The 144179-nt window shown below is 38.0% G+C and overlaps 3 protein-coding genes across 7 annotated transcripts in view; all 3 read right to left on the reverse strand.

The window, feature by feature from the left end:
• Window positions 1–22883: 22883 nt before the first annotated feature.
• Window positions 22884–77847, reverse strand: AQR (aquarius intron-binding spliceosomal factor). 3 transcript variants are annotated; one of them, XM_086748320.1, is made up of 35 exons: window positions 77718–77847; window positions 76797–76853; window positions 75560–75600; window positions 74505–74540; window positions 72361–72481; window positions 70935–71075; window positions 69236–69304; window positions 68647–68747; window positions 67658–67734; window positions 66352–66416; window positions 64270–64386; window positions 63194–63307; window positions 62278–62381; window positions 61424–61526; window positions 60218–60338; window positions 58220–58361; window positions 57308–57486; window positions 55285–55452; window positions 54694–54863; window positions 49199–49440; window positions 47617–47763; window positions 46993–47062; window positions 44646–44756; window positions 43048–43157; window positions 40477–40612; window positions 38564–38773; window positions 37597–37734; window positions 36638–36709; window positions 35134–35321; window positions 33857–34028; window positions 30199–30369; window positions 28820–28905; window positions 27831–28005; window positions 26572–26685; window positions 22884–23409 (listed from the first exon to the last, which is right to left on the reverse strand). In XM_086748320.1, the coding sequence occupies exons 1-35, from the start codon at window positions 77793–77795 to the stop codon at window positions 23161–23163; spliced, it is 4395 nt and encodes a 1464-aa protein (XP_086604446.1). In that variant the 5' UTR covers window positions 77796–77847; the 3' UTR covers window positions 22884–23160. The 3 variants fall into 3 exon arrangements, 2 of the variants coding, with proteins under 2 accessions (XP_086604446.1, XP_086604447.1); XM_086748321.1 differs by lacking the exon at window positions 74505–74540; XR_015258628.1 differs by lacking the exons at window positions 22884–23409; window positions 28820–28905.
• Window positions 77848–88757: 10910 nt separating this feature from the next.
• Window positions 88758–99082, reverse strand: ZNF770 (zinc finger protein 770). Of its 3 annotated transcripts, XM_086749482.1 has the most exons (3): window positions 95758–99082; window positions 91047–91169; window positions 88758–90658 (listed from the first exon to the last, which is right to left on the reverse strand). In XM_086749482.1, exon 3 carries the CDS (start codon window positions 90614–90616, stop codon window positions 88850–88852), a length of 1767 nt encoding a protein of 588 aa, XP_086605608.1. In that variant the 5' UTR covers window positions 90617–90658; window positions 91047–91169; window positions 95758–99082; the 3' UTR covers window positions 88758–88849. The 3 variants fall into 3 exon arrangements, with proteins under 3 accessions (XP_086605608.1, XP_086605606.1, XP_086605607.1); XM_086749480.1 differs by having other exon boundaries at window positions 88758–91169; XM_086749481.1 differs by lacking the exon at window positions 95758–99082 and adding an exon at window positions 95538–95570 and having other exon boundaries at window positions 88758–91169.
• A 36357-nt stretch (window positions 99083–135439) lies between these two features.
• DPH6 (diphthamine biosynthesis 6) overlaps window positions 135440–144179 on the reverse strand; it is a 214963-nt gene continuing 206223 nt past the window's right edge. Inside the window, exon 15 of the mRNA XM_086749012.1 lies at window positions 135440–135758. Within this exon, the coding sequence (XP_086605138.1) occupies window positions 135643–135758 (116 nt within the window). The 3' untranslated portion in view covers window positions 135440–135642. The remainder of the gene's footprint in view (window positions 135759–144179) is intronic.

A 144179-nucleotide genomic window follows, 5' to 3' on the forward strand; every position in this document is an offset into this window, starting at 1 on the left:
AGGTTTTCTTTTGTCCCATGACAGCTGTTTGGAGCTGTACACGCTTTAGAAATATAAGAAGTATGGCAGCAAAGTCTTAGTGATGGGCAGGAGTCCTGATGAGATGAGAATGCCAAACATACAATATATGATGAACATCCCTGTCATGAATGAATCACTGTCACGACGGAGTCATACATGGTTATTTACATCTGTGTAGCTACAAATCTGTCTCTGTGTGTGCAGAAATACAAAGAGAAGCCAGAAAAGACATTTTGCAGTCATCGCCAACCTGAAGTTGTTCCCTATGCTCTATTACACTTTTCCAACCAGATTTTGAACCTCCCAAGTGAGAAATCTTTCTTCTGTTCTGCTAGAAGAGAGTGTCCCAATTTAATAACCACACTGTCAGGCAGCCTTCTCCAGGGAATTCATCGGGTGTTTCCCTTTCTTAGTTATGTCTTATTCACTCTGGTAATAGCCCATGTTTCATACTTAATACATTCCCTGTCTTCTCAGTATTTAAACCCTTCACATAGTTGCAGGCTGTTATCATCTCTCTGCGTCTCTTTCTCTCACTCAGTCATGTACTGCTGCACATCTATAATTAACCTAAAACATCTTAAGTGTGCGCTGAAATGGTAGAGTAATGAGGTGGGCACTGGGAGTTAGAGATGCAGCCAAAACGTCTTGTTAGGAAGCTGAGAGAATTAGGCACAGGCAATGTAGTGAAAGGAATTTGTGCTTCTGAGTCTCTGACTCTCTGGAATAATTGTTTGCCACATGACACTTTACAAAGAAAGACTGGGACTCTCACTCCCTTTACACCCCCTGTAAAGCAAAAAGAGGGCTCAGAGAGTGCCACGAGATCCTAAAAGTGCTGCGCCTGCACAGGAGGAACATCTTGCTTCCAGAAGCACGGTGCATCTCTAGCAAGTCAGGGCATGGCAGGCACCACGGGGTAGGACTCAGCATTCCATACTGTGAAGACTGCAGACTACTCTGAAATAAAACACAGCCCAGGGAAACTGCTGCAATTTAGGCTCCTCAGGCTGTCTTATGCACTGAGGGACATGGAGTAGTTCAAGAGGACAGAAATATGTTCTGAACACTGCGGCTGTTGCCAGTATGTAACTTGGTTGCCAGTCCTGTGGAGGGTGTCTGGGAGTTACCTGCTGATGGGCAGTATTTCTCACAGCATTTCTAAGTCTCATTTCAACTGTTGGATTTTTTTTTCCAGTTAGAAAACACCTAAACACTGGAACAGATGGAGCATGAAAAAACCTTTGTGCATGTTTGTTCAGTACCACACAATCATCAGCTTATACTTGATGAGTCTCTGGCTGCTAGTACCATATCAATAAACAGCAATTCCAAAGACAATGGGTAATTGCTAGATGTACCGAATATGGTTTGACAATATCTTATATTAGGAATATTTCCAAAAACCACCAATGCTTGAGGCTAAATCCTGCCCAGTTAAATGAAATTTGTGATTATTTTTATTTACATTACATTTCCTTCCTATAAGTGACTGTAAAAAGCTCAGATTTGCAGATTGATCACCCAGGAAGCGTAATGAAATTACATGTGACCTTAGCAGATGTTTAATTAGTATCTAAATTATGTAGATTAATAACTACATACTTAAAAATGACAGAGAACAGAGAGAAAGAGACAGAAAGCAAGAGACATTTTGGAGGTTATAGACTCCAAAATTTGCAGCCAAAGGCACTTCCTCACCCTAATTTATGCCTCACTCCACTTTCATTCTCTTCCAAGCTCACTGTGCTCTTGTTTCTTTGCCATAGACTCTGCACCTGTCATGTTCTATAGAAAGTGATAGGGACTTCATAGCCTATCTACGTATTGTTTTCAAATTTAGCATCACAACTGCTACCAGACCAATGCCATGAGCAGATGCAAATCTACTGTCAATGGTGATGTGATGTTTCTACTACACAGCTGTAACCTTTCAATGTAGTCTAGTTCTCTACCGTAAGTCCTTCTGCAAGCCCTCTGAGTCACAGCCACCTATGGTAACTCCTGTCAAAGCCAGTTTCTAAGAACCCTTTAGAACATTTCACACTAGGAATTGATCTTTTCCCTTCACTGCTTCTAATGTCCCCCTCTTCATCCTTTACTTTTATTTATGTTTTTATCACTTACCCACTCTCCTCACCTTCCTTCTCTTGTTATTTCCATCTTTATTTTCCTCACTACATATCTGTAAGTTCTCCAGCTCTATATTCTTCAGTACGCATAGCTTGATGTGTGCAGCCACCTATATGCACAATGAGCAGGCACCGACTCTGTGAAGATAAAAGAGGATTCCATTTGCAAGGAAAAGTTTTCCAGAGAAACAAGAAACATACCCGTTTTCTTCCTCAGCTAGTATACAGTTGTAGGAAGATGAAATCTAAAATGTATATCTTGTCTTTCCTGGCATATCACATAGGTCGGTCTACTTTTTTATAACCCACCATATTTTTTTGGTCTGCATGAGCATGTCTGAAGTCCATTGCAATGAGTCGGGTTCAATAATCTGAAACAAAAGGAACCTGAATCTACCAGCTGCTGCGGAGCGCTATGTGAGTTTCCAGATTGCTTCTCAGCTGCCTTTTACTTTTCAGAATTAGAGACAGATGTCTCCTAATTACAAGAAAAGCAACAATGAAGAGGTTTATTCTAATTGCACTCTAGCTAAGGAATCAACTTTTAATAAGGGAAACCATCAAATGTTGGCTTTTCTCTTAACTTCCCTAGATGCATTCTCTTGTGCTGCCTGTTGAAGTGGGAGGACCTACGTTTTTTAACCTGTATGGACTAAGGAGAGAAAGAAGTATTGCTTTACAGATGAGAAGCTAAGGTTTAGCAGGATGAAGAAACTTGACTGAAGTCACACTGGAAATTAGTAGTTTATGTACAAATCACATCCTACTTGTGAAAATCAATTGGAGCTCTTAAATAAGTGCACAACTATTTCCAAATATGAGAATATAAGGCACTCTGAACGTGTGGTGTCCACAGAAACAGTTTACTTTGCCACAACTGATAGATAGAGTGTTCCCAAGAAATATTTTACAAGATCAATGGACTCTACTGCTGCTGTTAGTAACACAAAAATATTTGATGAGTCTGACAAAAATGTGATGACACCAACCTGCAATTTTGCAAAGTTGTAAGATGATTTAGATAAAAGCATCTCGATTATTAACAAAGGATGTAGCTGGACTGTGATGTAGGGACAAAACATTGCAGTAAGTGAATTCCAGAGCAAAACTGGAGAATGCTGGGACTGCCTTAGAACTTTCTGTCAAAATTATTTATATTACTAAAAAACAGAGATTCTTCAAAATACATTTTACCCCAGAAGTCTTGTACTCCAGTTTTCAATGAATGCTTTCAAGTCCACTCATTTCATTTTCTTATAGGTTAAAAAAACACCACAAACCTACAGGTTTATTTTGCAGAAAAGCACTATCTGAATCATGAACAAAATATTTCAATTTACAAAAATTAATGTTTTTCCAAAATTTGTTTCAGAGTATTTTCAGGATTTTTACCTCTTAGCCAAACTCAGTAGAAAAATATTTTTATCTCACCTTTTCTCAAAAGATCTCAAAAAAAAAATTACCTCAAACATAACAGTTCATTAAACAAAGCTAAAACTTTGATAATGAAAATAAAGTTTCTCTGGAATGTTGCTGACCATTAGATCCCTTGAAAATTCAGCAATTAGCTAGAAGAATGCAGGAACTCCTACAAAGCCAGGTTATAAAGAGACTGTATGTAATATAAAAAACATACTACAAGTGTAAGTTGATATATTCTGACTGCATATCATGTTGCAAATAAAAATTTTATCCACTTTTTAAAAATTTCTTCTTGTGTCCACTTGGAATTGAGCAGAGAGATAAAGCATCATTCAAAAATCTAGACTTTCCAGTGGAAACAATAGGTATGCAACAGGGGTTCAATTTTTCTGTATTTTTAGTCAGCCACTGGACTAGAGATTTTATTTTCACAGCGAATTCATAAAAAGTGTACAATTTTTTGTGCAAGTATGACCTAAGTGTATTTTTCACAAGCCTTTATGAATAGTTAACTGCATAGTATTTTATAAAGAATACACATTTCCACCATCAATATCCTACAAGTTAAATATTCAGTAATGTCTTAATTTCAATCCGGCATTCCCAGAATATGTTCAAAGTATCCATACCAGATTGACACTTTTCATTTTAACAATAAAATATATGTGTAAGGTGATAAAAGTATAGACAGATTTTTCAGATCTCAGAGACCATTTACTAAGCTACTCCTATTACGCACATACGTAGTATGTAAATAAATAGTATCCTAGAATGACACTAGGGAATATTTTCTACCTGTACTTCTTTGTCACTTATTTATCCAAACTTCTAACTACAGAATAAATAAATTGGGATCTACCTCCTTTTTCTTGTAAAAAGGGTCTGTTTTAGACAAGACTTCAGGAAGAAGTTTGTACTGTCTCTTTTGTGTATATTCTGTAAATAATCACTGCATTTCAGACTTCACTTAACATGTTTCATTAGTGTTATTGAAAAATGTCATAGGGGCATTTCTGTGTTATTTGTAGAACAGAATGCTTGATTTCCAATGTATTGGAACATTTTATTCTAGTTATTCTCATTCTTAACATAGGAAGACCTGTTCTTGGCTCAGCCAATTTCGTCATTATTTATGCTTGATACAAAGATATTTAAAAGTCAAATTTAAATTAGCGTTTTGTATAAAGCTCTTTGACATGTCCTGCAGATAAACAAAGAGTTGTGTACAGCAGCAATATATTCTTCAATTTAAAATATCTCTAAGGCATAGCTAAAATATCTGTTTATTGTCATTCTTCCTATAAAGAATGGCCAGATGGAAACTGTCGTGAACTTGGGAACAATGATCCATCGCAGGTGGGGGTTTGAACCATTAGAAAATCCTGGAAAACTTCTGAAAAAGAGGGTTGAAACTGAAAGGTTAAATGTGCATTTAAGGTCCAGGTAATCTACCTAAAATCTCAGTGATGCAAGATCAGAGGAAGTACCAGATGGCATTAGTAAAATCTCATTGGCAAAAGTTCATCATTTAAGTCAACTGGGGAAAATGTTGCTGAAAATACAGTTTTAATCTGTTGCCTTAAGCAATTATTTTCCCATAAAATAACTCCTAAAATAATACATAAAACACAACCAAAGGCAGTCACTACAAAGAAAATCTAGATGTTTTCCTACTTTACAAGGCAGTATCAAAATTATCAGGCCAGGTGGCTGCCCCCAGAGGAATGACTCTTATGGTAAGCAATTGTTTGCCAGTGCAAAATGTCTTAGATAGATCAAGATACTGGACAGACATTTGACAAGGCGTGACATGTGGAAAAATTCAAATATAGCATACTGCCCTTGAAAATGAGAAAAAAAAATGTCCCTAAGACAAGGAATTCCATAAAAATCAGTAAAAAAGAAAAGTTACTTGCTGAGTGAGATTGCCAAGTCTCAAATCAGCCATACTCTACAGAGAACAGGGGCACACAGATGGGCTGGCATTGACATTATCCTCCAGTAGAGATAGTGAGGACCAAGGTTTCTAAGGATTCAAACTATATTCAGGCTGACTGACAGACTAAAAGGAAAAAAAGCATGTTTATTTAACTTTGTTTAACCATACGCTGTTTGGAGATTGTATCTACCATGGCCCTGAGGGCACTCAAAGCCCTGACCGACCCTGCCCAGCTCCCCCCTAGGACTCCCCCTATTCTGCCCATGGCCCAGAACCCAATGTCAGACCATAGGGCCATCAGCCCCTTCCCCAGCGATACTCCAGCAGGGTCTGCAGCTCTCCACAGGCTGAGGTTGGCCCATCCCCATCCCCATGGCCCTGCCCAGCCATCCTGGGGCCATGTCTGAGCCTGTTTCCCCTCACCAGCCCTGTTCCTGATTCCCCATCTGAACCTTGATGTCTCAGCCCGGCCTTATTGCGATGGACATGCTGGCTACCTGTACATCTGAATTCCTGTAGATTGAATCCTGCAGATTGAATCCTGTAGATTGATTCCTGGTTTGGCCTCTGACCTGCCTCGTCACCATGATACTGCCTTATGATCTGGACTCTTGCTTGGATCTGACTGCTCTCCAGGCCTGCCCTGCTTGCCTCACGTGGGCACTGTGGGACTGGGACTTGGCTGGTGGGACCCCTGCCCCGCCATGCCGTGTCTGCCATGTTATCCCCCATGGGATGCCCCATCTGAGTTCAGTACTGCAGATCTTCCAGCCTTCCTTACATTTAGCATATTACATATATTTTTGAAAGCAGCAATTAAAATCCATGGTGCTTTCAAAATATATGCCGTTTTAAAGACAAAAGCCTTCAATACAGAATCTATTGTGAAATGTAAGTTGTGTCCAAGCTTTTGGAAACTGAAAAGAAATACTTTATCTTCTGTAAGACTCATCTGCACTGTTTCTTTTTTCTGTCATTGATGATCAAGCAGGTTCCCAATGAAGACTCTATAACAACTGAAGTAAAAATTATCTAAATGGCTGCTGTAAGAATTAAACTGTTACACCTAGAATATTGCAGCAAGTTCTAAGTATCCAAGTGCAAGGAAAATGGGAATTAACTACAGAAGTTCAGGAAGATTCTTATATGTTTGAGAGAAAGTCCAGAGAAGAAAGCTTAAGGAGTTGATACAAGCTGCACTGGAATTCTTAATAAACTCTAATTGACTTTACAGGCTTTAGGGTAAGCCCAGAAAGTGTTGTCTATATATATTTCTTTCCTATCAAGTTTAGGAGGGCATAACAACCATTTATAGCTGGCCTTAATAGCCAAGGATAAAGAAATATTTATTTGGTAGAACTATAGCTAGCAAATTTACTCTGGCCATAAATTCTGCATCATTGTATACCCCACAAACCTGTTAATTTATATTGTCATCTTCGAAGGATACTCCAGGAGTTCAAATCCCAGCAGAAACTGGACAGTGATCTCCACAAGGCTATTAATATTTAAGTGACTGAAATATGGTTTTGTTGATTTATTTCTGTATCACCAGGAAGCAGGTGAAATTCTATACAAACATAAAATAAATTCAAGGTTAAATAAATAATAGAATGAATGCCAAAAATATAACGTCTAAGCATATTCTGAAAATTACATCAGTTGAGCTGGAAGCATATAAACTAAGTAAGCCTTTAAAGTTCGGGATATTAAGAGTAAAAGCTATAATATGCAGTGTAATTGCAGTCTTGTGGTAGCTTCTGTCCTAAACTCAGTGGATTTCTAGCTCTAAACGCAGGCCTTCCAGTTATGTATAACTAAGTTGTTCATATTTATTAGTGCGTTTTTTATACATAAGGCAATGAGGTGCAGATTAATTGACTCAATGATAAACAGGATATTGTTGATCAATTTGAAAAAGAAAAATTAATCTTAGAAGTACCACTCCAGTGTTTGAAGCATCATTCCAGTAGTCCTCAAATTTTCCACTTAACACCGCATTCCTGTTGGTGTTTTGTGGCATGTAACTTTACAGATGACTATAGCACGATCAAATAGCTGTCATGATGGAGAAATTGCTTTGCTCAGCCAGATTCTCCTAGCTGATGTGCTTGACAGCTGTAGAAAGTTCTGCTGGTTTCAGCAAAGTCAGAGCCAGCTAAAGCCACAGAGGAGTGAGATTCTGAGTTCAATTATTAACAACAAGGAAATGAAATACTGAAGGGCTTACCTTTAGGAAAAATATCTCTGTAGTATTCAAAAGAAAAGAAAAAAGACAATCTTGGCATTCAAATAAGCACAGAAACACAAGTGGGTTGGAAATCGCATCAACTTTACATAAATTCTTGGTTTGCCGCCTGCATCTAGAACTGCTATGAAAATGTTATTGGATATCAAAATGTCACCACTGCTAAAGCAATTAATACGACGTCATGTGCAGATTAATTATTTAACCTGGGGAAAAGTCATGTGGGATAGGTCAACTCTAAAAGGAAAACTAAAAGAAGAAAAGATCCTGGTTCTACACAATACCATAGAAATTTGAGTCGAGGAAAAAAATGTTACAAAAGGTAAATGTTGAGTAGATATTTCTGCAAGTAAAATTTCAATAAAGCTAAACACGAGGTTATTGCTTTTGAATATTCATAATGTTGAATGGCCTTTTATTTGTAATGCATATTCATTTAATTTATTGTATATAGCATATTTGTGCATCAGGCTCCATCAATTCTTATCTAATTATCATACATTTTTTCTCTTACATGAAGTGAAAGAAAATAAATATTAAAGTATTACAAAAACACAGCTTGTTTAGTAATGATCTCAAGATTCATTGTGGGAGAATCTAGTTATTTTTTCTGTTCCTGTCATTAAAGGACATAACAAAATTGGTAAAGCAATAAAAGCAGCAGTGCTACTCATCCTTAAGATATACTCATCCAATTCTGTTTGATGATTGTAGAGGTATAAAAGAGGGAGAAAAGAGAAAATATCCAAGTCATTCTGTTTGTGCTGAATAAGTCAAACAAAACCCATTATTTTGTTCCAGCACTTAGGAGGCTCCGTACAGGGAGTCCATCACATGGACCACATACTAGTTTCAGGGTTTGCGTTTGTGTGCATATATTTCTCTCACTTTCCACACCCAGAACACATATTGTGGTCAATCTAAGTCTCATATTTCCACCTTTTATATTAATATGTAAGTTAGATGAATGTTTAATGCCTGAGTTTTAGCTGTCTGCTCTGCCCTAGCAGAATCCACAGCTCCTGAGTTCAGTGTTAATACACAGGGGGAGTTAAATGTTTCAGAGAACAGAATCAGCAAAAAAAACCCCTAGTGAATCACCTCAGTCAGCATTGTATTTTCTCTGATCCTATCTTCTAAAATATTAAACATCTCCAACCTATCATTACCTAATTCAGCTTAAGATGGTGCTTGATGGTTGAGGCTAAATGAGGACAAGGGTCTTTCCAAAATACCATTCCATCTTAGCTTAGACACTTTTGCTTACCAGTCTAGATTCACATCATTGCAGTGAACCCACATAAGCAAAGTCGTTCCACAGAAAAACTGCTCTACACAGGAAACTAACACAAAATGAGATGGTAACACACAGGATTTCTAATATCTATTGCAAAGGAACTAAACTAAACAGGCACTGAAATGTATATATGAAAATATATGCACTGTAAAGACATCAGATCAGAATTTCACTTATCACTGAGCAATGTACACTTTAAATTAAAGTATTCACAAAATAAATTTCCAATTCAATGTCCACTTTTCTCAAGTGTCTTAATCGAACCTAGTAGGTGCATTCCACCTCTTAGGCAGCATTACAACCTTCAACTTTAATTAGATTTCAACACTGAGCTCCAAAGCTGAGAGGTACATACATAGCTACCTTCTCCAAGAACCTGCTATCGTTTTCAAAACAATAGCCGCAACTTTTGTCATATATTTTAGAAGAAAAACCTCTGGATTGTTAAGGTTTCTTAAACATTCTCTAGAGAAACATACATGGGTTAAAAAGAAGAAATGTTTGCTTAGAACCGGAAAATTAAGACTAAGGAAGTAAACTATGAAATCCAGCAGCATACGGTTGAATGCCCATCAGACACAAGGCTGTCTTCACTGCTTAACACAGGGGCTTGCCATTGCACACATTCTGAGTATCCAGCCTCCCTAAACATGTGCCCTTCAGCAACACTTCGCTTAATTCATCCAGTCCTATTAAAGCAGTGAGAGGAGGGAGGAATCCACAGAGGGCACACAAGGCTATGCCTATGGGCCAGCCAAGAAACACCAGCACAATGAGCCAAAATAATCCCCGCACTAAGCAGTTGCAGTCTGCCATCTGAAACCTAGTGACATGGAAAAAAAGGGTTAAGTTTGACTGCAAGCGTGTATAGAAATATAAGGACAGAACTGTCTTTCATTTGAAAATCTTATTTTAGAGGCAAAAAAAGGTATTTTCAGACAAGAAAAATCTGGTTCCTATATTTAACAAAAGTCTAATGTAACAAACACCAAGTCACATACGCCTCACAAGAAACTTCATAAGGAGGAAAGGGAAAAAACAGATTTACTTTAATGAGTAGTTTTCTAGGCTAGAATGACTTGGATGCAAATTTTTAACACAGTTCTACAGAGGTAAGTTGCAATGTTCCTTCAACACATGAGAAAATGTGGCTATAGATGAAGAACACAATTAATGTTTGGAATATAATACATTAAGAAAGTCCTGAAGTCCAGACTATGGCTAGCCCATAAAGGTGCAGAGCTCAGAACTTCTCACAGAAGGACACCTCCCATTGCTTCTTCTCTGGCTTAATGAGAAACAGGTTGCACACAACTAGTGCCAGGTTAATTGAGTTTACGTATCTGCTACTCCTTTTCATTATCGCCTACTCCCTGTGCCGAGCTTTGAGACTCTGAGCTTTATTTAATGGATCCATCAAGCCTATTATCCACCAAGACTATTAACAGTTATCTCCCCAATGACTGAGATGTGTTGTGAGCTGTCAGAGCCTTTTATTTCTGCCTTGTTCATTCTTTCAGCAGTCTGGAAAATTTGAGATATATGTATGAAAATGCTCCCCAATCCAAAACACAAGCTGGCATTTTCTGCTAGTCTTGTGAGATGTCCAGCAGCTAAATAAACCAAGAAAAATCTAACAATGGAAAAATAAACTGATCATACCTAAAACATTGGAACATTTCTCAGTGTTTCACTTTTAATAATTCATAATTGAGATTTCATGGTAAAAATACAAACTGCTCAGGAAATTCTTGTAAAATTACAAACCAAGCATTTACAATGTGCACCCTGGTTATCACAGAACTGTTGTTAACCAGCCATACATATAAGGTGATAACGTGGTCAAGCATAAAGGAAAGACAGGCAGAAGCAAAAGTTAGAGTAGTAAAATGCAGTATTACTCAGCCTAATGAGCAATCACTGTGGGTGGCACAGTGTTATTTAGTTAAACACGTTGCTCTAATTTAGATGTTAATAAAACACATGCATGGGACCAAGCACTACTTTGAAATCATGACAGAGTAAAAAAAAAAAGTCTTGAAAAATAACAGTAACTCTGGATCTATGGACAGCCTAAACGATTCCATTTCTTTATCCAAATTCTGTTTACAAAACAGGACCAGAAAGAATGTTTTCTTGAACAATATAACTCTACCTAGATAGTGTTGCTCGTGGACTAATTTCACACCAATCACAATAATATTTGAAACTAACATGCTAAAGGTTCTTTCACTGTTCCTATTTAGAAAAAGAGACTATAGCAGGGCTCAGGGAAGATGGTGTGGATTTATTAGCTGAATTTATGTTACTTTATGATATTGTACTGAAAAGTACACAAATTGCTCAATTACCAGTAAAAGCAGAAAAGTATATGGGAAACAGCTTTACCTTTGCAGCATAATTCTATGGCTTTTTACACGATCAGATTTTCTCTGCCAGGCCTTCACCAAAGCAGGAAAGCAAGCATTGTTTGCCAAAAGCCCTGTCTCCTCTTTTGCCACCAGGACGTGACCAGCTGCGCTGTACCAAAATGCAGACATGCCCACAATGACAGAAGTGGCCTCAGCCACTGGCTCAGCTCTTGGGTGAGCTACAAGGAACAGAGGGATCATGGCAAACAACAAACCTGTTGCAGGAACTGAGGCACCTCTGAGCCTGGCACTCCCTGAATTTCACACCCATAAACCTGCAACCTTGAGAGAAAATCTCCTTGCCCTGGCTCATGTAATCCCAATGCGGGGCTGGGCTGGCTGGAGCTGCTGGGCAAGGGCAGAAGCATGCTGAAGTCTCCAACGTCAGGCAGAGACCGCATGTCCCAAGGGAACTGCTGGCTGCCCTGTTAAAGCCGTAGTATGTCACCTCTGCCACAGAGCCAAAGACGCAGCTTCCAGTCTTGGCTCTAATTTTGGCCGCTGCATTTTAGTTGGTATGGTACATGTCTTGTGATCTCAACCACAAAATCAGGAGGTAGGTAAAATAAAGACACTAATACATGTGTATGTCATGTTTTGATTAGTGAAAACTTTTGGAGGAGAGGCCTAGCATATCCTAGGGATATTAAAAATCTGTCTCCCCGTTCCTTCCATTACAGGAACAGAGGAATAAGGATGGCTAAAAAAGTTTTGCAGTGATCCTATAGAAAACTCCACTGCGCCCAGTGGAAAAGAGTCCATTTCAGAACACAAATACAATAGAAACAGCAAAGAACAGGGAAGAAAATGTGTGTCCTCAAATCACTATGGAAAGATTTCTGTTTGTATCAGTTACACAAGCACTTCAGATATTCCTCACATCCTTCGATTTCCTTCATTTTGTCTTTTCCATATTTTTTGTTAGATATCAAGAACATTCTATAATTTCCAAGGAATTTTCAGTGTGTATTTCTATTACCACGTTTGGTAAATATTTAAAAGACAGCTTACAAATCCTGTTGTATAGGCAGCTTTTTATAATTCAACTATGTTTAGGCTTCAGAAAATTCTGGTAAAATTCACTTAGGCTATATTATATCACATCAGAGTGAAACACTGTAAGATATTCTCAGTAACTTTCTTGTTACTTAGACATCTGAAGTAAAATCTTAGCCACAACATGATTTGAGTATTTATTTTAACGAAACATCTTATAGTCAAGGTAAATACATGGTGATGTGAACTATGTCAAAATTATGCCTTACTTGTGTCAAAATATTTTTTCGCAGTGTATATGAAGAGGCAGGGTTTTTTTCAAGATTTTTTTCAACACTGAGGCTGCTAAACAAATATTATGGTTGAAAACCTAAGTATATGGATGTCATGATATTCACAGTTACAATGCTGCTGGCAAGCCTGACAGCTTGCCAGCTGAAATTTTAAACATTCAGTCAACTTAAGCAGAAGAATGAATTCAAATAAAGAAACTGCACAGGACATAGAAAGCCAGTGGTACTGTATCTTCAGTCTTGTCTTCGCTGTGCCCTTAAAATTCAGTTGCAGATGGTGATTTCTTTTCTCTTCCATTAGAAAGCAAACAGGCTAATCTTCACTCTGAACATGTACTCACTTAAATAATATTGCAAATTAGTGCTCAATTTCTGATTGCTTTTCATAAACAAACTAGTTAAGTAGCTAATTAAAACTGTCTTCAAACATGTCAGTTGTGAATGCATTCAAGATGTCCTAAATCTGTCTTCAAGCTAGAACAGGAAAAGAAAGTATGGTCTTTGTGCTTCTATTGAATGGCTTCCCTATTTTAAGTAAATTTTTCTAGGGTATCTGAAATGTTGATAGTCCACAAAATTTAATGGAAACACTATGAATACATTCAAGCCTTTTGTCAGAATTACAAAAAAAAAAGATTGTTATGAGTAATTGTTCCTTCTGTCCCAGAGTACTGATTTGAAAAGGGTGCTGCAAGACTCGCTGATTTTTCTCTGTCTGTTAATATCTATACAGCCTAGGTCGAGACATGGAGGGAAAAAAAAAGACAACCTTTGTGACTAGAATGCCATGTAAACATCAAAATCTAAAGCTGTAACCTGAAAATTGGCACATAGCTCCTGCCTAATCCCAAAGGGTGGTATGGCTCATGAGAGACCTTGATGTACATGGCCTACATTCAGAGTCAGGCAGTGGTAAATTAGGTTACTGGGCGTTTGGCAATTTAGGCTGCTTATCCTAACGCACATTTCTACTTATAAGCACAGTGACTCTTTTTCACTTTACATCTTTCACAGGCATACCATAACCTCTTCAAAATGCAAGCAAGGCTTATGTCTTTCCCCTCAACTGTGTGTTTAACGTGGCCATATCCAGATTGCAAACAGCTGCAGCAAAAAGCAGCAAAAGCAAAAAACTCATCCAGCAAAGAGTTACCAAGTAGGGAAAAAAGGTCACCAGCAAACTGAGATAGTTGAACCCATGTCAGAAGGTGGCGGGTAGGGGAAGGTTCCCACTAAGGCTTTTCTGGTTGACTTGAGGAAGTGAGGCTTTCTCTGCAGGCATTAAGTGTGAGAAGAGTCATGAACACAGTCGCTTCTCTCCCTTCTCAGAGGAGAAAGGGGGAGATGAGAGCCAACTGGGAAAATATTTGATCAAAGCAGATATATTTATAGTTCACTTAAAAGTTCTTGCTAGAAAAAAGATGGAACTGTTGCTACATTTGTAAACTAAAGCTAAAGCACTGAGGTATATATTTAGCTTACTGCTACACATTACTGTGCATCTCCTCATACTATGCTTACGGCATATTATGCTTACTGCACCTCTGATGCAATGCCCCCACCAGTTTCTGCCTGTCGCATTCCAGGTCCCAGTTGCCCACAGTCGTGCAGTTCCTTATACAAAAGTTTGGACAGCAATTTTCAGGACAGTTTTGTATTTGTGCATAGGTAAAGTTAGCATCTTTATCTACGGTCTATCATGATTAAGATAAAAATCCTTGACCCGAACCCTCATTAGCTTGGGTGGAACATGCTCTCCTCTAGTAGTCTCCTTTGCTGGCAGAATTTACAAACCTAGGAGAGAGATTGCCTTCTCCACAACTTTTCCTCCCTGGTACAGGAGCAGCAACAATAACTTACATTGCCTTTTTTTTCCCACTGTATTCATCTTGGAACACTGTAAGCCATCATTTGTAAGTATAATAAAATAAATACAAATAGAATAACTTTGAATTTGCAGGATAAATTTTTTTTTTTGAAAAGCAAGATGCCAAAACACCACTTAAAAGGACATTACATTGTTTAAACTGAAACACTTTCCATATATGCCCATAAAGAGAGAGTATGGGCATATATTCATTCATAGTTCCATATATTTTAATAATACCAAAAACATTTTAAGTTCTGTAGTATGCAACATAGGCTTTGTATATTAGTAAGTAGAATATCATGTTTCATATTGACACAACTAAGCATATCGCAGTTGTGATTATAGTAAGACATTATCTTAAGAATCAACTTTCTCCACATAAATTTACCGCTACACAAGATGTACGAGCGTATGTCCACTGACATTTGTGTTTCAATATATAAAATTTAAAATATTAAACCCGCTGTGTTTGCTAGGTTTTTCTTTTCAGTTTTTCTTTTCAATTTATAATGGTAATTATTTCAGCTTAGAGTTCCAGGAAGGTACTGTGCATAGGACTGTGTGCTGAGATGAGTCAGGAGCAGCAGCTGTCCTCAATGCCTCATCCCATTACGCAGCTCAGACTGCCAAAACACCAGAGGGTGAACACTGCAGGAGCAGGGAGCAACTTAGGACAACTGCCCCATCACTGAAGGATCTGGGTATGCAGGAGCAAGATTAGTTCATAGTATATTAGAGATCAAATGAGATAAAGAACGGAGCCTGTGACAATAATGAGCTCGCAAGCATTTCTTAGCTCAGAGTAAAACTAGTGGGTGTCCGAAACATGGTCAGTCCAAATAAGCAAAGAAAAGGTACGGTACTACCTCCTGTACCAGGATAGGAAAGCAGGGCATTTAAGACAATTTTAATAGCTTGAACGTCATGAAGATTATAGTGAATCACTCACTTCCGTGTCTAGGTCGGTCAGTTCTCAAAACTGGAACTCAAGTGGTACGGCAGGAAGGGTTCAGCAGCCAAACTTGGTCAGAGTTTCAAGTTTTCATTTTGTGTGAAATTCAAAATTTTAAAATTCCTTTCAGTGCTAATTAGAACAAAAAAAAAAATCAGAAGTTTTAAACACTCTAAAATGTTTTGGGTTTTTTGATACAGTCATTTTGTAATTTTTTTTTTTTAAATTGGGAATATAGTATCTTTTTATTTTACCACTTGACTTTCTAATAATGTATGAATCTTGGAAGGGAAAAGTGCATTACTAAAGCCAAGTGCTTGAACAGTTTTTGTCTGTTTGTTTGTTTTTAAATATGATACCAACAAAACGCAACATTTAACTAGCATTTTGGAAAAAACACAGGAAAATTGTCATCAACTCTACAATCACATTATTTCCTAAAACAATACCCCGCAAAAGTTTCCAAATTCCCTGACAAGTTTTCTACTCTGAAAGTCTCTAGTTTACCACTTGAGGTTTATGTAAGTCACATTCATTACAGCAGTTAAGATAAAATGTTATAATAAACACAGAATTGACCAGGACTCCACATGACTCCACATGATTTTCCAGCGTTACACACTGGCAGAGACGAGAAAATCCAGCTCAATACAAGGCAGGGTATCAGTAAAAGCCAGTCCACAAAATTAGAACTCAACATTTTCCAGAAGGTTAATACGTAATGTTCTCCTCTGGGATCTGTATGAAACCACAAAAGTGGTAATAGAGACTTTAGTTTCAGTAAAGATTCCTATTAATCAAAGAGTAGTAATTTTCAGTGTATCTTTCTGATAAGCAAAACCATTCTCTCATTTTAACTGTAGTCATTATTAGATTTTAATTTAGAGCCATATAGAGGCAAATCTGGCTGTGCATGAGTTCTCTTCTAACTTAGGTTCTATTTACAAACATTGCAATGCAGCAGTTAGTTATTTAACTCTGCTCATGTTTCCAGAGGCGGTGAGCAACAGACAGCAAGACAGCTCTTCTACAGTTGGGCTTTTCTTTTTCCCTTTTAGACTTGTTTGTGTTCTTGCGTGTGTCCTCAGCCCACCAGGATTAGCGGTGAGGCGCCTTCTCCCCTCTGTGACTCAGCACGCTAAACCTGTGGGATGTCTCATTTCAGAAAACATGGTATTGCCCAATAGGACATGACTGCTGCTGTCAAAAATCACTCCCAAAAAACAGAGCAAGTCTGTACTGCTGCAGATTAAGGTCAGAAACAGAATCTTAGTGCCTCTGTACTGAGCTTCTCCCTATTCACTTCTGCTACCCCTGAACTACTTCCTTTACAGTAGTTAAGACACATTATGTCCCTAATGACCATCCCATCTAAAAATAAGTGCTCTTGACACAGAAGAGATGTCAGGCTAGCACAGCGGGATGCTGAAGCGTCTCTAGATGCGTAGCAGGGCTTCTCTTACACTGAGTTGCAGCAATTTAGGAATTCACACTTGATAAATGCAGTAAGGGCGGCTTCTTTTTATCTCTTGCATACGGTGCCAGGACTGATATATTCCTGACCCTTATTTGGGTCTTCACCTTACTCTTTTATGCTGTTCTCTGGAATAATGAAATTCTAGTGTTTCATGAGGTAAGCATGTCCTGTGGTTGTATAAGATTTTTCACTGACATCTACAGATGAACTACACAATTGACAGCAGCTGCGTCAACTTCTTGCTTGGGTCCACATTTTCTTAAAATATACTCATACAGAAACACAGTTTGCTCTGATAGTGTTTCTCAAGCAGAGAGATATTGCCTGAACCCTGGAAACTTCCTTACCTATAGCTGAAACAACTTCTTAGGCTTTTGTTTTTGATTTCCAGATATAACAGTACAGCCACAGGCTTCTCTGCATTACACTTAAGTAACGTTATTCCTTGATTCAAAGATCCTTGTCCTTGTTCTTTTTTCAAGGCAAGTGAAAAATCACAATGGAAGCTAAATTAAACATAACTATTTTTCTTAATAGCAACATATTATGTTGTCCTTGATATGGGCTAGATTAAGGTGATTAAAGCCCTTGCAGAGCAACGTCCAGAGAAATAATGTCCTTGTTACCTACCATGGGAGTGGGAAAAGATCATTTTCTCATTACATTAGCAGTATTCAGTCTCCTGAAATATTACTATTTACAAACTAAGAGGGAGTAGTATTGCAGGTATCGTTTCTCCCTCTTTTCTTGCATTCTCTTCACTGTAGTAATTTTGTAGATGGCTTTGTTGTCAACAAGGAATTTTATTTTGGAAGTTTGAGTACTGTACTTTTTCAGAAACTTCTCAAAAATTAGTGTCTTGGTTTTGGCTGGGATGGAGATAATTTTCTTCCCAGTAGCTGCTGTGTTTCGGATTTAGTATGGGATTTGGTATGTGAAGAACGTTGTAATACACTGATGTTGTTAGTTGTTGCTAAGAGATCAAGGACTTTTTTCAGCTTCCCAGGTTTTGCTAAAGTTCAGGTACAAAAAGCTGAGAGGGGTATAGCCAGTACAGTTGACCCAAACTGGCCAAATAAAGTATTCCATACCATAGACATCACGCTCAGTATATAAGTGGGGGTTGGCCATTAGGCAGTTCTCTATCGGGAAAGTGAGGTTTCGAGATCACTGCTTGGGATATCGTTGTTCTGAGATAGCTGCTTGAGATCCTTCCAAGACCACCCTTGGTTCCGCTTAGTGATCGCTGCTTGGGACAGGCTGTATCAGTCATCGGGTCACCAGGCAGTGAGGACTTGTGCATAGTTCATTTTGTATATTCTATTATTATCATAATTATTAAAATATATATTATTATTTTCTTCATTTGCTGTCCTAGTAAACTGTCTTCATCTCAACCCACGAGTTTTCTTTTCTTTCTGATTCTCTCCCCCATCCCACTGGGGAGGGTGAGTGAGCCGCTGTGTTTCACCCCAATTACCCATGACAGTTAGGAAAATGCATGGACTTACAGAGGATGCTTAGCTGGAAGTCTTTTAAGAAAGTTCTTTTTCAAATTGCAACTGTAACAGCATTCTTTTAAAATTTGTTTATCAGTAGTAAAGCACATAAACATTAAAGTTACTGGTTGTCTTTTTTTTTTTTTTTTTTTTTTTTTTTAACGTATACATAAGCAACCAATTCTCTGAGAAAAAGCACATAGCAAAGGAAGCACTAAGGGCCATAAAAACAGCCTCCAGAACTCTCCCCAAAACATTCATTTTTTATTGATTGATTCTACTATGAGGACTACCATGTTTGGCAAAGGAAAGTACACTGCCATATGTCTTAATGGCTTCTTGACTGCTGTGGGTTGTAATTAATTTGTTGGCTAGGACACTCGCTTTTGTCTGCTCGCTCCACAAGATTTCACGTGTTACCTAATTCTTGTTTCAATAGAATTGTATGTCATTGTGTTTATCCAGTATGGGCTCAACATTGCCTCTAGATCATCTTTTTAAATGAATTTTGTCGTTTCAGAGAATAAAACTGGTCTCTCTCATCTCGTCAGCAAAGCCATTCTGTTAGGAAAACTTAACTTCTGCTCCTTATGAGAACACTTTCTTCAGGATTTGTTGGATACCTGGAGTACCAGGGGCACTTAGTGAACAATCCAGACCGAATGGAATTGTTATGTTTGTGAGCAGCAGGCCTCAAGGACATCACTGAAGCCGCTTGTGAGAAAGTACTGAAGCTGCCTGTAAGAAAGTACTGAAGCCACCTGTGAGAAAATAATGAGGCTGCCTGTGAGAAAGTAAACGAAGCAACCTTGAGAAGAAGGAAAACAGCTGGCATACGTGACTGGGGGCTGAATGTGAAGCAGGATGCAGGTGGAGAGAGCCGTGCACGTGAACATAGAGACTTAACGAATCATATTTTAGCTAGGAGCGCGTGCATGATATAGTTAACCAATTAGTAGAGAGCTTGCGCATGATACGGAATTGGAAGGGCTATATTAACCGGGATGTATCAACAATAAATCGGCATTTGCTTGATCATATTGGTCGTCAGCAGTGTCCGTTACTTCCGCGTCAACAAGGATTCATATCCTTTTACGTCCCAGGAAACTGCAGAGATCCATTCCAACGAGGAGGAGAAGGGCTTCCCTTTTTGCAGGAAGTTAGAACCTACCTTATCCAACACAGAGCAGTACTGGGTATCCACCAATAAAGCAAATGCAAGGTAGGCTAGGAAGAAGTAATGGCCTTATCTCTAGGAGTGTATGGGCATTTTCATTACTCTAAACTGCTTATTGAGGCCTCCAGATTGCCTCTTGTTTTCCCCTTGGCAAACTTTGTCCTGAACTTTCCAGAACTAAATTATCGACTGTCTTTGCCACATTGCCGAGCCATTTCAAAGTCCCATACAGACTACAGCAAAAGCAAGTCATGCTCTGAGAGTGTTACTAAGGCATTTTCTTTGATCATACCTAAACCTGCACTTACTGCATTATTTCAGAGTCACAGATGGAAAGGGGCCTGTATTTATACAGTACTATCTCAGCTATGTATGGATGACAGAACCCAGAGTAAATTGCTCTTTGCGCTTGTTTTTCTGGCTCTTACAGAAATGAACAGTACATTGAATTACAGCACTATTTCAGCACATTAGAGTCCAAGGGTTGAGCTGTTTCTAAACTAGTCTCTATGTAAATAAATGTGTAAAGCAGTACCTAAGTTGTTTTACAGGCTCAGTGTAAAAGAGGAAAATTAAGAAATTCGTGGAAGCTTTGTCTAAATAAATATGAAGAAAAATGACTAACAGTTCTTTAGTTTCACTCAAAAAGTCCTTAGTGGGTTTTTTTAATTACATGGCTTTGGAACAATACAAGAAAGTAATTTTCTATCTTTTCATCTGATTTATACCCTTAAAGGATCTTATCTTCACAAAGATTTTGTTTGCTAGGTTTTCATGCAATGCTACAATAATTCTTTGCAATAATGCTTGAATAGAATTTTTTACAAGCATTTTAACAATGGTTTTGTTTACTTACAGATTCTGTCTTTTAAAAATAATTAAATCTGTCTTTTTTTTTTTTTAATTTCAATACATTTAGTTTAACAACTGAATCTTGTAGTTCACTAGAATAAAGATACAGATATCAGAAGGGGATGCTAAATCCTAAGTAAATGTTGCCGTTGGAAAACAAATCACATAGCTCAAAGTTACAGGTTTAGATTGCTTCACTTCTCTCACCTACTCTTTCTTGTCAGAAAATGTAAACAGAAAGTAAAAAGTATTTTGGTGGAAAAGACAAAGTTCATCCTTTACCAAAAAAGAAAAATAGTGAGAAAAAATCCCCAAGTCCCTACCCTTGTACTCCAAATCAAAGCCTCAAAAACTTTCCAACCACTGCTACAAGAAAAATATGATTTTCCAAACTTTTGAAAAATGCCTTCTCCTAATACTATCGTGTCCCTGAAAAAAAGTGAAGTTCAACGTACAGAAGATGGCAGCAAGGATAATGAACCACTTGCTCAGCTCAAGTCAACTCAACAAAACCTCCCTCTTTTACACACGGTGCTTGGTCCCTCAGAAAACTGCATATTAAGGCTGTCCAAGCTTTTGCAATTGATGGCAGTTCAATTGCCTCTTCAGGCACTCCAGCCAGAAACAATCTTTGTTACAACTCCACTCACCATTTTAGGGCCACACTGAAGCTACAACAACCCTGCACTTGGATGCTGTTCTGTAAGGACAGAGTCAGATGTGACCACACACACCTGGGGCCTGCACACGCAACCCAGCATCACACAGGCAGGTGTTGTCACAGTTCATTGCAAACTGCGCACAACTCTTCGCAGCTCCTTTCAACTTTGGGTGCTTGCTAATAGTAATTCTGTCCTAATTATTGACAGAACCTCTGTCAGTTATCCATTTTAGAAAAATCACCCATTTTAGAAAACCTCCAGAATCCTTTTCCAAAGTCCTAAAATACTAAAGCACAATAAATGAGTGTCAGATTCAAATATTTATAGGAAGTAGGCTGGAAAACAAAGACAGCAACCCATAGCTGAGCTAGTCACTTGTGGCCTGGGGGACCTGTATTATTTGTCCCTGCATGAACAAGTGCATGTTACTGCATGAAACTTATCACCTAAATGTTCAACACTGCAATATTTGTTCTCCCAAGGCAGACAATTTGATAATAAACAGTACACCCACTTCCAGCCAAAACAAGCAATGAAAGAACATACATTCTGCTTTCTTGTTTGAGAAAACTTCATTTCAGTGCATGAAAACCAAAGAGAACACTGTGTACCAATAGCAAGTATTAGGATTCCTTACTCCTGGTTCCCCTCTAACTGATGAGGGGAGAATGGTTTCGAAGGGAGGGGGAGATGAGATCTCAGCGTGCGCACACAAATATGCAATACATGTGCTTAATGGAGCCTGCCTTATTTTATACTATTTCTTTTTTCCTTATTATTCTACAAAAATATTAAGAAAAATAAAGAATTTCAATGCTATTAAAAGATCATAAGTTAATTATTCTCTAGTCAATTTTAGTGAGGAAGTCCTTCTGGCAACTTCACAACTGCAACACTTGAAAATCAAGAATTTTCCCTTTGCCAGCAAAAAAGGCGTTCCTGTGGCTATTGCTTTGCTCGAAAATCTACTTGGAAATTTGTAAGTATCACTGAACCACTGAATTATTTGCCAAGTTGGCAGGCATACTTAATGAACCACGGCAAAGTCTTTCTCTGATCACTTTATGAAAGAGGTACGCTTGGAAGTGACCCTAGAAAACCCACTCAAACATTATGTCCTTAATATCAATATAATACATTTTGGAAAGGAACTACTTTGATTTTTCTTCCTCATGTGGCTTTATAATTACCATGTCCTCTTAAAACAAAAGAAATTTATTTCAAAACATGAATTTAAAAAACAGTGCGATTTGAAAAGCTGTATCCTTACTTCTTCTGTAAATAGTGATCAATTAAAAATAGCAGCAGAAGTCAACAATGAGAAATGGCTACAAGTACCTGAGCCTTATGAAATTCTGAGAACCTGCTAAGGTTCTGATTCAATAAAGATTTTAAATATTTCAATGCCTCATGGTAATTTGTATTTCTCAGATATACAATTAAATACCTTACCGAAGCTGAGCGTACGCCTAAAATGCCATCTCAGTGTACATGAGCACAGCTCTGCATAAGGAATTCTCCATTGTAAAATGTTAAGGAAACTATAAAGATTGTCTGACCAATATTGAACACGCTTAATCAGTGACGTTTCATGGATAACTCAGTGACTGAATTAAAGGTCAAATATTCAAAACCGGTATAAAAAACATCTTTACTAAGAACTTCTGGAAAGGAAATTGCGTATCATTTGAGGCCATTAAACAAATCGCATTACTGATACTGACAAGAACTCAGTAAAATGTTTGCCAAACAGTTTGTTTGTCCACGAAGTATTCAGTGAAAAATATACCAAACAGGCCACATTACAGAAGCAACCATTTAAAAAAGTCAATGTAAAAATAGCAATTATATTCTCAACTGCTTGTTAACCCGTCCGTTTTCCAAAACACACAGAGCACAAGCATCACATGGATCACTTTTCAGTCTCATTCTCAGGTTCACTGTCTCCACTATCACTGTCTCTTCCGGGGTGTTCTGGCATTGTTCGATGTTCTTCTACTTCGGCCTCTTTGAGTTCTCCTTCCTTTATCATTTCTTCCCCTACCTTGTTTTCTTCTTCTTCTGCATCTTCCTGCATGCCTTGCACTTCACCTTCTACTTCAGTCTCTTGAGTTTCAGTAGTTTCTGGTTCTTCAGTCATGGCAGGTGGGGGCAGTAAACGCTAGATGATTAAAAAAGAAAGGATTTTCAGTTTCCACAACAAACCAACCTATATGGCCATCTATTCCTATTTTAGCTTGAACTGTTCACCTTACATTTAGGATTTTACATTAGATAACAAGTTAACAATAAAGACACGAAAAATTTAGAAGCCCTAATCATTTGTCGGCACTTAACTCCTATATAAAAAAAATCTTGACTCACACGATGGTCTTGTTAGACACACTTTTTCCTGAAAAGAGGATGTTAAAAACTCAGTACTTCCAATTCAAGGATATCAAACACACTTAATTATCCCAAACAGCCAGACAAGTAATAGGGCTACGGTAAATCCCTACTTGGAGTAACACACACATTCCTACTGTAATCACATCTGTTACCATTTCAGACTCCTAGATATGTTTAACTTGCCTTTTGAGGCCTTTAACAGGTCTGTTTTTAACAACGCATTCCAGTAACTTCCCCTTGAAACGTCTTACAAAATGCTACGCAAACATTATCTGTACTTACGCAAGTGTCACCCACAGCTGTACAGACAGAACAACGCAAGTTCCAGCAACAGTTAAAGAAATGCTTAGATATTATTTGCATAATACTTCTGGAAAAGTACTGTAGTATATTCAAAGTGTTTTGCTCGAAACCAAAAAAAGTAGTTTGCAAACAGTATAAGCAGCAATGGTGGCCATATTACAGACTTCAGAAAAAAATACCAACAGTACAGTAAGCTGAGGCGGATGTACGCTATGCAACTCCAGGCTGTACAGAAACACACACACTTCTTGCAGCCTGACATTATTTAATGACTTGATGGATATTTTCTTGGAATACTGTGAAGCATTTTAATGAAGAGAAGGCTTGAAAAACCTCCCATGATTGATTTTTTGTTTTGCTTAAAGGCAACATGGCTTCACATACCAAATTAAGTGTTTAATTACAGTGAAGTCTTACCTTCAATTAGATTACACTAATATTACAAATTTCTGATAAGCTTAGGCAAATCTATGAAGCAATTATGAGTACTAAGCAGAGATATGCAAAACATTTTTTATAGACTTTGAAGTTATCATACTGGTCCCTATAATCCACCTGTTCACAGAAAAAGTGTATTTCAAAACCAGAGATCCTTTAATTACAAAAATATATTCTTGAAGCATGAGACAAACTCAGACTTCTTCTGTGATTTAGTTAGACGCATGTTGTGCTTCGTGACTACCACTGTTAAGACTAGTGTAAAAGAAAAGGAAAAATATCATGTTGTACTAAACAGGGTAAAAGAAATAAAAGAAATTTAATGCCTGCTTTTCTTTTTTTTTTTTTTTTTTTGGTAGTTTACTTTTTGGCTTCTCCTGCAAGGAGAATGTGATTCATTGCCACAGTAGGAAACCACCAGCTTTGTAACTAATTTTAGCTAGCAATGGATAAGATAAGGATGCTAAAAAGAATAACTGGCATTAGCTGAAGGATCAGGTCCATATTTGATTAAGGTGTCAAGCAAAAATTTTGGTAAAATTTAGATGCTGCCATCTGCTATTTAGGACATGTATACACCTCTCCGTTTTGCCAAGGCTATTCATTTGCATCCGAATGTGACCAACTGCACAGTTCACTGAGTCTTCATTACATACAATCTGCACAGTTGAGAGATCTCTAACTATATTAGACAAACTGGCTCCAAAACAAATCTCGTTATGTGCTCACAGGATTGGGTCTCTATCAAAATTCTATGAGCTCTCACTGCCTCAAAAAAACCCCCAAACAAACAAACAGTTACAAAAAAGAGGAGATTTTAGTAGAGTTACTCCTCTTTCTCTATCCCCTTTTCTTTACAGCAGACAGATAATTAGAGTACGTCCCCAAAATAGTGAGAAAATATCCTGTTCACATGGCAAAGGCTTTTTCTGGGTAGCAAAACACTTCTAAGTTGGCTGAAGCTATGGATAGCAAGATTCACTGGATAAGAACTGCAGAGGAAAATAAATTTTCTATCTGAAAGTCTGATATTCAGTTAAAGGAGAAGTTTTGGGTTCTGGTCTCTACTGATTACACTGTTCCGTATTAGATGAAACAATCACTTGAAGAAAGGACGAGCAGGTGACAGAGAAACATCCTTGCATTAAAGAACAGAACCTGGATCTCACAGACAAGTACCTTGGACTAATTTGTTCAAGGATACAGAGCCATGCTCACACTCTTTCTCCACAGCCAGCTAATAGAGTGAGTAGTGTCCTTTCACATCTTTTTTTTCCACTTTTGGAAATCTTTCAGAAGAACAAAAATCAACAAGGGAACTTCAGAATACCGTGCAAGAATTCTAGGTAATATAATCATTATATACCCCAGACATTAAGTGGAAGCTGATGCAATTGAGGGGTAGCATTTAAGACCTCTCCCTTTCTGTTTACTATCAATGACCACTAGGCATCTACAGATCCAAGCGTTCCAAGGAAAGGCAGCTGCCTTCTCGGTATACTAACTAAACTACCTTAAAGCTCTGCTCACATACATAAGAAGATGAGCTGTTTCTAGTGGGTTCTGAATTCTGCTTCAGGGATTAAACACTGACAAAGTTAGGTACAGAAGTGAGAAAGCATCTACAACTGCTTCCAAGCCCATGCTACTTTGCTTGGTGCTGAACTAGTGCTGAAAAAAATTGCTCCAGAATAAAAAAGCCACAGCTGCTAACCAGCCTGGATAATACAGTGAGCTAACATGGTTAAAAGAGTTCGAAGACATGACGTGGTCTTTCTACACACTGTAGGCTTGTCATGAAAACCTCTATTTTGAAACGTTATTGTACCATGCAGTGGTGCTATGATACCACTAGCTGCACTTACCTGAAACATGTTTACTTCAAGTGAATACTGGACAGGCTAGTTCTTTAGTACTAATGAGGAATTTGGTGGCCCAGACAGAGCCACGTCTAGCACTCGGCATCAATTACTCCTGGGTTTCGGGCCTTACATTGGGGCTTAAATTACTAAAAGATACAGCTCTTGCTACTGCAAGACTTTAAAGGCCTCAATATATTCACTCTCAGTCATAAAACTTTCTTGAATTCTAAACATAACAGGAACAGTCTCAAATCTGAACAGCATCTCATGTCACTCACTAAAAACCAATTTTGTTTTAAATGCACATGTTCCAAAAGTTAGAGGGTCCTTACCTGCTGGTAGTGGCGTGTACTCTGTATCACGTGCATATACATATTGTAGACAAAGTTAGCCATTTGAGGCATGTTCTTAATAACATGTATTTGGTGAGATGGTCTTTCTCCATTCTAAGGAAGCGGAAAAAAGTGGACATTCAGTAAGCAAAGTAAAACAACTGTTATTCAAAGGTTATTTAACTATATTAGAAAACATAAACCCCAAGAAACTAAATAATGCTTTTCAAAGGAAAAAAAAAAAGCTAATTGCTTTGGACAGACTGGTAAGTGTAGGTCCTGCACTTTGGTGAACTAGATTAATCATGATACTGCAGCTCAATGAAGAAATTTCAAAAGGAAAGGCCACGTTCTGATGCTTCCTCCATAAGGCGCATTTTGAACTCGAGTCATTTAACACACACAAGGCATAAATAGCGTAGGATCAGATTAGGACTTAGACTACTTGTCTACCACTGTCCAGCTCCTTCTAGCTCACATTTGCTAACCATATACACTGCATTCTTTGTTGAACAGTGGACCTGAACATTTCAGCTCAAGGGCTACCTCCCAAACTTGTCAAAAGCACTTAAGACCAGGGAAAGATCTGTAACTGAATTTTGAGTTCATGTAGGCACCCCTTCTCAAAGCTCCAGGAAGCACAGCACCTATGCTCCTCAATTTCTTCATTTAGCATCTTACTCTGTGTGTCCTGTGCTGAGCAGCTTAATACAAACCTTTCCCTAAAGATCTAGTGCAGTATTACAAATTACATTTTTTGTATTTATGAACCTAGCTCAGCAACAAAACTCTTTTGTGATTCTGGATCCAATTAAAAAAAAAGAAAAAAAAATTAATCGGTTATCCCGAATTAATCAGTCAAATGTAATTTTACCTCTTTTAATAAGAAGCTATTAGCTTTATGTGGCCTTTTTTTATTTTTGAGAAACAACATTATTTTGTTTCACCACAAGATCAAAAATATGTAACGCACTAAAAACTTACCTATTTATTATAAAAGAAAAATATTTAATCACTTACACAGTCAGAACTTAGGAAAAGGCAGGCACAACAGAGTTACACTGATAACTAAGTTTAGTGAAAAAATCAGTTAAAAACAGCTAGTGTGTATCACGATATAAGTTAACTCTAGGATCATAATTATCCAAGAGGCACTGGTTTAGCAGAGAAGATGGTCCCATCTCTTACAGCCCACTCAAAAGAATGGGCAAACACACACTCCCATCACAGACAGCAAAATTCAGAGTAGCTGTTCCTACCTGTCTTGCTGTTGGAAAACACTCTGTGGGAATGATATGGAGGTGAAGTGGTCGAGCTGTGAGTTGGCTGAAAGCTGGAGTTAGCTCAAAGCAGTTCTGAAACAGTGATACTCTTGCAAAGATATAAAGCCCGAGCCTGGCTCTTGACATGGCAACGACTAATCGTCGGACATCCCTTCAGAAAACAAACAAAATCAATCATGTTCTTTTCACAGATGACATAGTTGCAATAAAAAAACCCCAAAAAACTAGAAGTATACCGAAGTCTTAATTAAAGGAAATATAAAATCATCTGCTAAAATACTATTTTGTCTTTAGTTTTTTCCCCTAGGTACTGTTTCAATAACTACCAAATTCTAGAGCCATTATATAAAAGAGGGCTCATTCTACAGATAACAGTATGAAAAATCACCCTTTCCAATTTTCCCAGACTTCAGAGGTAAAGATTTACATAGAGAACAAATAACAACAGGATTTCTGTATCCCTGAATGATTAAACATGAGTTTGGTAACTCATCTAGGTACTACTGAATAGAAAAGTCTTCCTTCACCCCACTCCAATACAAACAATGCAAACATTTTAAACTAAACTTCATAATGGAACTTACACAGTGACGAAACACTTCTGATACAAAACAAATATAAAGCTCACTTACAGGAAAGAATCCACGAAAAATTTAAGCCTGCATTTGTTCAACAAGCATTACATTCCTATCGTTCTACTAGGGTGAAACCAAGTTCAGCCTATCTGCAGTAATATAAACTAAATATAGTTTAAGAGCCATTTCTAAAGGATAAAGTGCTTGTGAAGAGGGTACCAGGCAGTTATAAAAGGAAGTATGTCTGAACCTCATTCAAAACATAGCATTAAACTTAATGTCTACTACATACTCAAATAATTGAACACTTTTGTGTAATGCACTATGAACATCTTTCTGATATAGAAAACAAGTAGTTTACTGACACTACAAGAGTATCTTATTACATACCTAAGGTGGCCTACAGCTTTGGTACGCACTAGTGAAAGGAGAATATAATCATTTTGTTGACCTTGAAATCTGTCCACAGTTGTTACCTAGAGAATCAAAAACCAAGAAAAAACCTCCACAGGTTAATCTTTGCCATTTCAATTACAACATGGCACCAAAATTTTAACATCAACTTCAGACTGAGACTGCAATAAAGACAAAAGAAAAACCTTTAACTCTGTTTTAGTTGACCTCTAACCAAAAATCATCAGCCTGTTCTTTTTGGGAGATGTTGGCAGGAGCTTTTGTCTGACTTTATACTGATTCTTTTGTATTTTCATTCAATTCAGAAAGCTAACAGTGGGGTGCTAATACCAAAAGATTGTGGAAAATCATCAGTTTTATAATACAGAATTTTAACCTGCAGAATTAGCACGAGACTTTTAGAACTGTGTTTTTTATTTATTTCATCAGATTTGCCATCGCATATTTTATCAAATCATTTCCACTCTGGATGGATCTTTCTAAAGGTGTGGTTTTGAGGGTTTTTTTTCTTGAGGACAAAATAAATGACATAGAAAAGTGTCATTCTGACCAATGTAATCTGTAGCCTTCCAACTTCACTGACTTCAGTTTGTTTGTATGTCAAATTACAAACAGGCAGAAACAAGAGCGCTATTAACCAGGGAGTACTTGCACAGAAAGCTGTGAATCTACTCAACTAGTCTGTTCTATGATAAGACAATGTGGTGGTTTCAGCTGGGGTAGAGTTAATTTTCTTCATAGTAGCTAGTATGGGGATACATGTTGTGTTTGCTGAAAACAGTGTTGATAATGCAGGGGTGTTTCAGTTACTGCTGAGCAGTGGCTTACACAAAGTCACAGCCTTTTCTGCTTCTCACACTACCCCACCAGAGAGTGGGCTGGGGGTGCACAAGAAGCTGGGAGGGAACACAGCCAGGATAGCTGACCCCATCTGACAAAAGTGATATTCCATACCATAGGATGTCATGCTCAATATATAAAGCTGGGGGAAGAGGGAGGAAAGGGTGGATGTTCAGAGTTATGGCATTTGTTTTCCCAAGTAACTGCTAGGCGTGATGGAGCCCTGCTTTCCTAGAGATGGCTGAACAACTGCCTGCTGATGAGAAGCAGTGAATGAATTCCTTGTTTAGTTTTGCTTGCCTGCACGCCTTTTGCTTTACCTATTAAACTGCCTTTATCTCAACCTACAAGTTTTCTAATTTTTACTCTTCAGATTATCTCCTCCATCCCACCTTGGGGAAGTGAGTGAGTGGCTGTGTGAAGCTTGGTTGCCAGCTGGTGTTAAACCATAATGGATTCGTTTAAAAACAAACAAACTAGGACCACTCCAATAATTGATATATTTTCAAAGTCACCTTGTTTGGTCGTCCAATCAGTGGATTATTTCCACACCGCTGATTAATGACATCACGGATCAGGTGTTTCTGTCCATTGTATGTTGTCAGGATACTTATCTTGTCTGCAGGATAACCAAGCAGGCACATATACATGAAGACTGCTACAACATACTCTGCTTCACCAAGATTCTTGAGTTTAAAAGAGGAGAAAGGAAAAAAAAAAAAAAAAAAAAAAAAAAAAAAGAAAAAAAAAGAAAAAAAGGGGTTATTCAACTCATAAGGTTGGGAAAAATAATTCTGAGACATTACCGTGCATTTAAACAAAAATCTCAGTGCTGAGAAACATCTATATATCTGATCTTTCTTTGACCATTTAAGAGTCATTTTGAAGAACAAAAGAACTACAAGTAGGTTTAGTAACTTCATTCTGATTCCTCTTTAGACGACGGCTGAAAATCTCCACATCAGTACTACTGTTAGTCACTGGTTGACACTTTCCAGTATCTAATCAGAAGCTCTCAGTTTTATTTCAATACAAGATTAAAATCTAAATATTTACTAGTCCATTAAAATGATATTTATGACTTATTAAATATTTACATATTTGTATATAAATGCTTTATATGCTTAAAGCTGCCCAACAGAACTGCCACCTTAACTGTATTATTACAGAACTCAATCAATACAATATTTCACTTTTCCTTCTTAAAGGTCATATGCCAAAAAAAAAAAAAAATCTGTTATGTAAAATTGTGAAACTATTATTTCACAGAATCATAGAATGGTTTGGCTTAAAAGGGACCTTTAAAGGCCATCTAGTCCAACCCCCCTGCAAGCAGCAGGGACATCTCCAACCAGATCAGGTTGCTCAGAGCCCCAACCAACCTGGCCTTGAACATTACCAGGGATGGGGCTTCCACCACCTCTCTGGGCAACCTGTTCCAGTGTTCCATCACCCTCATTGTAAATAACTTTTTCTAGTATCTAATCTGAATCTACCTCCCTCTACTTCAAAACCACTACCTCTTGTCCTATCACAACAGGCCCTGCTGAAAAGTTTCTCCTTGTCTTCCTTATAAGCCCCCTTTAGGTACTGGAAGGCTGCTATAAGGTCTCCTCAGAGCCTCCTACTATCCAGGCTCAACAGCCCCAACACTCTCAGCCTGTCCTCACAGGAGAGGTGCTGCAGCCCTTTGATTACCTTTGTGGCCCTCCTTTCTTGTTAAAATGTATTACAAGCTGATAGTCTACAGATACTTGTATTTAAATACAAGGGTTTAAAAAACACTTAGCACTGATCTAACATGGTTCCAAACAAGCATGCAAAATAGTTGCCGCGACTCAGTCTCCTGTAAGCTGAAAGTGAGTTTTAGTTGAAGTAGAATAAATAAACTCCTTTCAACTACTAATTAGGACAAAGATACCTGGATTATCAAATACAGTTATTTCTACTGAGGCCATAACTATTCAATTTCAAATGATCAGCTGTTATTTTGTATTCCGTAACTTTTTTCTGTGCCATTACTAATAAAAAATGTCTGTCCCAAAGCATCACTGTTTTGGCTGTAAGAAGTTTTGTCCTATTTCCAGACTGAAGTTACATACAGCCTGTTTAAATCCCTTTTCCATCAACAAAAATTATCTTTCAAGCAGGCTAAAAAGTTATTCTCAATTGCTGACATTTATTCCTGCTCTATTTATACTGGGAATGTCACTCCCACTTGGTGTATGTTTGACTAGTCCAGACATACCAGCTTCCTTTATTTCTTCTTATTAAGTGGGCTCTGTATTACTTGGAAAATGCAGTTGCTACACACACCAAACACCTGTGGGTGTAAAGCTATTCTACAAATCTTAATCCCCTTTAAGTCTGGAAAGAAATGCTGCAATTCACAAAAGGAGAAATAATACATGGCAGGAATTTATTATGTCATGAAAAACCATGCAATGCCACCACCATACTCTACTAACATCTCTCCAACCTCAAGATTATGAAAAAAATTATCTGTAGGATGTATTAAAAGTGTTTGCTCATGAAAGCACTGTTGTAATGATAGAGGTGTTCTGTGTCCTTGAGTGAGTGTTGTCAGTCTTCTTTGGCCCAGGAGTGGACTAAAGCAGAGCTCAGATTCTCAGTTATCAGAATCTTGTTTTTAAGGCACTAATTTTAGCTGTTCCACGCAGCAATTTTTTTTTCCTTTTACAGTACAGTCTTACAGCTTAAAAAATAAAATCATAAGAAACTCTCCCCTCCAAAAATCCTGTCTTCAAATTAGAAATGAGATATAGTGGATTATGGCTCACCATGGTTTTGTTCATTAACAGCACACTAGTTTGTATTTTAAGAAAAAGTGAGAGGAACCCAAGCATGAACTATGGATATTTTTCATATCTTTTAAAAAATAGATTAACTAAGCTCTCAATTATCTTCACAGGAAAAAAAATACCATTAATATTATCATCTTAAAGTATATTGTTTGCTTTCTGCAATATTAAACAAAATATAAGGCCTCCACCTAAAGGCTTATAGGAAGACAAGGAAAAACTCTTGTTGGGGCTGTTGAGGCTGGGTAAGAGGAGGCTCTGAGGAGACCTTATAGCGGCCTTCCAGTACCTAAAGGGGGCTTATAGGAAGACAAGGAGAAACTCTTCAGCAGGGCCTGTTGTGATAGGACAAGAGGTAGTGGTTTTGAAACAGAGGGAGGCAGATTCAGATTAGATACTAGAAAAAGTTATTTACAATGAGGGTGATGGAACACTGGAACAGGTTGCCCAGAGAGGTGGTGGAAGCCCCATCCCTGGTAATGTTCAAGGCCAGGTTGGTTGGGGCTCTGAGCAACCTGATCTGGTTGGAGATGTCCCTGCTGCTTGCAGGGGGGTTGGACTAGATCTCTTCCAACTCAAACTATTCTGTGGTTCTATAAGGTGTTAATTCCACGTTTGAATTAAATGCATTAACTTGCACACAGCTCAAGCCTCTAACTTTGCTGAAACCCAAACTGGTAATTTAGGCACCAGAGTTTGCTTTCATCACTGTTTTTAAAACAGGAATAAGAGGACTGAAAATACAACTATCTCATTACAAGTCTAAAAGGTTTTTCTATATTTAAGAGAAACAGACGGAAGCTGTTGTTGCTGGTGTTATCTGAAAATTTAGCTGAGAAATTCTTACATATATTTCCTGCAGTACTGTTTCATTATTTTATGAACGGACTTTTTAGCATTCTCACATATAGATCAAATCAAAACAGTGACTCTTCAAACTCAAATATGTGCCACAGAGCAAACTTTGATCCCTCATGTACAGAGGAAATGCTACTGTTTATTTCACTATCATGACAGCACAGCTGAATTACAGTGGACTTCAACTTGCCATAGGCCAAAGCAACATTTCATAATGAATTATGTACCAAATCTCACCCCTCCCATAACATTGAGAAAACAGAGACATCAAGCAAAGCCTCCCTCTTTGAGAAGAAAGCACAACATAACACATTATATTCTTCAACGGTCAAAATTAATTAAAAGGAGAAAAAAAATAATGCATATGCTTGACTCAATTATCTGAGAACAAGAATTAAACATCAGTTTACTGTAGTCTAACAGTTTGTCTTCACTGCAGATTTAATAAGCCATATTCAGATTAAATAAAGTATACATGTAGTATCTCTCTTACTTGATAGAAGTAAGGATTGGGTTCAGATTCTCCCACACCATTGAAGTCTTCCACGTTTATAAGCTGGAAGTCATACAAAAACCCAGCATTGGCTGTTCTGAACTCTGGCAGAAGCTGCACGTGAGGCAGGTTACCCAGATTCTTGTAACGCCAGTTGTAGAGGTTACACAAACTGTCCAAAAACACACAGAGACAAACTCCAAATAGTTAAAGTAGGTTCCTGAACTCATTCAAAAGTTCAGATGCACACAAGTCATCATTTTGAAGATGAATGCTTCTGTAGGTTTTCAATGGAAAAAAAAAAATTGCTGGATAGCCTGTACATACAAAAATGAACATACCTGTACAAGCTATCCAGCAATTATTTTTTAAGTTCTGATTCTGTTTTCTCCCACAGAAAACTTATGACTTCACTTATTTTTAGAAAGCTCAATGCAGTACATTCATCCTTAAGCCTGCTATATTTGATCAGCTTTACACTGAAAGGTATAAATTTTGCAAAGAAATCTAGTAGGAATTTTCATGGGGAACAAAACTTAAGGAATATTAATGCTTCTTTACAAAAAGGAAAGAGTAAGGGAAAAAGGATTTTCTGCATCACCTGCTGTAAAACCTCTTATTAAAAAACTATATATATATATTTTCTTATTTTGTTTATTGCCATGTATTAATATGAGATGTGAAGGGAAGCAACCAAAATCTACACAATTCTGAATCGTATCTGATATTGATAGTAACGTAATATGAACCAAAATGCCTTAGTCAAAAAGGCACAACAATATCCAGACCAGATAAAGTAGCAGACAGTTCATGAGGAAGCTATCTATGATCAGAAAAGAGAAAGTATAGGAAGTTATGGAAAACATCCTTGAAGAAACTTTTTGCAAAGAGAAGGAATTTTTCTGTCTTATCTCTAAAATAAGCCTTGGATATATTAAATATATTAGTCTAGAAAAGGAAGCTTCTGCAAAAAAAAAGTCTCAGTTGTAAAAAAACTCAAATGCCTAGACAATTAAAATTCCTTTAAGTAGCATTTTCCTTAAAGTACACATACAGTAGCAAAATACTACTACATAAAAAAAAAAAGTAAAACTGATTGCACTTCAAAGTAAAATCTGACTTCCTAGTCTAAGCTGAAACAAATGGAACAAAACGATTAATTAGTTTTGCAAACTCCTATCTTAACAACAGAAAAAGTTTCTGATACTATGTGTGCTTTTCTAATTTTTAACCTGGTAGTTTCTTACAATCTAGACATGCCATTTTCTCTGTCTCACCTTGCTCTTGCTCTCCCTTGTGCATCCAAATCAACAGTTGGCACTCCAATACGAACAAAACGTGTAAAAAGGGACTGCTCCATGTTGGAGTATTTTTGAAAAGCCATGTTCTTAATGACTGGTGGCAACTGATGATGGTCACCAATCATAATCCACCGCTTCAAACGACTGAATCCATCCTGCGGATTCTAAAATTGCAAAATTACATAGTTATAACTATTACAATATAATAAAGGCATTTTACTGACTTGCCACATATCAGCTTCTGATTTGCAGCTATAGAGTTTGCACAGAGTTCCTGAGGGAGTCCGTGCTTCACTTCCAGAGGTCAAATTTTATCTTGTGATAATCCAAGATCACAGAGTCACATATATGCAAGAAGCACATTTTGCTTACTTATGAAATCTCTTAGCTCCTAAAAGAGGAAAGTGATGACTCTCAAGCTCAGGTTGCTAAAAGCAACCACAGATAATCTTCACTGGAGGCACAAAAAATTTCAAGACAGTGTGAGTGAATGTGTTGAGTTTAGAATGATCAGAGTAAATGTTTTTAGCGAAAAAAACTCAACTTTAAAAGCAACACTGTTGGTCCGCTATCACAACAATCTCTTATGTTACAGAGCCAATGCTACCTGGCTTCCTAAAGACTGTGCTATAAATATCCTCTGTGCCACGTTAGCTTCAGTTTCCTTCTTTCCTTCCCTGCATTAGCAGTACCTTTCCAGCTGTAAGACTTCCATTCAACTGTATCACAATCTGCATTCCTTTATCTACCAATTGTTGGTTTACCAAACACAGTACAAGCTGCAGTTAATTCCAGGCTAAATGTTTACCAACTAGCTAGACAAAAGGTACATAATTACTGGGCAAAACTAGAAGTAGAACCAGTAACCACTTATTTTCTTTCTATGGAGTTGTAACATCAACTAGAATGTCTCCTCTCTACTTGGTTCCAGTTCTCCTGAAAGTTGCAGGTGCTTGGAATCTCTCCGTCTCTGTTAATCTTGACTGAAACTGACTAAACACCACAAGCAGACAGGATGACACAGAGTAATTATGTAGGCCTTACGTTCTCAGGAAACAAAACCATTATTTCATAACAAGTAATAATTTTAACAATGATTAACATTAATTAAAATTAACAATAATTTTAAAATGAGCAATAATCACTATTAAATGAGAACGAATAAAAGTAACAAAGTCAAGACCCAGTTTACATAAATATTTTTGCTTTTTAATTTTCAAAATGAAAGCCTGCCAATACTACTATTCAGTCAATAATAGCAACATATTTAGAACCTATTACCTTACTCCATAGCAGGAAAACACAAGGATAAACACTAATGTAGAACAACATGAAAGTTCTTACTGTCCACTCAAGTGGTAGATAACAGTTACAGGTTACTTTGTGCACACGATATTTTCCTTTTAATACTCTATATTGTTCAAGAACATAGAATTTAGATTATCATTTTTTGTAATATATTTTATAATTCAGGTCTAACCTGCAACAGGAGAGGTATAAAGGTTTCTATCTCCAGAATCTGAGCCGACTCTTCCATTAAGATGTTGTCATACTGAGAAAGGAAAAGTAGAGATGTCCATCAACCAATACAAATTAATACTATTATTCAGCCTACCAAAAGAAAGCATGAATTACTCATTTGGTTTTTGATGGGTGGGACAGTTACAACAGGATTTTATCATATAGGTAAAATATCAGTATTACTAAAAACTGATGTCAGAGGGTGAAATCCTACTGCACCAACGGCAGATCTATCTGTACCAATCAGGGCTTACATCTAGAAGGAATCCATGACTGAACTACATGACGTGCTTCTCACATACCATAACACATCCGCAAGAGAAAAGCTTTCTGCAGTGGAGCAAACTAATTTGGTATCTTCCCACTGAAGTAGAAAAGAAGCACTTTTGTGACCCAATATAGTGCGTTATTGGATAAAAATAATACTGAAAGACTTATTGGTGGTGAGCTTTTGTTTCGTTTTTGTCAGATAAAAGTCTGTACTAAATTAATACCTATGGTTAAAACTGCAGAGTGAAAACAGCATTGCATTATTGTTGTTCTTCCTCAAATTGTTCATTTTTTAGTGAAAGTTACAAAGGCCATGTCCTTTTTTTTTTTCCCTAATTCTGCCTTTACTTTATTACTCAATCACATCACTGCAGTTCATCTAAAATGGCAAAACTGATTTTTATATAGACATGAACTATCACAGTGTTTTTGCATATACAATAAAAGTGATCTCATCTTTTGCTTAGAGAAGTTAAATTTTTCTTCAGTAAAATTACAATTTGAAACACACTGGTGAAAAATGCAATTCAAAATAATCTATTTGCCTAGATCTAAGACAGAGAAAAAGTTTTATACAGGGGCGGGGTGGGGAGGGGAATACCAAACCCAAAAAAACAATTAATGTAGTAATACTGGTACAATCATTACTTTGAAACCTAATTCAACCAGGTCATGTCGTTTCAGAGCAGCATGAGTACAAGTCATTGCAATGATTTTTGCTTCTTTCACCAGCAGGTATTTGGATCTATCCAGGCCACTGCGGAGAAGTTCAAACGCTCTGAATTCCTATGAAGGAGAAAAGAAAATCTTAGAAGTCAGAATACAAAAAAAATTATTGCTTATAAAATGTATTCACTCAAACTATCTGGCCACCTTCTTAATGTGACTAGGCAAGAAAGTCAAAAAGGTATTTACTGTTAATCCCATCTGAATATTTTTTCATGCTAAACCTGGAAACAAAAATATTTCCAAAACAGTATTTTAAAAACACATTCAAGAATTTCGCATCCTCTGTGCATATATAAACTTGCAGATAATTATTAAATTGATTCTGAGGAACTCTCTCAGAATCTCCCCAAATTTTGTTTTAATATATCTTTCTAATTCCTACTTTACTGCATCAGAACATCACAACAAATTCAGTATTAGAAAGACCAATACAGTTAATACGACCAAATGATACTCAGATCACCTTTACTGTAACTTTTAAAAGCCTCTGAAGTAATTCTGGGAAAAACAGAAGGTAATCTGTTTAAATTACTTCTGAGTTATCTGATTAAAGGAAATTCACAGTAAATACAAGGCCCTGTGAGGATCTGAGGAGCAGTGACAGGAATACCAACCCTAGTAACCTAATCAGTGAAAACTGAACATCCAGAACGGCTGCTTCCTAAGATCAAAATAAAACAGATTAGACCCTTGTCTCTATCATGAAATGTGCCTTTAGTTCTAAAAGGTGGAAATTCTCACCTGAATGCATTGCAACCTAATGAAGCTGCCTAGAGGTACATACTCCTTTTACGATGTAGGGCAAAGGAGAATTTTGGAACTGTGTAAAGTTTTTAATAGGATCAGCCAGATCCTTTAACTCACCTTTAATAGTTACATGTCTTACCTCAAGCTGAGTGAATATTTTCTTAACATGTCTAAAACACCCTTCTGCAATTTCCATATCTTCTTCATATGATTTCCCTTTGAAAATTGGTTGAGGAGCATTTGCGAAATACTGGTGAAAAGGAAAGAGACTGGAGACATCCTTAACATCTGGCAATTTTCCACCTTTAATTTTCACTTTGCTGATATACTCCTCCCAACGAGACATTACCTATGGCAAACAAAAGCGTCATACTGATGTGTTTGTATATTATGAAGTCATTGTCAAGGTGTAGTCTTGCACACACAGTATAAAAAAAAAGCACAAAAGCAAGGTATGTCTAAATTAGCATTTGACCTTGTCTCAGGACAGCATTTTTGAAGCTGTGGTTGGTTGACCTTGGCTGGCTGCCAGACTCCCACTCAGCCTCTCTCACTCCCCATCCTTAACAAGACAGGGGGAGAAAATAAGAGGGAAAAGTTTATGGATTAAGATAAAGACAGAGAGATCACTTAGCAAGTACCATCACAGGCAAAACAGACTTGACTTGGGGAAAATTAATTTAATTTATTGCTAATTAAAAACAGAGTAGGATGGTGAGAAACAAAGACCAAACCAAAATCATCTTTCTTCTCTGCCCTCTCCTTTGCAGGCTCAATTTCACTCCTTCATTCCCATGTCTTCCACCTCCTCCCCACCCTGAGCAGTGCAGGAGGAATGGGGCTTGTCATTCAAGTTCATAACACCACACCCCTGCCATGCCTTCCTCCTCACATTTCGCCCCTGCTCCAGCATAGGCCTTCCACAGGCTGCAGTTTCCTTCAGAGCATGTGCACCTGCTCCAACATGGAGTCCTCCACAGGCTGCAGTGCAAATATCTGCTCTGACATGGTCCTCCATGGGCTGCAGGACAACCTGCTTCACCATGGTCCTCTCCATGAGCTACTGGGGTAATTTCTGCTCTGCTGCCTGGAACACTTCCTGCCCCTCATTTTCCTTCTGACCTTGGTGTGTGGGCTTGTTTCACACACTCTCTAACCCCAGATGCTGCACAGTGTTTTTTGACCTTTTCTCACACACTTTTTCACAGAGGCACCACCAGTGTCACTGACGGGCTTGGCTTTGGCCAGCTGGAGCTGGCTGTGTCCATTACAGGATAGCCCCGGCCTCTTCTCACAGAGATCACCCCTGCAGCCCCCACTACCAAAACTTTGCCACATAAACCCAATACAGAAGCAAATTTCTTGCTTATCTCCATTTACAGTACTTTGGTTTAAATACCAAGTTGGATTATTTTGGGAGGAAATTGAACCAGAAGATGAGCTCTAGCAGTGCTCCTAGTACTCTACAACACCTAATGACTCACACTACAGCTCGCCCAGAGTACCTTCTGTAAAAACATATACAGTGTATACATTTGATCCTAAGTACCACTCTACACCTCTGCGTAAGCCAGACTAATTACTAGTGTAGACCATGTCACTGAAAAATACATGGAAGGGAAATGAAGGACATACAACATACAGAAGATAACTGCTGTGTATACTATGCATTTGATTTCACACTGGCATTTAATACCATAAAAGCTTTCTAGCAGGATCATCAAGTAGGTGGTCTAATGCTTGTCCAAAACGTAATGCAGCCCACAGATTTTCCTGTCTGAAGGAGAAACTCCAGGTTAGAATCTTTGCCAGAGGCCATGAAGAGCAGCAATGCTAGCCTTTCAATTGGTTAGTCATCAGGCAGGAGTTAAAACAATAGCAACACAAGTAAGTAATGTTGCAATTATAGCTTTAGCTGTTACTGTATTTTGAAGTACCAAAGAAAATGTGGTTTTTTTAGACTCAATTCTGAAAAATTCACTTCAACTTTTACAAAGTGTTTCATAACATATTGAGGTCATACAGTTTCTGTAGAAGTATTTCAGTTCTTACTTGGTATAAGAAAAAGTGGCCAGCTGTTTCACAAGTGTAAGAAACATCTCCTGGGACTCCAAGACTCTCTTGCAATCGCCCAACTTCTCGGAGAAGTTCAAGTCTTCGAGCTAGCACATAATTAACTCTTCCATACCTACAAAATGGATTAAATACAACAAAAGTTGTACTTAAATACAGATAAAACAATTTTAAAGTAAATAAGTATCCCAATGAGCGATCATAAAAAAACACCCTCACCCCTCCCACAAAAAAACCCACGCAACTACTACCAGGTTCCAACACCCAAGAATTTGCTACATGCAGACTATTTCTATCAGTTGATCCCTAATAATTTACAAAGCCATGCAAGAGCCATTACTGTAGAAAAAGCTCCTTTTATCCTATCTCTTCAATAAAAGCTTCATAAAGTGTCAGTAAAATATTCTCATAATGTACCTGTAAAGCAGAAAAGCATTACTTCCAATGTACTGTTTAGGAACTATGGTTCGCTACATATCACACAAACATAAGCAAGTTACACAAGTCTATGGACCATCATAAATAGAACCTACACCCACAGTTTCAGTATGATAAAGCTGACTTCCTTTGGCAATATACAGCATGTCTTGCAATAATGCTTAGCCCACCATAACAGACATGTCTAGATCTACATATATGAGGTCCTGTACTCACTGTTGCCTTTTCACTAACTTTTATGACTGATTAGTCTGTAACCTAATCCTTCCATTCTTTCTCCTCTTACCCAATTCAAGCCCATTTTTTTTCCTTTATAAATCAATTTCCTTAATCCAAGCACTCCCCTCAGTACAAGCAGGAAAAAAAAAAAGTATCACATTTTCTAAAAGAAAAACCCATCACAATGGGTTCTACTGTCTTATTTAGAAGGGTGAGAGTAGTTAAAGCTGAACATTTGAATTTACTAAGACACAACTGAATATGATATTGCTCACAACTGGAAAAAACAAGTTTCTCAGGAACTGTGACAGTTAAGATCCTTGGAATATTAAATAGTTTTTTCTTCAACAAAACTAATCCATTATAATTACAAATGACTGAAACCAGTCGTTTGGGTTCCCCCCCCCCACTTCCAATGTCCTCCTATTTCTCACAATTCAAGTTATACGCCCTTTTTTATGGAAGAATTTCCATTCATAGAAAAATTTTCTTTAGGTGTGATTGCCTTTGTGTTTAAGTGACAGCACTAGTTTAATCAGCTCCTCTCCACTTCATGTTCTTATGCCCCCTGCCCTGCTTTGCTGTGCCTGCAGAGGGAGCAAAAGAGGAATACTAAGCTTGCAAGCAGAAGAAATTTATTAAGCACCATTGTGCCCTCTAAAGCAGCCTGATACAGAAAAACCATGAACTCAGAAGTGACCTAAAAGCAAACAAACAAACAAACGACATATGGGAAACAAACTTCTCCTCTCACAGTAGTACAGCCCACCTTCAAATATGTTCCTCAACCCTTATCCTCCCTCCCAAACTGCCAGAACCTATAGAACTTTGCAGTAACGTCCTGTAGGTCTGGAGCTATCCTCAAAGGAATGAAAATAGACTACGTAGAGTGCCTCAAAGAAAACTCCTTTTAACTGCTGTTCAAGGAATATACTAAACTGTGGATATCATTAAATAAATATCTGCCACAGTATAATTTCATTACAGTTTTGGCTATCAGATTTCTGGAATACTTTGACTATGTCAAAGCAATCAAATTAAAAACAAAAAAACAAAAAAACAAAAGGTATTTATTTTGCTAAATGAAACTCAACTACACATATGTGGGTAACTTTAGTGACTATATATAATTTTTACTACAGCTTTTGAAGTCCAAGTATCGCTATAATAATCCAGTACTGGACAGTTCAGTTATTTCCAGCGCACGACCCTTATACCCCCACTTACATTTATGAATGTGTGTAATCCTACTGACGTCAATTGGACTAACCTATAACAAATGTACAAATATTTAAAAGAACAGGGTCTTAAGTCATGTGCCGATATAGACTTGATAGCTTTCCTTACATATGTGTTATTCAAAATGTGCTATTTACCAATGAAATAAGCAACCTTGTAATCAAGCAATATTCTGAGGAATTAGAAGTACAAAGTTTAATTTCATGTTTATATTTATGTATGCAATATTCACCATGTGTCGTGGTGATAGTAGAAGTGATATCATATTTGCACAAAAAATTCCTAACTGCAAAAACCTATGTTTATTTTTCAACTTTCTCTCACAAAAAAGATCAATGGTCTGAAATGTATATGGGCTCAGAACACAACGGACTATTTTTATTCAAACAGTTGAGTTTGAACAAGCCACTGCCTGATTCTGCCTTTGAATTCTCAGAAGAATACAGCTTCTCTTCTGAATAAGAACCAAAATTATTTAACCCTGTACTGAAAACAAGCACACTCTGAGTTACTGGGATTCAATAATATGGCAAAGGTAAAACTTCTTAAGCACAGCTTCTAGCTCATTTATGAGGGAGGCAGAATGGATTCAACACATACAATTTGTTATGGTGTTTATGCCAGTGCGTGTACCATTAGCATCTCCTTTCTCACCTGCTGAAATCTTTCTCTGTCTCTAATTCCTCTTCTCCATGACCCAGACGCAGGAGGTGGCGCTCATCAATGTCTAGAGCCATGATTTTTTCAAACAGCTGGTTCAAGGCCTAAAGATTGACAAGAACAGGAGAAAAGCGAGTTTTTAGAAGTTCAGAGGCTCTTGCAGGGGAAAACTGAAGAATTACTGGTTAGCCAGCTAGGAAATTATGCCTATTTTGGTATAAATGGAAGTCAAAGCACATACGAAGTTAATACTGAAACTAGAGCTCTAAATCTTGACAACAGGGAAATTAGCCTACCAAAACTCTTGTATTTGCATACTTTACACAACAATTAAATTTTATTTTACAATTTTATAACAATTTTAATATTTGATTCAATCAGTTGATTTAGTTGATAAAGCTATCAGTTTATAAAATTGACTGAAGAAGCACACTTTGCAAACATTGATTTTGTTAGATGACTTAAAACCATTTAACTTTTACTATACACTAGAAGAGTGTGATCTGGTATTGACTGGCAGGTGCTGTTACTCTATTCCATATGAATAAATAAATTTTGCTGAACTTCAAGAACATGTATATACACCATGACAGACTGAACTCAATGCTAAGGCAGACTGCTGCCTAAGAGGAATACAGTAATCCAACAATTACTTGTTGGCTTCAAGACGCACTATATCTCCTGCTGTAAGCTCTCAAATTCTCTAACAGCTTAATATCAACTATCCAATTCAGTGTATTTCAAAGCAGTAAGTTTGTAAGCACTGGATCATCAAGTTAGGATGCCTCAAATTATTTCCTTCCTTTTCTCCCCAACAGACATAGTCTCAACTCTTTCTTTCAACTTCACTACCTGTTACTCTCCCACAATCCATTGTAGACTGACCTATATTATTCCAGGTTTTAACTCCTCACCAAAATGAAGCCCCATCCACTATTCTTTCATCAACAATGTAAGTGTTTGATCTTGCTTTGATGGACAAAGATGAGATATTTTTGAGTTGTATGTTCAGTTAAAACAGCTCATAACAGAGATAGGATAGGCTAATTAAGATGACCAAGAAACAGAAGACCCTGGTTTCTAAACAGACCTGAACCAGATTTAGAGTGAGAATCTTTGACGTTTATAATAATTATTATTAATTTATATATGCTTGACAATTAGCAGTTAGACTTCATCTCTTATGAATGGGAAGCAAGCATTCAGCTGAGGAAGCCATGATACTTTTCATGCCTTCCCTTAAGAGCATGAAGCACAAAGTAACCAGTGCCCATGAAGGTTAGTTAGTAAAAATCTGGCATGAGGCAGTGAATGTGCAACCGTAAGAACTGTACAGACACTTTTTCGAAATACTTCCTAATTTCTACCCCCAACCAATTAAATACATTGAAAACTTCCGATGAACAGCTCAGAACTACAAGCCTGAAATTCAAAAACATAATCTCACATTATGAAACTAGCAAAACTGCACACAAGCCAACTCAGGTTTTCATTTTTAAGAGACAACTGCAATTCCAAACCTACTGATTTCAATACCTGCTGTTCTTCTTGATTTTAATTAAGGAAAGTTTTATACATGACTGACACTTTACCTGATTAGAGTGGGTAACTATAAGAGTTCGTTGCTCTGGGAAATTATGATAAAGATTGGATATTATCTGGACTGCTACATCAGTTTTTCCAGTGCCAGGTGGACCCACTACCTAAAAACAAAACAAAAAAAGAAAAAAAATTGAAACCAAAAATCAACACAAAATTTATCAGAATATTGCACAATACAGAAATATAGCCAGTTGGGAAAAAAGAAGAACAATCTCACAAGACACTGACACCACACATTAAAAATAAAAATTCTTCTGTTTCATGTGCAATTGTTTGCTGGCTTCTGTGAACTTCAAGAACATGTATATACACCATGACAGACTGAACTCAATGCTAAGGCAGACTGCTGCCTAAGAGGAATACAGTAATCCAACAATTACTTGCTGGCTTTTGTGAACTTCAAGAACAAATACAATACATCATGCAACACTAATTCAGACTAGTTAGGCAGATTCCTGCCTAAGAGGAATATGGGAATCCAGCATATGAAATACTATTCTGTTTCACAACCCAAGAAAACAGACCTCCTCAGAGAAAAATGGCTGCTTAGCCTCAGGACAGGCTAAACATAGAGAAACAGTGAAAAAAGTATCAAAACACTTAACTAAAAAAGAATAAGGTGAGGCAGATACAAAAACAGGAAACAAAAAGAAAAAAAAAAAAGAAAAAAAATAGTCTATTAGTTTTATTTACTCAGAAAATTACAACTGATGATATAGAAGTAATATGGACAGTTAATGTTTTTATAGGGTCAATTACACCAACAACATTCAAAAATTGACCTCTGAGACATTTTAAAGGTATCAAAGTATTACAAGCATCTCAAAGTAATTTGTTCACCATTAAGAAACATAGAATAGCAGGTTTTATATGTATCTACACATAAGAGGAAGTTACTTTTCTTCTTTAAAGCCCCCCAAAAGAGAGGTAGATGGCAGTTTATAATGCATTATACACTTGCATTTGAAGGTCACTAATAGTTCAACCAATATTAAATGATAATAAGAAACAGTACGCAATGCTACTTTAAAAAAATTAAGACAAAAATATAAAGTGACTTAGAGACCCTCTCTTCAGGATTTTGTGTGTTAATCATACATTACAAAATGGTAATTAATGTTTTCATTTTTGCGGTCTTCTTTCCTATTGACAATACACCCAATAGAAAACAATACTCCTATACACTGGCATGGGTATTCTTAGACAAACACTCTAGTCACATAAAATCCTCTAGTTCAAATCATTCCAAAAAACCCCTTCCAACATTTTTTGATAACAAATTTAAAGCATCTATCACTATGGCATTTTCACAGCATTCAAAAAACCAGCATTAATTTGTAAACAGACTTTAAAGCTTATATTCTATCAATAACCAGAGAGTTCTGCTGTCTTCTACTAGAAACTTTACCATACTCAAAAACATTGCCAAGAGTTCAGGTAACTTTTATACACATTTACAACACTACTAACTTCAGCACACCTAGTCAAGCAGAGACAAAAGGCATACAATTCCACTGAAGTTTATTTTTTCCTTTGCCATGCATCTTTTGTGTGCTAGCAACAGAACGTATAGGGAGTGGTAAAACATAAGGAGGAAGAGGAGGAGGAACAGTATGGTACTAATGAATTCCAATACAAAAACCTAAAAATCAGCATTATTGCCTGTACAGACCAAGAAAGAAAAAAGTATCAGAGAAGAGGAATTCAAACATTCCACTGAGTCACTACCAGGATAGACTATACTTCACTGGGAGACAGGTATTTACACTCAAAGTTTAATTGAGAGTAGCAAACCTTAAGACCTTTGCAGAAATTCACTAATCAAAAAATATTTTCATAATCTACAGCTTTGGTTTGATTTGTATCTTCTTAGTTCTAGAATTCAGCAGGATATACAGGATTGCACGTTACATTTCACAAAACAATAAAAAAAGCTCCCTGAAAACAATTCAATGACTTTCCTTTCCTTTAATGGAGTTAGATCAAACTAAAAACGATGCAAGTAATTTAAAATAGCCAAAAATGACAGACATGGCAAAAGCTTTACAGTCTAAAACTAGCAATCCAACCACTGAAAAAAGTAAATTTAGTTGTTGTGGAAAGTCTTCAGCCACTGAAACGGATACAGCTATACAGAAATCAAGTGTTTCTGTATGCTTTTGTGAAGATGGAAGGACAGTGAACCTTTGTATCTTTTTTTTTTTTTTGTATTTTCAAACTATTAATAGAAGTGGCCTCCGCAAGTCTACAGAAATGGGCACCACTGCCATGTCACTGAAAGTACTTTAAGTCAGAATCAAATAACCAAAACTACAAAATCCTTTAAAATACCCTTACCATAGTTAGCCCAGGTTGCATTCCTGCACGTATAGCTTCAATCTGAGTATAGGTAAATTGAATAGTATTGCTGTAATAAAACAAAATCAGAGAGTTGGTAGATTTTGCCAACAGTTTTGATATAAGCAATTGTTTTAATAAGTTTGATTTAAATTACCTACAAGTTTCTCCATAACTACACGCTTGCAAGCTTCTATATAAATTAAACCATCACTACAACTATCTTCTTGATAGACATGACAATCTTGCAATTTCTAAGCAAAATAGTAAATCACATTGTCAATGCAACATCACAATCATCCCATCTGAAAGACTGTCTTTAATTATTTGTTGAGAATGCTGTAAAATTACTTAGGTATGATTCTCCTAATATTCAAAGTCCTGACACAATACTAAAAACCAGTATTTCTCATTGTTCTTCAAGGGAATTTTTTAATAGAGAGGGAACAATAGAACAGTTTGACTTAAATATAAAACAGAACAGTTTCATATTCAAATTTTCTTTTGGTAATGAAATCAAAATGGCATTTCCATTATAGCCAACAACATTATTTTTACGTACTTCTGAAAATGAACTGCTACGCATTGTTACCATTTGAAAATAAGTTCTCATCCATTTATTACCGTTTTGGTTGATTATATGGATATGGTCCCCTGTTTGGAATGACATGAGGCTCTACAATCAGTGTTTTTGCTTCTTCAGGTTTTTCTTCATTCCCATCCTCTTCTTTTCTTTTCTTTCCTTTGCCTCCCTTTATTGGGAAAGTTATCCTACAACACATAATTTAAGATTACACTTCAATACTTCCACTATGATACCAGGCTTAGGCGTTTATACAGAAGAATGTTTTTGTCATGATTACGACAAACTTTCACACAATAGTGAAATAAAATTTGCAGATGACTTATTAATGAAGTTCCTTATTAATGAAGATAAGGAAAAGGAATGACAACTAAACTGATGAAGATGATTTTAAGAAAGTATATTTAACAAAAGTATGTCAAAAGTGTTCTTTACATAGCTAGAAAAGCCAGAAGCAGTGCTGAGAGCCAGCTGGAAAAAACACTGAAGGCAAAGAGTTCAAACGAAAATGGAAGGGACAGGAGTAAAGTTACAGTAGAAAGCCACTGGCATTGTCTGTCCAGCAGCAATAACTTGAGTTTGTTCTAGAACTGATGCACATCTTTTTGTTTGTTTGTTTACACAAGATAGGTCAATATTCTAAACTGCTCCAACATATGAACCCTTTTATCTTCCCATTTAAATTTTTTACAGCCTTCTGCATCATATATTAGCAAGCTTCTCTAAGTCAGAAACAAACCACAGCGAAAGAATTCCAATGGCTATCCAATTATCTTGAGACAACAATGAAAACATCTTTAACAGCAATAATCTCCTGGTCTCTTTGCAGGACAAATGCAGCAGTAGGAAGAGCAATAGCTAACTGGGGCAGAGGGAAAGTCATCTTTCTCTCCCCAGTGAAATCTATTCCTTCCAAAAAAAACGTATTTCAATTCTCATTAACTTCTAAGAGAAAAAAAGATACAGTTTCTTCAGTCTAGCTGAAGACATCATTCTCCAACACTACGCACTGTGAAACTCAGTTGCCAAAGCCCAAGGACGTCCAGCAGGAGGGACAGAACTGTCAAGTCTAGAAATGGTGAATAGCACCATTGAAATAAAATATGTAAATCTCATTTAGCAGTCACAAAAGTAGGCATCCTATTTCAGAAACCATTTCCTAAATAAAATAAGCACTATGGGATTTTGGAATGAATTCTTTATTTTGATTAGTGTTTCCAAAAGCTCAGATTTTAACGGATGTTGAAACTCCTGTTCTTAGTTTACTTTAATGAGACATGTAAGAAAACCATGCAATTAAAATCTTTAGGTTGAACTTTATGTAGCTAGATATCATAACTCAGAAGTGAATACTTCATGCCTTGATTCTAACTCATACTGTTGCTTCTCCCATATATTCACTAGGCTGATCTATAAGCAACGCTCTGATGCATTTTTTTACAGAACGGAGCAGAAGGTGGTCCTGAGCCTGTTACCTCTGTTATGTAACTATCTAAATCTTAACATATTAACATATTTTCTTAAAAGAAAGAGCATCTCCCTTCAACCACTGAACTTAACTCCACCTGACAATGCACTTCAACAAGAATACCAGACCAGGAGTACTTGAAGTTTTGAGATCACCTGAAGGGAGGTACTTGAAGAACTGGATTGTCGACAGTCACTTTAATACTGTAACCAGGAAAGCTAGCTTTTAAGTGATCAATGGACAGGAAAGTGTCATTAAAATCCAGAGTTGCAATCTGATTTGGCATTTTTGAATAGTGTGCGCTACTTGGGTCTCCATATCCAAGAATAATGTCATGCAGCCAGTCAGGAACCACGCAATCTGTGTTCATCAAATTCCGAATAGTCTCCAGAACAGCCTGGAAATTAGAAAAAAAGAAAAAAAATACAATTGTAGAGATTAACTTTTACCAAGAAAATGTGACATACTAAAGTCTATTCTAAGATGCTAGCACGTAACAGTGTTTAATTGACAGGTGCTTGTTTACATTGAGTCAATATATATACAAATGTATATATGCAACAAAACACCAGTTTCAATCATTTAATTCTTAAATTATCCTGTCAGCAAAGGGGACCATAATTATCTGTAAAGTTTTCACTCCAGAACACTCAAAGAAGGGGGGGAAAAAAAAAAAAAAGTCATAGTTCAAAATCACCTACAAACAAAATAAAGTGTCTGCTATGGTCCTAGTTTATTGTCCTGGTTTTACAATGAATGAAAAATTAATATTTTATCAATAGCTACACATATTTCTCCTTGAGGTTCTTCTCCAGGACTTTCATAAAGTCACGTGGTTTATACTAAAAACACATTAAAATTTCTGTGTGGTTACAGTCCTGGTGCATACTGAGTTTCTACGTACAGTCTTTGAGTGCACCTTCCTTGCTTCTCAACCCTTTCTTTTCCCACTTAGTTCACCAACTCAACAAGACAACTGATGACTCCACAGAGTTCCCAACATGTTTCCACACACATATTATAAAAAAATTTCAGCTTTATGGATACTGATTGAGCTATTAATTTCTGGAAGCAGCAAATGGTAAGCCTTATACGGTAAGGCTCTTTGAAGACTACAGACACAGGGCATTTAAAAACAATTACTCTTTACTTTGACCAGCACAAAAATAATATTTAGTGTAATGCACAACTGTATGGCAAATGAATGCCTCAGCCATCCTAGAACCTAGATCCAGTTCTTACTAGAAATATAATAAACTCAAGAAAACCCTCATGCAGCTTAAGGTTTCTCCTTCAACCCTGTACATTTCATCCCTGCAGTCAGATAGTTTCCCTGCAAAAGCTTGCTCTTCACCCCCAAATTAATGTCTCTACTCATCTGTGGTTATGTCAGTATTTTCTCTCCTTTCCCCCTCCCATGAAAACGCCAGTGCACCCTGAACTTGCACAGAAGTTGTGCACTTTAACTAAGAGGGAGCAGAACTTTAGTCTTCCTGTTAAAGGGCTACTTCAGTGGCAAGTCTTCCACAATCACCTTATTTGAAACTTGGTATTAGGACATCATGCATCTGCTCTTCACCAGAAAAACACAAGAGATGAAACCTGTGCCGATTTCCAGATCCTCCAATTTACCACACCATCAAACACAGACACAAACAGATGGCAAACACACTGCATCAGCAGTCGACATCAGGATATAATACAGACCTTTCAAATGTCCATCTTGTAAAGAAAAGTCAGCCAAAACAAAGTATGGAATTTTATTCTGAGAGTCTAAATTTGCATATCCAACTCCAAAGGCAGGATTCTCTGCCCTTTTCCTGATTGTGTTGTATCATTCCAGAAATCAAAGTAATGGGGTCATCGTTCCTGCCTAAATGGTCAACTCCTCTACTCAGCACAGGTGAGACCATATCTGGGGTGCTGTGTCCAGCGCTGGGCTCCTCCGGACAAGAGATACAGACATACTGGGATGAGTCCAGCAAAGGGCCACTAAGATGATTAAGGGTTTGGAGAATATGTTATACGAGAGAGCTGTGATTGTTTAGCCTCAAGAAGGGAGGATTCAAGGGGTGGTGGGGAATTTTATCAGTTGAGAGAGAGAGAGAGAGAGAGAGAGAGAGAGACAGGAGGAAGTAAGGGCAATGGAACCAGGCTCCTGTCAGCAGTGTCCTGTGAAAGGACAAGAAGCAACAGGTAGAAATTGAGATACAGGGAATTCCACTTAAATACATAAACAAGCTTTTACTGTACAGGTAATTGAACACTGGAACAGGCTGTCTAGACAGGTTATGCAGTTTCCATAGTTAGAGATATCCAATTCCAACTGTACAAAGTTACAAGATCTTGAGTAACTTGCTCTAGTTGACTCTAAGCAGAGCTTGGACTAGATCATCTCCAGAGGTCCCTCCAACCTCAACCATTCTGTGAATCTGTGATTCTGTTCCTTCCAATCTCAACCATGCTGTGGATTGTGTGATAGTTCTGTAAAGTTATTAACTCAAAGTCAACTTAGCATTATAAAATTTAAGACTGATTTTAAGTTATATGCTCCATCCTTTCCTTATCCAAAAAGGCTGCCTAATTGTCTACCAGCAAAATGGCTCCTACTATTTCAAATGTAATTCCCAAATCAAGGAAACATGTCATAGCAGGTCGGTCCTTGTACAAGAACCACTGGACAGTCAAATTCCTAGATGTTAGAGGAAGTGAACCTTTATGAGGGAATACAGCTGGCATTATCAAATATCACTGTGACACAAAGTATAATCTCAGCTCCATCTTTTATAATAAAGGGGATGGCTCAAAGAATCTTACTTGATGCCTACAAACCACTCCAGAAACCTCCTCTCCCTTCGGCTCTCCAACGCACATAGTGTCTTTCTTCTTGCTCTTGGTCTTACAAACATTTCAGTATGTGATCTGCAGGACCAGAGAGGTCCTGCACTTCATTTCTGAAGCCTGAAGGTCCTGTAATTACTTCAGAAGTCCATATACTGACAACGAGTTCCATATTAACTAAGAATACTTATATTTTTGTTGCAAATATGGAACAAGTGTTTCTGGCTTAAATATATCTTAAGCATAGCATAATACATTTGTACTAAGAAAAGCACAAATAAATCTGAAAACATGGCATCTTCAGATAGTATTTCTAAATCTAGGTGACCAATTTCTCACAGAAAAGTTAAAGAAATACGTTTCTAACAGCTAATGTGCTGGTTTTACATCACAAAAACTTTGCTAGTAAGATTATTTCTTGTAAGAACTAACACTGCTGACCAATCATGGCGATGCAGTGGTGCCACCTCCAGCAAACACATTGTATCTGCACTTCCACAGCTGTCACATCTGCTTAATTCACTAAGACTGCACAAGTGTTCTCATCTTCTCTCCTACAAGCTCAGCTTAAAACTTCAAGCTCCCTTTGATCTGCTCAATACACTATTAGCACTAATCACAGTGATACCTTGTTTTCTTCTCAACTTAAATTATAAAGGCTTACAGAAGACACGAAACACAAACACGTAGCGATGTGATAAATCTGGAAATATCTTAGTCTGTCTTGAAAAATTAATGTACGAGACTTAAGTAAAAACTAGCATAGAATTGTTTGCATAATGATTTGCCTGTAAATTAGCTGCAAGTATATAGTACAAATTTGAAAGCTACACTCATATCTAATAGCAATTCTGAGCAAACTTAAGTATTCACTGCAGCACCTTCCTTCCGACTACACAAAAATGCATACGTATGCAAATAAAAACCAGGTCTATAGCACTGGCACACCAACAGGCTTTGGCAGAGAGCACTTGTGCTTATAATGTAAAATGCACCTGCCACAGACACTCAAGATTAACAAATGATTCTGTTTGTTTTTTTTTTTTTTAATTATAAAGTTATAAAGGACTCTCTATGAAGTACTTCTAGTATACTAATCCACAGCTGGATGGCATCAGAATGCTCTGTGCAGACCACAACCTACTGTTTCACACCACAGGCATCTTTCCTTTGGAAGGGACCTTTAAAGGTCATCTAGTCCAATCCCTCTGCAAGAAGCAGAGACATCTTCAACTAGATCAGGTTGCTTAGAGCCCTGTGCAGCCTGGCCTTGAAAGTTTCCAGGAATGGGGCACCTATCACCTCCCTAGGCAACCTGTTCCAGTTCTTCACCACCCTCATCGTAAAAAAACTTCTTCCTTATATCTAGTCTAAATCTACTGTCCTTTAGTTTAAAACCATTAGCCCTTGTCTTATCACAACAGGCCCTACTAAAGTCTGTCTCAGTCTTTCTTACAAGCCCCCTTTAAGTATTGAAAGGCTGCAATAAGGTCTCCATGGAGCCTTCTCTTCTCCAAGCTGAAGAACTCCAACTCTCTCAGCCTGTCATCCTAAGAGAGGTGTTCCATCCCCCTGATCATTTTTGTGGCCCTCTTCAGACTCTTCACAGTACTGTCCAGTGACAGAATAGGAGACAATGTGCACAAATGAAAACACATTAAATTTAATCTGAACACAAGACAATTGAGGACAATTCAGCTCTAGAAGAGGCTGTCCAGTGAAATTTTTGATTCCCAATTATTGGAGACATTCAAAACTCAATTAGACATGGTCCTGGACAGCCTGCTGCAGGTGACCCTTCTTGTGCAGGCGGTTTGGACTAGATAATCTCCAGAGTTGCCTTGCAACTTAAATGATTCTATGATTCTGTAATTATGCCACTTGTTCAAAAAAAGTTTACTATGGACAACACAAACTACTTCAAAGTTGAATTTATGTCAATTCACAATTCTAGAACCTCAAATATACATTTAAACTTTGCTGGAAAACTTTCCTTTTCTTAACAGAGAGTGAGGAAAGCCAAGTTATTGAAAAGCTTCCTGAAAAATAACACTTGCTGAATATATATGCAAAACTGAATTAGGTTGTGTGTATAATTTTAATCTTATTTATAGGCAGTATACAGTATTATAATGCATTAGCCACAGGTTTATTCTGAACTTTGATCAAACTCCCGGAAGGCTCTCTTGACAATGAATACCCAAGGAAGTAAAACATCAAAGAATCATGCACTGCAACTGTGTGAAAACTGCTACGGCAGGGGAAAAAAAAAAAAAAAAAAAAAAAAAAAGGTACCATTCAATCTACGAAGCTCCAGTTAGCATAGAATCTCTTGGAAGACTACCAAATATATCGGTGCTAAAAATCTCATCTGACACCCTCCAAAGCCTAATAAGAAACTGATCTAGTGATGCTCCCAAAAGCTAACAGGTTTCTCTGATTTTTAACTTCTGACTAGTTACTCCCCCTTTTCCTGCAGTCCTCTATTACATCAGGTAACAAAAACATTCCACACGCTCCCTTGACCCAAAAGGCCGAATACAACTAATCCGTGGGCTACCTGTTAAAAGACCTAAATTATAAACGAATGTTTTATTATATACTCAAGCGAAGTAGGAGTGTTCTGATTTTCAGCTACTTCAACACTTAGCTTATGGGGAAGTTATGATCAGGGGACAGGCTTTAACTTCCTGAAGTGACCCAATGCCACTTCAAAAGCCTAGCTACGTGCATATAAAATGAACATGTGTCACTACAGCTGGTATATTCAGACAAACTCCTAATCCCGAGTTAGTGAGCAGTACTTTACCTTGAAATTGTTTTCTTTCGGTTTTCTTCTCATTATGATATTAAATGTCTCATAAACATCTTCTGCTCCATTTTGGATAGTATTGGTCATGTCTTGTTGATACTGGTTTGGGTCCAGAAATACTCTGTATGTTCTGCAGTCCCCTCTAAGTCTTGGTTTGGGCTCAGGTCCTGCCCATAATAAAACAGCAAGATTAGAATTTGAAGCAGTGCTGAAAGCAGATTATCATTCAAATAAGTGATTCATAATAATTTCTGAAATGAAATCTAGACAAATTCTTATGAGGAAACTAATTCTTGCATGGGATTACAAACATTCTTATTTCATGTTTTAATCTCATTTCTAATAGAGTTTTTGAATGCAAACCATTTTATTCTTAAAACCAAAATGTACTGGATTTATTTAATTAATCTAATTACATCAGATATTATCACAGGAAACTAGTGATCCTGTCTTAGGACTGCTTGTTTTTTCAAGTAGGTAATGAATTCAATGAGCACTGCTTAAAAGAAGCAAGTCAATGACTAGGCTGTTAATCAGAAACAAAAACAAACAAACAAAATATTTCAAGCAAGTTTTGGTATATCATACCTTCTTCAATAACACGTCCTTTCTCATCCAACATGCCCTGGATTTCACAGCCTCTGACATATACCAGGCCAGTTTGCTCAACAAAAGGTCGTCGTCGGTCAAACTTGGTGCCATAAGGTTGCGTGGGACGTACCGTAATCAAAAAGCAGACATCATGTTTACGTAGACCTGATTTCAAAAAGGAACATTCAGTGATTGGATTGGATGTCATTTTCCTTTTCCATTCCTTAATATATATACAATAGAATACACAAAAATTTATTTTAAATAAAACTCCACCTGTTTTACATGTTCTCTTTCAAAATATGCCTTTAGAGTATACAGAACCATAGGACATTATAATATTTTCCACTATTCTTGCACACCAATATGTGTTTAGGACTTCAGATACGAAAAGAAGAAATTGACTGCTTTTGTCATGACAACAAATTTTTTTTTTTCAAGACTACTCTTCTCTCAATAATGTTACTTAAGTTACACAACCTAGATATTTTCAGACTTATCTCAAAAGCAGTGTGTCATTAATCTCTTATTCTCATTACTTTCTTCTGGACTAAACTCCAGTTTGTGTTTTTTTCTTGGTGTTTTTTTTTGTTTGTTTTTTTTTCCCCACAATTTGAGTGCAGTGCCTAGAACTGGGCACAAAATCCTAAATAAAGTTACTTTAGTGATCTACTTAATAGGGTAAAAGGTCACTTAACCAAGTTACTTACTTTACACGCTATATTCCAGTTTATAAAACCTGATACGACTTGGTTGAGTGTTTTTCTTTTTCCCTCAGCAGTAATATATCGTGGAAGAGTCACATCACCTTTTGAGCAATGACAACCTTGGACTATTTTCATTCTGCAGTTACTGCCTAACAAGCTATTCCCTCAACAGGCATTTGTGCAGTGACTTATTCTTGCTTAAGTTTAGTGTCTTAATATTCATCACTGTTGAATTACAGCCTACTTCTAAATTGTAATTTGTCCAATTCACAAATGTAGTTTTGAACATTAATCCCTTTCTCCAGTATACCTACAGATTCTCACAGATCTAAGACGCCCTCAAAATTTAGTAAACACATGCCGTATTTTTCACACTATACAAATAATTTCACATTCCTCACCAGATATTATTCAACCTAAAGCAGTTTAATCAAAATCCTGTTATGTCAGGCAACGATTCATCAATCCTTCACCTCAATTTTGATTAAATTAAAACATTACTACTTTTGAAATCACGGAGGCTGTTCTAGTACTTAAAAAGCTAGGTGCACCACTATATAGCTACCTTCAGTATAGCGAAGTCTGCTGCCATCCTCCTAGCATTTCTACTTTAACAGAAATCTACATTCGCAAACTTGTATCTGCTGATTTATCACGATCCAGCTTTAGCATTTGTGCTACGTAACCTGTAATCACACCATGCAGCTCCAGCACATTTAACAGGTTTCTCTAACAAAAAAGAAGGGAGTGACATTTACTGATAATCCAAGTACAAGTACATGCTTCTGTGCCACTTGCCAACAGTCAACTAAATTTCAATTCCAGAAGCAAAGGAAGTGTCGCCTGTGGATATGTATAAGAAACTGTATTTGATACAGTCAGCACATCCTAACAACATTCAAATGTACCAAAAACTACTAAAATGCACTGGTTTTAATTAAATCAAAATCTGTCTCTCTATGTGTATATGAGACATAGCACATTCCTCACAACTTTTCCAATATGTCATTAGCATGAATGTTAATGTAAAATGCTAAGTTACTTTTCCATATTCCCTGTAAAGGGCAGAATTTTACAGTTACAAACTGAATGACATCAGTCTGAAATAGCAAACATTCTGCTCCCAATGGACGTGTAAATACTTTAATAATTTCCATCTTCATTTTAGGAAAGTATAAACTTCTTCGACCTAGAAACTGACTTTTAAATAGTGTATTAAGATTGGCAAATCTGTATCTCATATAAAAAAAAACCCCTTTCTTACAAATAAGATTACATCAAAGTGTATTTTGATGAACACCTATTTTAAGTACCTTCCCATTCGTCTTTGATGCTATCTCGGACATTCAAATTAATTGTAACATCTGCTCGTACTCGCATGGGCCAATTTTCACCAATATTGGGCTTTGCCACCTCTACCACTGTGAAAGAGACAATGGGTTGCGCCATCCTAGCCCATCCACCAAAGACCACACCTCCATATTCTGACAACCTAAAAAAGCAGAAAACAATTTTAAAAAAAACCTAAACACCAAAGTTTTGTTAGTCATTATGCGATAACAGATTCAGTTCTTTTTTTAAACTGTGAAACAATTCATCTCAGAGCCAGCTCTAACACAAAAGTAGAAGTCTACATGCTACTGAAGTAGAGTCACACAATTCTGCATTTTAGAACTGAAGCAAAACATGAACTGATTTATTCTTATATTTAAAGAAACATCTTAGTCTGGATTAAAAAAAAAAAAAAAGCAAAAAAAAACCTCAGAGAAAGAAAGGAAAATGACTATAAGAGATATCACACCAAATGACCTCTTAAAATCTAAAGAGGATCAAAATGTGGCAGACAGTAAATTCAAGAATATACAGTAACACCTCTCATAAACCAGAAGAGCTGGTGGTAGAGTTTCCAGATTTTGTAATGTCAGTTAAGGCTTAGTACTTTTCGAAAACTAACTCATTCGTCTTAACACAGTAAAGGTTGGTTGCTAGCATCCAGCATCTACAGGGATACATATCAAGACATTCTTGCAAAATCACCTCACAGGATGGCAACACCTTATTGAAAAAGTTACCATAAAATATACTATCTATGTAACAATTTAAAATACATGTTACTACGTATTTAGTATATACACAATATCAGTTATTCATTCTCAAACGCACTTTGATTACAACTGAACAATTACAGCTGAATTGACTGGTTTGCATCAGTTAATAAATATTACCATGGTTTCATCCTACTGACACTATCTTCAATGTCCTGCCTGATCTCGTAGGTAGACTCTAAGCGGAAAAGATTGAAGTTCCTCAGCAGGTAGTCATGAAGAGTCAGAAACTGTAGATTCAATTTGGGAAGTGCAAGACAGCCTAAGGGAGTAAGTGTAGAAAGGAAGAGGTATTTGATGGGTGAATAAGAAGATGAATTAATACATTGGTTCTACGAATTCATAAATACATATACCTGTTATTCTATAACTGCCATAATTGTTATCCTGGGAGATTCTAAGAACTACTCCTTTTTATAAACGCATGCCACTAAAATGCACGTATTCTTCAAGTTTTCTCTAAATGAGCCTGAACAAGATTAAAGGAATTTTCATCCTTCTAGCAGTAATACAGTGCATTATTTAAAGACTGAATCCTTCCCTGTATTCAGGCTACAATTATTTTATAAAAATCAAATGCAGGGTAAAGTAATGGTACTTTGGGAATGCAACAATTAAGCCAGCATTAAATAATGTTGGAAAAGACTCATTAACTAATAAAAAACATGCATTATCCAAGAATTTCCCAATTCTAATCCTTTATGTTTATTAGAAGCCATGAAAATCATTAATGTAGAAAAAGGTTTTAGGCCAAGAAATCAAATTTTAATACATAACTTTCCTCAAAAGTTTGTTACTGATTTTTTTTTTTTTAAAGGAGAATGAAACACATGGGAAGATTAGATCTAACTAAACAAGGAATATTAAAACTCCTAGACAGGTCCTAGAGTTTGTATAGCTTTAGGGTAGTCTTAGAGGCAAATTTTGCATAATAAAAATTCTTACATGTTACTCATTTAACATTACTGGATTAATGTTCCAGTTTCACACCTATGCTGAAGACCTGTGAAAGCATCAAGGTTTTGTAACTTGCAATATTATCCTTGAAATCTTTCACTACTATAGGTGCTATATATTGGCTTTCACATGCACTGAGATACAGTGGCAGTGAAGAAAAGCAGTAGAACACAGTAATTTCTATTCCGTAAAGCTTCATGGTGATAAAATACCTTAACACGTTTCCCAACGCCAAGTAACAAACTGTCCTGTAAAGCTAGTTATATGCACAAAGGGCAGGGTCTGAAGCAACGCCTCTAAAGTTGCACAGTATTTATCAGACAGATGCACAACTTCTCTCATTCTTTAAAAGAAAACAGAAACAACATTCCTATCTTTCTTGGACTAAATTACTCTTATTTAAGTTTTACATCAAAAGAATTTAGCTACTTTTAAGAACACATACACACACACACAAAAAAAAAAGACTACGAAAACAAAACTGTCTTGTTTGAAATCAGGGCTAGAGAATACATGGAGATTAAAAAGAGAAAGTGTAAACTGAAACTAAGGGAAGTAAAATATAAAAATACTTGTAAGAATCTGACAGCAACAGAAATGCTTCACAGCAGTGCTATCAGTACATGGATAACAACAGCAAAAGTGTTCACCACAGAAGGAGGAAATGCTTCCACTAGCAGCCACTGTTACTTGCCAAAATTACATTTCACCATCAATAAAATTTCTTTAATGCATTACTAAAGACTCACTGTCCTTTTTTTTCCGTTTCAAAAAGGCTGTCTTGAAAATACTTAAGAGCAAAGCACAGACAACAGCTTTTCTGCTGCATCTTTACAACCTGTTTCACCTTACAGTAACCACCTGTGCCAAAGTTGGTGGTATAGCACATCCATTACTCAGATTAGAAGCAAACAAGTATCTCTGCGCAAACATAGGCCCTTGGAGTTTTCTTTAAATCCACTATATATGCGCTAACAACTTCATCTTGGAGTTTCTGATTCACAACTGAAAAAGAGCTGACCTTACTCAAAGCTACTGGAAGATATCAAATACAGCATAGAAGTTCTGAAGACAGAACGAACATAGACATCAGAATTGCTTTTTTTTTCTTTTTGCAGCATTTACTGTCCTGTTCATCATTTACTGAACTACTAATCATACCTTCCCCAGAATAATATTCAGTTGGTACAATATTTTCATCCCAAATTATCTTCTCTGTGGGATAAAGAGGCATCTGGTTGAGTTGCTGGATTTGAGATATTCGTCGCTCATGACGGGAAACCTAAAGAAAGGATGCATTTTAAACTTTCATAAGTCAAAAAGGGACAACAAAGCTATATTTGAAACATACATGTTGATCTATAAAACTGGTGGTGGTCCCCTGCCATTTCTCTCTTAGTAAGTTTTGGTTTGTTTTTTCATTAAATACAACTAAATGCACACAGTGACATCAGAAGATGAACAAACACATAGTCCAACTATCAGTCACGGTACTAGAGTCAAACAATCACACGGTTACTCAGCAGACAAAAAAACAGCACAAGAGAACCGAAAATATGCAGTCTCTGCTTAGCAGAGAATCAATTTCAAATGAAATTTATTTTCTTTCCATTACACATATGGTCACTAGCTAACTAACACTGCTCATTCAGCAACAGCTAGTCTTAATTCCCTCCTAAAAAAGAGGGAGGGGAAAAAAAAAAAATCATCTAGTACTGCAGTATATCATCTGAACAAGTATCTCTTCATGGCATCCATAAGCATCATATTACTACTATCTAGACTGTAGGAAATTACATGAATGAATTTCTGAAGAAATCAACAACCACCAAAAAAAAGCCTATGAAAAAGACTTTAAAAAAAACCAAACCTAATACTGATATCAGATTAGAAACCTACAGTAGTATTGTTATACATTGAATATCCAATAAACCATAATGTGCATCAAATCATATTTCAAATGGGCTTGAGGAACCAAACAGGTACTGAATACCTAGATCTACTTTAGCAGATTTTTCTTTTGTTTTTAAAGGGGACAAACAGGTTACCACATAAAGAGCAACAACTTTTCCAGAAGAACTCAAAACTGTTGTTCAGACTCTGCTTATTATTACAATCACACCAAACACACACATACTAGTTTCTCAGGGAAACTACATTTATAAATAAAAAATATCAAATACTTAATTTAAATGGTTTTAAACTCCACCTTAATATCCAGTTTACTGCTATAAACAGTGCTGAGGTTCACAGGCAGTTCAGCAAAAGGTCCTAACTGGCTACTTTACTACAACGCTGCTGCTAGATTTAGCTATGTCTTGAGTTTGCAAAAGAAAAAAATACAAGCAATATTAATAATGGTTTTACCAGCAACTCCAGCAGAAACTCCTTGTCATAGCTCGAGTCTCCCCCTTCAGGAAGGGGTGGCAGCAGGCAGAGGTACGACGCCACCTGGTGGAGAATGTTTGAGCTGCACAGTAGAAGGAAAAACGCTTCTGTCACTTACACTGTAACCTGAGAGAGCACTTAAGGCAACTTTTTTTTTCTTTAAAAAAAAAAAAGATCTCCTATAAATTTCAGAGGCCGACAACTGCAGATCAGTATTTCAAGTGAAGTCTGAGATATTTAAAATACTTAATTTTTGGAATTGTTACAAAGGACTCTAGAGCACTTCCATGGGTGAAGCCTGCTCAGCCACAGGTGTAAGCTGAACCACTCATTTGGCAACAAACACAGCAAGGTGTGAATATTCTTTATTGTTTCAAGACATTTACTTGAAAACAGAAATAACAACAGAGTACACATTGCCTTTGTCAAAATACAGACTGCTATCCTTTTAATCACAGCATTTACAATACAGTAGAGCTAATACAGCAGTATACTTTGATGATTTCCATTGGTTTTGGAAGGAATAGAGTGAAAAAAAGCTAAATTAAAAGAGTTAACTACTGCAAGTTAATTACTGCTACAATTACTCTAAGCCACTAGATATTTTCCACAAATTTAGTACTTTCTCACATTAATTTGAAAAAAGGAAAATAAAGATATTTTTCTTATACTGAAATTCTAGTACTTCACTACTGGTGGCCACAAACTCTCCCTGTCTCCCTGTTTCAGGGGATGTAAAGGCACCAAGACAAGTCAGAGAGACCTGAGAAGGCCCATGAGAAGTCAGAAAGAGAAACTTCAATTTCATGTTAAACTGCATTTTGATAACTTACCTAAGGGGTCCAAATAACTTCACCAGTGCATCACGAGTATCTACTGCGGCTACATTTGAGAGTGCGAAGTCATACAACTCTGGGAAATGTGCAAATGCTGCTCTCTACAGAAGACCCACACACAAAAACTGAATTTAAGCATATTAATGAAACAATTTAATAACAATGTAAACATGTATACAAAAGCATAGCTTCTTCTGATTCACAACACATAGCACTCTGTAGACACTACCAGGATAGAAATAAAACCCAGGTGAAATATCTGTTCTACTTACTTAGTACCACCTATTACTCCTGCGCTTCCAACACCGTATTTTTTTAATACACCCTCCTATCAGCTTTTGTTCTGTCATTAAAATAAAACATAAGAGGGCAGACAGGTAGCCTTGCAGAAAACTAAGAAAAACAAGGAAAAAGTTTAATTTAACCATGCTTCCTTAAATTTTGTTGTTAAAACTGGGGGAAAAAATTCTGAAAAGTGTAGTTATCTTTGTAAGACAACAAGTAATGTGGATTTTTATTTTCTCTCTTATGTACAAGGGACCATTATTGCTATCACATATGTAGTGATATTGGAGAAATGGTGCCACCTACTGCATAATCCTAAATTCCCACAGCACTTCATTTTCCCTTCTGAACAGATTGAACCGGAGCAGCTCATCTCAACTTGACAATATCAAACCAAAAGCGGTGGTGTTTTGCTAGAGCGTATTTAGTCATAGTCACACCCATAAACTGAACCATTAATGTCTTCAATATGGTATAGAAAGTCAAGTTAAAACTATTCCTGTAACACAACAGGAAAAATAAGCAGTTTGCTTTGGGAAATAACTTAATGCCTATTCTAGATGCAAATTAGATTAAAACAACAAAATCAAATCCTTTCCCTCCCACAAGCACTTTGCCATCTGCCTACCTGTAAAGAAGTAATTCTGTCATAGTGAATCGTCGTCATCTCATTTTCTGTCAAAGCATTTCCAGTCTGATCATTGATTTCAAAGCCAGTGTAGAATTTAAGCATATCTAAAAGCTGAGACACCACGCATATTAACAAGAGACAGCCTACCCCAAACAAAAACACAATTTAAGAGGGCAAATCCAGGCCCATGCACAAACAAGAGCTCCTCAAAGTTCTTGAAGAACTAAGGACTAAGGACTGGCATCTATATTTTATACTTGGCTGATGCACAGAATAATTTTGTTTAGGTATCTCATCTACAAGCCACAGAAATCAGAGCACAGCACACAACCAGTGTGGTTTCTTTTACATACTAGGATTTGAAACTAAAACTAATTGCACTAAAGTGACCTAGCCAGAGGTTCAGTGAGATTCTGAATCCAACTTATGGCTTGCTACTACCAAAAGGGAGAAGTCTTGCTCCCTCCTGCCCTTTCTGATGCCAGCACTGGAATTTATCTTGTCTTTCAATTAGATTATTTAAGTTGGAAGAAGAAAATTATTCGGATGGGCTCCTGGCTTTGTGTTCCATCAATACCCTCAGAGAAACTGAACAAATGCCAGAGATGGGGGACAGCAAGCAGCAGAAAAAGCACCTGAGATGCAGGAAAGGGGAAAGATTTTCAGATCCTGCCATAAAAAACAATATACTGTCTATGACTGAGTAAACTGAAGGACAGTAGTGAAAAACAGTTGCACTGTAGAACAATGTGAGGTCAAAACGAAGCACAGACTAATACACTGGTGACAATTTCTGCTATATGTGGGGTAAAGTACAGTAGAAGCTGCACCGTTTTCTAGGTAATACTTTTAAGAACTGTTCAAAAACAGAACCAGAAATGTAAGAGCAGTCACATACGTAAGTACAGGTAAGAAAGACCTACTGTCTGAAGGATTTAAACAAACATGTAGTTTGCATACATCAGAAATACTCATAAAAACCTGTCTTAACAGACAAATATAAAACAAAACAATTGCAGTATTCAGAGCCGCATTGGAATGAAAAAGTTATTTTCAACAACTTTGTATCTCACCTGGCAGAAAAGATGACCCTCCTTCTCTCTTTTAGCAAGACTGGACAGGTAGCAGTGAACAACAAGGTGGGAGTCATCCAGCACTGTATTAAACCAGCGCCGTGTGGGAAGTAAAGCCTTGTGGGAAACAACATCACATTAGTACATGCAATTATTCAAAATGTAAGAAATCCTGGTTTCTCAATTTTTCCATTTCAAGAAGGTGTATCAAGATAGACTGCTGCACAGTTATCTACAAATCTAATAACCTAACAGAGGTCCTCGTATTAAAGCAGCGTTCATGTGTGCCAAGACACTGGTTTTATGCAGGCAGGCTGCTACGAACACAGCGTTTTATAGGACTGGGAGCACAGCACAAACTTGCTATTAGTGAGATTGCACCCTGCCAGTCATCAAAGTAAATTAAATAAAGCAATTGTTCTACTACTGTGACTACATAATGACTGTCTGCTACTAAAGATACGTCAAACTGCTGCAACATTGTTTTAAATGTTTGTTTTCTATACTAATTTCATTAACTTTAAGCTTGTCTTTCGGAAGACTGCAAACTGTGTTTCTTCTGAATATAATATGCTATCTTCTATTCTTTGTAAGATACTCAATCAGATCTAAGAATTTATCAAATCTTAATTAAAAACCTACAAAAGCTTTTTATAAACAAAATGGAGATTATTTCTTCTCAACGTAAAGAGCTTAAGCTGCTATACGTAGCAACTGTTCAACAGCATACAGTGGTACACCTCAACAATTCAAGAGAAAAATGAGCTGTTCTCAATGGAATCTACAGCCAGAATTTAGAAAGCCAAAAAGCATCAACATGGTGTTTAGAACTAAGAAGAAAAAAATAAAAGAATCCGTAGCAGAAGATGTTAATTGCCTTGCATAATAATTACAAAAAAAACCAAACTTGGAAAACCATAAGAACTTTCCATGGAATAATTCCTTTCAAATCATCAAACTACCAAGTTTTGATGGCAGTCTATATACAGTAACATGAAACAAATATTCAGAAAAAGGCCTCGACATAGGTAAAAGGAGCCCATTAACACAGTACCTACTACCCAGGCACAAAGATTTGGATTTCCAGCTAATTTATCATTTGCTTGTTCCAGTCATTTAAACAAGCTTCATGAACCGTCCGAATTCTAACCTTCATGTAATACCTAGCGAGAACCAACATTAAATGTACTGCCTCTAAGCATTTTGGCTAACAGCAGACTTAACTTCAAATATGTATTTTCTCTTACAAGAGCATATTATATCTGTTAGACAACAAGCTCTAGTATATCTACTGCAACTACAAGCACAGACTACTCTAAGTGATTTAGCAGAGGACAGTTAGCCTGTATGAGTTCAAAATCAAGCCATTTTAAAGTTCCCTGTGCTTCCTGTTTCAGAAAACTCTGTCTTACTTCAGAATGTCTTCTAAATCTGAAGATATTTTAAATAAATTGCTACTTGTGATAAAAATCAAAGACAGGAATTTGCAGTTTAAATCTGTTACTCTCAAGCTTAAAATTGTCCCACTTTCTCAGTACCTGCTGAAAGTTTCACAAAACCTCGCTTGACCTCCTATTATTCTGTAACAAATGTAGATCACCAGAAGTGTTACTTCTAAATAATGAATTCTAGTCAAATAGAAATAGTTCGCATGTCAGAACTACTGATACTTTCTGAGATTATAACATACAACACCAAAGATACTTTTAGCAACCTATTATGCATTGGGAAGAACACTTCTGGGTTATTCCTAGTAGACTGAAGCACCACAGATTTTCATCAACTGCCAGAACCAGTGGTGCCAATTGCCACCACTCCAATTAACAAAGCCTTCACTGGGAAATTCAGGATCTTAGCTTTCTCTAACAGTTCACCTGGTTTATAAACCTTACTAATCATTTCCCAGCGTGAATTCACTGCTACAACCTCCTATTTACAGATGGAAAACAAGTATTAAGCAATCATACGCACAGCTGTGCCATAGCCACTTGCTAATTGGAATAAGGCTGCAATAATGACTTTACGCATTTAAAATCTAGAAAAGTGCACCTGGAAACAGGTTGAAATAACTTAATAACTTACCTCAAGATCTAGCATGAGTTCAATGAATCTCTCACAATAATGAACTTTGTCCATAGAAATAGGACCTAAATATAAAAAAAATTAAAATTTTGCAATTGATCCACATGTTTGTACTTGAACTATTTTTAAAAAATATAATAAATGCTACTAACATACCAGTATTAGATTTTAACAAAATTAAAAAGTTAACTAGCACATTCTTCTCTTTTTCTGAAATAATCCTATCTTTCATTGCAGACCAGAAAATTTTTGGATGTAAGAAAGTAATGAAAACTAGAGTTTCAGGAGTGATTTTATCCAGTCTGAAAGAAACAACCAATGTGACATACAAAAAAACACACACTGCCACAAGATAACAATGGCCTGCTAAGCTTCTTAAGAACTTTTAACTGTGGGTACCCAAAAATACCTATTTAAAAGCTGCAATCAAGGTGTGTGCAAAAAGGCCTTGACAATATTCAAAGGGACTCAGTGGTGATTACTAAGGAGCCTTTAGAATAATGTCAAAAGACAACACTAAGTCTGTTTCAATGAGTATCTACTTCTTAAAGCCTCCAAAGTATTGTTAATGTAAACCTTCCTAAAAGCGATCTTGCTGGGAAAAGAGAGGATGGGTATCCTTTCTGAGGAAGCCACAATACAAAGAATTTCCCCTCACAGCTCAGTTAAGAGCTGAAGTTTGCAAAGAGTTTAAAAGCAAAAGCAGAACTCTGGGAAGTGATTTCACCCAAACTGTGCTGTACTTAAGAGCATAATAAGCCTTTTCTGTCAAAAGGCTAACACCTTCCTGTACAAACACTTTTCCTTTCTAAATCAGGCAAGCATATAATTTTGCTTGTCATAATGACTTATAAATCAAGAGCAGTCAAACCTCACAGAATTTCACTTCACTTAGGCTTTTGTTCTTACCATAAATCAACAGTACTGACAGAATACAGCCTTATGATATGCATTTATACCACCTGTTTAACAAGACATCTCAGTACATATGAAACACTTTAATGCTGTACGAAGGCTGTAAGCACACAAAGAATATCAGAGATTTTTTTTTTTTTTAAGTTCACACTGAACAGACGCAGAAGAGCTTTAAAGTAGCTTTCTGCCATTTCATTTTTGAAGCATATACAAATTTGAATACTAATTTTTACACTAAATCCATGCAGACAGGCATGGGAGTTCACTAAAACCCCATTCAGATAAGGTCTCCAACCTCAGATTGGTATCCTAGAGGAGCAGTTACTTCAGCAACAGAAAATAATTTAAGACAGATTACCAGATAACAAAGTAACATAAGAACCACAGTTACCTGAGACAGGTATTGATTTTAGCACAGAAATGAATTTCTGAATGAGCTGTGAAAGAAATCTTCTCTCCTGATACGCTCTAAAATCAGATATACAACAAAAGCATTAATATTCCTTAAATGTAGACCAGAAGTACATCATATCTTTCACTAATAAAGTTAGCTGCTTTAAAATTTACGTAACGGTAGCAGGTTGCTTTGAAACACATCTGAACTGTTTAGATTATAACTTTTCTCTCTGCACACAGGCAGACAAGATTAGCAGAGTCTACGTTTTTAGGTACAGAACTAATTAACAACCCATGCTTCTACTGAGTCAAAGAGGAGAAGTATGTCACCACCCACACCGTACCACACAGCAACACAGAAGTATTGGAACATTTAGGATATAGAAGAAAAAAAAAATTTTTACAGTGAGGGTGGTGGAACACTGGAACAGGTTGCCCACAGAGGTGGTTGATGCCCCATCCCTGGAAACGTTCAAGGCCAGCTGGGACAGGGCTCTGAGCAACCTGATCCAGTTGGAGATGTCACTGCTCCTTGCAGGGGGGTGGGAGTAGATGGCCTTTAAAGGTCTTTTACAACCCAAACTATTCTAGGATTCTATGATTTAACTTTTGTGAGAGACATACAAATTATTAAAGTACTTGTATAAGCTATTTGCTTAAGAGGTAAACATTTGCTAAAAGGCCATTTAAAAATATCAGTAACTGCATGAATATTCTCGTATGGCTTTCATCCTATAGCTTTAAGATTGGGTATCACAGATTCACTGATCAAATAAAATACTGGAGTTCTGTAACAGTATTTTGTATAAAGACTACTGGAAAACAAAAGTTTCCAGGAGACCACATATGATCAATCCTTATTTGCCATCCTCACTGCTTTTTAAAAAACATGGTTTTTTAATTGAAGCAATTTATTTTAGCTGAAACACAATGAATGCATTAAGGGCTTTAGATTTAATAGGAAAAAAGGTTTCTGTAACACACCGCATTCTTGCCTCCTCATCCATTTTCTCATCATTTTTCTTAATTAGATTCCAGAATTTTCTTAGTTTTGGTGTCTTTTTCAGCTCTTGCTCCAGTCGTTTCTGAAATGTTAAAATGTTATTCAGTCACCAAGAATCCTTGTTTTCACAAGGGATAAAAATACAATACAGTCTTCTTATTAAAAATGAAAAAAAAAACCATAACAAACTAAAATAAATACCTGTATCAGACTAATTTCAATAAGTATTACTGTAAAACAAGAACATAATGCTACTAGAGAGAGTCTAGCCATGGCTAGATGTGAGCTCTGTTCCCCATCACCTTGTCTACAAATTATAGGTTGAAGAAGCTATAAGCAACAAAGGTTAGTTTTAAGAAAATGTACATACGTAATTAAAAATTTCAATTACATGGAAATTTGCAATGAACAATAAAGAGAATTTTACCAAGCACACAAAACTACAATTCCATAGCAATGTAGGCAGTTTTAAATATTAGACTTCCATAACAGTATTCCATAAGAATTCACTATACAGGACTTTCACAACGCCTAGAAGATTGCTTTGCCAGTTTACAGTGTTATGCTTACAGGTTGTAGAGCCATCCACATCGGCAAGGAAATGAGCTGCTGCACCTGACCTCTGATCAAATCCACTTCCTGTTAGAAAGTTAGAGATAGAAAACATTTTTTAAAAGTTCTTATGTTTTCTGATGCATCTATCTTACAAAATCCAACAATGTACATTACCATCTGACAAAAATATAGATGTTGTTTTATTAGATTAACGATTTCCTAACAAGAAACTGCACAATAGCCCTAGCCAGTACACTTGAAACTGTTGAAACTTAGGCATTTTAGGTTCTTTTCATGGATTCTGTCAGTTCTTAACACTTCAGCAGGTGCCACATCCCTGTAAGTACTTTTAGCACAGAAGCTGATGAGAACTGATGTTCCTTCTTCAGTCATTTTTCATTCTTTAACTGAATTTTCTTACTGTGCTTTCTCTATTTGTTTTTACTCTACTCTTTCTCTCCTGAAACTCTTTATTTATCAACTTTCTCTCACTTCACCTACACTCTTCCCATTATCTGAAATAACTAATTTTCCCTATAATTAATGTAACTTCAACTATTGTTTCAAATGTTCTCTCTCCAACTCTACCTGTGATCTGGATCCACAAAGTCTTTTTTCTTTTCTTTACTACTGAAAAACTTCCACTAACATCTTTAAGTCTTCATGGACAAATACTCCATTCTCAGCATTCTGAAACTTCACACGTCAGTGCTCCTTACTTAAAACACGGTGACTATGCTGTTCTGCATTTCACACAGAAGTGCAGCTTCAAGTACAAGTATGCTTTTACAAGCACTTTTTTACTGGCTTCCATATGTTGTAAGAAAAACGTGCTCTGCAAGCAGGACTCCGTACAGTCATTATCAAATCCTCCTTTAAAATAATGATCCGCTGTAGCACGGCCACTACATAAAAATACTCCCTCAATAAACTATATGCATAAGGTTCACAATGATCACTGGCTCCCATAATCACTTCCAATTCCAAAATCAAATCATACGCTTTCTCGACTGTTTTGTCTGTGAGATATGATTTTGTTCTTTATTCGTGCAGACCCTGATTTAGATTGACACATCCCTTGTGCAACAGAAGTAAAGAAAAAGCACAGTAGCGAGAGAGGTAACAGAGTGCTGTTTCATATAACAGATAATTGTAAATTATTCTCCACACTTGCTAATTAGGATCTATAACTGTGCTTTTACTATAGACTGAGAACACAACTTGGTCCAATGCTTTCTTAAAACTAACTCAAGAGAAATGGAAATAGAAATATTATCTAAACCTGGTTTCAAAAGTGAAGAAACTACAGTCTTTCTCAATAGTTAATGGAAATAATTTTGCACAATTTCCCAGTCAAACTAAAAGGAGTATAGTTGTAAGTAATCTGCTTTTAAGCGTAAAGCACCTTTTCAAATATAAATACATTTTTAACTATCATTTTAATAAAAGTCTGAATATATGCCTTGAAATTGTAGTAAGTGCCAATCCTCCAGTTTTGAGTCTCTTACGACCTTGTGTCAGAAAAAAAGCAAACATGATGAGAGAGGAAAAAGCAAGAGTCAAAAACAGGGGTAAAAGCCCTCCAGTACCATCTTCTTCCTTTAACAGGAATTCTGCTTCATCTGTCTCGTAAGAAGCAATTGCTCAGACTAAACTCCTATTAACACAGAACAGCATAAACACACAAGAAGTATTATAGATACTTTTAACATACCAAACTATTGAAGCAGTGATCAAGGAAAAGCAGCAGGACTGTCTGTTCATGTAGAGAGTATTCACTGTCATTTTCAACCAGTGATGCTTCCAATATGCATTTGAAAAAGAAGGGAAAATGTTCTGGCTTTTTTTTGAATGTCTAGGAATAGAAGAGGAAGTTGATTTTGAGTCAGGTTGATACAAATAATTTTAATCTTCATTCACACAACATAACTTAATTCTCTAAATATATTTAAATCTATAAAAGGAAGGATTAGTTTTTTTTCTATTAAATTTATTCTGACCAGGCAACACAAACAAAACAGACTAATGACATCCTCCTGACCAGGGATCCTCATGCTACAGGAATGCTCACAGTGGGACTACTGCCTTCTGCGTGGTCTAACACAGGTGACGCGTAGGGCAAACTGAACAAGAAGCACAAGTGGAGAGGATTGTGTTGTGGGAATGTTCAACTGTAAAATGACACAGGTTAGAAGAGAATTGGTAGATTTTGGCCAAAATTATGGCAGCTGTTTAGTGATCTGCAAAAAGCAAGCAGGTAAAAACCACCAGAAATTAATTACAGGTGTGGAACTCCCATTCAGCTACCTCAGATGTAAAAAGATAAACCAAATAATCGTGGAGATAAAACAGTTACTTACAAGGGCAGCCATTTACCAAACAACAAATTTACCTAAGCTGCTTGGAAAGTAACATGCATCTGTCATTTTGTACATACGCCAGAACGAACAAAGGCGCAGACATCATATGAGCAAGTTATTAGCCCTTTGTGCTTTGCCAGCACTGAAGGAATTACACTACTATTAGAGTAAGCGTGCTTCTGAAGTAATTCTTGCATAGAATTTCTAACTAAGCTCATGTTGTTGAGACGGTCCGTGAGAACTGGACTGTCTGTAGAAACACTAAACCATTTCTACTCCTATTATTACAAAAAACAGTACACAGAGAAGCAGAATAAGAGCTTATCTTAGTATAAAATCTCATGCAAAAAAGCTACAAAACCATATCTACAGGTTTTCAGCAAGACATTACTGGATACTACGCTAGACTGCCAGTTGTGTCTTCATATATATACACACATATAAAAATCCTTTCTTCTTCAATATCAGAGGAAGAACTTCTCTGCAAATGCTCCGCTTTTGTCAAGTGTCAAAAAAGCAAATGCTGCTGCTGATGTAAAAGCATCACACAGCAGAACAAAGGACTCGCGCACCAGAAGGAATCAGGTGATTCTTCATCTGTCCATTGCTTTCTCCGAAAAGAACACACACTTTAAAACACCATATGAGACATTCCAGAAGAGGTACCATTTACTTTTAACACCACAAGCTTTGCTACCTTCTGTCAGTATAAGTGAGCACACTACAAAAGCTGCAACTTGCAGATCAAAGTCAATTCTAGCTGTAATTTAAATCGATTACCTCCCACGCAGGGACATTCTCTCTGAACTTCTCATTCACCATACAGCAGATTGACATTAAATATGCCTTACTGGACACCTCTGGAGAATAATTCATCCATAGGTAATTTTCAAGGTACTGGCTGTGAAGAGACAAAGAACATTTCATTAGTTGCTGCCACCCACATAATCTGTCACTCATTTGAAAGAGCAGTTAACCACAGGGGTTTTCTTCCTCCTTCTCCTTAAAGCCATTTTTATAGTTTGTGAGTAGTTCCTGAAGTTACCTCTCATCTAGGTCACTGATAAAAAACTTGTTAGACTCAGTAACTGCTACAAGAGACAGATGAGTTTCTTATCAGGAAGACACATTCACCAGAGGGTTTTCAAATGTAACAAGTAGACACAGCTCAATACAAAGTCAGAACATAAATTCATGTTGATTTTCCAAAAGGAGGAAAAAAAAAAATAATAATAAAAAAGAAGATCCTAGAGATGAGAGGCTACTTGAACAAACAACGGTCTCCCTTCTTTAACTTCCTCTTGAAGCTATGCAGGATAGTTACTCCTGAGGAAGCAATCCCTAAATTCTTCATATGCAACACACTTGCACCTTGTGCTACTTTAACAACTGCCAGCAGAAAGCAGAAAGTCTTGTTTCTTCCTAAACAAGCTGCTCATCCATTCCTTCCTCTCAACGCCAGCTTTAACATTCATTTGGCCACTTCATGAGCCAACTCAGTTTAACCTATTTACTTTTTTCCACAGTTTACTTTTCTAATGTCTTATAGTAAGCTACTTTGATAGCTTCAGATAAGACAAGTACCAGAGTCAGTGGTAAAAAATGTCAGTGAGAACTTGTATGTAACCAGGAAGAAAAGGCTCAGTAATGGTCAGACAGGGGTTTCCACTTTCTGTGAGCTCTGCCAGAATGCATAGCTTCAGATGGAGCTGAGACAACTTCACAGGCACATATAAGATGAAATACATACTGCTTCCCAAGAGCTTAAATCTGTCAACGGCAGAGGGAAAAATCCCACAAAATCCAAACTCCATACTTCATTTCACCCAGGAATTCCAATAAACTTCAGTATATTTTAGTAAAAATACTACTGTGCCCACAACTGAGGATAAAGGTATGTGAGCAAGAATGAAGGACAGGAAAATCTCATGTGTCTGAAGATAAGAGTTTGACAGATGGATGGGAGGTGGAGGGAAGAAAAGAAAGAAAATTACTTACAGGGCAAATGGCAGTAGATGGGGCTATAGACCAGAAAGTACTAAAGTTACTTTACAGGCTGGTAGCACTAAGAATGTTCACAGAAAGGATAAAAACCTGTAACTCCATGGTATTGCTGGCATACAGATTCCAGAAGTCATGCTACCAGCATGCTATTTGTTAGTGTCAAACCCCAAACTGTAGCTTACATTTTCTGTTCTGTCTTTTCTAATAAAGAAGCAGGAAACAGAGGGAAGTTTTTCCTACTTTTCTAGTGAGGGGTACTCACATATTTCAGCCTTTTCAAACAATTAATTTACCTCAACCAAAAACCATCTCATTCTATCTGCTCATAAGATTTGAGACATAAAACAGAGCCAAATAGAACACTAAATATTGTGTTTCTAAATATGCAAATACTGCAAATATTTCTTTTACAGCATTTTAGACACACTTCATAAGTTCCTCCAAGAAAGTCTGAAGTAGCTGTAAGAATCTTCTAAACAAATTTCCATTTCTTTTCAAGTGAAGAAAATGTTAGTGATGCTGCTGCAGCACAATTAATTTTTACCCTCACAGTAAGACTTAATCCAAAAACTTCCTCTGGCTTCAGTGAGTTCTGATTTAAGGCTTAATGACAAATTCCGAATTACAGACCCAAGTTTTTCACCCATTTCATCCACACTCTCTTCTTTGGTGCTTCACTTACACTAGAAATTCAGATTCGTAGAACAAGATACTCCGATACATCACTTACGCTTATTAAATTATTTCCTCCTCAAATTAAGCTCTCCTCACGTAATTTTCCTAGTTACATAATTTAAGGCTTTAGTAAGTAGGAACAAACAAGTATACTACCTTCAAACTGATTTACTGCCCTGCATTTGCTTCTCATCTGTACAAGTTCCTACAAAACATAACTTAAAATTTCACTCCAATTAGCTTACCTGAACTCAAGAAGCATTATCTTTCTAATAGCAAACCTAAAGAGGAAAAAGTAATCAATTAATACAGGAAAGAAACCCTCCCATGCACATCTTAGCTGCATGTAACATGGCTATTTTTTCCATTATTTTGTTATACAACGAAACCTGTAGAAACATCTAGGAATTATTTCTGCCTCCCCACCCCGCTATTGCCACGCAAGAGTAACCACTTGAATACAGAAGCAACTGCTGTAACACTGTGGAAGCTAAAGTTCATGCACATTCATTAGGCACTCAAATTCACATTTAAAAAAATCCATCTAGATCTGTTAAATATGAAGACATCACTTCCAATAACCGTGAAGATATAAACTGCTAGAAGCTGAGTGTGTCTTCCGGAAAACTACAACTATATATGTAATGAGTTTGTAATGGCATTTCTTCTTAGTGACTAGAAATGGAAGCTCGCTCTGATCCTGTATGGCAATTCTTAGCTTACTTTCATAGAAAACATAAACAGAATTCTCTCCAGATCTCAAACTTCCCCTGAAGAGCTCCAAACAGCTACGGTTACAACTCTTTTCTGTATGCATAGCTGTAAAATGCAGTTTATCTTGAATTCTTTGTCTCCCCCATCTAACATCACAATTCATTGAAATGATACTTGCCCTTTATAAACTTGGTAACAATAATTAGGGAAAGAAAAAAAAGCTAGAGTCAGCACCCTCCTCAACTTCTTGTTTTTTTTTTCTTTACATACCTTAGTGACAAAAGAATGGACTAGCCTTCTATAACCATCACAACAAAACAAACATAATACACAACAGACTACCAGATCAAGGAACTAAACAATATTATGTCCAACCATCACATTTAAGGATTATGAGCTCATTAATTTTCTTTTTGTCACATTCAGGCTCTAAAATACCATAATGATTAAATTACTCAAATGCACAAGTCATTTTTATCTGCATTCAGCATGTTAATGAATTTTAAAATATTCTACGAAACATTAAAAACCAACCAAGACAACATTGAAATGCTTGTCTATAAGTGAAAGTGACATGGGTACTTACTTTGACTTGACAATTTCTTTTGTATATACATCTTCAATAACCTATGGGAAAAATATTAAAAAAAAAAAGGGTTAAGAATTTTATATACTTCATAAAGTGATTAAAAACGCATTAGGGTATCTTATGCATTCAAAGTTACTCTGAATTAGTTACTCTCTGCTTACTGCTATTTGATCAAAAATGTCACAACGATTACATCTCAGCTCTGAAGAGTCCAAAAGCTTCACAGACATACATTCTCACAAAGAAAGTAAATCAATTTAGGGGAAACCACACAATGACAGAGAAATGACAGGACCCTCATTCACCTTATTCTGAAGGAATAACCTACATTTCACTTTGATTTTTATAGTAAAGTTCAACAGATACGCAAACCTTTTTTACTGTTAATCTTTAGCTTACTGTTGAATTTAAAGAACAGTCTTCAAGAGTCAAGTCTGCATCAATTCAGTCATCTGTTGTCACTATTTCTTTTAACTGACATTTAGCAAAATCCATCACTTTTACCCAGTTTCTGCAACAGAAATGAAAGAATCTACGCTCTCTGTTGCAACAGGTACGCTTTGATATCACATGACACAAAGATGCAATTGAGCTTCTTATGTACATCCTAGTTCTAACAGTCACAGACAAATGCTGTCACAAATACTACAAAGCGAGTGAGTAAACTGAGGTTGGAAAAGGTGATTTAGCCAAATATCCACAAGGGAAAGAAACCTAATATTTACGAACTCCACACTACAGAAAACCAACACAAAACCAAACATGTCAAGCCAAATTTTAGACATTCAAAACACACAAATCCACCAGAGCAGCACTGAAGTTGTCTGTTCAAAACTCTCTGAAGAAGCTTTTAGGAAGAAATATACAGTTCAGTAACACCTGCATCTTTGATCCTTCTTTGATTTCTAACAGTAGCTCCTCCTCAAACATCTTTTAACCTCAAAGGAGACGCTCGAAAATTTTCTACTCTCCTAAGTCCTTGGCCAAAAGAAACTGAACAATAGCACACAAAAGAACCACGCTGCTATAGCACACCTTCATCACAGTGCCTACATTTATAAACTACATATACATACCAAACAATTTATAATTACAGTGTGTTAAGTAACTGTTGACCTTCCATGCAGTCTCCAGTACTCTTCTATAAAATAAGCACCATTGAAGGTTGGCACATCAGAAAAGGGTTGATCCTCATTCTTTTATACCCCAACACAATTCTAGTATAAGTATTTACCTTTGAATCAAAAGACAACTTTTTCTTCACATGCGGAGCCCAGTATTTATTTGCTAACTGTATGGGGGAAACATAAAAATAAAAGGTTAAATATATACATTTTCAGTTGTACTGATACAATAACTGCATAACACATCCATCCCCAAACTTCATTTCACTAGTATCTTGCTTAATTTCAGCTTACAGTTACTACATGCAAGAAAATTACATTTTGCAACAACAATGCTTTTTAACCATGTCAGGTTTTACGCCTAAATCTTTTCGAATGGAGGTGCAATTCTCTAAAAGTTTCAGATGCATTGGCTGCTACATAGGAAATGATTTGTTTTCTCAGTTACTTCTAGAAAATCCCTCAAAAATACACCATGATCTTTCAGGGACTGCAAACCCTGGACTGTGAACAATTACTCTCCCACTGAGGAATTTCACGAAGAACTAGATCCTGCACATAAAGGTCTAATATTTTAAGGTTATTTGCCATCGCTTCACCAAAATTCCTGAGCTATGGTGGCAAAAGCTTCCTAACCAGCTTTAATCAATCTTCTTTGTGCTGTAGAAGAGGAAGAAAAGCAGCATTTACAGCACAAAAAGTGAACACTTATACATAGTCGCTTAAAATACCCAGGTACAAGACACTGTCAGCAAATCGCCATGTATTACAACAAACTTGATTTATTTTGCAGTGCTGCTCTTGTAAATCTCTCCAGTCTGGAAGCCTAGGGAGCACACACGTGTAACACCGGCATTCAATCTCTCCTCGCTTACGACAAAATAGAACCAGTTTCCGAACACCCACGGACTGCAAAGACTATTTAAACACCGAGGCGCCGTCGTTGCCGGAACGGCCTTTCCCGCACCTGGCCCCGGCCGCGGGAGAGGCCGCCCGGAGACACCCGCGGGCCGCTTCCCCGCCGGCCCTACCTGGGTCACGTACTCCGCGTTGATCTGCGACACGGTGGGCGCCACGATCTTCTTCGGCGGGGCCGAGGACGCCGCCATAGTGACGCCGGGCAGCCCCGCTGCTCCCGCCCCGGGCCAGGCCCAGGGCACCACCACCACCTACGGCGGAGACGGAGCTGAAGTAACTTCCGCGTACGGAGCAGCGGAGGCGGGAGCGCTTCCGGGGCGAGGAGCGCTAGAGCGGCCGCGGGGCGGGGAGGGGCGGTGGCTGCGCCACCTGCCGCACCCTCCCTGCCGCTGCCCGGCGGGCGGTGCGGGCCGGGTTGGCGGCCGCTGTGGATACCTGTCCCGGGGCCAGGCCCTGGTTAGGCCCGGCCGCCTACGGCACCGCATCCGCCCTTGGCGAGCAGCACCTCGCGGAGCTGTTGAGGAGCCCGTAAAAGACTGTGATAGATGAGGGAGGCGGGTACTGGTTGCTTCCACGCTGACCCTTCACCCGCCGTAAATACACTTAGGGTGACTCCTTCTACCTGGTTATTTCTCCATCGTTTAGAGCAAGGTTTCTGTCCATCTGACGTGGAAAAGACCGGCTCTTACTAACGTAAAACAAACGACACCGGGGTCTGAGCAGAGCCGCGTGCTCTGCCTGGTAGGCATCGCTGTAATTTGGGAAATCTGTGGAAGAGAAGAGAGGCAGAGGTAAGAGGGAAAAATTACAGCCTCACAGAAGTCAGCAGTTCGGTAATGATTTAGAGTGGTTTGCAATTAACTTACTCTATTTCGTAAACAGATTAATTAAGGAGGAAATTAAGAGGCTCCCCAGAGAATTCCTGTGCTCATCCTGCACCTGCCGCTTGAGCACTTTAAACCTCCAGGCAGACACCACTGCAGTCTGTTTGAATATGACCTCCTTTGTTTTGGTATCAAGGTGATCTCCATTTCATTTCTTCAAGCAGAAGTTAAACTAAATATTCTTTTTGAAGTTGAATTAGAATGTACAATGGGAATGGAAAACGTAATGACAGTACCTTGAATAGGATCAGACAATGGCTGCATTCAAATAAATATGCCTACTGTGTGCCTTTGCTTTAAATCATCCAGAAAATTTAAGTTTTCTGTATGAAAACCATGTAAAATAAAAAAGTTACAGAAGTACCAGTAACAAATTCTCTAAGTAACAAGGACTGAGCATTGTCTTGTCTAATGATTGAAACCTTCAGAGAGACCTGTATTTGATTCAAAATAGGCGAAGCAGTTAAAATACACTTAAGCCGATGTACCCTGTCTGACAATTAAATTGTGATAAAAAACAGCGGATTAACACGGTTCGGTTTAAATTATTCAACCTAGAGGTCGCAGCTTTGTAATTGACTTAGGCTTATCAAAATCTATGCAAATATAACTAGCCCTTTTGGTGTCTGCCCTTTCTCCATCAGTTGTGCAACTGCTAGCACTTGCATCCATGGACAGGTGTAGAAAACAGAAGTAGAATTTATCTAAGCTCTGAGCTGTCTGTCTGAGCCACGTTAGCATGTTGCTGCACCTTAGCTGATAACACTGCCTACAGCATCCTCTCCAGCTTACCTTCTACAATTAAGTTGTTCTGTATTTGACCACCTCAGAAATCAACATACATAGCTTCTGCTTGCGTGTATCAGAACAAGTAGAAATGTAACAGCTTGTCAGTCTGGGGGAAGAAAAAGAAAAAAAAAAAAAAGAGGAGGGTACTTTTACTATCCATAAGTAGACTGGAGGCATAAATGACAGGAAGGGAAGAAACTATTGAAGCTACAAATCAGTGACAAAAAAAAGGGCAAAGGAATTTAAGTTCATTACCTGTAAATATAGACTGAAAATAGGAAACCTTCTGAAATTGGCTTTCAGATGGGAGCCTAAAGTTTGACTTATGTTTAAGAAGAACTATGCGACCTTAGGAGACACTATGATGATTTCTTGGGATCAGTAATTGATGACCTTAGATTTCTTTTCTAATCACATGCTCAAGTGTTTATACAAGGTGACTTTTTTTTGGAATTACCACCATGCCAAAAAGTAGGCAGGCAAATATACTTTGGACTTGGTAAATTTTCTACAAGAACAACCTTGCAAGGCTAACTTAAACCTTCTGACCTCTGCTTGTGATAGATCATCAGGTATGGGTCAAAACCCGCAAATTTCCGTAGGGCATCAAAGCTATGAAGGCTCAAGGAGGAATCTGTGTTTACCTAACTTCCGGCATTTGGGTGTCCCAGTGAAGAGGCTTGTTGTCTTAAACCTCACCACAGTCAAGGTGGCAACAGAGGTCCTTCTAAAAGGCAAATCAAAACTAAAAACTAATTTAAGTTCTCTGATTCATTTTCTGAAGGAGTTTTTGATACTGGAAGCTAATATTAGATGCCTAACGTTAGGCAATATGATTACATCCCTCAGTTGCAATGCCAAATAAAGTGACAAAGATGTCCCTATAAATAATACATTAAATATTTCTCTATAAGGGGTATTGTTTAGTTACAGAGTGCTATGACAGTAGGACTACAAATGAATAGCGTAAGTACAAATTAGTGCTTTGGCAAAATATATCGCTTTTAAGCCTCAAGAGCAGCTGAACCTTTAAAGAGAAGTTGCGGTGAGACCAGGCATGACACACACTGTTGTACCTATGTCCCCATCTGAGACTCTCACCCCAGCTCGCAACTGTCTGTTAAGGCTGGTCTCTTGAACACTACGCTCAGTTTTCCCCAGAGTGGAGGCACGTCTATCACTTTCCACCCCAAACTGCTTTGTAGTCAGGGGAAAAATAAAACCCTGCACCTTGTCATCCCCACAGCCTTCTGTGAAGCTCTCCATCTTTCTGTACTCATTGACAGAACACATCAAGAAAATTAAATATTCTCTCTTCAAAAAAAAAAACCTGTTAATTCATTCATGAAGACATGTATTATTTAAAAAGTCACACATTTGAGTAGATGCAGTTTTCAAGACTATTATTCATTTCTAGGCTGCATACAGTCCTGGTCAATTTATATTCAATGCTGCTTTCTTGCTAAATTAGCGCTTCTTGTTTTGGATGCTTGCCCTTCTATATTATTGTAGCCAGGAAAAATATGCTTGTATCCTCTTCTTTGTAAACTATACAAGCTGAGATCATCAATAAGCCGGCCATTGCTTTTATCTCTGTGACACTCTCCCAAATACAGTGGATCAGGAAGTATCTAGTTGCAATCAGCAGGTGTTGATTCTATGTTCTGTCACGTCTACCTTTTAGATTATTTTAGGTTCTACTTAGAGTCACAGAAATGATTAAATTCTAGCAGTGAAAACTCCAAACAATTAATCTACAAGGATTTCTAACATTAATTGATTTTAAGGTTTGTTATTGTTTTATGGTCTTCAGTGAAACTACATTCAGCAGCTACGTACTTCAAATGTAAAAGTTGTTTCACTTTTTACTGTTTTCTCTTTCACACAAATACAGGGACTTAGAATCATAGAATCCTAGAATAGTCTGGGTTGGAAGGGACCTTTAAAGGTCATCTAGTCCAGCCTCCCTGCAAGAAGGGACATCTCCAACCAGATTAGGTTGCTCAGAGCCTCATCCAACCTGGCCTTGAACGTTTCCAGGGATGGGGCATCCACCACCTCTCTGGGCAACCTGTTCCAGTGTTTCACCACCCTCATTGTAAAAAAAAAATGTTTTCCTTAAATCTAATCCAAATCTACCCTCTTCCAGTTTAAAGCCATTATCCCTTGTCCTACCACTACATGCCCTTGTCAAATGTCCCTCTTCATCTTTCCTGTGGGCCCCCTTTAGGTCCTGGAAGGCCGCTATAAGGTCTCCCTGGAGCCTTCTTTTCTCCAGGCTAAACAGCCCCAACTCTCTCAGCCTGTCCTCATAGGAGAGGTGCTCCAGCCCTCTGATCATCTTCATGGCCCTCCTCTGGACTCACTCCAACAGGTCCACATCCTTCTTATGCTGGGGGCTCCAGAGCTGGATGCAGTACTGCAGGTGGGGTCTCACCAGGGCAGAGTAGAGGGGGAGAATCACCTCCCTCGACCTGCTGGGCCACACTTCTTTTGATGCAGCCCAGGATGCACTTGACTTTTCTACGTATGTTGAATACCCTTAGAGTTTCTTGGACCTTGTGGTACATAACTCAGAGGCCAAGGGAACTCTACATTACTTTTTTTTCAAAAGCGAGCCGCAATTGCTCTGTCAGCGATATTCTGTATGCAGAAAGTCAAAAATACATAAGTCCTGTTAATAAAAGTGTGCTTCTCAGGATGGAGGTGTAGATATCATCTGGGGTGCATCTCACTGCTGTACGGGAATTTGTTATCTGGCCTAATATAATTGCATTATACTAAATGCATAAGCTTCGCTTTGGGGAAATACCTAACTGCACACTGGATACCTTATGTTAGGGCAGATGAATCCCAGCCCCAGTGACATTAAGCCGTATTTGGGTAGGCTTTCTGTGAAGCAAGGCTGTGAGGCTTCAGAGACAGCATCTCTTTAAAATCAGCTTCTCTCTCTAGCTTGTTGATTTTTACACATAAAGACGTCGGTTTTTTTGAGAGGCATACCTCTGAAAAGCTCTGAAACAGAAAGCTCCAAACATGGAGTTTCAAGACTCATCATGTGTATGTACAAACGTGCACATACAGCTTTTCTTCTAACCAAAGAAGGAAAGTGACCATGAATATGCACCATTTTGAAATATTACTTGCAAAGTTATAGGAAACAAGTTTTTGAAAGGGATGGCGGGGATGGATGGCGGGGATGGATGGCATAGAAATGGCATAATATGTACATTATTCAAAGAAGACCAGAAACCTCCTGTGTCTCTTACCTGTTGAAACAATACAAGAAACATACTGATTTAACCTGCTTTCACATAAATAAAATTTGGAAAAGCTTCTCAAAAAAGATTAGAGGAACCTTTCAACATGTAAAAAGCTTAGGCACAGTGACAAGAGTTATTACTTTGGTTATAGTTTATCCTTCATAGCAGTTAATATTCACATAAACTAAATGTTTAGCCTGTTCATTATAGTTTTAATTCAATCACATCACATTGATTTTACTACTGTATTTATGTGCATTCTTCTAGTCCAAGAGTTTGTCACTGTAGTCATCTCATTAAGTATGGGTACTCACTCAGTAAATATGTGTACTTCCACTCAGTAAATATGGGTACTTTCAAAAATGATGCCTCAGTTTAGTTAACAGATGCTTCTTAAAATATTTAGAATTTTAAAGTGTAAAGAAGCCGTCAGTAGCATTCTGATTTGTGTATAAATATTTATTTAGCACACGTTCTGGCCAATGTACTGCCCTTGATTTTTGTGCAAAACTTACAGTAACTTCAATGGAAATTCAGAGCTTATGACTAGGGAAAAATATGGTTAATTCAGCAACCCAGCTGCTTTTATATCCCAGAATAGCAAGCAGTGCCTCTAGTGAAGGCGGTGGGGAAATACGGGAGTTTATCTCTTAGCTTTCCGTTGCTGGGCACACATTTGGGTAACAGCTCAAGTTAGAGCAGACTCTGGGCTATTCTTATCCTCTTCAGAGACTTTTACCTAGGTTCCTGCCAACTGGAGCAGAACAATGGTATGAACATAAGAGACCAATGGCCAGTAAAGCTCTAGAAATATTTGCTAGAAATCCTGTGAGAGGCTGTTATGTGATAAAATTTCTATTGAGCAAAAAAAAAAAAATTAATGTAAGATAAATCTGTTTGATGGAAGAACATGAGGCCTTCATCACTGCAACTAGATTCTAAGGTAAATAATTTCCTTTCTGCTAGTACCAGCATGAGAAATGCTATGGGAAGTTGAATCTATTTGCAGAATCATTGTAAAAGTAGACTCCCAATCACATATCCTTTCTCACAATATATAAAATATGCTTGTTTTGTCTGCAATGTGTATATCTAATATGCAGCATAAAACTTAATCAAGAGAGAACAATTCTAAGATGCTGAGAGCTAGCTCCAGTCTTCTAAAGCTTTCATCCTTGCCTTTCTCTGTATCTTTTAAGCTTTTGGTAGACATTTCCATTAGCATGGCGGGATTTTAAGAGACAGCAAAATGGCAATAAAACAGAATACCTACTGAAAACAGCAAAATTCGCACTGGTGTAATACTGAAAAATAATTTATAAACTTTTAATAATTTCTTTTACAGAAAAAAACTCTTCTACTGTGATACAAACTAAAATATTACACAACAAATCATTTTAGCTTATTGGCAAATGGACATTTTTCCTCTGCTAACTGCACTAGCATCAGACACACTATTTGATGGCTGAGGGAATTCTTACAGTTATTCTCACTACCCAAGTACCTGCTATGCTTAAGACACAAAGTATAAAACACAAGATAAAAGTGCACTACGGCAAACGAGGGTGCCAAGATGCTAATCCAAGGTTGCTCTCAGTGTCATAAAAAAATCATAACATGTTTCGATATTAAAAATTATCCTCAAATTGACTGAGAGACTTCAGGCATCTAGATGGCTTAGCAGATTTCTACTCAGTTTAGTAGGACTGCATTGTCACTAACGGGAATCTCTCTCCTCAGCTCTATCTTCAGGATCCTCTTGGAATCAAAGTAAACCAGAAACTGAGGAAATCATCTGTGTTTCTGTAGCTCAGTAAGCTACTTTTGCAAACACATCCTAAGCATTAAAATTTATCCTCTTTAAAAAAAATGCACAAATAAAATAACACAAATGTGCATACTATGAAGACAGTGATTTCCTTGATGCCAACAGAAATTCAGTGCAGGGCATTAACAGTACAAATGGGAGACAGCATGAAGAGTTGGTTTCTTTAGCTTTGAAATAGAATTTTACTTTTTTATATAGCAGCAGCCACACAAATTTCCGTATTCCCCTCCTTCATTATGTCAGCAAGGCACATTCCAGTGAAGCAGCCATAGGCAAAGCTGGATAGCCACCCTTTCCATATGCTGTTACTACCCTACATACCCAGACCACTTTCAGTGGAGAATGGTGAGCCACAGTCTGCATCATCGCCAGTCAGCTTCTCACGCAGCTCATGTGCTCACATCCTCAGGCACCATTTTGCATGCCATGGCAGCGCACACGCAACAACCAGGTCCATGACTTTCCCTAAGTCATATACGGGGTTTCACAGATCCATACAAATTGGGACCAGGGACACTGGAGGGATTACAGTGAAGAGGAAAAATTTCAGGCACATATCCAAACTACGTATAGCAGAATCAAGTCACACATTAGCATATCCAGGAAGCAGCCAGAAATTGGAGAGGCAGAGTACACAAGTAAAACAATATCTAAAGACTTGTGATAACTCAGGGCAGACATAACAACACTTTCATGTTAGAATGTCAGTTTCTGAACAAGGAAATCGTAAATTCTACTTGTGAGTGATTTTGTTGGCATAAGGCTGATTTCTCCTTCTCTTGCATGGACTTTGAATATTCATTTTTTTAACAGATGCTAAAAAAGATGCTGTTTAAAAGCTGCTTGACAGAACTAGTCATTATATGAAGAAGTACAATTAATTTGCTCAACCTGGAGAAAATAAGGTATATGAGAGCATAGAAAACTCACTTCTGCAATTTCATTTTTCCTTATGATAACTGCCTCTCAGACACATCTCATCCATAGCCATCAGACCATAAAACTAGGCTATTAAGTTAAAACTTGCACTTGAAAAATCCACAAAACCTTGTGCTAGGAATATGAACCGTGACCCCTTTAGTTATTTAGGATATCTAGGCATTTTCAACATTATTATAAGGGGTCATTAGAAGGACAGAATCCATAGTCTTCATTGATTTAAGAGTCATCCAACTGTACTTAGATAAGTGTTACTCAAGGGAGCTACTGTTGCGAGATTATGACTTTCAGAGTTTTACATTTATACCAGAAGGCAGCCAGGAAAACTAAATGTTAGATCTAGTATCTCAATTTGAACCCTAAGGTCTTATTAACTTAAGTTTCTTTTGCGTCTGTCTTCCATTTGCCTCACTAACTTTTTTGTTGACTCTAGGTTAAATAGTGAGAGCAGATCACGGACAAGTGAGAAACCAAACACGCAGTGAGAAGCAGCTACAAAAGTGACTAAACAGTTTTTCTGTGGTTTATGATGGCTTTTTTTTTTCTTTTTGAATTTTTCTTTAGACATATGTAGGAATACTTATATATAATTTGCAAGTTTTGACTTTCTGCAAACATTGCAAGGATAGCACAGCAATCAAAATTGTAAGTGTTTTAAAGTTTCCATAGCCATATTTCTTAGATAGGAAATGGATTATATGATCAGTTAGTACTTCAGTTCCAGTGAATTTAGTATTGCAAACCTTATTTTCTCTTTTAAAAAAAAAAATACCTTTTACCTTCTTCTGCTTGTTTTAAAATATTTGGCCCTTCTTTTAATCAACACAGAACTACCTCAATGCTGAATCCACGTAGTTTGAGAATTTCTCGTTGCGGAGAGCTCAGTATTAACACAGAAAGACCCACTGTATTCCTGTTTACAATAAGCTTTAGTTCTGCATATAGCCTTTAACAAATCCACTACTTCAGTAGTATGAGATTATTACTATTAGCCATCAACTCATTCTAACAAAACAACAGGCAATGTTTCTGCCACCAAAGATACTTCAAAGACTGATGGCTTGAACTTGCCTTGAAGCATTATGGAATATGACTAGCATACTAATGAACAACACAAAGTGTTAGTGTTACTGGGAAAACCATTCTAACTCAAATTCTCAAAGGTACTTGGAGAATTTTGCTGTTAACGTCAAAAGAGACAGGATTTCTGCCATAGATTTTTTTTTCTCCTGACTCTTAGAAACCACTTTACCCCCTTCTAGCTAGTTAATGCTATAATTCCCCTAAAATTAGGAATTTATACTGACACAAAACTTTTCATCACGGGGTGGAGAGTCAGATAAACAAAGTAGCCCTTAGTGCCCTTCTGAAATCCCATAGAGCCCAAAGATTAAATTAGTTTCCAAATTAATCAGACAGTAACGCTTCCCACATATGTCTATTCATCCCTAAAAAGCAGTTTTTCATATTACCTTCCCCTCATGTTACTCAAATTGATATTCTCAAAACATACCAAGTTTAGTGTTCTCTAAACATTACTCACAAACATAGCATTTTTTAAAACTACTGTGACTCCTTAAGAAAGACCTTATTATATTTAAACATAGTTCTATTTTATTACAAAAACAATCTGAAACAAAACGTATTGTTCTAACATGCAAAGTTGGTTATTTTGATACGTAGTCTTAAACTTTTCTGCATATTGAACATTATGTATTTTCAAAACCCTGATATGCACATAAAGTATACAATAAAAGTACAATATAAATAAAATAGTTTATTATAAGTATTTTAAAAGAGCTCTACAATTTACTTACAAAGCATTTTATACAGTATTGTCTTTCAATATAAAACAATTCACATAGGGAGAAAAAAAATCTCAATATATAACTATAGTCATTATTAACATACTGAATTTGTCTGTCATACAAAAATCATAGTAACTACAGACTGTTTCTGAGTATCTTTCCTGGTTTTATTCTCTCTGAAAATGGGAAAGAATAACATGTATGAAAATAAAATAAAAACCCCCTTTAAACTTCACTTAATTTATAACAAATACTACAAGGCTTATACCACAGCACAACCTAGATAAATCACTTCAAAAAGTAAAAAAAAAAAAAAAAAATCAAAACCGTTTTATTTAAATAAATATGGATCTACTTAAATAGTGAGAAGAAAGCCACTTATCTTACAGATATGTTAATTTAAAAATAGGATTTAAACTTCAGATTTGAACTATTCAGAAGTTGCGTAACAAAGGAAAATATCCTAAAAGGTAGTTTTTGCAGAGGGGAAAAAAAAAACAAAACAAAAAAAAAAACAAAAAAACAAACAAAAAAAAAAAAAAAACAAAAAAAAAAACCCACACAAATCAACCAGAATAACCCCGAAACAAACTTCATTCTTGTTCATAATGAAAAAAGCTCCACTGCAGTGATACTTTTTGCCCGCCCCACAGGCACAATGGGCAAAGCTCTCTACTTACCAGACAGTATAACTACAGATTCTATTAATACAAAATTTGAATTACTTAATTTGAGATAAAAGTAATTTTCAGTCTCTTACATTTAATGTAACAAGAACTGGAATTCCCTACAAAACTGCACATCTAATTTACCACATCCTAGAGAACATTCCTTTTACTGTTGCAATATGTGCTCCAGAAAGAAAGGAGACTGGAACAGATAGAAAGCCCGTTTGTGACATCAATAATTTCTTGTCCTCTTTGCTTGCAGAAAAATAGTTCAGTATTGTATTAATTGGCCAAAAAAGCTAGAAGAGGCAAGGGACATACAAAGAAGTTGAGATAACGAAGTGGTGAAATTGATTAATGGATTATAAACCCTGCTATTTTAGCATTGTCTATTTATATTTTATCATAAAAAGGGAAAATATCTACTTCCTCATCTATAGATCTCCAAGAACATTACAAAGCAGTGAATTTTTTTCTATTAACTGTTCTATAATGTCACACCACCATTTTCTCCTCTTTAAACTTTTTTTCCTTTTTCTACTTTCATTTTTTGTGTCTTTAAAAAAAAAAAAAAAAAAAAGGTTATTTTTAGATAAAAGTATGACACAAGTAGAGGGAGTGTCCTTTGTTGGCAACATATAGGGACCCAGAAGAAAGTAAAATGACTCTTTTTTCCATATTCTGGAAATCACCTTTTTATCTTTACTTTGCTGATAGTTATCACTGGACAGCATAATGTCATAAAATACTATACAGGAAAAGGTATAACTTATAAAAGATATCTGATTCATGAAGCACTGCAGATTGCTGCAATACTGTTAATACAGTAAGAATGTGTATTTATAAATTAATTTAGGAAAATAAATGTAAAGTGGCTTTTCTGTTGCAATTTTTAAAATTTTAAACATCTTCTCACAAATTATATCAAGCAGACAGTTCTGAAGACAGTAAATTAACTCTTTACCAGGTTATCTTCATAACAGAAAAAGATAATCCTCTTTAGTCAATTGTTTGGTCTAACATAAGCCTTTTAATAATTATGCACCCAAAATGTTTATATATAATTTCATAGGGCATTATCCAGTTTTGATAAAAACAATATATTCTCAGATTGTTGCTCAGTGGGATTGAGTTTGAGCTCTCTGAAGTGAATAAGGTGATGTCTTTTCAAATGTGAGGCCTGTCTGAAATTTTTACCACAAACTAAACATTCAAATGGCTTCTGTCCAGCATGCATTTGGTAATGTCTTTCAAGCTTAGAAAGCGATTTAAAAGTTTTATAGCAGATACTGCATTGATACAATTTGTTAACAACTTCATTTTTTTTAGTACCTTCAGAAGAATCATGGCAATTGTTGTAACCGCTTTGCTCTGGTTCCAGCAATTTACTACACAAATACGGACATGCGTTTCTACTGCTGGTGCCAAGAACAAAGTCCCCTGATTCGATTTCAACTTTGATTTCAGCTGCTTGGTGTGACTGAATCGGCTCCAATTCTTGGAAACCAGATACCTGTGAAGGTGTTTTAGAATAACCCACAGGCTGAGAAGACTTAAATTCAGTGTGATCTCCCTGATTGAAAAGTTTGTTTGGGTTTTCAAATTCTACCTGGCAAACAGGGCTTCTGTAGGCTCTCTTTTCAGTGTGGGTAAGCTGATGTCTTTTTAAGTGAGCTGACTGTCTAAATGTTTTCCCACACACATTACAGCCAAAGGGCTTCTGTCCTGTGTGTATAAGATAATGTATTTGAAGTTTAGATGAAGACGGAAAGATTTTTTCACATCTGTCACATTTACACACTTTGTGTTTGTTATGTATATTTTTAGCAGAAGCTGGAAAAGCACAGTCAAGTACTTCTGGATTATCAAATAAACCACCATCTGATGAACCATGAAAAGCACCATCTTTATGATGCAGTGAATCATCGATGTTTAACATGCTTTCGCCACTAAGCGTACCTTTTAAATTAATTCCACTGTCGTGAGGTTGCGGGTGCTCTTGCTGAGGTAATGGCACAGCAAACACTCTTTTCATCCGATTACTAAGTGCCTCATGCCTGTCAAGCTTGCTGTGGCAATCCTTGAAAGATTTAGTGGAAGCATGCTGATCAGAATGCTGATCTCCAGCTGCAACCAGGTCAGGACTTTTAAAGTGACCTGATTTTATTATTTTTCTGTCAGTCAGAGAAAAATCTGTTGCCTTTCCTCCAGTATGCTTCAACTTCATCAGGATCTTATTTTTCATGCTGACTGTGTGGCTGCATGCTGTTGTACCATTATTTGAACTTTTGCCATCTTTCAGATTACAACATTTGTGCAAGTTTAGAACCTGCTTCGTTTCAAAACACTGGTCACATGCTGGACACTGAAAGGGCACAATATAAATTGAGTGAACATCATGTGGGTCATCCTCCTGTGACTCGTAAGCATCAGCATTCGCAAAACTATCCCCATTTCCTTCCAACAGTTTCTGTGGTCTGGGATGTTTAAGAGTCTTTGCTTTGTATAAAATATTGGAAAATGTCTTATTTCTGGCATGGAGCTGTTTGTGCTTCATGAGTTTGCTCTGTATTTTAAACCCCTTCTGACAAAAGCAGCACTGAAAAGGCCTTTCTTCTGTGTGTGTGAGCTGATGGATTTTCAAGTGTGTTGACTGTCTGAAAGATTTATCGCATGAAGAACACTTAAAAGGTTTCTGGCCAGTGTGAATAAGAAAGTGTCTTTCTAGCTTAGATCTTGACGGAAATGCCTTGTTACACGATTCACAAGCGTGCGTTTTCTTTCTCCTACTGGCACCACGTAGATGATCAGCCTTCAGGCACCGATGCAGCATCCACCTCTCTTCAGTTGTAAAAGATTTCCAGCACGTAGAACACTGAAATATGCCATAGGTGACCCTGTCTTGCTCAAAATTCATAGAGTTTTCTCCTTGCTCGGTATCATTTTGATAATTTTCATTATGAAGCTGCTGATGCTTTAAGAAAGTGATTAAGTTTTTGAAGTTTCTATGGCAAACAATACACTTAAAAGGCAGATTATGGGTTAACTGATGCCTCTCCAGGTGGACTAACTGCCTAAATGTTTTACGACATACATGACATTCAAATGGCTTTTGACCAGTATGTATCAGATAATGCCTAGCTAATTTTGACGGTGTTTCAAACTGTTTATAGCAAATGTCACAAATATATGGCTTTTTCTTGGGTATCCTGTCAGTTGTTACACACTGCTGAACTTTCAACATTTTTAAAAAGCAGTTACACCTTGCCTACTGTTAGTTCCTTCAGACAGGTATTTCAAGTGAAATCATCAATTGCACACTAAGATGGAGGGCTGTAGAAGCAGCAAATTTTCTTAGGAGAGATATTCTTAAATCCCACAGGTCCCTAAAATAAGAGAGAGATAGTATTATTTTAGCCTATATTAATACATAATTGCCTAAAATTATCTCATTTTCTATGTAGAGACCAAAAGCATCTAGATTGGAATAGTCTAGATTTAACTTAGCTTAAAATGCTTTCCTCATAAATGAGTGATTACTCTGTATGTTACATGATGGAAAAACTAGTTTACAGGAAAACTAGACTACTTTCTAGAAGAAACAAAGAAGTTTAAGTCATCTGTGCCGTAACAGAGATATTGTGTAGTCCTGCATGTTACTTCCAAACAATATACAGTTCAGACACATTACAATATTTAGGTTATATACAAATAAAACATTCTTAAAAACAAAACCACAAAATTTACTGTAATAAATTTCTCCCCTACAGCAGTAATTCTAACTCCCAGATATAATACTTATGAGATGAGAGAGAGAAGTAGTACAGATTCTTGGGCTTCAGAAATAAAAATTAAGTGAATGCAGTGTTAGTGAGAAGTAAAAACTAGCAAGTTACTATTCACGTTTCTGTATCTTATCAACTGTATCCAGAAGAAACAGTAGCGTAATGATTTTTGCTTTATCTCAAAATGGCAAACACCAGAACCAGTCAGCAAAACCAACACACCAACCACAAGCTACAACGAGAATGAGAATACTCCCCAAAACAAGTATGAGCATAGGCTACATTCACTGTCTCACCACAGAGCCAGAATATCAGGGTGGTGACACCCCACCATGCATATACTCTGAAGTCATCATACATATAGAGGTCATTATCGTAATTCATCATAATTAATATTTTAGTCTAAACTAAAATAATGAAATAGTTTTAATTTCCCTTGAACTTTCAATAGATTAAACACACTTGGGCAAGCTACTGTGTCTCAGCTAAGGCATAATGACTTGCAAACAAGAAACAACTTTGCAAGTACCCGACTGCATGAAAAGTTATTAAAATATTCACAGAAACAGCTAGAAAGGACCTCAAGCAACCATTTAGTGCAAGCCTTCCATTGTGAAGCCAAGTCACATCTAGACAGCGTCCAAAGTGGTCTTAACTTCTGCTGAAGGAGGTTCCTTAACCTCAGCAGGGTTCCCACTCCAATGCATCACTCTCTGACAAAGCTTTTCCTGGCACTCAGCTGAGCCTTTCTTTACTACAAAGTTATTTTCATTGTCCTTCCATCATGAACCTAGAAAATAACTTTAAAGTGTTAAAGTGTTCTCTGTCACAACTTTATGTATTCAAAGTCTCCTTTCTCCTATTTTTTTTTTTTAAAAAAAAAAAAAAACAAACTAGGAAAATCCTGTTTTTTCCAAGTATTGCTTTTTGGTCCACTTAAAAACAGAAAACAAAGGAACTGATTAGTCTTTTTAATCATCTCTGGACTAATTTCAATTGGTCACATCCTTCCTAAATTGCAGCATCTAGATAGATTAAGTATTCCAGTCCACAAGAGCAGTAAGAACAAGAGAATAAAAATACCTCTGTAGTATTACCTATATCCCCTTACAAAAAATAAAAGGGATAGAAGGAGCAAACTTTAAAGCAACAGCATAATAGTTAGGACTTGTAATAACTTTGAGATACACAATACATTTCTACTAAGTATAATTTGTAGTATTTTGATACAACAACTCTCAAGTTGTACATTCTTTCTACATACCAGCAGAATAAATAAAAAAAAAAAAGGCATTTATTCAGTGTCTCTAAAAGCCTTGTCTCTTCACAGAGTTAATGTCCCTAGTTTTTAAAAATACAGAAATATCTGAAAAGTCCATTCAAAGTCATTGCAAAGAATAAAAGCCTACTGCAGTTTAAAGTAAGTTACAATCAGAGTCAAGGCATATGCACAAAAGATTGAAAATATCCAGCGAATCAAGATTTTTCTTAAGGTTAATGGAAATAAACTTGGTCATCTAGTAGGACTGTTCCACCCCTAACAGATATGTTCCTATATAATTGTGGGCCTTATTAAATAGCTTTTGGATGTACACCTTAGATGCAGTTGTTGCTACACTGAGGAGTTACCCAATCTCACTGAAATCATTCTGGATAGCACTTATCAATGCTATGAAGCATTTGAGAAAGTCAACTTTTCCTGTAGAATTTTAACAGCTACTCAGTTTCAGTCTTCTTTTGAAGACGCAAGGAAACACAACACTCTTAGGAAAACCCCTTTTCCTCCCAGTTGTTGTCACATCATGTGAAGGCAGGGAGTTTAGACAGAGTAAGTGGGTGACACCAGATGCTTTCTAGTTTGTGCTACTGTGAAGCTTGAGACAGGTATGCTGAGCAACGGAGAAAAGCTTCTCTGCTATGCTGGAAGTTTCTGTACAGCTCAAGGCAGCCTCCATTAGCTGGGAAAGAAAACCTCCTGAGAAAGAACTGTAAGGCCTGATGAATTTTAGTTAACATACTGTCATCGGATCTAATTTACATATCAGGAAAGTGCTCAAACAGTATTGTGACATGCAAAGAAAAAAAAGTCCGAAGTAAGAGACAGCTCTGGCATATTACACAAGGGATTTTGTATTTAGCTTATAAATATTTAAAGATTCTATCTGATGAATGAGGAAAATGCTCTGTAGTACAAGGTGTCAAAAACAGAGCAGAGTTTCTTGCTGTGGTCTTCTTGCCCTGTGAAAGACTAAAGGCTTAGATGGGGTAAACTTAGGGGATGTAGGGGAAGGAGAAAGGAGCCAAGATGGGTATTACTGTGTGGCCCAAATATATTTTCAAATCCTATTTACTAAAGACAGACCTCTCCACATCTATTTCAGGGTGCTCTGTGCCTTGCACATATAAGAAATAAACACACTGCTGCTAAAGATCAAAAAGCAAATGACAAGCTTGGAATATTGTCTCCTCCTGCCAGCCTTGGAAGTACACAGGCTTGTCCTAATTAGAGTCAGAAAATGTACTTCCCTATGTGATAAGGATTTAGGTTGTGGCATAGGTCTAGTTTAATATTAAAATGACACTTTTGATCTTGGCTGCAAGATCATGCAGAAAAATAGAGCCAAGAAGTAATGTAGGCCACTGAAGGTCCACAGAGGACCCTCCTAAGTCTAGTATTATTTAATGATTAAGTAAATATTATGTTTATTACTATTACAGATGGCAGCAAGCTGCAACAAAATGAAAATAGGATGACAGAAAAATTCTGAATTCTCATCCAGTCGTTACTAATCAGAGAAGGTAAAAACAAAATGGGAAGGGAACTTTAATAGGAAAATAAAGCAAGGCTTATTTAGGCAGGAATAATCAGCTGGAAGGGGAAGAACTTACTAGGTTACAGTTGTGCAGAAAAGACCTGGACTCTAAGTTGGAACAGAAGCTGAATATGCTAACAGCACGCCATCCATACCAGGATGCATAAAAAGAGTAAAGTTTTGATAGCACATAAATCTTCCATACTGCTCACTACTATTTAGAATTCAGCTGCAATACTTTATCTAGTTTTGAATACTGCCCTTCAAATTGAGTCAAGTATATGAACTAACTGGAATGAGTCCAGAGAAGCGGATCAAGAATGATCAGAGCTTAAACGCATAACATGCAGGAAAAGACTAGAGTAACTGAGAACGTTTAACTTAAACTAGAGAAGACTTTATTAAAAAGAACAAAAAACTCCAAAACAAAACCAAACATAAGTCAGCTTTAAAGAAAACAGAAATAAGCTGTTCCCTAAGCCATTTATAGTTGTGACTAGAAATTTTTTAAAGTTCTAGCAGACAGGATTCAAGCACATTATAGTCCTTATAGTTGCAAAATTTTTCTTAATGAGCAAAAAAGTTGTATGGGGAGATTGCTCTGCCTCACACATTGGAGGCCTCCAAAAAAGATTTTGCAAGCATCTCTCAAATTCCCACACTCGTATTGTTGACCCTATGCAAGATGAATATTCTGGCTTGTTTTCCTATGGCTGATTAATATAATTCAAAACAAACCATTTAAGAATGGAAAATTCAATATATTTGCCACTGAAGGATTCTTCCACGTTGTTATTAGTATATCCTCAGACCCCTGAGATAAGCTAATGCTTATGGCTTTGCAGAAAATTGTAAGAATTACAATTACAAGAAAGTTAATTATAAATGTGTTGAGAAATATAAGATACCTCTTGTAACTTTAACTACAAAACAGACACGCAGAAGTCCAGCTGCTGATTTAGGAAACACACAACATGCACAGAGAGGAGTCTGAGCACTACGACAGACACATTGCACGCTGGATCTCCTCACCAGCTTTCTCTACGGCAAATATTAGATTGCTGTGATGAGGGCACAAATTTCACCAGAAAAGTAACCTTCACCTGTAACTATATAGAAATCAGCATCACGCATTACAGCTCCTCAAAGCTAACACCTCTCGTTCTCTCCTATTTTCCGTGTGTTTTTCAAAGCATCTTCTGCAGGAAAACAAAATAAGAGATGCATGACGGTGAGCCCGGGCTGGTGTAAGAACAAACCTAAGTTCTGCTGAAGGAGCCCGAGGCGACCAGGACCACATTCCCTCCTCCACACCCGCCCACAGCAGGACACACTTAAGTTAAAAAGTTAAACGCAATCAGGGAGGCGGTTCTTACAGAAAGCTGACCGGGAACAGGCACACAACCGCGGGCGGCTTTCCCGCAGGCTAGGCGGGCTCCCTTGCCTGGGCCGCCCCGGCCTGCGGCCCTCCTGGCGCACAGGGCTGCTCTCGCCCGCCGGCGAGGCGGGCACGGCCTGGCACGGAGCCTGCGGCGGCGCTGACCGCTGGCCTCGGGGAACGGCGGCAAGCGAGGACTGGGGGCGAAGAAAGGAACAACCTAAAGACACAGCTACCACACCTCCACCTTCCTCATTTCCCCGGCGTTGCTGCCTCCTAAAGTCTTCCCCGGCGGATGGCACCGAGACGGCGGGAAACGCGGGCCGGAGTTTTCCGTTCCTCCGCAAAAGCCGGCCCCGCCTCCCGCCGCCCTGAGGCGCCGCGCTGGGGTGGGGCCAGGCCGGGGCTGGGGCCGGGGGAGGCGGCACTCGTCTTTATTTCTGCCCGGGCAGAAAACGCCCCGTCTCTGCTGATGAATTCTTGAAGGCATGTTATCCCCTACCAATAGGACACGTTTTCTACCTCAGCATCTTAAAAGCAAATAACGGATTCCCAGTGGTTGTAGGGTTTACAACTACAGCATGCTGGCAGGGTTACCCTGCTGTGTGATAAACGCACCATCAGGCCAAATCCTGCGGGCTAAAAGGCTGGGAAAGCCTTTGAAAGGCTTTTTTCAAAGCATGAAACAACCTGGGAATTGGCCATCTTTCACTGATGCATAGTTTATGTAGCACAAGCCATTGCAGCGTGATGCCAGCTGATTAAACAGTTACTAAAGGTAGAGGTTGATAATCAGAAGATACACCCAATCACCTCTCTCTCACTATTGATTAATAGGTAACTTTTTGTGTGTGTGTGTGTATAGCCACAAGGTTACTCATGAATTTTGTATACGCTAATGAAAGAGAAGTTGTCAGCATTTACAGGCCGAAGCATATGATAATTTTGCAGGCCCCGGTATCTCTGCAGGACTGTCCTCGAGATATATTTCTTGATCTCTAGAAACAACTGTCTGTAGAACAATCACTGCTTCTTAGTTTAGCACCATTAGAGAACAAATCCATCTCATCACTAATGGTGCTAAATAATGTCTGACCTACTTTACAACACATAAGCCAAATTTTAACACTACAGGACGAAGTTTATTTGCAGTTAAATGCTCAAAGAAACAGGTTAAGTAGTGATGATCAGTACTTCAATAGCACACAATAATTTTTAACCTCGTTGAAAGACAGCCAAGCCTTGCAGTTAAAATAGGGATTGGGACAGCCTGTAGCTGAAAGCTTGGAAACACCGTATGACCACAGGCAAGTCACTTAGCCTTCTAGATGTCAAATTTCCCAGCTATAGACAGTGCATAATATTTGCCACATACATCTTATAAAGCTATTCAGAAAATTAATTAATAATTTTATAATTGCAGATCACCTGATTATAGATCTTTTTTTCTTCTTAAAGCATCCATTTCATTTTAAAGTATATCCAATCTTAGCAGTTTGTTCTTCATGAAACCTCTGGTCTGTCCTGAGATGAGAATGAAAGAAGCTGAGTTCTGCTTGTGCCTAATAACAAATTAATGTAGCAGATCCACAGCTGGTGTTGATTGTTGTAGCTCTCTTGATTTTAATGAAGCTGTAGCAATGTATACCAGCTGAGGATCTGCTTGTACAGTTCTGGGAGTTAGCAGAGAGTGTAATCCAAAACTACTAAATTCAGTCTTACAGCCCAAGTATAATAAAACAGGTGAATTCATTCAATATGGTTTTGTAGAAAACCCTGCAAACACAGGGAATTGATTATTTGCTTTTATGATGCTAAGGAATAAAATATGCACGGTTTGTAGGAAATAGTGTTGCAACATTGTAGCAACAATGCAAGACCTCCTGGGGTGGAAAATGATTTTATTTTAAATCTAAACTGATTTCAGTCATTCACTTACACCTTCATCCCATATCTTGGTTTTGGACCAACCTGACAGTAATTATTTTCACTGGCCCCCACTGGCAAGTCATTGGGATCTACATTGGGATTTTACTGCCCTTTACCTCCTCATCTGGGTGTCCTGCTAAGCTGTAGGTAGATATGTGCTAGGATCCTGATGACCTGCTAATCGGGGTGTTTTGAATCCATGCCATTCTTTAACTGTTCTCCAGTTGTTTTTTCCCTCTGCTGCTTCCACACTCTGTTATTGCTATTCATCCTCCATCTTAACATTTCTGTAACAATTCCCTACAGATGGAGAATGTGCAGAACATGCGTGTTTGAGTGTACCCATTAGCCTTGTTTTATTTATCTAGATTAAGTTCTATTTAATAGATAAATAAAAAAAGGAGCATACTGAAACAATCTGCATGTTATCTGGCTTGGCACTCGAGAGGTTAAACAGATCTGGCTCTAGTGATAGCTATAGTGTTATCTATAAGATTCTTTTTTTAAATTCATTTTTCCAAAGAAAAGAAAATATAAAAAATAAACAATGGAGGAATTCCTAAACTTTCCTTAAAGAAAAATTGGACAAGACTGGAACTGAATTTCAAGATCCTGAAATGCTGAATTGTCTCTTCATTTGTGAAAGAAAACTTCATTTCCCACTTGCTACAACAACATAAGCTATGCAAACCTTTTACCCCACTATTCTAAATGCGTATTACTACCCTTCTTGTAGAAGGCACACTGTTTGGAGTAGGTGTTAACATCTTAGTTTTAACGTTATCAAAAAATGAGCGGTTTCATGGGTGTACGCTGTAGTATATTGATATGGAAAATCAGACTTTGTTCAAACAAATTTCAATTCTGTTTAATTTTTAGCAATAATAAGATTTTGCCTTAAAATATTGTAACGATGCCTCAGCAAACTGACAGTTGGCAATTCGATTGCATGAGTTGCAGGAGCTGTCTGTGAGTTAACTGCAACGCATCATCATTAAAGTTGTGTCGGCTTTCGTAAGGTGTTCCATACATTAAACACATGCTGTATACGCAATGTGTTACAGCGATTTCCCTGGTGTTACTTTTATTGAATTCTAGGCTAAACAGGCACATAACACAGTATATAACTTGCTAATGTGTCAATTAATGCCACCTCAGGGCTGAAGTAAATTGCAAAGACTTTTAAAACTGTGAATACGCATTTCATGCTAGTTTTAGGTTTCCCTCTTTTTGTCTTGTCCTATTTTCTGCCATTTTTTTTCCCCTAAATAGACAATTTTAAAGGTTCTGCTGCATAACAATGAATTGCCTTGAGGGGAGGTAGTTGTTTAATGAATTTCAGAAATATGTATTCTACACATGCAAGCATCATCTTTGATTCAGTACTATGTGTGGCAAAAGCTCAATAAATTCTCTCTGTATGTACAAGCCAAGAAGCAACTTTTAATGACATTTTTGAGAAAAGTAAACCTTATTCAACTAGACTTGTAAAAAGTTAGAGCATCATCTCAAAAAAGAGAAATGTTAAGAGAATATGATGAAATTTTATAGGTAACACATTTAGTTCTGTGAAATGTAAGAATAACTGTATTTCAATACCGTTAAGATATAGTTGCGCCTAACTACAATCACTTCCATTAATTTTTTTGGCATTGTCTAGCAATATATTTTGCTTTGTCTAGCAGTATATTTCAAGATAAATTTCATATCTGATATAGTGTATTTAAAACTGATACACCTTGCTGTTTATTTAGATGTTCATTTGTTGAGGAAGAAAAAAAAAACAAAAAAAACCCCACGAATTGCTGGCTCACAGCCCTTGATCTCTAGAATCCCTTTAGATTCCCTGCTTTGAAATTAGTTGCAGGCTCTATCAATTATATCTGTTTAAATGGAGAAACTTAATTACTACAGAAGAGCAATTGATTTTTAAATTACCGCTGATTGCACAGTGTGTATCTCAGTGGGCAGACAGGTACATGCAGGCTTTCAGATGGAATCAATGTATTAATTAATCTACAGATTCACATTGTTGCAGATGGAGTGATGCACTTAACTCGTAAGAGAGAAGCAGAAATAAACTTCATTGATATAAAGAGTGAATTAACAAAGTTTAAGATACATGTGACAGTGGTTTAACAAGATTCCATGGCAAGGTACACTGGGTTATTTACTGTACAGGGGAGAGGGTCAGACAAAACTGTCAGGGGGACCCTCCCCTTGGGTCAGAGGTTCGGAAAGGGCCCCCTTGCTTTTGAAACTCCTCAGAGAGGAGCTTAGGTGTGGCTGGATCCAGTCCTAGTCCCAGACTATTCTGCCAGCTACACCAGTTTGTTGCAAATATGATTTTTTACACAGCTTTGACTTAGCAGCAATTTAGGATTTATTAATATTTTGAGACAGATCACAAAATTAGATTGTGTAATTCTTAATAACACTTAATCATCAGCCAATTTAACAGAACAATTCAATGGAATTCGTTACAATCAAAATAGGGGCTTAGTTAAAGATTCGAGAACGGCAGGGTTCACCAGAGACTTACAGCAGGGTGTCCTCAATCCCATCACACACACACAGACAGACAGACAAACAGTTCTCAGTCACATTGCACATACACACACACAGATGTTCACCTATGATTAAAATTTCCCTTTTCGTGAGTTTTGTGAATTACTTACTTTTATGTGCCGGTGTTCATCAACAGATGGTCTCACACCTCGCAAAGTTAGACTTTCGAGTGGGTCCTGGTGAAATCGTCACCAGATGGTTTTACAGTCCTGGCAAAACCTACCCTGAGTGGTGACCCAGCTCAGGGGGAGATGCTGAGCCACACAGCCCACTGCAGTCCTGGAGAGCCCAAAGGGGCTCGCTTTGGATCTTGCTTTGGATCTCTCTTTGGATTGCTGTTTATAGGATCCTGAGATGATTGTATTTGGTCAGTATTTTCCATTCTGGCCACAACTGGTGCCGAGTCATTCTGGTACACCCTTCAGGTGGCAGATGGCCCAGGTGTGGCCAGGGACTGCCTGACCGGCCCAGTCCCAAGGTGCCACCACAGACACACTCCATAGAAAATTTCCCTTCTTTTCACCTCCTTTCTTTGGATTCATTAGTTTCAATTTAAAATGAACTTCTGATGGTTTAGAAGTGAAAAATTTAAATTCAATATAAAATTGCATGTGGTGTGTATAATATGTAAGCTTTTGTTTCTGACTTTGCGCATTCAGTGCCATTTGCTAGCCCAGGCGGCCCCTGAGTGATAAAGCGTCCCTTACAACACTGAAACATTCACCTGCGCAGTGTCATGCCAAGGTAGATGTACGTATTCAGGAGCGGAGCTGAAAATTACTGATAAGTCAAATAGAAATGAATTCCTTACAAACATCTCCTTAGTACTGTGTCCAGTTCTGGGCTCCCCAGTACAAGAGGAGAGATGGACATACTGGAATGAGTCCAGCAAAAAGCCACTAAGATGATTAAGGAGCATCTGTTATATGTGGAGAGGCTGAGAGAGCTGGGGCTGTTTAGCCTCAGGAAGAGAAGACTTAGTGGTGATCTTATCAATATGTGTAGATACATAATGGGAGGGAGTAAAGAAGTTGGAACCAGATTTGTCTTGGTGGTGGCCACTGAAAGGACAAGAGGCAAAAGGCACATATGGAAATACAGGAAATTTCACCTAAACATGAGAAAAAAAACACTTTTGTTTTTTTGCTTTGAGAATGGTAAAACACTGGAAGAGGTTGCCCAGAGAGGTGGTGGAGTCTCCATCCTTGGAGGTATTCAGGACCTGGCTGAACCCATTCCTGAGCCATCTGCTCTAGTTGACTCTGCTTTGGCTAGAGTCTTGGACTAGATAATTTCCAGAGGCGCCTTGCAGCCTTAACCGTTCTATGATTCTGTGGATACTGTTAACATGCTTAACATATAAGGGGACTTCTTGTAATATTTCATTTTTAAAACTGCTTTCTAGTCATGAAGTGTGCAGGTTCTTACCTTCAGAGGCAGTTGGTTTCTGAGCCTGTGTATTCAAGGAAGCACAAGCATCCACCTACCTACAAATATTGCGCTTTTAGAGTAAAACACTGAATCCAGCTGTATTACATTATAACTTCTTAAGCCTATGATTTCACCAAGAATCTTGATATAAGTTTACAAAGGACTTGAATTTTCCTACATCTAACAGCTAACAGCAGCTAACTTTTATAATTTTTTTCAAAGCAGAGCTTTTTATTTGTCATTTATTTTTCTGGAGTAGTTTTGTTAAAGGTTTGAAGAGCACTGCAACTAGTACAAGGCAGAAGAAAAGAATCTGCAGTTGGAGCAGATGGAGTCTTGAAAGACCAAAGGAGCTAGCAATTAAACTGGCTTATAGTTCTGTTGAGACCACAGTCTGAGGTAAGGAGAAATAAAAGAGCTGGGAACACAATAGTCAAAATTACTCATGGACAGACCAGTTTCTGTGCCGCTCCCTGGGAAACAAGTGTCAATAATAATATTTTGAGCCAGTTATTCTTGAATGATTACTGAATCAATTATAGCTGATTCCATTTTACATTTGGTTTTGGCAAGTGGTAAGTACACTAAAGAACAGCTGATCATAAAAACAACCTTCTTTTAAGTGATCACATATAGATTACATTTAAATCGACTGGAGGATGAACAGAAGTTGGTCTTTAGGTTTCTTGATTTCAAAAGGAAGGACGAACTTCAAGAAATTAGGAGAATTAATTAATTAAATCAAAGAGTGGTCACCAAGGTAAGCTAAACCTGAAAAAAAAAAAGCCAAACCTGAAAGCTGTGGTCTGAAGATGAAGGAGCAATGGAGGATAAATTATGCATGGCTCAAAATGTATTTGAGTATTTTGCCTCAGTTCTCAATATGGATCACAAGATAGATGAAAGGAAAGGGGGACTGAAAATCTGAAGTAGCAGGAAAACTTGTAAAACTTTATGGGCATCAGTTAGGAAAGCTGAATGTTTATTTTTCCAGAAGTATAATGGAAGTAGTGTATGAAACACAAGATCATCTGTGACAGCAGGAAATTGGATTTGATGAGCCGAGAAATCCTTTCTATTCTTAAACTCCAGTGCTTATGTATTGACTTGCACAAAAACTCCTGTCCATCAATTTACACCACAGAGAATCTTGACAAATCAAATTATCTTGATTTGTAATATAAATGTTTTCATTTAGATTTGACCTTGTAATTCAGAAAGTATGGACACATCATTGTATGTAGATGCAGTGGGATGCAGATGGTATAATTGTCTGTCCAGGCTAACTAATAAATGTTTTAAATTTCAAGATCAAGAGTTGAGCAACAATCTAGACTAATTCTTGCAAGTACTCCACAGCCAGATGCCTGCCTGTGTGTAGAGTCCTCTAAAACTCAGTAGAGCTCTCTGCAGATGCCAGAATCTTCATCATAAAGCTACTCTGAAAATCAAGAACTACTAGTAACTATGTGAGTAACTAACTCACATAGAGTTACAAGTAGCCTAAGTATTTCTGATAAATCAAATAGTATGTTGAAATTTACAGATGTGCTTAGTGTCAGTTAAAGTCATATTGCAGGGAGCATAAATTTACTAACTTGGAGAAAAATACACATTTATTTCCTAGGGATAGATTTTCACTTGCATAAGATCTGTAGGACCAGATATTAAGGTAAAAGATATTTTTCAGCTCACAGTGCTTCATGCTGCTGACTTCAGCTTTAAATTACCTTTTCTTAATATAAGCAACAAAAATAGTAAAAAAAAAAAAAATTTGTAAATTTTGCATACCCTCCAAGTCCTCCAGTTATCATAATATATTATGGATACTCATGTCAGCCTACACATTTACTTGTGTGTCCTCTACTACTCCAGAATTTTCATGAAAGTGTAACACCTTTCCACTTAAGTAACAGCCTTTGCATTTGAGAGATAGAAAATGCTGATTCTTCAGAGTCCCATCTCTCCCTTCCACAGACTGTCTACCTTTTACCATATGTTATTGAAATTGTCAGCTTTCTATTTGTAGTTTAAGTATTCTTGAAGCCCTTTAAGCAAAGGGATATAGCTTGGATGTCTGGTCAATCCTCAGAGCTCTGTATCATCCAGGATCCTCTTATAATCTGGAAGCCGTCATATTTCCTTCTTTGGCAATCTGAATGTCATCTGTTCAGAAATCCTCTCTAACTTTGCCCTAGTGGAGATGTTGAGGCTTTTCTAGGACAAAGTTCAAACTAGTTTTTGATTGACATCAGTCATCTGACATCACTGCACAGATCGATGGTGTAAGCAAGCTGCCAGGCTTAGGCATGAAGTTGCAGGACCTATCTTCACATAAAGTACATCCTTGAGTCAGCTATAAGAAACAGCTTTCTTGCTAGTAGTACTGAGTGAGGTGCCCAGAGGTAACCCTGAAAGCTTTTAAGTAGTTGAGCAGTATGGATAAATTACATGTTTGGCATCAAAACTGACACTGAGATTGCTTCTGCCCAGCAGTGCAATCACTGATGTTTAGGTATGTATGGGTTTTACACAGAAATTCTGAAAATCCTGATGCATTCCTTACTTTGTAACTTCTTCTGCTTTATCTCTTAGTCGGAAAGCAAATAATATTATGAACAACTTCCTGGGCTCTGTGGTATAAGTTTGGTAACTTTCCATTCAAACTCTTGTTTCAGTAAGTCTAAAGCTGAAGGTGCTTCACTCTGAAGAGTCTGTCTTTGGTTCGGCAAAAGCATGACAAAATTTTGTCATCCTGTGATGAATTCCAAGTTTACATGGGACATTTGTTATAAAACCACCGTCTTTTCTACAGTAACAATAACTTCAAAAGGATAGTAAGACTTCACAACCTGTACAAGTTCAGCCAAAGAACAGACGAAGATGTAGACAATCCCAGTACCTAAAAGTCACCTGGCAGAGAACAATACAATATATAGAAAGATTAGAAACCAAAACACGAGTCCAAAGAGAAGATTTCCTTTCTGTTATTGAATGCTGACAACTGCAGTGGAAGAAGATGTATCCCATTACTTGCCTTAGTGCATTTTGGGAACCTAATGACCACAAACCAACATAACCTCTTACATTTAACCCAGGTTTATGAGTTAGAGAAAAGGCACTCACTCAGTAGTTGCAAACATCTTAATTGCAAGATGAATGAATGATTAACTGAGAGCATGTTGCCATAGTTATCTGCAAATCAGCAACAGTCAGCATTGGCCAATTCATAACAGTTTTACTGCTCTTCATCACAGTCCTGCACCATCCTGTCTTTTTGTCTGAGTGGACCGTAGGATTCCTCTCAGTCCCACTCAATGTTTGCCGAGGTATGTTTTCATTTATATCTTCAGAATCTTTGCTTTAATTCCACAGCACAACCTCGGATATTTTTTCAGGAGCCTATCTATATTAATCACAGTAAAGAATAACAGATCTTCAGTGTTTTCTCCATGCCTCCTACCAGTATTTTGAAAAAGGCACTGTTTAGGGAAAAAAAGAAGAAAAGAATGATGGAATGAAACAAAAGAAGTTATAGGAACTATTTACTTTCATTCCTGGTCTGAAATTGTATGGTTTTCTGATAGGGATCCAACAGTGCACGACACAGTAAATCCTGCAATACACGCAGTACTCAGCAGAGCAGTGTAATGTATTACCATCGTGTTCAGCACCTTTTTTAAAAACACTCTAGTGCAGGGTAATGACAACAACACAAAGGAGAGATGTTTAGATGTGTGTGTATGGGCACAGTGGGGTGGGAGCTGGTGTTGCCAATCATCTAACCCTCAGAAAAAAATTGGCAAATTTCAAATGTGGTGTAGCCCTAGAAGAGCCTGAAACTAAAAACTTGTGATACTATTTTGATGCATGTAAGGGAAGCAGAGAACACTTTTCTAAACTGTTTCACAGAATGAAATGTTGTTCTCTTCAGACTGGGTGTTGCAGCTTCTCGTTAGGTTCCTCTGAGAGAGAGGGATGCACAAAGAAAATGTATACTGCTATACAACATGCTGGACTACTTCAGCATCATAGTCAGCAGCTTTTATAATAAGATACAACACTGAAAACTGTGTCATGTATTTTATTCTTAAAACTTACCAAATACATATGACAAACATCAATTAATCCGGATTTATTTTGCTTGCATGTTGTTGTGGTCCACTTTCCTCTCGTACAGCCAGCTTATTACAATATGCTGAATGGATGACATAGAATAGTTTTAAAATTTGATTATACCCTTTGCACTTGAAGTGCTAAGGTTGTGTTAGCACTTCCATTATAATCTCCTGTTTGCCAGGGTTTATGTCACGACCATAAAAATGTGCTTCTGACCTAGTCTGGCTACCTAAGATTGCTATCTAAGGAATAATTAAATTATACATAATTAAAATATAGTTTTATGTGCATTTCCATACATTGGAACATAGTTAATAAAGATTTTTAGTACATAGCTCAAAGGCAGCAGCTCCTTTGTGCTTAGTGCTCCTTTGTTTACAACCACCTATCTTTTTTTTTTTTACCTCTGCATCTCCTTCTATACTTGGCTAATAGAAATTTTCTTTTTTTTTTTTTTTTTTTTTTTTCTCCAAGAAGATTCCAGGTACGTACTGAAAAGAAAAAATAAACAAAAAGAAAGTTAATATATTGCTAAATATTCCCAGATATGTAAGCACAGATTCCTCTAAAAAAGGGAGGGGTTAAGTACTGCATTAGTTTGCATGCTAAGGATTACGGAATTATAATGATACTATCAGGAAATGCTTTTTTTATATAAGTTTAGGTAGTAATACAGGGCCTTTACTCTTCATTTTCTTACATATTATGAAGTCACCAAAATTAATGCAAAGCTCACATAAGTGGAACTGGTCATGAACTGCTTGGTGAAACCACCTTTTTATCAGAAAATGTTAGGCCACTAAAACTGTCATTTTTTTGAGCCATCTATCAGTTTTAACACAACCTTTTTTGGTTATCACATGTCAAGCATGTGTTTTCCTGATTGAACCTGGAAAGTGAGACTGCCCCCCTTCGCGATCAAACAAATAGCTAAGGCGTTCATGGGAGATGTGGAGAATCCCAGGGCAGATCTCTGCTCTGAATTTGGTGAAACTGGAATTTAAACCCATGTGTATGCATGTGATGTGCGCCTGAGGCATGAGGCTGCTGAGTGTCGCTGTTTTACTACTTTAAAAACCAGCTCAGAGTTAACCTACTTTACTGTAGAATCAAAGATTTCCTGAAATCTGCCCAGCTCTAGATGTATGTAGCAGCTGTTGTCAGTATGAATTAAAGCATTGCAGTCCCCTAAAATACTGTGCCATGTTTACACAGGTATAAGTGGTCCCACATAATGTGAAGTAGCAGAAAGGTTGTCTCTGGAAGTAGTCAAACTTGCTTCAGGTGTGCACTGCATATTATCAGAGCTAAGAAAACGGAGAGGTGATTTTATGTCATTGAGATGATATATTAACATTTCAAAAATCACTAAAATTTAGATGCCAGAGTATGCACATAGTTCAAAGTATACATCAATGATCTTGTGTTGTCTGAATATGTGCTCAACATACATGCTGTAATAAAAAATCAGTTGTCAGGGAATTCATTGACAATACCATCTTGAAAGTGGTCCATCTGAAATATATTACAGCTCTTCCACATCTCAAAGTAGAAAGCATATAAGCCAAGATTTGTCAGTGGGCCATGTCTTGTGCTGTGCCCAGACATACTGTGATTTTGTTTATGTCTATGAATTAGGTAATAAATGTGCTTTTTGTCTTAGCAATGAATCTGCTGCCTTATGGTTTATGAGGAAGACTCAGGTAAAGCATCTGGAATTTCTGTCTGTAAGGTGAACCCTTATCTATAGGGACTGATCAGAGTGAAGATGTGTGTTCTGGGATGCTGTGGTTTCTAAGGCAGCTTGTTATGTGGAAACAGAGTGAGATGAGGAAGATCAAAGCAGAAGACCTCATTTTTCTTCATTTTATTATCTTTATTTTTTCCTCTTCCCCCTGCATTTTCTAATTTTGAGGGCCATATTTCCAGCCTTCTCTGTAGGATAAATTAGCCAACCTACCTTCTCCATGGAAAAAGGAATAAATAGAAATGTTAATTGATTTTACTTTATCAATTTTGGTCAGAAATTCAAGTGGGAGAAAAGTGAGGAAGATCAAACTGTTTGTCCATTCTCATTGTACGTTTGGACCTTAAGGCAGATCCTTTAGTAATGAAGAAGTCAAACTTCCCCTGTACCTAAAATATAATCTTCTCAAGATTAGATTTCAGTTAGTTTAAAGCAACATAAACATATCAAGTCTCCATACAAACTCACTTTCAACATATGACTACTAAAGGGTATGATGAAAACAGTGACCTGAGAATTTTGAAAACCTCTGGCATAAGCGCTTCAGTTACAAATGAAGATATAGTGAGAAGCATGGGGAACTCGGGAAACCGCTTGGGGTTAATATTCCAATAGAGTACATGAAAGATTAGTCTGAAATTAAAGGCATTTTTTATATCTTTAGGATAATTGAAGCAAGGAAAACAGTTGGTGAACATGTCACTCACTTTTTAGACATGTCACAGCTGTCCACGTGCTTGCCACATCACCCTGCTCAATTTTTAGAGTTTTCAATATGAACATCAGTCCTTCTTTTCATAAATGTAACCTATAAATGCCAGGAATCCCTTAGGAGTTTTCTCAGACTTTATTTAATGTCCCACAAGAAAGGATGTAAAAGAGACCTTTCTTTTGTAAAGTGATCCTATAATTCTGTTCAATATCCATCATTTTCAAGGCCAAGTAATCATATTTAATGGATCCTAAATTACTTTCTGTCAGGCAAGGATTCCCTCGATAATATTAACCATTACAGAGGACTGACACTTGGAGGGCTGAAACTAAGAGGGTTTTCTTTATTGCAAGCAGCTTACAAGTACTTAGACAGGGGTGGCACTCGCTAGCCATGCAGTAGGTAAGGGTCAATGTTTCCATTTTGACCTGTGCTTTCAATGGGTTTTAACTTGACTATAAATACTCAAATTGGTTTCTGCCAAAAAGCAATGGCTAAGGTGACCTGCAAAGGATTTTTATCCTTTCCTGTGTTTGTCTTTTATTTTCCTCTCTTTTTTTTTTTTTTTTTTTTTTTTTTTTTTTTTTTTTTTTGAGGGAGCATGTGTCTCTTACAGCTGGATTTCAGCATGTGTCTCTTAACCTGGTGGGTTATAAAGATGTTGTCAGGGAGTAGCAAGAGCAGGATGCTCTGTAAGGGAAGGTGAGCTGGGAGCCAAGGGTGGCCCAAGGCAGGTGTGGGGCTGTGATTGCACTGACAAAGGTCCAGTCCTGTTGTACCCCAAGAATAAGAGCAGAGCAAGTCTGGTGGTGGTAATAGGAGTCACCCAACAGTCTAGGGTTTGCCAGATAAATCTGTAGTGCAGAGACAGGTGCAAGTCCAAGCTGGGAAGTCAAGTCAGTGGGGCAGGGTCAGGTCTGGATCGGTGGGGTACATGGCCAGGCATGGGCAGGGACCCTTAGCAGAGACCTAGGGTGAGGGCAGGGGTCTGAAAGCAGCTTCCAAGCAAGGTGGGGGACAACTGTCCCCCTTCTTACAGTTCTTTCTCACACAACTCTTTTCTCAATAGCTTGAGCCCAGCTTATGTAGTTGCACTGTGTCTTCGTTGACTCGAGAACACGCAGCCAGATCTCTTGGAGCAGGGCATGGGGCTGAACAGACAGCCAAATCCCTTGGAGCAGGGACATGGGGCTACGCTTAGGGTACTGCTAAGTGTCTGCAATTTTCTCCTACCTCAGTTTTCATTACTTTTTTTTTTAATATAGATTAGCTTTTTTTTTTCTGTTGAAATGATTAAGAGTCCAGTCCCAGTTGAGAAGTTTCACTTTTGAGTTAAGGTTTATGTAGAGGGGAGGTTGCTGTGCAAGAGGTGGCTGGGAAGGAATCCACTCTAAGAAGTGTCTAGAATTTTATGTAGAGAGCTTTCACTAATTCAGAAGTTATATCATTGACATTTTAACAATGACACTCTTGCCAAGTATTCAGTAGGCATTTAAGTTCAACAAATGTTTAATAAAAGCTACTTAAGCTCATCAGTCAAATGTTATCAAAACTCTTTCCATTTCAGTTTTTTCAGTAGAGAATGGTGCTGGAGATTTCAGGCTATGAAAACATGGGGTTGTGTGGCCTGGGCTGGCCATATACACTTTGATAATAAGTGCATGAAAAGTAATTTTTTTTTGTTATATCTATTGTATAATTCACTCCAGCAGTGATGAGGAAGGGATCTGCTCTGCTTTACTGGAATTAAGGAGCAATAATGGGATACACTGAAAACTTAGTTTTGCCAATCTGTTTCTTAATATGACATACTCTAAGGATCTGGATAACATTTCTCAGTTTGTTTGCTAAAGACTTATTTTTCATTACAGATTAGTCATTTAAAGGCTGTTCTTGCTTCCATATGTAATTGGTTGCAATGGCTGGGTAACTGTTATTCAGTCTGATGGGAAATGTCATTCATCTTCCACATATAAATGGTTTCACGGTCTAGTACAGAGGAAAATATGACTTTTAGACTTCCTTTGTGCTTCATTTTATTTCTGTAAAATGGAGAGAGCAAAACTTTTCTTGATCAAAGTACACTTTGCAATCACTGACACAAGAGAAATGGCTCAAAAAAAAAATCTGTGAATAAATTTTCTTAATATATGTTATTTCCTTGAAGATTTACATGAAGTGATGTGACGTGATGAAGGTGAGGATTTAGTGTATAGACCTTGGGTGGGGAAGACATTAAAATCTGTTTCTTTCTGATTCAGAGTGGCCAGGGAATAGTACTCTGTGCTGAATGCAAAAGTGTGTATCTGAATTTCATACCTTAGGCCAGTACCCTAACCAGCAGGAAATGGGCTTCGTTATGGGAATTTCAGCACCATTAAGTTTTTCAAAAGTCTTTTACTCATTCCAAATGGAAAGGAGAACAAATGTAAAAAATTGCTACAGAAAGAGGAATGATTGTTATCTATTTATCTATAACTTCTTCAGCCCTGCATTTACCACTTTGGGTGCTTTAAAGTATAGTCCATTTTATACACATTTTCCAGGAGAAAATCAATACGAAACTCTAATCTGAGCTTAAGCAGTTGCTACACTGAGCAAAAAAAGTTTGATTCACTGAACTGCTCAACCAAATAAATAATTTAGATAAGTGAGTCAATGGTGCTGAAAAGTAAGTCTTCATTAATGGACATCACTGAGAGAGCAAAGAAAGCAAAATGAATCATCAGTCCACTGCCTTTAATAATATGATTAAAGAAAGAAGGTACTGAATTATTAAGAACAGTGGGGATGGAAAAGAAAAGGAGCGAAAACCATAAAGGGTACCAGTTTGCAGAATGATGATGAACTGGATACTCTTGCTATTCTGAAGGGGTTTGTTTTGCTTTTATTTTTCTAACTCTGAGAGCTAACAATTATTTAGGCCTTGATTCTCCAACTAGCAAAATTACAGGCATCTCATTCCCCTTAGTTTCATATAAATCAATGATTTATGTGATTTACATATAAAAGTGGATTAGTGACTGAATCTGGAGGAGGCCCCTGAAGTAGTATTAAAATCAAGTCCTGTTCCTTCTTAGGTTAATAGCAAAACTCAGACAGACCCTAATGAGGACAGAAACAACCTCCAGGATTCTGAAGCTACAACAGGAGAGTAACTTACAAAGATTTTCATTTTAGAGAGAATAAAGAATGAATACACAAAACTTAATTCCATGGAAGAAGAATATTTTAGGATGACAGTAGTATGCTTTGAATCCGCCTTCCAGATAATTACACAAAGCTCATTCCTTCAGATACCTCGCATTGCTTCAAGAAAAGGCTAGCTTTACTGTCTCTTTTTATTCAGCAATTCAACTGTGTATTGTTCTTTGTATATAAGCTTATAATGTACACTTAAATGGGATGTGCAGTTAAAAGATTTCTTGTATGCTGGACTGGCTTTTCTCTCTCAAATGATCTGATTCAGCTCTATGGATATAGAATCCCTAAATAATTATACATTTGGATTTAGTTTTAGATTTGCAACTCTTCAAAAGAATATTGTAAAAAGCTGAGGTAAGTCCTTGTCCATGACATCTGTGCATAAAGATTTGCTCAGATTCACTTGGTTATCTAAGTATGTGCTTTTTACATGCTATTAAAGCATGATGAAAGGGTATGCTGGGGATTCTATATTTTAATTTGATTTGATCAGCTGTTAACTTTTATTTCTTCTGAATTCAACATTCTAATAGAAAGGATAACCTCATGCGGTGTCTTACAAAGACCTCTGTTATTATTTTACTAAATTCCATGATATAAAAGAGATAGATTTATTTTATTTTATTCTCATAAATTTGCTTCACTAAATGTACCTTTACATGCTAGCCTTTGCTGCCTAACCATGTAGCTGTAATGCTATAACCTCTGTCCTTACTCCTTTTCCAGCTGCCCTATGTTTTGGGATTTTTTCTATTTAATTTTGCTAAATTGAATTGTCAGCTCTCTTAGGAAGAACAGAGGGAATTCTGCCTGGTTTTAGTACTATTAAAAAAAAAAAAGCCAACAAAAAAACCCCAAACAAACAAAAAAATTGCACTCTGATCCCACTCATAAAAACTCCTATACCCCCCTGCCCTGTATGGAAAGCGTGTGTTATAAATCGTCTGAAGGAACTGCAGAAGGTGACTGCAGAAAGAAGTGAAGAATATGGTCACCAGCAGATGTGCTCAATGTATGACGAGCATATCAATATCCCTTACCACCCGATACGTACGTAGCCGGGAGAGGAACCGCCTGATCCTTTGAGCAGGTTGCCAGGACAATCCATCTGTGTTTTGATCCTTGTTTAAAAGAGTAAGGGAAGAGAATAACATATGTCAGTAACTGAACTGTCCTTACAAATTTCACCTAATGTGTAGGCTATGAGCAAGGCACTCCAGCTCTGCAGTGTTGCTGAAGATTATATATGGGTATTGGTATATGCTCCAATATCCATAAAGCACTGTAAACAGAAATTTGTGTACTGTAGTAATGACTGTGGTATCGAAATCTCTATATGGCACAGTATTCTGCAGTACAAATCATCATCCATTCCAGAATGAGCAGCAATGGAGGAGCTGGATAGGTATCTCCTGGTTATTATCTCTTCCTGTGCAAGAAACAACGGCCCACCAGATGAAGCTGATGACACTGCAGTAAGAACAAGCAAAAGGATGTCATTTGCTTGTTTTCACAAATGGCTTATATTGAAAGGACAGCAGATGAAAAAATACTATTTCAGTAGTTAAAAACATTGAGCTCTTGTCACTGACTGGAACCCAGCAGATTTTAGTCCCAGGATCATCAGGAGTAGGATGTATCCCACAGCAGTTTCTCCTTCTCCTTCCTCTTCTCCATCTTCTTCACTGGTTACATATAGGACCATGGGGCTCCACATCCCTGATTAGTCACATTGACCCAATCAAATAATTTCATGCCAACTAAATATGCTTTCTCCAACTGATTCCTTTTTTCCTAAAGTATAAGAAGTACAGAAAACCCTAAGGTGTAACTGAGTAGCAGGTATCCATAGATCCATACAGAAGATCAATGTTGTCTGTTTGCCAGAGTTGGTAGAAATCTGCTAAATAAAGTCTTCTCCCTCACTGTGGCATTTCTGCCTTGTTTCCACATTGGCAAACTGTTTTCATTGTCTGGCTCAGAGAAGAAGCTTTCCCCAATGTTTATGTTCTATCTGAGATACTTCACCCATTGCACGCTAAATTTTAGAGAGTGTCCAGGCCTTGGATTCCTTTATATCAGCTTCACTTTAATATATTTCACTGGACTTAGTTGCAACCACCAAAAAGGCTTTGGGGATACATGTTTCTAATTTTCCTATCTTGACTTTTTCCTGTGTCTCCTCATACCTAGTATTTTATGTGGTTGCGCTACTGCAGCTGGTTACTGTGAATTCCAGCATGTTACTGGTTGTACGAAATCAGCACGTTGGCCAGTAAGGCCTAGATTTTAACGCACAGACTAAATACATCTTCTTATACCTGGGCTTTCACTTTGTGAATCTTCAGTGAAATAATAATAAATAATTATCTCTGTCTACTTCAAAGACACAGTAAGGATTCCGTGACAATAGTAGTTGTCAGTCTACTGCATTTCGCATCTATTAAAGAGAACAATATCTTGACAGACAGTGGTATGGTTACACTTACCAGCAAACATGAAGGCAAAAAGAACAGGTAATTAAGTCTGACATAAAATCCCCAATAACATGCCCTATTCAGATGTGTCCAAAGCAGTTAAATCCACAAGTGACAAGCGTTGGTTTCACCCAGCTCAGGTGAGGAAGAGTAAAAATTGGAGAAGCAAAGAGCTATGATAAACAGGATCATCAGGTACTCAATTATTTGTGTTGTGTCATCTCTGTCTTTCTCCTTTAAAAGAACTTTTGACAAAGGGACTTTACAAGCAATGTCTAGTTGGAGAAAACATAATCTTCTAATTAAATATATTACAATGAAAGATTATTTGGTTTTTTGTACTTTGGGGACATTTTACTGCATCTAATAAAAACATGACCTCAGTGGTAATGTTACACATTTTCTTGTTTTCCTTTGGCAGATCCCTCAGTTATAGGAATAATCATTTGCCTAGAAGTGTGGCTCTTAACTGAAGTATATCAAGAGTTCTGCTTGTGTGCATAATAGTCACTGAATCAATGTTTTAGGAGAAGCAGTAAAGCCCTTGTAGTGCTTCTGGAAATAGACCATGATTTGAACTTGTCCTAATATTTCATTGCAGACTCCAGAGAACGATGATGACCAGTCAGTGGTTATTTAGGTAGCAGAGGCTGCTACTGACCTGCATCCCAAACTGAAGGTAGTAAAGTCACCAAAAGTTGTCACTATCTTCAGGATATTATCTAAAAAAAAATCATCTTGGCCTCTGTAGTCAGGTTATGTATTTCAGAAAGTGCAGAAAAGTGCGTAAGGGTAGCTGTGTGTCTGGTGATAAAAGCCTTGCAGTGCTGAATCTCTGACTTTCTTTTGAAATCTTTAGTTGGCCTGTGGACTTGAAGACCAAGAGGAAGTTATTTGAATCTATGAATAAACAGCAAACCCAGCTTTCAGAATTAATACCTCTTAGGGGTAATCTCATTTATAGACACCAGGCACTATATTATATGGAAGGTAATTCAGAAGGGGAGATGTTAGAGGGGCTACAGCAACCTCAGTTTCTGTAACTTCTGCAACCTCAGAGCCAGCTCATCCAAAATTAAAACTGTCTGGTTGTCAACTTCATCATTTCACCCAAAGGAAAGCTGACAGCTTCTAGATAATCTGCTTTCTAAGTCCTCCTTTAGAAAGCACTCTCCCCCTGGAGCTGGGTGCATGGTTTTTGGCAATTGCAGGTGAATCAAAAACGGGGATGCAGAGCAGTCTCTGTTAGCTCTTCTCACTAAGTATTTCATTAAGTTCTAGCAGCCTGGCTTTCCCACGGCTGATGCTCAACAATAATGTTTCTTCTATAATGTTTGATTTAAAAAACAACCAGTTTTGCATAACCTTACTGGGATTACTTGATCTAGTGGGCTGTCTCTAGTAGTGTTTTTTACTTTCAGTCTGTCTACAGTGATAAAAATAAGCCTCTGTGTCATACAGATTCAGGTTTTTTTTTCATTTTAATGAGATGCCCATCAAATGCAAGCAAGGTATAACAAATATTCATGACAAAAATACAATAATCTAAGACTCTGAATTACTTTAGCAATTCCAAATCCTCTCTGGAAAACAGGGATGCAACTGGAATCATAACTGAGGCCTGATTCATCACCTCTGTATTATTGACAGGGAAAAATATTCTGGAGAATAGCTTCCAAAGTGTATGAGTGTGACTCCATGCCTCTGAGTGTGTCTGTGTTGAGGATGGGGAAGTATTAATCTGTTGTAAAAAGCCTTCTGATTCCTTTAAGGAAAAGTTGATGTATAGCAAATGACATGCAAACCTAGGCAAAAAAGTGGAAAACAGATCTGAGACTATTATTGGACAAATTCTGATAATGTTGTTAGTCTTACAATGCAGGACGTAATTTCCACACTGTATTTTCCTAAATCAGGATTTTCAAGATCGATAGTATTTTGTGATGTGAACAAACTTTTACTAAGGAAGACAAAGACTATCAACTGCCAGACTAGTGACTGTGCCACCTGTGACCCTTCCTGTCTTTCTCATTGCAGACTGGATATTCATGCTGTACTTTAAATATAAAAGACTTAAATCACATTGAGCCCTCCTCAGGGGGGTGTTAAACAAACAGAGAACCTGTTAACATAACATTTATCAGCACACATACTGGCAGAAACAGTCTCAGAGATTTTGAATAAATCACAAAGCTGTTTATCTCCTCATCTTAATTTTTTTTTTTTTTCTGAAGACAACATATATTGACAGATGATTGTCTTAAGTGATCAGTGGTAAAAAATTCATAAATGTCAGATTAATAACAAGACTTACATGTTCCAGTAAAACTCTATGATGTGATCAATTTGGCAGTCGTAATTTATAAATATTTTATAGTATTTATATTTAGTCACTATGTAAGACAATAGTAGCTAAGCTGCGCCTGTTCCAGACAAAGCTGAAAGAGTTTGGAGCTATTCCATCATCCAATATTATAGTAATTTCCATCTTCTGAATCTGTCTCAAATGGAACAAAACTGTCCAGTCATGCTGTGCAATAATATTTTCTTAAATGTGTATCAACTCTTTTGGAGACCTGTTAATTTATATTCTACATATTAAAGTGCTTTTCCAGAGGGAGGAAGTTGGAAAGGGCTGGAGGGGAAGGAAAAGAATCTTGTCCAAATATTTCACAATTCACTCAAAGTCTACTTAAGTGCTGAGTCCCTGTCAACTTTTGTGACTATATTTCAGCCCTTGTTTCAAAACATATGCTGTTCCAGTCCCTGCAGAAGTCTCTGCTGGTTGGTACCTCGTACTCCACCTTTGATCACGTCGCACACCGTCACTCCAAGCTGTCAGGCAGCCTTCATTTCCTCTAAGAACCCATGCAGATCAGGCCTGGTGGGGCTGCTGCTATATAGAAATCACAAGTTTGGGTCTTTTTTTTTGCACAGTATGGTATACTAATTTAAATCCCTCCCCCAATATAACTTTTCTCTTTGCAAGACAGCCACAGTTATAAGTCTCCAATGTCTGCCTCTGGGAATAAAGGCTATACAGTTTCTAAAAAAAAAGACCGTTAAGGCTTGATGTGAAAAAAAAATACATAACCAACCAAAAGTATTTTTTGAACCTTCTTTAAATCCTGCTCGCAAGGCAGTCCAAACCCTCTTAATGATTTATGTGTTGCTCAAAACCTGAAGGAAGTAAAAAATCCTGGCAACCCACAATGGTGTCCTACAACTGTGTGAAGCTCTAAGGAAGTAGTAGCTATTTTGTGGTGTCTTCTGAGCCTACTCTTCAACCCTTCCTAGAGTTCAGAGCAGTATGAAAACACTACTATCTTCCTGAAATCAGGCAGCCATAGATCAAACACTGTACATACATCAGAGCTTTACAGGGAATTGCTGGTAGGTCACTGATATGCAAAGCTAACCTTTAATTGTCTTCAATGTTTCAGGATCATTTAAATTGCAATTCTACAGGGAAAGGAAGATGGAAGTGTGAAATAAAGAGTCTATGGGCCTGATTCATGAAAAAGTTACAGACCATTTACATAGGAAAGGAATGCATGAAAATCCTTTACAGTGTGCCTATGTGATTTATTAAATTCCTTTTCCCTATGTAATCGGTTAACTGCACTTGCAAGGTGTGGAATCCAGAGATGAGAGAAAAAGGCTGAAGAAAATGAGGTAAAGCATTTTAGCTTGCTCAAGGTTTGTGCACAGCAGACAGACAAAAAAGTAACTGTGGTGAACACACAAAAGATTTTTGAGGTTCAGTAGCCTGTCTGTCTTTGAAGTTCTCATTGACAATGAGCTTGTGAGTGCTCAAAGTTCTCCTGTACTGGAACAGGAAGTACTGCTCTATTGGAACATGAAAAATGATTCTATGTTAGGGATTTTTTTGGTTTGTTGGTGGTGTTTTTATAGTAACCTCAGTATATTAAAAACCAGCGCGTAGCAAAATTGTAATGTTGAACTCCGTAGTCACAGTAAGATCCATCAATGCTAAACACTCAGTATGCCCCAAAATATTTTCTCCTACTTACTTTTCTTTCTTCAGCATCTTCTTTGTCTACCATAAAAGCACTTATGTCACAGAGTTTCAGCAAGAGGTAGAGATTTCCCCTCTTGCTGCCCTGTTGGTGATGGCCTGTGGAGGACTACTAATCTCTTGCTTCTTTTGCTCTGTCTCTCCATTCAAACTGGCACTATGCTATCTGTGGCCCCTAAAAGTGCTTGTTCGTTGTGCCTTACAGGTCAGGATTTGGGATCAGAGACCAGAATTGGTCAGGAAGGGATAGTTTCTTTTTTTTTTTTATGTGGAGGGAACTTCCTACCAGTAGCTTCTAAGTGTCACTTTCAGTAAAGGAATGAGAAGATTGAAGAGTGGAACCAGGAATATGTTCTGAATATGCAAAGCAAGATCCTGCAGTTAGTTACAATTCACTAACATTTTAAATGGGAATTTCCTTACTCACATTACAGACCAAATTTTTTAACATCACATTAGGTAAAACATTCTTTCTATCACACAAGAACAGAGTTGGAGGGATGATATCAGACCTTATCAAAAGCGTGAGACTAGAACTTCTTTTAAGTATTCATGACTGAAAACTCAGATGGCTAAGGAGAATGTAGACAAATGGATAAAGAAAATGTAAGAGAGAAGGGAAAAGGAGACAGAGAATTAGAAATACAAAAAGTTATTTGAGAAACAGATAACAAAGGGAAGGGAGTCTGGAGGGTTTCTTTATTTGAAAAGAAAGGAAAACGGGAAGTTTTTGTAGGCATACAGAAGTCATTGGAGAAAGAGAGAGAAAAAGAATGGACAAATCTAGCAGCATCTCATATAGAATCACAGAATGGTTAGGGTTGGAAGGGACCTTTAAAGGTCAACCAGTCCAACCCTCCTGCAAGGAGCAGGGACATCCCCGACTAGATCAGGTTGCTCAGAGCCCCATCCAACCTGGCCTTGAATGTATCCAGGGATGGGGCTTCCACCACCGCTCTGGGCAACCTGGTCCAGTGTTCTACAACTCACACTGTAAAAATTTTTTTCCTAATATCCAATCTAAATCTACCTCCCTCTATTTTAAATTCATTACCCCTCGTCCTATCACAACAGGCCCTACTGAATAGCCTCTTAGTCTTTCTTGTAGGCCCCCTTGAGGTACTGAAAGACTGCCATAAGGTCTCTCTGGAGCCTCCTCTTCTCCAGGCTGAACAGCCCCAACTCTCTCAGCCTGTCCTCATAGGAAAGGTGCTCCAGCCCTCTTATCATCTTCGTGGCCCCCCTCTGGACCTTCTCCGGCTGGTCCATGTCCTTATGTTGGGGGCTCCAGAACTGGACACAGTACTCCTCCAGGTGGGGTCTCACCAGGGCAGAGTAGAGGGGGAGAATCACCTCCCTCGACCTGCTGACCACGCTCCTCTTGATGCAGCCCAGGATAAGGGTGGCCTTCTGGCCACAAGGGCACATTGCCAGCTCATGCTGAGCTTCTTGTCCACCAGCACTCCCAAGTCCTTCTCCTCAGGACTGCTCTCAATCCATTCCCCGCCCAGCCTGTATTTGTGCCTGGGATTGCCACGACCCAGGTGCAGGACCTTGCACTTGGCCTGGTTGAACTTCATGAGGTTGGCACAGGCCCACCTCTCCAGCCTGTCAAGGTCCCTCTGGATGGCATCCCTCCCTTCCAGCATGTCGACAGCACTACACAGCTTGGTGTCATTGGCGAGCTTGTTGAGGGTGCACTCTATCCTACCGTCCATGTCGCCGACAAAGATGTTGAACAGGGCCAGGCCCAACACGGACCCCTGAGGGACTCCACTTGTGACCGGTCTCCACTTGGACAGCGAGCCGTTAACCACCACTCTCTGAGTGCGGCCATCCAGCCAACTCCTTATCCACCGAGTGGTCCATCCATCAAACCCATGTCTCTCTAGTTTAGAGAGAAGGATGTTGTGCGGGACAGTGTCAAAAGCTTTGCAGAAGTCCAGGTAGATGATATCTGTTGCTTGTCCCTTGTCCACCGATGCTGTCACCCTGTCATAGAAGGCCACCAAATTGGTCAGGCACGATCTGCCCTTGTTGAAGCCATGTTGGCATGTCTAAGGTAATTGCTGAACTCTCAAACAATATCATCTGGCAAGGGAAGATATTCAGCCAATATGGGGAAGAAAGAGAACCTGGATCACATGTGGGTTGTACTGGAGTTAAAATGAAGAGGCTAAGCTAAATGAACTCTGTGTGGCCTGAAGGGTGTATAGGACATGCAGGACAATCACATCTGGACATGGCCTGGGATATATTGGAGAGATTGAACAAATACTCTATGAAAAATATGACAGAGTGAACTGAGGCAAGTAAGTTGAGATGGCATGGAGGTAGAATGAATTTCTGCATTTTTCAAACAAATGGTTTGGCTGTGTTTATGATTTAGAAGATGAAAAAAGAACTTTTTTTTTACTGTTGTTTTGCTTAGCAACAGCAACAAAAAAAGAGTACTCAGCTGGAACTGTCAATTGCTCAGCTCATTAAAATATTAAGAGACAACACATCTTAGCCGAGCTCTGAGCCTGCAGAGCTGCCAAAAATCAGCTTCCCAATACCCAGGGAAGAAGTGCTGAGAGTTTTTCTCTTTTTTGTTTTCTCTTTTACCCCTTATTGTAATCAGTCTTCAAGCAGACTGCTTCCTGCCATTAGTTTTCAATAGCTGCTTTTCCTGTGTCTCAAGTAAAGAGGCCTGGGGCACCATGTTCCAAGGCTTCTTCAGCAGATAATACAGATTAATGTCTGTCCCAGAAGACTGACCTGTTGTAAGACATTTCTTTTCCTCAGGTCCTCATCTAGGCAAAGCAATGCAAAGGTTCCCATGCCTTCCATGACAGCCTGATTTATGTACAAGGAATCACAGGACCAAAACTAGGAAGATAACTGAAGGGTCTGAAAATACCGTAGCTTGGCTGATTTTCTGGATGTCAGAATACATTGCTTAAAGTAATTTCAAGACATTTTGACTGACTTTATGAAATTCTGTTAAATGTTGCTATGGTGGGTTGACCCCGGTCAGCAGCCAAGCAACCACACAGCTGCTTGCTCACTCCCCCCTTTCCCCAGTGGGATGGGGGAAAGAATAGAAAGAACAAAAGTGAGAAAACTTGTAGGTTGAAATAAAAACAGTTCAATAGGTGAAAAAAAGAGATGTGATGCCAAGTGATGCAAAGGCAATCACTTCCCACCTCCCACAAGCAGACCAATGCCCATCCAATCTCCAAGCAACAGCCACCTTGGAAGAAAACCTCCCCTTTTTGTCTTCTGCCTCATTTTTTATTGCTGAGCATGATGCCATATGGTACGGACCACCCCTCTGGCCACTTCCGGTCAGCTGTCCCAACTGTATCCCCTCCCAGCTTCTTGCCTACCCCTAGCCTACTCGCTGGGGGCACAGAGTGGGAAAAAGAGAAGGCCTTGATGCTGTGCAAGCACTGTTCGGCAACAGCCAAAATATTTGTGTGTTATCAACAGTGTTTTAGCCACAAATCCGAAAAAGCAGCACCATATGGACTGCTATAAAGAAAATTAACTCCCAGTTAATACCAGCCAGAGCCAGTACAGTTGCTATGGTAGACCTATTTACTTTTAAATTCTGAATATAATTGGAAAAGAGAACAAAATGAAAGAGTGAAAATACTCATTTTAAAATGTGGTTATTTTCATTTTACAGTGTAGTGCTTTCTCTCAGATAAAACTCATTGCCTGCCCTCTATGCATAAGGTGAGGAAGAGTAGTGGCTGTGACAATTTAAAAAACAAGTTTTCTGCACTTCCCTTATTTCTTTTTTTGCTCCCTTTTGATTTATTTACCGTTGTTGCTTCTCTTCTTTTCCCAGCATCCTCATTTTTCTATTTCTTCCTGATACATTCCCTTCTTCTCCTCATTCTTCAGTCTTATTCATTCTTTTCCTTTACTTTTCCTTCGCACTCTTTCTTTCTTCCACCTCCTGCCTTATCTCATTTTGGAGCTTTTACATGACTGTATTTGCCCACTGACTCATGTGGGCAAACCACATAATTTCAGATCATCCAGATCCAGTAAGCCAGCTCTTTCACTGCTGCTGTCCTCCAGCTTTGGAGCCAGGATGTTCCCCTCTGTCCATGTCATGTGCAGAGGCTTCACCAACAGGCTGAATGATCTGTTGCTTTGGAGATTTCTCTAAAAGCATCTGCTCGGCTCCTAGCCCCAGAAATATAAGCTTTCAGTATCCTAAAACCAGTATAATAAAATACTTTCCAGTATCCTAAAAGCAATACAAGGTGTAGCCTCTTAGAAAATATTACCGATGTCTTTCTGGTCCCCTGCAGTCATTGTCAATTGGCGGTCAACAACATGTCCAGCTCCTACCAATGTGACCTGCATTACCTTACTCTGTACTAATCAAAGCAATTGATAAGCTTTGTTGGAATGCTCTTCTTCCCACCCATGTTCCTTCATTTCACAGCTGTAGTGGAGCACACGTCTTTGTCCTTCTTAGAGTGAAGGATTAAACATAGTTCATTTCCCCTATTTAGTCCAGTTGCCACAAGTTGCTTTCTGTTGTCCTTCTCAAAGGCTTCTGGGAGAGCTGCTTGGTATCAGCAACATGGAGAATCAAGATGACAGTTCTGTTAATAATCCTTAAAAAGTAGTTAGGCAAGCACATCTGAGGCACATAATTTCTTTCATGAACTTGAAAGTGACAATACAAGGCTGAGCAATGTTTCTGATGTTTAAGGTAGACAACAGAACTATGTATTTCTTTGGATTCTAGTCCTCACAGTGCACTAACTTGTGGCCCGACTTAAAGCCAAAAGTGAGACATCAACACATGCCACTTTTAGGCAATTTTAGCTCCTAGGCCCTAGGATAATATCACAGATTCTCCCTGAGCCCTGGTATAGACCAGGTTTATGAATGTTCCTTAGCACCTCTGCAGAGGAACAAAAGAGAGTGATCTGGGGAAAGGAGAACATAAAGATTCTTCTTATAGCTACAGTGAGCTGGGCTTCAGCTGCTTTTATCAGAGGTGCAGGTCTGAGATGACCTGAGCTGAGATGGAGGTGAAACATCTCTTTTGTGCCCCATCCTGTATCACTGGCTGCTGCTCCACCGCCCTAGGCATAGAAGTTTGTACACATTAACAGCAGCGACACTGGGCATGTGTCTAAGCACCTGAGACTGGATGACCTGATTAAAGCTTATAGCAAGAGACAGAAATTTGATAGGTCAGTGATTGATACAGTATTCCAACAACAAGTAATACTGATTCAAAACGCTTCTCCAAATTTTGCAGTAAGTGCCTTTCATTATGTTTGTCCCATACTCCAGTGAACTGTATGGCACAGCAAGAGAGGAGGGCACTGTCTCTTTCTCTGGATTGGGTTTTGTGCAAGGTCCAACCTGGCTGAGGTGTTTGATCCGAGGAGAGGATTCGTGACTATGAACTCTGAACGGCAGCTGAGCTGAGAGCTAGGGATCTGAGTCTCTCCTGGCTTTGTATGTACCTTCTCAGTATCCTGCAAAATTAGTATAGCAAATTTAAGGAATGCATTCTTGGGAACTGTGTCTCGCAATGTGTTTTTTTAAAGAAACCAGGTTTGTAATCTAGGTCTTTGGATTCTGCTAGATGACAAGGCACCCGAGAGTGAGTTACTCTTCTCTTGTCTGCTTTCCACGTGTACTGTGCAGCATTCTTGGTCCCTCAGCTGTGACCAACAGGTTCTGGGAGAATGCTTCCTACTACATCTGTTGGGACACCTGTGTTGTAAGTCTTAGTGAGAAGGGAGTGGCACAGCAGAGAGACTGACCCCTATTGAGGTGGCAACTTGAAGTGGCTGTCTTGTTTTCAGCCCTTTTGATCTTCTGAGTGAGGTGCAATGGCCCATGGCTGATAAACTGCAGGAATGGATGCCAAAGCAGGATTCACAGCAAAACAAGCTGTTGCAGACTCTAGGCCCTGCCTTCCTCCCATTTGTTTGTGTGGTGGGGAATTTCAGCTGGTAATTCAATCTGAATTTGGGAGCTAACACAGAAAATAACACAGGTAGGGTAAATGCTAGCCACAGTCTCTGGTACCTGCACTTCTTGGAGCTGTGCTTCTCCTGTAGGAAGAGAGACCTTGAAAGAAGTACCTGTGATGAGAGTCTGCAGTGCTCTACCTGTCAGTGCTGCTTTAAATACTCTAAATAAGAGGCCTGGAGAGTCAACTGCTGCCTATTGTGGGCTGTCAGTGACCACTAGGACAATCTGCTGCTGTTTGCACAGCTTCTAAATCCTTCCTCCTGGGAAGCATTCCCTTTGAAAGTGGGGCGGTCCTAAGTGCTCCAGGGTGTGTGTCTGGATCCAACCCTGGGCCTTCTGTGCAGTGTCACAATGTGCTAGAATCAAAGCATCTCCAGCAGCCTGTTTTCTTCAACTGCTTCACAAGTGCCAAGTCAGAAAATGGTAGGGTTTTTTTTTTGTGGAAAGAAAACAGCTGTTTATTTTATTTTATTTGAATGACAGTGTAGATTTTAATTCAGCAAAGACACAAAGTATGTTGGTAAATTGTGCGTGTGTGTAGGTGGGTGTGTTCGTGGGTGTATGGAGCATATGGGAGAAGCTGCAGCATGAGAAAGCAACCACCAGAAGGGTTTGAGGAAGTATAAGACAAAGCAGACTTCTCTTCCTGCATTTTAACTCTCCCTTTGGCAATGGTTATGAACCCTACAACCTTTTATTCCCACCCTCCCAGTTGATACATTACACTGAGATAAAATAATAGAATCACAGAATCATAGAATGGTTAGGGTTGGAAGGGACCTTCAAAGGTCATCTAGTCCAACCTGCCTGCAAGAAGCAGGGACATCCCCAACTAGATCAGGTTGCTCAGAGCCCTGCCCAGCCTGGCCTTGAACATTTCCAGGGATGGGGCTTCCACCACCTCTCTGGGCAACCTGTTCCAGTGTTACACTACCCTTACTGTAAAAAAATTTTTCCCAATATCTAATCCAAATCTACATCCTTCTAGTTTAAATCCATTACCCCTAGTCCTGTTTCAACAGGCCCTACTGAAGAGTTTTCCCCCATCTTTCCTGTAGGCCCCCTTGAGGTACTGGAAGGCCACTATAAGGTCTCTCCGGAGCCTCCTCTTCTGCAGGCTGAACAGCCCCAACTCTCTCAGCCTGTTCTTACAGGATAGGTGCTCCAGCCCTCTGATCATCTTCATGGCCCTCCTCTGGACTCTCTCCAACAGGTCCATGTCCTTATGTTGGGGCCTCCAGAACTGGACACAGTACTCCAGGTGGGGTCTCATCAGAGTGGAGTAGAGGGGCAGAATCACCTCCCTCGACCTGCTGGCCACGCTTCTCTTGATGCAGCCCAGGATGCTGTTGGCTTTTTGGGCTGCAAGGATGCATTGCTGCCTCATGTTGAGCTTCTCATCCACCAGCACTCCCAAGTCCTTCTCCTCAGGGCTGCCCTCGATCCATTCTCCACCCAGCCTGTATTTGTGGTTGGGATTGCCACGACCATGTGCAGGACCTTGCACTTGGCCCAGTTGAACTTCACAAGGTTTGCATGGGCCCACCTCTCCAGCCTCTCCATATTACATTCTTACATTAATTACATTCTCCTTTGAATGTAATTCTTGTAATTCTTGTTCTAGAACTGAAAAGGTAACACACACACACACACACAAAAAAACCCCCACATTATCAGTAACAAAGAATTAACAAAAAACCTTAGTTTGCCATGCAGAAAATTCTACGATAAGTTTTGTGTGTTTTTATTCGCACATCACACACTTTGTGCGTTACTCAGGAATCATGCTCACGATCATGAGTCGCTAACCGGAATGACCGTGCCCTTTTTTGCACAACAGCAGGGGGGGGCAAAATTTCACGGACTTTCAGGCTCCCCTCCGACTTCAGCCCTTTCCCAGCTGTTTCCCAGCCGCCTCGGGGCTTAACGTTGGCTTCGGCGTTCGTCCCCCCCTCCCTTGGCCACAGGCTGTCCCCGCAGCGCGGCGGGGGGCGGGGGGCGCGGGGCGGCGCGGTGCTGTTGCGCGGCGGGAGCGGGGGGGGGCAGCATTGCCCGCGGAATGGCGGCCGCCGCCCGCCGTGCGGGGTGGGGGGGGGCGGCGGCAGCAGGGCGGGGGGCACGGGGAAGAGGGGTAAGCCGGGGGGAGGGAAAATAATAAAAGTCTTTGTTCTGGGTCTGTTCGGACTCTGCTTTGTGGCATGCTCAGAAGCAGCTTCATGGCGTTTCTCTTTCGGGGGAGATTGTGGGGGTTATAAAAAAAAAATTTAAAATGAGGTCAGCGCCAGCACCTAGTGTTCCCTGCAGCATCAGTGACACCTCTGCTTGGGAACAGTTAAAAAGGCTTTCAGCAGGATTTTTAACTTGTTATGTGCTTAACCTGGAAGATACTCACCAAAAACCTGGAACCTTACTTTGAACAACAGATCCTGAGCATTGGCTGCGCGGCACTCTGAAAATGGGCCAGGTATTCAGAAGAACAAGACAAAATAGAATAGAATAGAATAGAATAGAATAGAATAGAATAGATTTCTGTTGGAAGTGACCTACAACAATCACCTAGTCCAACTGCCTGACCACTTCAGGGCTGACCAACAGTTGAAGTGTGTCATTACGGGCATTGTCCAAACACCTCTGAAGCACTGACAGGCTTGGGGCATCGACCGCCTCTCCAGGAAGCCTGTTCCAGTGTTTGACTACTGAAGAAATCAGTTCCTCTTTGAGCAGCTGTGCAAAGGCTCAGATTTTTTTGACATGCTTTGCTCCGCAACATTCAGCCTGAGCAGGGTGGCACTCTTTGTGCAGCGCCTTTAAAACTGCACGTCTCATGAGTAAAAGAGACAAGGAATAATGAGGATTTTTCTAACATCTTTTGCAGTGGATTGACTTTACAGTTTATTATAAGGTCTGTTCTAGTCAACTTTGGAAATCTTGGTTCGAGCTACCAGATCATAAAACATTACCTCCCCAAGAAACATTTTGTCAAAGGCACTTACATGACGTGGGAGCATAAATTCTGCTCAAAGTCAAAATGAGAATTATGTTCCCAGTCACTTAGGTGCTTTTGAAAAATGTACATGTGGAGTGCTTGGGCTTGGTAAAGGCAACAGATGATATTTCACAACTGAGTCTCATTGTTGAGATGTGAGTAACACCTGAGTAAAAGCATGGGAGGCTTGCTCACCTTACCTTGGATCTATGGAACTTTACAGTTGGTATGTCTACACCTACCTGATGCCAAGGGGGTAGCTGCAATGTGTCTGTGTGCTGACTCACTTAAGCTTCTGGTCCTTATCCTAACTTGGATTTTCAAGGTTCTTAGATGTGACTACAAAAGAAGAGTTCATGTAGGGCTTTCCTTTTGTTGAACATACACTGGACAGCACGAGTCAGTATCAGGGAGAGAGGGGGGGAAATACAATCAAAAAGGAGGCGCACAAAGAGGGAGAAAGAAAGGAGAGAAAAGAGGAACATGATGGTAGCAAAGGAATAGTCATCCAAAGACCAAAGGCATACAACATCTGATGACAGAAGAGAAAAAGTCATTTTCTCAATCCTCCTGCCTTGTTTGCAGTTCTTAACCCCCCAATTTCCATAAAGAAGTAATTTTTTAAAAAATTCAGTAATATTAAAATCACTCTTTTATAGTTTTGAGGGTAGAGAGAAAATTATGAAAATGTGAGAGTAGCCCCAAAAGCCAAAGTATGCCTATGCTACGTACTGCTGTGTAGTTCAGAGATGAACTCCAAACTCTATTTACACCAGAGAGAGAAGGTTCTTTTTTTTACTTGAAATAAGGTGTCTCAAAGGATCATAGAAAAAAGAAAGATCTTTTAAATAGAATTTGGCATTCTAGCCAAGCATTTTAAGAGATATAAATTGCAACAAGTTCTGCAACAGAAAGATTTCCATGGTCCAACGCTTTCTGGTAATTTCAGAAAAAAAAAAAAAGAATCTGAATAGAAAATCTGACCTTTTCAATAAGCAAATAAACACTTTGACCTGATTCCTTTTGGGGGGAAAAAATACAACCATGACCAAAAAATCCCTGTTTAAAGTATTTTATTTTCATTCAAATAGTAAATAAATATAAGCTTGAAACCTTGACAGTAAAGTGGAATTGAAGGCCTTTGCCGACTCTTTTTATCTCTTGAAATCACTTTGTGACACATATCAAAAAGTTTGGCCACCCCTGATATATGTAGGTATTAGAGTGTGCACTCAGTGTTTGAAATACAGCATATGAAATTGCTCACAGCACATTAAGAACGCTCAGCAATGCGCAATTTTAGTGTCGCACTTTGTGCTGTAAGACACACTGTGCTGTTAGGAATCGTTTTTCTCTCACTAAGCAGACATTATTTGAGTTTTCCAGCTGAGCATACACCTAAATGAATTTTAACTTTTTTTTTTTTTTTAAATGGGCCATAAATTATCATCAAAGACTAGGATCTCAAATCAGCTGTTTTTTGAAGACTGTCTGCCTCTTGTCAAAGTCCTATATCATCCTTTACATCAATATCCTTTATTGCAAAGCAGGAATACAGAGGATATAAAATCTACAAGCCCAATTAAAAAGGAATTACATAAAAATTGCACATTGAAGGTAGCATTTTTTTTTTTAAATAAAATTCTATCCTCTTGCAGGGTTTTTGTGTGACCTTCATTTCCTTAGTTTATTTTTCGTCCGGTTTTCCCAATAAAAAATAATGGTAACTATCTCCACTTCACTACACCCTCTCTTTCACTTCCTCTACAGGGGGTTGATTGACCTGTCCTTCAGCCGGGGGAAAAACCAGCTTTGGGGAGCACGTGTCAAATAAGAAAGTTGCACCGTGATGTGCCTCTATGTGTGTGTGTGTAAGAGAGAGAGAGAGAAATCAAATAAAATCTAGAGTTGAAAAAATAATTCACTCTGTGTAGCATAGAAGAAAAATCATTATTAAGTCCTGAGCTAACTCACATAATGCTTTCAGGAATCAGAAAAATGACACTGTCAAAACACAACATTAGTTTTCAGAAGCCTCCAGGCAAAATTTTATTTATTTAAAGTTAGCTCCTATTTTAATAACAAAAAAGTGGCAGCATATTCTACATCAAAGAAAAAAAACTTTTCCTAATGTTTCCATTCCTCTTGTGAAGTACTGGAGCTGAAGGAGTGGAGCTGTCTTTCTCTAAATAATTACGTGAGTGGCAGGATCTCAACCTGAGAAGGCTTTTTGTCTGCGCTGGGGACTGTGGCATAAAAAGAATCATATTTGGCTTGCCTAATCTAAGCTGCAATAAGAGCTATTCTGACTTTTAGTATTTAAATAGTTAGTTTTAAAGAAGATCTGTAATAATGAAAGGCAAGTCCTGAATCAACATCTTGGTGCACTGTAGTGCCCTGATGAAGGGAGTACAAAAGAGAAGCACATTCATGGGCTATAGCTCTCCATGGACCTATTAGCCGTGCTACTTGTAGCAGTGCCCAGGAGAAATGTCCCCTGACACCAGGATGGCACACAGGTGGTGGCTCCACTCACGTACTGCCCTCATTTCAGGCACCCTCGTCTTCAGACGCCAGACCAAATCACACTCACTGTTAGACCAGTCAAAGCATTTACCGTTTTATACCTTGTGGGAGGGATGCGAGATATGTTTTAAAGTGCCCTTCTGGATCTCTTTCCTGGAAATTCTGTTTATTCCTCTTTGTTCTTCATATGTTAATCTTTGATAGTTACAACTAGGAATAGTGAGAAGGCAGTCCAGGGTCTGTTTCTTCAAAGGCATCCTATAAATAAAGTATAGCCCCCTTAGGTCCCTAGACCTGTTGGTTGGTTGCCTTTTTAGCTTGCCTTCCCCACCGGTTCCTAATAGTACCGTTCCTTTGGCACCAGCTTCTTGTCTGCATTTCCTTTCTATTATTTCATATCATTTAACACCTCCTGCTTTGAACCTTATCAGATCCAGCTCCGGAGCTGTGCAAATTTGGTTCAGTTACAACAGGCTCCACATTTGCATGTATCTGGGTCTCACTGAAGAACGGTTGGGTCTGTGTGGGAGTAGAACTGAACTTTGTTGCAACAAGATAACTCTTACATCTGAGAAACATATTTCTTCCTTCTGGACCCCTGTTCTTCTATAAGCAGCAAAATAAACTGCTGTCAAGGCAGCTACCAACAAAACCATGGGAACTGGAGAAAGTGAAGTGATGCTCGCATGACCTTGCACCCCTAATGCCACATCACACCTTCTATCTCGGAGAAACAATGTCTTCCTTGTAACGTGGGGTTACGGCAATAATGTGATGTACCAAGGACGTGATGGTTATTGAGTACTGTCAACAGCTGTCAGGAGGAGGAATTGCAGAAGGAGAATGCAGACTGCTGCCTGACAGAGCCCAGAAGATGGATTTTTTCCCTTCTACTGTGGCAAAATCTGAAGTGGAACAAAGCTTCTCGTGAGGAACAGAGAGTAATAATGCTAGCTGCCTGGAGATGTGGCTTTGAGGCTGAAGTCTCCCTGTGGTAATGATGCTTCTGCCAAAGCAAATACCCCTACTTGGGGGCCTGTGGAGAGCAGACTGTGGGGCCATCCCAGCAGCATAGCCACAGAGACCTGCCTACCTTCACGCCACGCAGAGGAGGCCTCCAGTGCGTCTGTGGCTGTCCCAGCAATGGCCCAAGCAGATTTTATGCAATGGACTTGTAAAGCACTTTGGGATTGTCAGGGATGAATCATGCCGTAAAATGTATCATTAATGTTACTGGATGTATTATAGACTTCTCCTGTGATCTGAGACTGCTGCAGGCAGCGTGCTGGGAGAGAAGCTCTCCAGATTGCGCTCATGCAAATCGCTATCTGTGATCACATTCATTATGGTTCCCACTACAACATTGCTTTCACACTCTTGTGTGCTGCATACTCAGTCTAAACTTTTTGTTATTGCAGGTTGTATGACTACAACATAGCATCTCTTTGCCAACACCTTTGCAAGGGTGAGAAAACATTATTTCAAAGATACAAACATGGAAATAGAGGCACAAGAAAATTAATGGGTATGCTTAAACTTAACCCAGAAAGGGGTGGTGTGATCCTAACCTGCCTCTCCTGACTCTGGAGACCCCTAACAGGTTACTTGATCAGGGCAGCTGTCAATTTGTTCAGGGCGTTTAATCCAACTTATCTTTTTGTTCTGAAACACTATTTTATTCTGAACTGGAGATCTGCATAATTTAGAGAAGAGCAGGAATTTCAGAAAGCTGCGAAAAGCAAAAGTGAAATCTGACCTATCTTGAGCACATGGTGTTTTTACTGTGGACGGTAAGTCTTGTCAACTGGGTGAAATTATGCAAAGTGTATTTCAAAATGATTTAGGATTACGTGCTACAGTAACAAAACAACAATATAATAGGAAATGGAGGATGAGCAAACGTATCCAAGAAATGGTTTTCAAACATTGCAAATGAAATGGAGAGTCAAGGCAATGACAAGGAGACTGCTGCCAGTGACACATCCTGTGAGATCTTCAGAATAATCTGACTATTTGGGAATATAGGGAAAAAAACAGACAGTGCTCTAAAAATGAGAAAAGCAGGAAACCACGGGCAAAACCTAGCTATGAATTAATCCAACAAAATTCAAAGCCAAGAAATTGTGATCAGTGAGTCATCAGTAAAAGGGCACTTGCATGTAACATACGGGTTCAGTTCACAGGTACCCAGTCTGTTTTTTAAAATTAAAATTTAAAATATGTCAAAAATATTCAGTGTTCAGATGAAAGTTGAAAAAAATAAGCTTTAAAGATCTCAAGTCTGTATTTTGAATGTTTGGCTAATACATCAACACAGGCTGGCTTGCCAAAAATATTAAAATACAACTAAAGAGATCATAAATTAGTAAATTGTCAAGTATTCTTAATATGTATTCCTAATGCCAGACATTTATAATAGTAAGAGCAGGTTACTTAAATAATGTGCCAATTAGTACTCAAAAAGCTCAGGACAGTTTTACTTTAACAGACAGAAGAAACTAGGTTGGCCTCAGCAAATCTATCCTGAAAGAAGTAACAAAGATTTAACTTGGACACATGAAAAGTTTCTGTATTTTAGAATTTCAGTGTTCATTTAGAGAACTATTATGCCGTGCAGTACAAACCTTTTATTAAATCAGTGCATTCATTTATTTGAAATAAAAGTTTCATTCAGTCACTGTATTTTGATAGACTAGACTACTGCACATAGGCAGGAGATAATGGATTGAACAGGATGTCCTTGAAGGAGAAGAGCTGCTTCAGATCACCTCTCTAATACTCAGGAGACATCCTGCTTCCAGTGCCCATCAGACGAAGAGGAAAGATGCACCAATGCTATCTGGTGTAACAAATCAGCTCCTGAATCACCTAACTATAAAACTCACAGGGAAAAAATTAAATAAGCTCTGCTTAAAATATCTCAGTGTCATTTTTAAATCTACTTAGGAAGATCAGCTCTGGTGCCTTTATAGCAGCTTAGCCATGTGCATTGTAAAGGCTCACTGGTACCATAGCCATCACTGGGTTTTGAAATTAGTAAAACACAAAGTTATTATATCAGTTTTGGTCTTGCAGTCCCATTTGGTCAGTTCACTTTAACACGCTTTCAAGCAATTAAATAAGTTGATATACAGAGATTTTTAAAAGAGGCAGGAGACAAAATGTCACTGACATAGAGATCTATAACAAGACGTAGATTTATTTTGGAAAAAAAAAAGAAGAAAAGATGTGTAAGCCATATTCTAATGCTTGTTACACCAGAGGAAAAAAAAAACCCTCAGGTTACATTTTTAAAGATATTTCCCCACCTATTAGATAGCTCTTCTGTATTCTGAGTGCTGGAACCTAGATCAGCCAACTTTTTGTGTCATAATATGCACAAAAAACATTTTCCTGCAGGCTTAGTAGAAATCAGAGAAACTGAAGAATTGGTGTACATATATATAAAGTCCTCAAACTCAGTATCTTAGTACAGTATATGAATTTACACTCTTAAGATTAAAGCCTGTTGAGATAAACATCAGTAAACCTAGTAATGAAGAAAAAAACCCAACCAACCAACAAACCCCGCATCTATGGATTTTGAGTATTAGTTGTCTTTCCTTCTTTTCACTAAAACATGTGTGTGCATGTGTGTGTGTGTGCACCCACCTCCCATCCTCACAAAGAAAGTGAAAAAGAGCTCTGTGTAACAACTTATTCACAGTAGGGCCCAGTAACTATGATGAAAGTACAGCTGCATAAGGCAGATAAAATGGTGTTCTTTCTTTCTGTTCTAACTCTTAGATCTCTATACAGAGCAGCACTTTACTCACCTGCCTTGCATATCAATGTTGAACAAATTGCCTTGTTCATTCCTAAAACGCTGCAGACCCAGCTTATAGTTTTAGTTACTCACACCACTTTGAAGCTGTATGAAGCCTCTTAAGGAGAAAAAGTCAGCAAACTATTCTTTTTTAGCTCTTCACAAAGTAAAACCATTGACATTCCAGTTGTTTCAAAAAAGGAAAATGGCTGCTTTCTGTTGAGAAAAAAAAAAAATCACACTGTTTTTCAGACCGATACATTCAGTTACCTTTTTTTCAATGCACCACTACTGGGGAAAAAGAGGATAATTTGAGTCATGAATCTTGCAGGAAAACTTGCAGGAAAAGCTGGCTTCCTTAGGAGCAAATATCCTGCCACCTTAAAATATGCAGTACGATACAAAAGCTAAGATTAGTATGTTTGGCTATCTTTCTGAAACTCACTCTGATAAAAATGACTGCTACAGGAGACAGTCAAATGCCATCTATTTGGCTTCCATATGTATCTATGAAAAATAAAGCTTCATCCTCATCTCTTTGAAAGCACTGATCTGGTTGAAGATGTCCCTGCTCCTTGCAGAGGGGTTGGACTAGATGACCTTTAAAGGTCCCTTCCAACCCAAACTGTTCTATGATTCTATGATTCTACTGTCTCCTTCTCTTCTCCTGTTTCAGTCCAGCTTGTGTCTCTGGTCTGTGGGCACTCCATACTGACAGAAATAAAATACTGGTATTTCCAGGGAGAAGAAAGAAAATTATGATGTAACTTTCTAAAAGAGTAGAATTCAAACCAACCAGGCACATCCAGGTATTAACAAATTCTTTCCTGATTGTGGGAAAGAATAAGGATCAAGTATGTTTAAGTCTAACCTAAAAACGATACTGAATGCTAATGAACTTACATATTGTTAATGGATTCTTCCCTTTTTTTCTTCAGAAATTTAATTTAATACACCCATGTATTTATACAGTGGTATATAAAAAGCTCTTTGCCTTCCTCCTTCTAAAAATATTTGAATAACTGTGAAAACAGTCATTCTTTTAAAGAGGATGGCAGCTCTGCTGTATTACTTGATATAACGGTAAGGAACAATAACTCTTAACAGTTTCTGTTTTCAAGTAATGATCAGCACAGTATCCTGGACATGCAAAGCCTCTAACAGAGGAAGATCCTCTTATCTTTAGTTACTGGCTTAGTATCAGCTGCTGCCAAGTGCATATCTGGTAGTGGGTAAGAAAATGAAGCTGGAGTGCTAAGTCCACCTCTTAGTCACCCCAATGTAAACTCACTGCCATGCAGTTGACTCTTGTGGAGATATCTCAGATATATGCTGGTGTAAGAGGACAACAGGAGTGCTGGTCATGAAGCTCCACTGCTCACACAATGGAACAGAAGCAATGAGAATACATAGATGTAGAACACAGACAAAGGTTTGATACTCTTTCTTGAAGATTTCATTTGATAGTCTTTGTCTGAAAATAAGATTTCTCTACAGAGCCCTACTGCCTCAAGTGAAGTCCAAAAGGCTTTCTCTCCTACACGATCTTATATCACGTTACGAGTGAAATATTTGTTGTAGTGAAATCGATGAGAGCTTCACCTATGTGTCTGAGCCTGTTTTAATGAAAGCAGTGGTAAAACTCCTGTTGATTTTCTGGAGAAGACTGAAGCTCTGGGGAATACTGGTAGCTCTTTCATAAGAGCCGTCTACCAGACGTGAAGCACAAGGATATTCATCATTGCCTCAGAAAGCAGGATGGCAAATCCAACAGTTTGGCCGTCATCTCTGCTATTTGCTCTGGTAAAATGTGCATCCTGATTACTCCTCTGAACAATTCTTCCCTGGTGCAAGAAAACGGTTAAAATCTGACTGCAAATAACGTCTTCATGAGTTGACCTGTAAATTCAACATCAAACTGAAAGGAATCAAGTCTTCAAAACAGTATTGGAGTGAATGTTCTCATTTCACCTGCATCCAAAAGTTATAAACTCAAGTTATAATCAGTTTATTGTAACCAGGCCTAAATATATCCAACAAAACAACTGATGTGATCAGAGCAACTGACATCTCCCAAGAGCCACCTGCTATTACCAGAACATATCTAAAAATAAGTGAGAAAAAAGCACAATATTTTGAAAAGAAACCTTTATTGTTCATATAAAGCTGACTCTGTCACATATCATGAGGCATCATTAACAAGCTAAATATGACTTTGCTTAAATCAAAGAATATTGCTTAATGAAATATCCAACACAGTTATGATCAATTCTTTTATTTGTTCTTTCCGGGATGGAATGTGTGTTTTGATATCAACTCATCTCTTTTAAACTGCTAGCTTAGCCAGCATGTTACATGAATAAGTTCCTTGCCAGGTAAATCCACCACAGGTACTAAAATCAGAGCTGGGGTCTTCTTGCCCAAATATTTTTCAAGGTATTCTTGCAGCCCTAAAATAGAAACAAAACAATTAGTGAATGCACTTTGTCTTTCTCTCATTTTCTCTTGTGCCCTATCTCTTAAAAAATATTTCTAAATACATTTTTGAAAGTTATTGTGAAGTAGCAATTGACAAAAGGAAGTGAAATGCAACTCTTGAGCTTTCACTTTATATAGAATGAAGAATCATCTCCCACCTCCTCATCGACTAATTTGAGCACGTTGCCTGAGGCCATAACTCAGCAAACCAGTTATAAGCACGTTTCTCAACCTTGAGTGAGTGAGTGGTCTGTTGATTACAGATATAGCAAGCTGAAACTAAGCACAGCTAGTAAAAATAACTCAAGGCCAGCTGAAATTCAGTTCTTTGTCATTTTTGATATTTGGATGTTCAGCATGTGGTTGTCTGTAAACAAAATTCTGCTCTCAAGTCCCACTATGGTGCATCAACCTACTAGAAGTTAAAACGGGCCATTTTTTAAAACATTATGAGCATGATTTTCAGTTGAAATCAATGGAAGCATGGCGTGTTGAAGATACAATGGAGGAAGTCCAGGGATGGCAACATATATGACTGCATGTCTAGAATTATAGAGAGATTCAACCTGCTAAAAATACAGAATCTGAATATGAAGAGCTCTAAAGGGACTGGCACGTGTGGCAGATGTTTTCAAATTTAAAGTGCATTATGGGAACAGAATTAATAATGGAGAAGATCTAATTAGGAGAATATGGAAGAAAGCCAAAGAATGGAAAATTTAAACTCAGCATCAAGACATTTCTGGTCATCTTGCAGCCTCAGTGGACATGCTAGAGATCCAGTCACACAGAACCCTTAAAGAAGACTACCAAAACCCTTCCAGATGACCCTACAAAAGACAGTTTCCTAATGATAAAGTATGCACTGCAAGGGTTTTGGTTTCAATAAGTTATTTCTGTCTGCAGCTTGTGTGATTATGGCAATACTTCATAACACTAAGGAATCTTGGCTAGAGAGAGTGTAAAGAGGGCAGAACTTGAAGACTGTCAGAGCTTTTTTTTTGGCATCACTGCCTGTGAAACTGTGAATAGGCAGTTCAGTCAAAGTGTTACCTTATCTAGGATAAAACAGGAGTCTTGTTATTGTATTCACTGAAGCCAAAACTCTTCTCCCTTGTTACCTGGCAGCAGTAGCATAAATTAATGTAATAATGGCAAATGCTACCTACAAAACACTGCACAGACCGTACCAGTCTTCTGAAATTCTGCTGACTTCTTTTGTATTAACATCATTGACATTAGAGGTGAAAACAGACAGGGGTGAGCTGAAGATCAACAGTCACGTCAAAGGTCAAAGGACTTCTTCATGTTGTGTGTAAACCAGTCTTTGTATCACAGATATTCAGCAGTGACCTGATAATTAAGCACCAGCTAACATTTTCATTCTCAAGTTTGATTTCAGAAAACTTTATAGCTGTGCTGTCTCAGAAGGCATTAAGTGCAAGTGGGTAAAGGCAAGTCACCTCAAAAATCACCAATTCTACCCAACTAAAATTACATTTTCTTTTTTTCCTTAATAAAAATTGCAAAAATATATTTTCAGTCTTTGACTTTTTCACAGTCCTAAAAGCCGTGAAACAACTCTACGTCAAAACTACCATAACAAAACCAGGTATTACTTTCAAAGGGAGAATTTGAAAGTGAGGCTGTCTGGAAATATAACACCATTCTTTTGGTTTTATGAGGTGGCCAAAGTAGCCATAAATATTTACATTTGAACATGCCCTAGTGGACTTGGTTGCCAGCCAGAAAGCGTCACCTTTCCAAAAGAGCACCATCTTTTCTACTTCAGTGCAAAATGCTGCGGCAAAGCCTATACATGTAATTGAAATGTGGACCAAAATCTCGGACATATGCTTCTAAATGTTTTATTATACTTATAAATGAAATAGTTTGATATGAAACCATTCTACCTTAGATGTTCATCTTTATACATTTCAAAATTGTGGGTAAAAGTCTACTTACACAAATTTCACCTGAAAAGAGGAGATCAGGTCTTCTAAAACAGTAAAATTGTATTCTAAGGTTCCACAGAAGACAATATACAATTAGTAAATCTGTGTCAGACTATGTAATCATAGCTGACACAATCAAAAAATTGACAGCTATATATTTTACTTGCTATAAATAAGATACTCTAAATCCTCCAATACTAATTGTGTATTTTTAATGATGTGACACCAATAAATACAAAATCCTTATCTTTGTCACTCCTGCAAATTATGCTTTTAGATAAATAAGAGTCTCAGTCAAGACTATGAATGTTTTTTTGGAGTATGCAACTCTGTTCAAATAAATTTAAGATTTCAAAAATGTCTTTCCTTTATATCACTTATGGAAATGTTTGCTCAGTTGCACACCATACTTCTAAAAGTTCATCTTAAAAGTGAAAACAAGTAAAGGACAGAGGGTTACAGTCAGTATGGTTACTGGAGCTTTAACAGGAGCTATATATGACTGATACCAGTTTTAAGATTATTTAATCTGCCCTGATACTGAATGTTTATTGAAGAACAAACAAAACTAGCTGATTAGCAAGTAGCAAGCAAGTGGCGTGTGTTGTGCATGTCTTCATTTCCTGTGACAGTCTGCGTTAATTATTATTACTACATGAAATTTGCTGAAAGTAGGACAGCTTCATCCTGTAAGAGATAGCCTACTCTCAACTGATCAGCAGAATTTCAGGGCACAGGTTCCAGTGTGTGTTCACAGTTTCTTTCTGCACTGCTACACATTTTTCTACTGACCTGGGCACAGCTGAGAGGTATGATCATAACCAAAATTTTAAATGAAGAAAAATAATTCAAAATCTTTCTCCCTCTCACCATAAATTGTAGCATTACAATCTATTCCTGCCATTCCTCTGTAAGGATACGATATTGAGATCAATAGTTGGATGATCTCTCATGCTGACTTAGCAGCCCTTCCATGTAAAACGGCACAATCTAACACCGTAAGCTAATGTTTTTAAAGGTGCTTTTCACTCTAAGTAGATAAAACAATGTCCTGGGAGCCCCTAAAGGGTCATTCCAAATGATTAGGAAGATGATTTTTACATCTGTGCTGCCATTGGCTTCAGCAGGATTTCCAAAATCAAGTCCCCATTATTGCTGCCATACTTTTGCTTCACTGGATTTTTGCAGGGGAGGAGTAATCTAATAGCTCATATTGGAAAGGAAAATGGTAACGAAAAGGAAGATCAGATTTAGCCCAGTAGATAAAAAATCACTTTCATATTACAACTACTATCTTTCCTTCACTTTTTAACCAAAAGATATTGTTACATTGCTCAGAGCAGGTTTTTAAATCCCTGAGCTAATAAAGCTCCAGTGCTTCAGCTGCGGAGATCTGACATGCAGCATGTACTTTGAAAAGATGCGTCACAGGGGATCAGGTTCGTAACAGTTGACTAAGAGTTCCAGTCCCAAAAGATGTGCCCCTGCTGTGCAGAACACTTAACCCTTCGACCAGTACCAACATGACTATTCACAAATTATTGATGTCCCTAAATCCCTGGCAGATTGCAGACAGTTCTTGTCTCCCTTGAAGACAAAGCATATGGTCACTAATGAGATGGATTAAAAAATACATATACACATTCAAGGCTTTGCCACACAAGTGTAAAGCCTCAGAAGTGGTAGAAGGTGATTGAACTGGACTGAACACCGTTAAATACATGATTAGCCTCCTGTTATGGATCATTTCCATTGATCTATATAAAGTTTCACAGCATAGTTTAATTAGAGCTGTCTGGAACAAGCCTCTGCCTTAAATGATCAGGCAGTGAGTGCAATGAAAAGGTGAAACACAAGGATCTGGAGACCCCCCCTTTTCTTAAACATCCAGCTGACTGTCTCTCTGGGTTACAACCACAGCAAGGAAGGAAAATGTGCTTTAAAAAAATTATCTGTTGTTACAGTTTAAGGTTTTCCCCACACTTTTACTTAAGGTAATTTAAAATGATGTAGTAGAATATAAGAATTTAAAACAAAACCTGTACAATTTGCTTGCTTCATTTTAATTAATCCTTTCTGTGCAAAATAAAATCAAGCCCAGTAAACAAAAATATGCTGTTGGAATATAAAGGCAAGTCACTTTGCAAAATAAGACTTTGTGCTGATTTTATATTGTATCTGTGAAGATTTTAAATGACAATAATGTGGACATACTTGGCTTTTCATATGGTACCTTATGGTTTTCTTTACATTTTTTGATGACAATATTTCACGTTGTTCATGTTGGTCATTTCCCTGTTAAGCGACCAGGTTTTCAAAATTGCTCTGTCCATAGAAAAAATGGAGGTAACATCTTGTAAATAACTGTGTTTCCATTTTGAAAACATATCAACTAGATCTTAAAAAATACTAAGAGCCTACCAGTTCCAAGGAAAACTGGTCAAAGATATATTACTCAATGTTTTTACAAATTTATTCCAGAGTTATAAAATTTGAAGTCAGTCTTGATTTTTTTTCAAGTGGGAAACATTCATATGCACAAAAAAAAGAAATTACAGAGGGAGTTGCAGTTGCATTTGGAACTCAGGTATCTAAAAACACACGCCTGGTCAGATGCCAAAGCAGCCACTCAGATCTGTATTTGCAAACAATTCTTTCACAAAAATCTATTTTCAAGGATTTGTCACATTTCATTTCAGTTTGTCTTGCATTTATGGACTCATCTATACTGAAGGGCTTCTTGCTTCTCATATCAAACTAGTTTTAGTTGTAACAATGAAAATGTCTTTTTCAAGTAATCACATAACAGATTAAAATATAGCCTGGACTGGCAGCACTAAAGCCAATGTTAGCCATCATCTTTTGGCTTGTCCCTAGTACCAAAGAACCATTTCAGATGACTGCAACCTCTTCTGTGAAGGATACATTTCTGTGAAGGATATGTATTAGGATCCAGAATTATAGGATTCTGCCATTTTGGTCATAAAATACTGTGAGCTGTGGGCACAGATACATACAAAACAGGGTAACACTTCACCCAGCAGACCATTCACCAAATGAAATAATAGAATCATAGAATCGTTAGGGTTGGAAGGGACCTTTAAAGGTCACCTAGTCCATCATCCCTGCAAGGAGCAGGGACATCTCCAACCAGATCAGGTTGCTCAGAGCCCTGTCCCACCTGGCCTGGCATGTTTCCAGGGATGGGGCCTCAACCACCTCTCTGGGCAACCTGTGCCAGTGTTCCACCACCCTCATTGTATAAAATTTCCTCCATATATCTAGTCTAAATCTACCTTCTTTTAGTTTAAAACCATTACCCCTTGTCCTATCACTACATACCCCTGTCAAAAGTCCCTCTCCAGCTTTCTTATAAGCCCCTTTTAGGTACTGGAAGTCTGCAATAAGGTCTCCCTGGAGCCTTCTCTTCTCCAGGCTGAACAACCCCAACTCTCTCAGCCTGTCCTCACAGGAGAGGTGCTCCAGGCCTCTGAACATTTTTGTGGCCCTCCTCTGAACCCACTCCAACAGGTCCAAGTCTTTCCTGTGCTGAGGACTCCAGAGTACTCTGCTTGAGATCTCACCAGCACAGAGTAGAGGGGGAGAATCACCTCCCTTGACCTGCTGGCCATGCTTCCTTTGATGCAGCTCAAGATACAGTTGGCCTTCTAGGCTGTGAGGGCACATTGCCAGCTCATAGAATCAGACTCATTTAGGTTGAAAAATATCTTTAAGACCATTGAGTGCAACCATAAACCTAACACTGCCAAGTCCTGCTAAACCAAGTCCCTGTGCCACATCTTCATGGGAGAGGTGTTCCAGTCCTCTGACTGTTTTCATGGCCTCCTCTGGACCTACTCCGACAAGTCCATCTCTTTCTTGTACTGAGATAAATATCTGCTATAAAGTGAAGACTACAGTTTTATTATATTTTACTGCTAGTCCTGTTTGCACAGTGGACTTCTTGTTCCTTTGGAATCTATCCCAACCCCCTCAAAAAAACAGTTCTTGCAATGTTTTTTTGCAGGCTATGGTGAAAACATAATGGAAGTTGCTGTAGGCTTGGATGGGTACCCACAGGAGTCAGAGTAACCCTTTCTAAGGCTAAGCAGAGGAAAAAGGAAGATGTGTGTTTCCCTGCGTGCCTGACTGATAACTCCTGCTTTCAAAATCAGTGAGATGTTGTGAGTGTGCAAGGTAGAAACCATGGACCTTACTGTTCAAGGGAGATATAAAAAAATGAGTGATTGACTTAATACAAACTAGTTAGTCAATGAGAATGCTTGAGCTCTGCACCACCAGCAGCCTCAAATGACCAGCTCAGAGGGAATCCACAAGTTGCCTCTTCCTCTCCAAGCCTCACCAACCTCTCTGCTGTTCTGCTTTGATGGGATGGTGTGGGAAGGAACGAGGGCTCACTCATAACCAGGGAGGGCGTTAACATTTACAGGAACCTCACTTTTCTAGAGCTGAGTCACTTTGCTGAGTAACTATGGAAGTTTTTTTAGACTGTAGCTAATGTATTTTTTTAGCATCTGAAAGAAAATTAGTAGACAAAACAGTTATTTTTAGTGCTGGTTTGATTGTTGGCCTGTCAGCCGTGGCAATGCATCTCTTTTATCAAGCTGCCACGATACCTTGTTTTGTTTTCAGAATAAAGTTTGATTAAAGACCAATTTCAGAAAAGTTACTCGCTGTGGGCGTTAATTAGAGCTTTCTGGACTCTGTGGGGTTTAGCTTATGATCCGTTTCACTTACTAAACCCTGTAATTCAAGTTACAGGAAGATGGGAATGAACCGGCCCCTTTCTATTCTTCTGAAGGCTTCTGTTTAACTCCGTCATGAAAGAACATCTCTCCTTTTCTTCCCTAATGTGGAATTCTAATTTCTGGCCATTCCTAACAAAATGAAAAATAATACTTCACATCTATAAAGACTTTTCAAACTAATGAACTGAGACTCATCCTCAGAGCTTCAGAATGAGGTATGTAAACTTTAGGAAGCCTTTGCATCTAAATAATGTTTTTTGGTGGTGCCCAAGTATACTGCACATCTTAGGAAAAACAGGTAAAAATCGATTTCCTTTCCTCTGCACTGACAGTATTGTCATTCTGTAAGAGAAGGTCCCTGGCATTCCCCTCCTCCTCTCTTATTAGCAGACAAGAAAATTCTCTTGACTTTCTGCAAGCAAAAGGCCAGCTACTAGCTCAAAAATCTTAAAAAGGTGGTTGATGAAAAAAGACCTAATAGTACTTGTGGGTAATAAGTAGCAGATTGAAGTGGAATTTATAACATGATATAGTTAAAATTAGGAACTATGTAATGAAATTAATGAAATGAAAACATCATTGGGGTACTATGCAAATACAAGCAGATTAAAAAACCATCCCAAATCAAAACCTGACACAGTCACATTGGATATTTGAAACTAGGCTAGACAAAACATGAAACCACGTACTAAAGAGAACTAACCTGTGAAGGAGAGAAGACCTAAAATGGTCCATCTCTTTTGCCAGCAGACAGCCTGCACAAGAGAACTGAGGCTGGATAAGGTAAGATATTCAAGTGGAGTTCATAAATACTACTGTCTTAAAACAGCCTCTCCCAAGTACACATTCTCTCATGAATTTCCTCCCAGATTTTGAAACCTAAACTTGAGCTTAGTTTGGAGGCTGGGATGGACCCTTCCTAAAGCTGTACAGTGTGGCAGGAATGCTGAGGAGGTAAGCACATCAGGTAATCATAATAACCAAATGATACAGTGATATTTATAACAATTACAATTTCAATCCCAAATACCGTTCCTAAGACACTTATACACCACCTAACTCTGGATATGCAGAAGTTACCTTCCAAAGTACACACAGTACCAGTCAAATTAGGTATGTTATCATGCACATCAACGGCAAGTTGCAGAAAGAAATGTGACTCTTTTAAAGACAAACAAATGTTGCTGAGTTCCTCTGCACATCAGTTATGGCTGTTTCTCAGTAGAAAGAATTAAGATTTAGCTTCCACAGTAACTCTTTCAAGCTGCCGGCTATAGCTTAGAAAATAGCAGAGCATGAAAACTCATTGCTTTGTGTTTTCTAGTGTTCTTTTTTTAGCTATGTCCTATATACGGGTTGAGAATCGGCCTATACAAGGTTATAAATGTGCACTTTTGTTTAAAATGTCATTAACCTTCTACACTAAATAAAGAAACACTTAAGCATGCCCTTCCAGTACTTGCAGTGAGGTCTAAATATAATTTCAAAGAGAACAGAGGACTGAACTTTCCGAGTACAATCACTCAGGGAAGAGCTTGTACTTTTTCTAAAACCATGACAGAGTGCAAAGATCACGAGCCTGTTTTCCCTGTGTGCTATCTTTCAACCCTGTAATGACTCAATCTCTTTATGGGGTGGATGGTTATTGAACTTGTATGCCAGCTGTGTT

This window comes from Chlamydotis macqueenii, chromosome 5 (genome assembly GCF_036417535.1).
Source record: "Chlamydotis macqueenii isolate bChlMac1 chromosome 5, bChlMac1.mat, whole genome shotgun sequence".
Lineage (NCBI taxonomy): Eukaryota > Metazoa > Chordata > Aves > Otidiformes > Otididae > Chlamydotis > Chlamydotis macqueenii.

Bases quoted from the DNA above. Each gene is read 5' to 3' on its own strand.
- AQR (XM_086748320.1), bottom strand. From the start codon at position 77,795: ATGGCGGCGTCCTCGGCCCCGCCGAAGAAGATCGTGGCGCCCACCGTG. The intron at 67,735-68,646 runs GTGTGTTACAGA...ATCTGATTTTAG, and splicing joins GATGAGGAGGCAAGAATGCG to AGCGTATCAGGAGAGAAGAT. The intron at 63,308-64,269 runs GTGAGATACAAA...GTGGTGTCTCAG, and splicing joins AGGGTCATCTTTTCTGCCAG to CTTTTAGATATGCTTAAATT.
- ZNF770 (XM_086749480.1), bottom strand. From the start codon at position 91,027: ATGTTGAAAGTTCAGCAGTGTGTAACAACTGACAGGATACCCAAGAAA.